We start from the raw sequence: 125,683 nt of genomic DNA on the forward strand, positions 1-125,683 counted from the left end.
GGAAAGTTTAGAGTCGACTCTAGCACTCTAGAGTTTCAAGAAACAGTGCTCGAGTCGACTCCGATACTCTACGAGTCGACTCCGACTGAGAACAAACAAAAGACAGAGAGTTGATTTTCAGCGCTACAGTGATCTCGAGTCGACTCCAACTTCAGTGCTACAGTGCGGAGTCGACTCCCAGCTACAGCGCCGGCAGACTACTATTCACAGGTCGACTCCTGTTTAGCCGAGTCGACTCCTACTTCAGCCGAGTCGACTCGAGCACGCTGGGAGGCATAACGGCTAGTTTTTTCTTGATTCCAACGACTCTATTTTTGTCTCTAATGGCTAGATTTTTGTTTCACTCCTCAAAGCTATAAAATCAAGAGGAGAGCTAGGAAAGAGTGTATGGAAGTGGGAGAGAACATTTAGGGAAGAGTTCTTTCAAAGAGATTACAAGGGAAAATCTCCCATAAGCACAAAAGGGCCATCCAAAGCGAAATAGAGAGAAGAAGAGCATCCAAGTGAATCCCAAAGCTTCCTCTCCATCCGTGTGCTGCCTCAATGATCCTCTACCTCGTGCCAAATCAGAAGAGGGTCAAGTAAAGAAGAAGCCGAGTTCCTTCATCTTCAAAATTCGTTTGAGAGCTTCTCTTTACTCCATTTGTTTATATTTGATATATTTGCTCAGTTAAGAAGCTTGTATTTGCTTTAAATTCTTTATCTAATATCTTGTAACTTGATTCAATCAAGGGATTGAATCAAGGGGTTAAGGTTTGTTGGTGAGCCAAAGGAAAAACCAACGGTGTTAAGGTTTGTTGGTGAGCCAAAGGAAAAACCAACGGTGTTAAGGTTTGTTGGTGAGCCAAAGGGAAAACCAACGTTGTAAGGTTGTGGTTGGTGAGCCTTTGGGGGAAAACCAACTGGGTTTATTGTGAACCCGGAAAACAATCGTTGTAAGGTTGTGGTTGGTGAGCCTTTGGGAAAACCAACTGGGTTGGATTGTGAGCCCGTGAAAACAATCGGTAGGTTCTAGTCGGTGAGCCTGTGAAAACCGACCGAGTTCGTTGTGATCTCGCAAAACCAACAAGTTGGGTTTGTGAGCTTTGTAAACAACCGGGCTGTAATCTGAGGGATTATAGTGAAATTCCCAAGAGGTCTTGGGGAGTGGATGTAGGTGCTGGGATGCACCGAACCACTATACTTTTGTTGTGTTTGTGATGCTCTTTGTTGTCTGACTTCCTCACTCACTTACTTACTTAGATACTATGCTTGCTTAACTCTTCTCCGTGCATCCTTTAGTTGCAAGCATATTCAATTTACTTAATCAAGTCTCATTCAATTGAATTGCATACTTGGGGCAAACTTAGACTAATCTTTTATTGAGTCTGCTGCTTAATAGTTGATTAGATTAGAATCATACTCTTGCTAAGTTTAAATTCCAACTAAGCATCCATACAACTTAGCTTAATTAACTCTAAAAGATTAGAAGTAGTTGAAAAGTTTTTAAAAGACCTAATTCACCCCCCCCCCCTCTTGGGTTGTCACCTTGGGCAACAACCGGGATGTGACTTTCTAAATTTTTTACTAGGTCAGTTTCAAGGACTACAAAATTCACAGGGTAGTAAAACTCATTGACTTTTACAATCACATCCTCTACAATTCCTTTGGGATACTTTACAGTCCTATCTGCCAACAAAAGAGTGATATTGGTGGGTTTTAATTTTCCCAAATCCAACTCTGTGTACGCAGAATAGGGTAACAAGTTTACACTAGCTCCTAAATCTAGGAAGGCTCTCCGAATGATGGTTTCTCCTATTTTAATTTCAACGGTGGGGCAACCAGAGTCCTTGTATTTTGGGGCAATCTGTTGTTGAATGAGAGATGAGGCTTATGCCGCCATCACTTTTTGCCTACGAATACTGATTTTCCTTTTCACCGTGGTGAGGTTGTTTAAAAATTTTGTATAGGAGGGGATCTGTTTGATGGCATCTAGAAAGGGTAAATTTATTTGGACATTTTTAAAAACCTCCATGATTTCATCATACTGAGATTTTTTCTTGGAGTCTTGCAGTCTACTAGGAAAAGGAGCTTTGGGTGTGTATATCTCTATTGGTTTCTTCTCTATTCCTTGTGTTCCCTGTTCTTGTCCTTTTTTTCGAGTGGGGTTCGGTTCATGCTTTTCTTCTTTTTCTTGTACAGAAAGTTGGACTTTGTTGTCCACTTGCTTGCCATACATAAAGTAGTAATTGCCTGGACTTCATGGGTTGGGTTTTCATTTGAGTCAATCTAAAACTGGCCTCTCGGCCCTTGATTCTGTTACCTACTAGGTTTAGGCAATGGCTGACTGGGTAATTCACCTCTCTTCCTATCCCATAGAGAGTTAGCTATTTGGCTTAGACTAACCTCAAGTTTTGCAATTGCTTGTGCATGGAATTGGTTAGTTTGGGTTTGAGCCATGTTGGTTTGTTGTTGCTGTTGGATGAAGTCTTGTTGTTGCTTCATCATGTTAGCCATTATGCTTCCAATGATGTATATTGCTGAGGGATAGGGGCACTATAAGGAGGAATAGGTGGAGCCAATGGTTGGTTCATCTGTGATGGACCTATCCTATAAAAGTTCTTCTGAAAACCTGGTGGACCACCCTGATGCTGAATAGGTTCAGTCCGCCTGTATGAGAAGTTCGGGTAAAACCTATTATCAGGGTGATAAACTGGGCTGAATGAGTTGGGAGTGGGTTTCTTAAAGACATTATATGAATTTAGAGCATTTGTCTACTCGGCCTTAGTATTGGGTAAACTAGAACAACACTCCACTAGATGCTCAAAACTGTTACATAAGATACATAAGCTCTGTGGCTCATGTTCCACTTTCATGATGCGATTTAACTCTTTTTGTAAGTTCGAATTAGTGGAAACAGTGAAAGCATCCAAATTTTTGCTCAAGTTGTTCACCCCATTCACCAGATTGGACATGACATTCTTGAGTTCTGGGTTTGTTTTTATTCCGTAGGTACTTGGTTCTCTAGACCCATAATCATCTCTATCTACCTCCTAACCATAGCTACTCCAATTTTGGGCATTTTCAGCTAAGTCCATAAGAAGCTCATAGGCTTGATTCGGGGTTTGGTTCATGAATCTACCCTTATGCATGGATTCAATCATGTTCCTGTGTGCTGGAGGTAATCCTTTATAAAAAAAAAGTACTAGATCAGCCTTGTCAAGCCCATGGTGCGGGCACTTGACCAAAAAATCATGGAATCTTTTTCAAAGTTGGAAAAATTTCTCCTCATATTTTTCTCTAAAAGTTCTGATGACATCCTTAATTTTTTCAGTCTTTACCATGGGATAGAACTTAGCCATGAACTTCCTAGATAGTTGTTCCCATGATGTGATGGAATTTGAAGCAAGAGAATACAACCATGCAGCAGCACGATCCTTTAAAGTCATGGGAAACAACTTTAATTTAATACCCTCTTCATGTAAGTTTTGATTTCTAAACGTTTGACAGATTGTCAAAGATTTGTTTAGATGAATATACGGTTGTTCACTCTCAAACCCATGAAATTTGGGCAACATGTTTATTGTTGCAGCCCGAATCTCGAATTGGGCTGCATTATTAATTGGTAAACACTATGCAAGTAGGGGGACTAGCGGATGCGGGTGCGAACAACTCATTCAAAGTTCTAATATGTTCACCCATTATAGAGATTGACGGTTCGCTTATAGTTCGCTGGTTGTGATGAAAAGTTCTGTCAATCTCAGGATCAAAATGGTGTTAACTTACCCCTTAATGACCTTCTACCATGCATACACTATCAACAATTCATTAGATTTGACTCCTAAAATGAACGAGATCCTAAGAGAAAAGAAGGGCTAGATATAGATGACCACAACCAACACCGCACAACAAATTGACTCTATTAGTCATAGAATTAAGTGACGTTTAGTAGCTTCTTAAATCTAGTTGCGTGGAGAATTACTAGGTAAAAATTTCTAAAATTCTCTCCTAAATTAGACAGCTCCTAATCTCCCTTTCAGATTAAACTTGAGCATACCAGTTAAGAAGATCTAGTAACTAGTGACCAGGTAAGGTCCCAGGGTGTGTGGTAGTGCATGAGGCTCACTTAAGTACCACAATTTTCGTAACAGTTTTCACTGTTATAAAACTTGCCTAGACATCACCAATTACTAAAGTTCTCACTGGAGTGGCCTTCAGTCGCTTCTTTTCAAGAGCCTATTGAGCTCGAAAACCCTATGACCAATATCTAATTATTTTTAATATGATTAGGCTTAGGATATTTATGCACTGTGATGATTTTTGGGCTAAGGACGAGTGATGAAATTCCGATCTTATCTTTTTAGTGGATGTCAGGATCAAGCGCTACCATTATACCAAAACCGACCGGTGTTAGTGAAGGCGCAACTCTATTTCCTTAAACCCCACCAAAGGCAGCGCCACGAGTCGACTCCGACCAAGGCCTCGCCCAACCCCGGACTCCGACCTGGCCTCGCCATGGGTTCAGGGACCCTCGGTATGACCCACCTACTAACCAGGCCATCGCCGTTGGCAGGCGGCAGGACATGCTGACAGTGACCCTCCCTGTGCTGCTCAGGGACCCCGCGGGTATGGCCCGCACAGCGGCCGAGTATGTCCAACATTCCCTCCCCCCCAACGCGATGCCTGGGTTTCGAACTCGAGACCTCTGGCTCTGATACCAATTGTCAGGATCAAGCGCTACCATTACACCAAAACCGGCCTGGTGTTAGTGAAGGCGCAACTCTATTTCCTTAAACCCACCAAAGGCAGCGCCACGAGTCGACTCCGACCAAGGCCTCGCCCAACCCCGGACTCCGACCTGGCCTCGCCATGGGTTCAGGGACCCTCGGTATGACCCACCTACTAACCAGGCCATCGCCGTTGGCAGGCGGCAGGACATGCTGATAGTGACCCTCCCTGTGCTGCTCAGGGACCCCGCGGGTATGGCCCGCACAGCGGCCGAGTATGTCCAACAGTGGATTCTGTCCTTAGAATATTTTTTGCAAATGCTTTACACTACATGCAACAATCATAAATTTTTTTTTTAAAGTTTTATGGCATGACATTAAATTTCTTTAATTAAATAATCAAGCAAATTATATATATATTATTTTTTAATTTTATATTTTTTTGGTTTATTTAAATTTTTATATAGGAATAACTTGAATGTAAACTAAAAACTAATCCTTATGCGTCAGTCAATCTCCGAATGCCCGTTGAATAAGCTCTAGAGATTACTCTATGAGGAGCCCCAATAGAGGTATGATAACCTCGGAGGATTGCACCCTATCAATTACTAGCAATTTTTTATTAATTTTTTAACTTTTTTAACTTTAATCTAGGAAGAATTAAATAAGGCAAGATTAAAATAATCTAAGAAAATAAATCAAGGCTAGAATTGAAAATTTCACACCTGATCTTAGTGGCGTTTGTTGGATCTTCCTTGTGACTCGCCTTGCCTCCCCGACAACGGCGCCAAAATTTGTTATCGGCTTTCTTTTGGTAGACCTGAGGATGACTTAAAAAGAATGTCATTGTCAAAATCATAACCAACAAACAATTTTTTTTTTATTACTCTTACCATCCTCTATTCGATGAATAGTGGTTGTAGGAGGTCGATCCACAAAAAGGCAATTGGAGCACACAAATAAAAAATATAAATTCCATTAAGACTCATGGCAATATATATATATATTATATATAGAACAATTTCTTGAGAATATTTGATTAATCTCTAACCAACCAGAGCTAGTTTTCTATTCAAAAATAAACATAAGGGAAGAAAGAAACTTTGCAATTAAAATAAGAATTTCAGAATGCATAAAATAAATTGTAGAATATTAAATTAAAACTTAGACACGGATTGCATAAAAGAAAAATTAATAGATTGCATAAAAAAATAGAAATTAAACAAAACTTATAACACGGATTGCATAAAAGAAAATACACAGATTGCATAAAAGAAAATGATTACAAAAGTAAAAAATGGAGATCGGAAGCCTAATGCTTCTTTTCTTCTACAAATAAAATAAAAAAAAGGGAAAGAAGAAAACAAAGCATTTTTTTCTCATGGTGGAACTCTCTCTCTCTCTTCATTTTCTTTTGTTTCCTTCTTTCAAAAAAAACAGAGCATGACTCTGTTTTCTTTCTTCGGATCTCAGCTCCCTCTTTTCCTTTCAGCCTATGGCCTCTCCTCCTTTTATATGGATCTCCCCTACCCCTTCAAGCCGGTGATGGATCCCCTGATGGACGTGTAACGGATGCGCATGGGGGAGGTGATTCACGGATGGCTGAATCATGGGTGATTGCAGACGAGATTGCTGGAGGAGACGATCCGGAGGAGCTGGGATCACGGGATGCTGATGGAATCTTGGGCTGCTGGGAGGCGAACTCGGGAACGGATGCGGGAGGTTGAAGAGTGCTGTGGGATCGCTGGGAATGTTAATCACGGAAGAGGGAGCGCTGGATGTGAAACAGGAGGCTTGATTGCATGGCTGGGATTACGCATGATTCCACAGGATGAGAGACGCGGAGGCTGAAACAGAAGGAGATGGTTGGATCACGGGATCGCTGGGACTCCGAGAGCTTCATGGAATTCCTTCTTTGGACCATGAAAGGGTGGGAGTGCTGGGTCAGAGGACATCTCAAATCCGGAAGAGGGGGATGCGATGCAGCTTGGAACGGACGTGTGAGGCTGGGAGGTGAATCACGGATGCGGGGAGATGGACGCATGATCGATGGATCGGATCTCCGAGAGCTGGCTGTGGGGCTGGGAGGAAGGCGTGGATCCGGATGAAGTCGAAACGAAAGGAGTGGTTGGATCACGGGCTCGTTGGGTGGATCGCGGAGGGGAAAGATGGACGGCTGCGATGTCAAGAAACAGACATCACGCGGCTTGATGGGGAGCGTTGGGATTGAAGGCTGAAGAAGAAGATGCTGATTTGGAAGATGATCCGATGGACGGCACGGATGCTGGGATGCTGTGTCAAGATGGGCTTCGTGGAAGATAGATGGCTCGGCTTGGGTTGGCATCCTTCTGAAGTCAATTTGTACTCAATGTGCATTTTATCTCTAATGATAATCTGTGCCAAACATAAATATAATATTAATCCAGTGAATTTATCATTACATGTTAGCAGTAATACTAATTTAAGCAGCATGTGGATTGCACTTTTGTGCTCTCATCATCTAACACTAGTAAAGTTCCTCCTTTTAGGAATATCATTCAATGATTGCTTCAAAATTCTCCTTGTATCATGCTTAGTAGGAGAGAGGCCAGTAATCTCTTCTTTTCTATTCATGATATCTATATCATATGGTAGTTATTCTTTTTGAAGAAGATAAAGTTCGGAGGATGTATTGAAGCCTTCTTAGATTTTTGACCCTCTATGCTTCCAAATCAGATTTGCCATGAATTCTTTGCCCATTGCGAATCACAATATCATCTAAATTAGGTTCGTGGTCCACAAAAGCTCGAATCTGAAGACTTTGCATCCCTAGACTTGAAACTGCCATGAACTTGGTTTGCTAATTTCCACATCAAAAGCCCTTTCGAGGTTAGGTTGCTTGTAACCTATTAGGACCTATGGATATAAGACATAGTCAATGAACTACTCAAGGAAAGATTGAGAAGTAGATTGCTCTTTATAAAAAAAGAAATTAACTAGTCGATTGCTCACTATGAAGGAAAAGATTGAGCAGGGGACTGCTCTTTTTGAAATAGATTGTCTTGCAAGCAACCTTTGTAGGCTGCATGATGAAGCGACAATGAAGGCCGGATGTTGATCCTTTGATTTATGAGACTAGGGCTATGCTATATATAAGATTTTCACACATATTTATGGAGACTTGATTAACAGATCTACCATGAATCTCAACCACGACGGCACCTCGACATCGAGCAAGAAAACACCTTGGCCCTAGATTGTCAGCATTGTAGCAATGAGATGGGGCTTTTCACTTTGCATAGTTGGTTTGGATCTTTATTTATAGGAGAGGGGAGAGAGAGAGCAATCAAGGCCGATGTTCCTATGAATCTATCAGGCTACATGTTTGTTTTTGGTGATTGAGGACAGGTGAGCTAGTCCATGCAAAGATAAAAAGAAGAAAAAATGTGGTTAAATAGAGTCGAGATTCTCTACGGTGCATGTTTTATACGGTAGAGATTGGCACATTTTGGATGGGTAACATGTTGCTCATCTTAAAAAAAGATGGTAGTCTGTTATCCCTCAAACCCATGATGTTTGTCAAGTCAACCTTGTTTGGTGCCCCAACATAATCGGCTGCCCTGTTTGGCATGCTAGTGCAATAGGCATATCCACTTTCTAGATGAGTGATGTGTTGTCCATCCAAAAATGCACTAGTTACTGCGGTGCAAAATATGTATTGTAGAGGATTTGAACACAGTCAAAGATTGCTCCCAAATAGAAGATATCTGAACGGTTCTCATGAGGTTAGGATTTGCAATGGCATCAAGGGTGGAGCTTGTGAAAGACTTATTCAATCCCATAAAGTTAGGTTTAAGTTATATCTAATATAACTTTTACATGTACGTATGTATATACATATATATATATATATATATATATATATATATATATATATATATATTTGAACTGAATGATGAGATTCCATATCAATAATTTGAGCTATTGAATATAGTTTAGGACCTCTAAACTATTTAAAAAAATTATATAATTTGAAGATTCATAGTTTATGTATTAAATGATGAACAATTTATAATGTGAGGGTGGATATAAAATCTAATTTGGTATTGGTTTGCTTGGTCGAGGACCTATTTTATTTCCATTTTCTTTTTATTTTAGGCTAAACGCCCTGATGACGAGACTCACATGGGCCTTTTGACTCTCCGCGAGACTTCTAATGCCCCTGCGAAATCGTATAATCTTCTTGTGCTCAACCTATGCTGCCATATCCAACGGATCATAGAACCCTCGTGACAAAAATAGGCCCCTCAATTGTGTATATATTTTATCTTCTGACGTTCCGGCGGAGCAAAGTAATAGTGGCGGCGGAGCAAGGTAATTGCGTCGCGACTCCAATGGAATTGGCTCTGTAGGGCGATTTAGTGTCGTATTCTGCCTCCCTTCCCTCTCCCGTCCTTCTCCAACTTCGTCGTATGGATCGCGAAGCAGGTGGAACTCTAAAACCCGATTACTTTCCTCTCTTTTTTTAATCTATCGAATCTTGAGAAGAATTTGATCTTTTCTGTGGATCTAGTGTTTGAGTTTCTTGGGCAAGTCCCATTGATGCAGCGGCTCCCCAGTTCTTCTCTCCGAAAGATAGCGGAGGTCGTTCAAGTGAAGCATTACGGTGAGATTCTTGGTTTCTTTAGAGCTTTTTTTTTGAAGGAATATGGAAGAAGTGAGTCACTTCCCCACTCAATTAAATCAAAAAATAGAAGCACATGATGTAAGAGAGAGACGGAAGAATAAAATGTACATAGGTGTTTGAAACTGTGGATATTCTGCGCTATTCTTCAATGCCATGGTTAAAAGGAATAAATTCTTTTGGAAAGAATTCATAAACTGGAGTAGACGGAGATTGGAAATAATGATAATGTGATGCGTTGTGTACTGCTGAAGTTGCATAATGGATTTTTTTCCCTTTTTTGATTGTGTGCAGTTTTTCCCTATTTTGATTGTTCTGGTTCAAAAGATGAGTCTTTTGTGTGCAGTTTTTTGGGATAAAGATTATTTCTCGAGGATTAGTAGAACTTTGCTTTGAGCTGGGGTCTGCTGTGCCGGTACCGGTTACCATACCAGTTGTCCGGCGGCATGAGTCGGTACGGGCCTGTGCCGTGCCTTGACGGCCCTGTATCGACACAAGAGACTGTAGGAGAGAAAAGGAGAGAGAGAGCAAGCGGGAGAGGGAGAGAGAGTTAGAGGGAGGCTGATGCTGGTACAGGTGGCGGAGGCCGCGGCTGGAACGAAACAGAGGTCCAGCTTCGAAACAGAGATCCGGCCGCGGCCTCCGCCACCTACACCAGCATCGGCCTCCGCCACCCTCTGCCGGCCTCCCTCTCTCCTCTGCTTGCACTTTCTTTTCTTCTCCTTCTCCTCCTTCGGCGGCGACGTCTCGTTTTTTTGCCGGAACCGTCTCGGTCCGCCGCCAGTACGGCTCGGGACGCCCCGAACCGGGCGGTTCGGGATGGTTCCGCCGACTTTGCTCTGAGCTTTGATATATATTGTTTATTCTATAACTTGTTGGTTTATCTGTGGTATCTTGGTCTCCATGAGAAGTGAAGCACTCGATGATACGTTAAAAATTTTAGTTTTCTTTTTTGTTGTGTAAATATGGAAAAACCATAGCCAGTTCATAAAAACCATAGATTAACATGGACATCTGATAATGGTGTCTAGCACAGTTATAAGAAGATCCATTTTGTTTGATGATTTATGGCTGAAGAAATTTATTTGATAATTCAAAAGTTGGCATCTTGTCTCCTCTGTTTTCTGGAAATGTTGCTTCTGATAAGTTGTGTGCTCAATTGATAGATTGTAGCTTGTTTTCAGCATAGTTCTTTAACCACCATAGGTTATTGTGGAGTTGCTCAAATGCTTATGAATGAAAGTTTTGAAATCATTCAGGAATATCTGTATTTTTTTTTCATTTGTAGAGTGTGGTGAGTACGTGGTTCATGAGGGAGAAACTGGAGAGGGCCTCTACTTTATCTGGGAAGGCCAGGTATGAATGTTCACTCTCTTCTTCTACCCCAAGTTTAATGTGAAAACTATTGTAACTTGGAGTCCACATTTTGAACATTTTCCTTTGTAGTCCATTCACCTCCAGTGACACTTTATAACAGCTTGTTTGTGCAGTCATATGATGCATGCAAACACCAATTAGGAAACTGCAATGTGCATAGGAGAATGAATAATGGATCAGAAGCTACATTTAGTGCTTTCTTTACCAATCAATTTTATTCTTATATTGTTTATAGTTAGAGGGCGGTCTTTGGCACAATGGTGAGGTTGCTCTATTATGACCAGAGTGTCACAAGTTTGAAACATGGAAACAACCTCTCCGCATGCAGGGTTAAGGCTTATATATTTGACTCTCCTCACAGCTGTAGAGGCAGAGCCTCGTGCCCTGGGTTGCCCTTTCTTGTCTCATTTTTAGTTAGAAATATGCCAAAATCACTTGTTTTAAGCATTTTTTTTCTTGTTGAAACAGGCATTTCATTCATCATGGGTACGAATACACCCAATAGAATCGGCAAACAAAAGGTCCCGTAATGCAACAGGCATCTCACCCTCCCTAACCCACGGGGTGCCTCCTGAGTGGCTCGCTACATATGCCGCGACTCAGTCCGCCACCCCATTAGCCTCACGATATACATGCATAGCCTGAAATGTAATGCCCTCCCTCACTATCAATCAAATATCACGGAGCAGGGGATGAACACCTCCATCCCTGCTCGTGCTCCGTTAGACCCAGCCGATCACCGTGGCCGAATCACCCTCCAAGAGGATGAAGGTCGCCTGAAGCACGTGCCGCGCATAACGCAATTCCATCTAAGCCGCCCGTAACTCTGTTTCTGAAACCGAGGTATCGAAGATCTGACACCAAGGCTTATATATTTGACTCTCCTCACAGCTGTAGTGGCAGAGCCTCGTGCCCTGGGTTGCCCTTTCTTGTCTCATTTTTAGTTAGAAATATGCCAAAATCACTTGTTTTAAGCATTTTTTTTCTTGTTGAAACAGGCATTTCATTCATCATGGGTACGAATACACCCAATAGAATCGGCAAACAAAAGGTCCCGTAATGCAACAGGCATCTCACCCTCCCTAACCCACGGGGTGCCTCCTGAGTGGCTCGCTACATATGCCGCGACTCAGTCCGCCACCCCGTTAGCCTCACGATATACATGCATAGCCTGAAATGTAATGCCCTCCCTCACTATCAATCAAATATCACGGAGCAGGGGATGAACACCTCCATCCCTGCTCGTGCTCCGTTAGACCCAGCCGATCACCGTGGCCGAATCACCCTCCAAGAGGATGAAGGTCGCCTTGAAGCATGTGCCGCGCATAACGCAATTCCATCTAAGCCGCCCGTAACTCTGTTCCTAAAACCGAGATATCGAAGATCTGACACCAAGGCTTATATATTTGACTCTCCTCACAGCTGTAGTGGCAGAGCCTCGTGCCCTGGGTTGCCCTTTCTTGTCTCATTTTTAGTTAGAAATATGCCAAAATCACTTGTTTTAAGCATTTTTTTTCTTGTTGAAACAGGCATTTTATTCATCATGGGTACGAATACACCCAATAGAATCGGCAAACAAAAGGTCCCGTAATGCAACAGGCATCTCACCCTCCCTAACCCATGGGGTGCCTCCTGAGTGGCTCGCTACATATGCCGCGACTCAGTCCGCCACCCCGTTAGCCTCACGATATACATGCATAGCCTGAAATGTAATGCCCTCCCTCACTATCAATCAAATATCACGGAGCAGGGGATGAACACCTCCATCCCTGCTCGTGCTCCGTTAGACCCAGCCGATCACCGTGGCCGAATCACCCTCCAAGAGGATGAAGGTCGCCTGAAGCACGTGCCGCGCATAACGCAATTCCATCTAAGCCGCCCGTAACTCTGTTCCTGAAACCGAGGTATCGAAGATCTGACACCCCCCCCCCCCCCCCCCCGCTGCCACCACACTCGAACTCGGGCCCTTGATGACAAAACCGGCCGCTCCCCTCTTGCCTCCATCCAGGACAGAGCCATCAAAATTGACCTTGAGGAAACTCGGGGGTGGAGGCTCCCAGGTGAAAAAAAACCGTATAAGTTAAGCATTGTTTGCATTATTTCAATTGTTGCATATATGGCACAATGAGCAACGTTCTCCCACTCACTTACCACTTCCTTTATTTTAGTTGCAGCAGCATGCTGGTTTGTTTTTAGGTCAACCAACAGATTTTCTAGATCTAGCTTAACCAAACCTGACTTGACCCACCAGTAGGTTGGCATTGACATTATAAGTATAGATCTGGCCAATGGGTTTGTTTGAAACTTTGAATGACCTAATCAGACCTGGATGTCTAACCCAAATTGTATTTACCGTGTTTGCCTCTTTGAAGAGAGAGAAAAAAAGTTAAATTAACCCTGTCTGTTTTTTAAGGAGTCCATGTGGGTGCTTTGTTGAATAGAGAAAGATGGGCCTGGTGGCTTTAATTAGGTCCTTAATATCTCCTATTTTGGTATTATATTAGTGTAAAACATGTATAGCATCATGTGAAATTTGGGAACAGAAGAAGTGGTCCCTGGGATATGAGGTAATATGTGAGAATTAAGAGGTGGCACCTGTACATGGCCATGGGCCAACACTTATCAGTTCATATGAGCCAAAAAATGATTACAAGAAAAAGGTGTACTGAGTTGTACATGTAGATGCTAGTTCGACATAGGTCAATAGTCTAATTTGGGTAGGCATTGGTGTTGACGGTTGCCCAGTGTTGGTTCTCGGTTAGTAAAACATGTATTGATTGGTATTTGCTGCTATACTTTTCTCCTTATATCAAAGTAATCCCTAAGATGTATTGCAATTAATGTAAAAGACACAATAAAGACACCACAAACAAAAAATTAATAGTGATTGAATGGAGAAGATTTTATGTTGTCAACCAAAACCAAGCTATGTTGGCAATTTGAAGATGCCAAGGAATTCATTTGAAAGTGAAAAAAAAATATGAGTGCCAAAACCTGTTACAATCTTCAATCTTTTTGAGTAAATCAGCCCACTCCTTTGGATGATCCTTTTCCTTGCCAGATATTACAATGAAAGCAACAAGAGATTTTTGCTAAAGTGATAAAAGAAATCCTAGGAAGAGCCCTATTTATTTTTATCTTGGCAGAAATCTTCTTAAAAAACCTTCTTTGAAGCTTTCTTTTTCTCTTCCTTTTTAGAAACCCTAATGTTAGACACCACTTTTACATTTGCCAATAAATCTAGAGGGATAATCATGAATGTTGGATACCTAAAGACATAGACATATGGTATTGTAAACTGATCCTAAAACATTTGAGGCCAAATCTTGTGAGTCAATTTTGAATATAGTAATACTAGAACAAAGTTTTGAACTACTAGATGTGATCTACTGTCTAAAATGCTCGAAGGTAACATAATCATTTATTTGAAAACCTCCAGATTATGGTTTGGTTCATCTAACATGGACAATATTAATACTAGGGTCTGCAATCTCGGTACCGGATCCCATATCTTGGTACAATGTCGGTATGCCCGATAAGGAGTCGGTTCGGCATACTAAGATTTCGTATACCTCGCATACCAAGTTTCAATTCAGTACCAATATAGTATGGTATGCACGAATATGACGAACCTTAATGAATAACATGATATGATTGGCTCTTCTCTAACCTTGGATACGCTAGTAGACTATTTTACGCCTATGTATTTAATTTAAAATCTTGTCTAGGTGCAAAGATGGGCCTAGACTTAAGCCAAAGCATGATAAGAGCATAAGAGATCACATAAATAGGTTATATATGAGATTCCATTCGGGGTAATAAATTTTAGCTAATGAGACCTATTACATCTTATTAATCCTTAAACCTTAGTTGTAAGTGACTTGTGAAAACAATATTACAACAAATAATCTAATATCTCAAGCAAGGTCGGTGGAACTGTCCCGAATCGGATGGTTTCGGTCGACTCGAGTAATACCAGTGGCTCATTGGTACGGTTTCGGCAACAAAAACGAGACCTGTTGTTGAAGCCGGAGAAGGAGAAGGAAAGAGAGAGCAGAGGAGGGAGGGGGAGGGAGAGGTGGCAGAGGCGGAGGCCATGGAGGGCTGGCGTAGGCCGCGATAGGCGAGACTGCGGCCGGTTCTCCTGTTTCGAATGAAACAGGGGTCCAGTCGTGGCTAAAACTTTTTGAAATTTTTAAGTGAAGTTGGCAAATCGCTTGCCGACTTCACTTAAAATTTTTGAAATTAAGCGATTTGCTGAATTCACTTAAAAATTTCAAAAATTTTTAGCTGCGGCCGGACCTCTGTTTCGTTCGAAATAGGAGAATCAGCTGTGGCTTCACCTGCTGCAGCCCTGCCGCCCCCTGCGGTCCTTCGCCAGCCTCTCTCCCTCTCTCTTCCTTCTTTTTCTCTCTTTTTCTCTTCCATGGTACCGATAATCTCTCTCTGTACAGACCCGACACGGCCCGTACCGAGTCGTCCCACCGAGGAACCGGTACGGTGTCCGATATCCGTTTCCCCAACCTTGATCTAAAGTATTGTGTATTGGTTTCCTCCCTATGATAGCTCATCCATTTGCACTTGCATCCCATATTATTTTCCATATTTCAACAACTCACTTAACTCCCGTAATATAATAACAACACTAGCAGACCATAATCACAAGATACATCTATGCACTCTAGACTTCGATTAGACAATGGATAAACTCTTTCTCTAGAAACATTTTTTCAAACTGAAAATATAATCATATTTATTTGTTGAAAAGTAAAGTTTTCAAGGCACGAAATTATTGTCTGATCAATCCTTATTACTGATGAGCTGTTCCTATGTCAGATGGTGGATCCCATGTCATATCACATATCCTTAGTATAAGCTATGAACACCTTACAATAATCTACTAGACGATATCAACCCCTATCTTGATGTATGTGGTTCTGATGTCAAAGTGATCTTGTACTAGTCCACATGTATCCCCTAGGTAAGGGGACATACAGAGATAATCATATAATAAGAATACAATCTATTTTGACTATGTCGTGTCAACTAGACATGCTCTTAGGTCAACCTGTCAATGTGTCATGTCCAATCTAAAGTGCTGATTTGGAGTCTTTGTTTAGGTGATGAAGAAAGGTTGCTGATGCAGCCTGAAAGCAGTCACTGTGGTCATTAGACACAACTCAACATTGCTGATCATTAAGGTTCGCCGTCTTGGTACCGACTGTACTGCACGGTTCGGGCCAGTATGGCGAACCTTGCTGATCATGGTATCACTCACATGACTAAGCCCTCCACTTGTTTGCAAGAGAAATCACTAACTTCGGGACCAAGAACATTCGCTGAGAATAGTTTGTAGGACTCCAAAGGATCCCTTCGTTCATTCATAGAAATGTATTTATAGCGATCACAAGGTTTACCAGTGAAGCATCATAGTAAATTAAAACAACTTCCTAGGCTGCAACTTCTTAAGCACACAAAGCATACCAAAAGATAGTCAAACCAAAATCATTAAATGACATTCAACTAGCAGCAATTAAAAGAGAATTCTGAACCAAGGTGCCCTTTTGCATTACTTAAATTTCTTCTATTTTCAGAAGTAGAAAAGTAGAAATTTTATTTCTCTTTCGTTTCTAGATTTTAAAAAATATAAACATGTTTCATATAGTCAATTATTTTAAAAAATAACATGATGATGGTAGTCAAGGCAGTGGTAGTGATGGTGAAGACAATGGAGGCGGTAGTGGTAATGATGGTGGCAGGTTGCAACAATTGTTGTTGGGACATTGACAATGTGGTAGTGGCAATGATGGTGTGGCAAAGATTGTGGTAGCAGTAATATTGTGGTGGAGGTGGTGAGGGCGGTGTAGTGGTTGTGGTGGTGGCGGCAACAGTGGAGATAGTGGCGGTGGTGAAATAATAGTTGTGATAGCGGCATAGATGATAGTAGCGATTAAACAGATACAAAAATTAATATTCATATCTATTCTAAATGAATGCAGATATGAATTGGATATTAAGCATATCCATATTTATTTTGAACGGATATGAATAAAAGTCGGATATTAGTTATATCCATATTTTTTTATCCAAACATGAGTATAGGTTCGATATTATTCAAAATTTCGAATATAAGTTGAATTTTAGCGAAATATATGATTAATTATATAATCATATGGATGGGTATAGAATTTAGTATGCAAATCGCATGTGACACATAAGTAACTAAGGATCTAAGGCATAGTTATTAAACTTAGATTGAGATTGATATGGTCATTTAGGTTACTGGTTCGATCGAGTTCGTATTAAAATATTGAAAATCATAATTATTTTTAATAATATGTGAAAATATTGATAATTTTTTTATGTCAAATTCCATCATTACTCTTTAATTTTAGCATAAATAAAATAATCATGAATTATATATTTTTTGACATCTTGTAAGAAAAATCATATATAAATGTAGGCAAACATAGAAGTTATTAGTATTTTAAATATTTTTAAAAATAAAGTTTTGACTAGTTGATATTTTATATAGAATCAAAATTTATTCTAATCTAATTTTCAGAATTAATTTTATATATTATTTTAAATATTTTATTATAGTTATCATATTATTATATAATACATTATATAATAACTAAATCCTTATTTAATATTATTCTATTATGATTTTTTATTTTTATTTACAATTTTATTATCTTTATTTATGATTGTTCTATTACTATAAATATATGTATATATATTTAGAATTAATTTAATTTAATAATAAATATTTTCATATTGAATAAGTACTTCAAATTACTTCATACTGAATAAATAATTTGAATCAATATTGAAATATTAACCAATTTGTTGATTAGTATGAATTCTCATATGCAACTCCCATGATAATGGTTGTTGAAAGAGAAATCAAAGTCTTATGGACTTTTCTCATGAATAGATTATATCGCACAAAATAAAACAAAGTATATTTAATTTTATTTTTTATCAAAGAGAAAAGGATTTATTTATAAAAATAATGATCAAAATGTAAAATATCACAATATACATCAGATTGTTATTTAATTACCTGAATTTATATGAATAAGTTTAATAAGCTACAAATATAAAGTAGAAAGCATATTGTACTTTAGTGGTTGAGGACTTTGACATATAAGTCACAGGTCACTAGTTCAAATCCGAATCTAATAAGCTAATATCCGAATTCAGATTCAGATATGGTCGGATACTAGAGTTGCTATCCGATTCTGAACTGAACCGGATTTAGAAATGGATGTGGTTGGATTATATCCAACCCGATTCTAGCTCTAGTGATGGTGGAAATGATGACGAGTATAGTGGTAGCGATGGCAGTGGTGGATATGATGGTGACAACTGTGGCAATGGTGATGGTGGCAGCCGAGGTGGTGGTGGTGGTAAAAAGCATGATTTTTTTAAAAAAATAGTGAAATTAAGAATTTCTTACTATCATTTTCTAGAAATAGTGTTTTTTTTTTGAAAAAAGAAAATAAAATCAATAGCACCAAACATATTTTTTTGCCTCGATTTTGTAATTTTATTTTCAAAAATAAAAAATAAAAAATAAAACCGATGCCAAACAGGCCCTAAAATCAGAAATTTAATTTGCAAGCTGTGCTCTTGCATAATTCTGCCAGCTTGAGAAGAACTTGACTTCAAGTTGAAAATCAGATCATCCCAAAGTAGCTCATCCATCATCTTCAAGTCTTCACTTGAAACACATGCATCTTTTGAAGTTGGTTTTCCTCTTGGCATGTAATGATAGATTGCATGTCGAAGATATCAATTGCCTCTTGTGGTTATGGCAGAAAAGTCTCCCAACTTCAGTGTACTCCTATCTGATCCTTCATAATAAGGATATATAAATCACTAACATTTAACAATGGACTGATTTATGATCTTTCTAGAAGCTCTACGCAACAAGCATTGGGTCCCAACTTTTTCAATATCTGCCATGGTCCAAATTTCATTTGCTTCAGCTTGTTACAAGTATCGGCACTTGATTTGTAAATTTGAGAAGCTTGCTTCAAGTGCTTTTGAACCTTCTTCTGATGTGGGCACCAAATTCTTCAGCTTTCATGCTCACTCGCTAGGATTTGGCATGGGTTAAAAGTCCCAAACCTGATGATGATTTTTTCAATAAACAACTTCAAATGGAGACTTAGTAGACCAATGAAAAGAAATCGAAGAACTATTGTAAGCAAATTTAGCTTGAGGAATATTAAACTTCCATTTCTTTGGATTTTCTGCCACCAAGCTTCTTAATAGATTTCTAAGAGATCTATTCATAAATTCTGTTTGGCCATCTATTTGGGGATGATAAACACCAGAACACTTCAACTTGGTGCCTAAAAGCTTGTAAATGTCCTTCAAAATGACCTATAAACTTCAAATCTCAATCTGATGTAAGGGACTTTGGAACCCCATGTAAGCGCACACTACTTCCTGAAACAATATAGTAACACAAGAAGCACCTATAGAGTTCTTGCAGAGTATAAACTGAGCTACTTCGGAAAATCTATCAGCAACAACAAAAATGCAGTCATACCCATGCTGTGTTTTTTGCAAACCAAGAACAATGTCCACAGAAATATCCTACCAAGGAGCATTTAGAATAGGAAGTGGCTGGTATCAAACTTGCGGACCTCCTTTGGCCCTTTGATGCATAAAACACATTTCACAAGGTGAGCACCATCATGTATCAAAGATGGCTAAAAGTAGCATTTCTTTACTAGTGCTTCAGTTTTGTCTTGCAAAATGTCCACCAACACCACCTCCATGCAGCTCTTTAACAACCAAAAGCTTTTGTCTGCTTTTACGTATGCATATATTATTTCGTTTAAAAAGAAAGCCATTCATGATCATGAAATCCCTGGTTCTTCCACCATTCTAGTCCTACGATACTTTAGAAAAGAAAGGATCTGTTGCGCAGTGTTCTAGTAAGGAGTTAAGGCCAACAATCTCATAAGAAATAGTAGTTAGCAAGCAGTATTTTCTATTCAAAGCATCAGCCACCTTGTTAGAAGAACCAGCCTTGTGATTTAAAATAAAAATGAATTTTCCAAGTGAGATACCCAATCAACATGACAAGAATCCAGTTTCTTCTGCGACTTTAAAAATATCGAGGCTTGATGGTCACAATAGAATATAATTTCTATTCCAACTCTCAATGCTGTAAAGCTTGGACCACTACATGTAGTTCCTTGTCACATGTAGAGTATTTTATCTTAGCATCACTAAGCTTCTCTAGGCAATCGGCCCATCTTTCTGCATGAGGACAGCACCCATACCCGCATTAGAAGCTAACATTCGACCTGAAACCCCATCATGAAATCAGGTCAAGCTAACATCAGTGCCTCAACAAGCTTCTTCTTCAATAAACTGACAACTCTACTCAGATTTGTCAGTCCATTCAAACACTTTGTTCTTCAAAACATTCAGTATAGTATCAACTATTATGCTGAAATTTCTGATAAATCACCAATGGAATGAAGCTCGGCCATGGAAACTTCTCAAGGATAGCCTGAACTTTCTTCTCATCCATGGTTATTCCTTCTACACTCACAGTATAGCCCAAAAACTCAATATTATTAGTCACAAAAGAGCACTTATAAAGATTATGTACAACTAGTTATCGTGAAGCATGTTGAACATGTTCGCCAAATGCTCTTAGTGCTTCTTTTTATCCTGGCTGTAGATCAAAATGTCAACAAAGCATACAACAACAAAATTACAAAATTCCCTATAAACTACCTCAAAATCTGATACATAAGACTCATGAAAGTACTTGGAGCACTGGAAAGACTAGATGGCATAACAAGCCACATAAAGGCCTTTTTTTAGTAAGGCTGCATCAACTGACCAGATTCAAATTTGATGATAGCGGTTGTGTAGGCCAATTTTAGACAGACATTTGAACTAGCAAGCTCATCAGACATATCATCCATGTTATTTTGTTCATAGCCTGCATTTCATTGTTATTTTGTTCATAGCCCTGCTATCAATGCTCATCCTCCATGTTCCATCTTTCTCTGGAGTTGAGGGCCGGAACTGCACAAAGACTATGAGATTTTAGTTAGACTTTTCTTGACCAAATCCTCTATTTGTCTTTGCAATCAGCATGTTCTTTAGGAGACATTCAATAATTAGGCTAGCTAAGAAGAGTAGCAGCTGGAATGAAGTCAATTTAAATATTTAATGTTGTATGCCTTCTAAGGAGTCAAACTAGTTGATAGTTCTTGAGGAGCCAGGCCATTAAATCTGTCCATCAGCTCTGAAACTTCTTTTGCGTTTGCACCTTCTTGACTTTATCCAAACAGCATATGCCATCTGTTCCTCCTTGCAAGGGTGCTTGAAAGCTTTACTAGACAGCAGTCTGAATTGGCTTTTAGGATGAGCATAAGTAGGAAGATCTCTTAAAGGACTCAAGACATATTTCATTCCATTTCTGACTAGTGTAAGTATTGTTTCCCCATCATGCTGCACTTTTTGAGCCAACTGCCATGGCCTTCCAAGAAGAGTTTGACAAGCATCCATAGACAAAAGATCAAAACAAAATTGATCCTCGTACCTGACAATGCGGAATTTAATCCACATGTTGTGGCACCATAATTTTTCTGCCCTTCTTAAATCATGATTCTTTGTATGGATTGGGATGGTTGTTTCTCCACACCTAAAATCATGGTATGCCGTACCGGCCCGAATCGGACAGTACGAGGCGTACCATACTGGTACTCGGTATGGGTGCCGTATCGACACTCGGTATAGCAAAAAAATCTCATACTGTACCGTATCGACATTGTGCTAGTGTGGCACCGGTATGGGGTTCGGTACCGAGATAGCGAACTTTGCCTGAAACATTTATCTTTTAATGAGGAATCAGATTTTCTATGCTCCTTATCTCCTCCCTCATCATGTGACACGTGACTGGATGTTCAGCAGTGGTTGCTGAATTTTTCTTTGCTTGTTGTGCTGCCATGTTCTTCATACTTTTCAAATTACTTTCACCCTTCTTGAAAGAGTTGCATTTAAGTTTCTCCTCTACCTTGAGTACCATCTAATAAGCCTCTTCAAGGGAATGAATAGAATGCATCATAAGCTCCCCTCGAAGGCTAGACTTCAAACCACTTGTATACTGAGTCATAAGCTGGTCATCATCATAATTTTAAATTTAAACAACTCAGAAATTTGTAAAATTGTTTTGTATACTACAGTTTGATCATTTCACTGGTACAGTTAGCAAAACTTCTAATAAATTGCTTGAGATCTGTCAAGAGGAAGAAATTTGTCATCAAGTTTCAATTTCATCTCAACCTGTTGGTTGACCCTTGCAATTCCTCTCCTATCTCTGTTTTGCTGATACTGCTACTGCCAAACCAGAGCACATCCCTTCAACTTTGTTGCAACACATTGTACGCTTTTTTCATCTGAAAGATCCTTTCACTCCAAGAATGCTTCCAAGGCTGCTACTTGGTCACAATACTCATCTGGATTGAGTTTTCCTTCAAAATCAGAAACACTAACTTGAATGCTTCTGTTTGCCCCTTCAAGAGCTCTAGCCAACCACTCCATAGACCACCTATCCTCTGACTTCTGAAATGCCTTAGGAACTTGAAAAATCAACTTCTTTAACCCAATTTCAGTTCCAGAGCCTTGAGAAATTGCTCCTTTGGTTTTGGGTTGAAGAAGTTGGAAATCTTCATAGCAATTCATTCATCATCTGATGAAGGGCCTCATTGGACTGACACAACTGAGCAATTTCATCCCTCAAATTAGCTTCCTCTGAGTTCCTTCGGTGCCATGGAGGCATCTGGAGACCAATAACAAAGAAACTGCTGATCTGGAATTTGCTGGAAGAGTGACACTCCTTTGATATTTCTCATATATCTCCCTGCAGAAAACTGCAATTGATGAACCATCTTTTTTGCTGGAAACTAAATTTGCACAGCTTTCCAATGATATATAGCATTCCACAAGAAGTTCTGAGAACAGGTACAGATCTGGTCAGAAACAGAGTATAAATTCTGCTTCTGCAGCAAATTCTAGTGGTAGTGAAATCTGCTTATACCAGTTCGATGCAGGATGAAAGTCTGCATGGATGGCTAGACTAAAATCTGAACCAGGGAGACAGAAGATAATCCTGGAATTCACTCATTCAGGGCAATGTCACCACTCAACTTTGCTAATCGCGGAATCACTCATACGACCAAGCCAACCAATTGTTTTGTAAGAGGAATCACTCACTCCAGAAGCAGGAACACTTGCTGAGAATAATTCACAGGAACTCAAAAAGATCATTCATCCCTACAGATGTACTTATAGTGATTACATGGCTTATTGGTCAAGCTTCATAATAAATGCAAAATAACATCCTAGTTTACAACTTCCTAAGCGCACAGAGCATACCAAAAGTCAGTGAAACCAGATTCATTAAATGACAGTCAACTACCAGCAGCTAAATTAAAATTATAGACTAAAATCAAAAATTTAATTTGCAAGCTTTGCTCCTGCATCAGTTGCCAACCTCTCATAGTCATCATGTATTTGGTAGTTGTTTTGATTAGGACTCTCGACCTTAGATATGACTATCAATAATCCATCAATTGCCTGGACTGACTGAGTTATCCATTATGTTCTAATGGATCTTAGGTACATAACACTCAAATATGTACAGAAAGAAGAATAAACTGACCTCATTAATGGGTTAAAGAGTATCATGCCATCACCTCGTTATGAAACCAACCTGAACAGGTCGTGAGTTCATGGATTCTAGAAGGGAGAAATTGTAAAGTCATAGCTCAGGTCCAAGACTTTACTCTTTGTTGCCCAGAAGTCATGTTCATAATTCTCTTGGAAGCCTAGAAAATGTCAAATGCACGTTATGACTCCATGAGACCACATCTGGCGAAAATTTGTTGGCAGTTAATCTGCGTATTGATCTTGTATGTTGTTGCACATGCATTGTCCTTTCTCTTTTGTCATATTTTAAGGTTATAGGCCAGATATTAACAATTATTCAGATTGAAGCACTTGTTTGAGGCTGTAAGAAACTAGTTTCTACAGGTTATTAACTTATCATAAATTTTTAAAGCTACCTGTATCATATTATATTTAGTGATATATGACTATCTTGTTGTTACATTAACCAACTTACATAGGCTTGCTTTTATCTTAAAACGAGGAGATTAATTCTGTTTATAAAAATTTAATTTTGTTCCAAGAATCCAATGATAATTACCCGCTATCTTATTCCAATTTACGTGATAAGGTGATGTTACATGTTTCTTTCAAGTTAGTCTTGAAGTTATTTTCAAGTTTGTACGAATGATGTACCTAGTTTTGGCATCTTATTTCATTCTTTGAGTTAGGAAAATATATATTGTCTAGGGCATGAAATGAAGTTTCTTATATTGATAATTGACATTTGTGAATTTTCTTCTGTTTGTACAGAAAGTGGCAAATGCATTTATGCAACATTATCAGTAAATATATAGCTGATATAAAGTTAGATTTTTTTTGTTCTTTTTGATAATTAACAAATTCATTTTTCTTGGTTCTCCTTCATTTTACAATTTTATCTATGCAACTACCAGTATTGTGTTGTCATTATATTTTACTCTTTGTTGAATTCTATATTCATGCTTAACAGGCTGAGGTTTCTGGATCTGTTAATGCAGAGGAAGGGCATCGGCCAGAGTTCCTACTGAAACAGTATGATTATTTTGGCTATGGTATAACTTTGACCTGTCAATGCATTTTTCGCCTATATTTAAGGCTTCTTTTCTGTCATTAAGTATTGCAGATCCTTCCATTTGAAGGAGCTGCTTTTTTTGACCCTCCTCTTGTTCCTTTTAATGAATGATTCTTCGTAAATGAGGAGAAATATTAGAGTAGGAACAAGGAGCCCTATAATACAGTCTCTTAGAAAAGGTGACTAACATGGACAATTACAGGGTAAAGGTAAACTCTGTGTTTTAGGAAAATGAAAGGGAAAGAGATGCAAACAATTGTAAGAGGGGGTGCTTGGAGATGATAAGTCTGACTTCAGATATTAAACATGGTGACTGAGAATCTAATATTACAGATAAAGGAAGTTAGTTGAATAAGTAATGAAGCTAAAAAGTGAAATAAAATTGTGAAAATCCTTTAAAATGTTTAATTGCCTCTATGTGGAGTTGACGAGGAATGAGGTAAAGTGCATGTGTTGACAAACAAAACCACTTGTTATATTTTTAATAAGCAACAATCTTGCACATACACGATACAATTGTCCAAGTGATATGGGGTATCAAGTAGGTAATGTGATGCAGAATGGATTAGGGATGGTCTACATTTTTGTACAGGTGGACCTCAAAATAGTATATGTGCAATATTTTCCACCACATGCCACTCTTGTGCTAAGAAGACTTCTACCTTGCCGGTCTCCTTTTGTGCAACAATTGATTAATTTTTTCTCACAACAATAAATCGGCCCTTGTTATAAACAATCTTAATCAAATTCTTTGGAGGTTCTGGAGATTGGAGTTTCCACCGTCAATGCTCTTGTTCTGGCTCTAGTGAAGCAATCCAATCCCAACATCTAAAGGATCTCATTCTTCATTGTTGCTCTCCTCAGAAGACACTATCACATCTAGGACATAAATCAACTTTTGCTCAAAATGACCCCTCTTAATGCACTTCTCTACATATATCCCTATTCTTCCCATCTCTCATCTCTAGATGTTTAAAGGCATTTCCTATGCAACATGAGGTTAATGCTTTCAAAAGTACCTCCTTGTCATTAACTGGCACCTTCTTTCCCAATTTTTAGTAAAACCACTCTCTCCTCCAACTCATCAATAAATGGTGACATATTATTTAATTTGTTTTTGGTGGTTAGAATGTTTGGAGGTAGCAGGATTTATGAAATAAGAGATATGTGAAATCCATTAATCTTACATATCAGAGTTTTGTGGTCAGCTTCTTTGAAGTTTTGTGAAGACTTGGTTTTTTCATAGAGTGACAGTAATATGTTGTATCCTGCTCTAAACTTGGGGTTAAGTGTTATGAAGGTTGTTAAGCTTCCTTGCTTGATTTCCAGTTTACTCTTGCTGCTCCAAGTACCTATATTCTGGTCTTGAAAGTACTGTCTAAAAGGTTTATTATGGTTCCCAACTTGCAATTGAAGAAGCAATGAGTGAATGCTTTGCACATAGTTCAGTGTTTCATGAAGTAGAGCAAGTTTTGCCATTTCGGTATTGGACCCCATACTGGTACCATTCTATTATAGTGTCGTTACGTGGTACGGTACGAGACGGCGAGGTATATCGAGTGTCGGTACAGTTCGAGAGTGCATACTGGTTTGGTACTAGTACGGTACGCTACCAACCGGTATGGTGAACCTTTGTAGAGTCTATTAAGAAGCTTCATTTTGCTTTATAGGGACTCATGGTACTTCATGTAAGTATTAGAGGTTCGCACATCTTATCGAGGACCATACAACTGTATTTACTATGTACATGGGCAAAATACCATTTATCTTATTTGGTTTTTTATATAGGATTATATCCTGTCCCTTATATAACACTATCTTCCTTGTTGGACTCATTGTATTATTGCAATATCAAATGCTTTTTAACATTATGCTAGCAATAGAACTATTGCTATTCAAAACAATGCTCCTTGAATTTTAAAGTGTTTTTCTTTAGATCATATATCTAGTGCCTAATCACATAAATTTTGGGTTGGATTTCTGAATCCTCCTTCACTTCTCATTCCTCACTTGAGATAACTACCTAATCAAACAATCCATTTTCCTATATTGTCTTGATAAAACCTATTAGATTTAGTTTTCTTGATCACATTATGTGTTGCACTTTTATTGCAGAACGATGCTAGCTTGCAACTATAGATTTCTCTTGCATGTAATAATCTATTTTTTAAACATGTTTTGGCAAATGCCCAGCAGATGTCTGTATTTTTTCTTGTCAATAGGTTATTGCATGCGACAACGTATCCACTCGGTCAATCTAATCTCCTTTATAACCATCTTTCTGTGATGCATAAACACAAATAGTCATAGATACATGCATGAGTTATATAAGTTTGAGCGTTCTGAAAATATTAAAGAGTTATTCTTGGGTGGGCTCGGTTGTCTTATCTTAGATGGCAACTAGTTTCTTGCCATGTTTTCATCCTTATGGTTGCAAGATGGGTGACCATCAAGTCATGTTATAGAGGACCACATGAAAACCAAGGTTGAAGTACATAATCTCTAGTTGGGGTGGCTTGAGTCTTGACTATCTATATATATATGGCCTGACATGCCAATCAGAAGATAGGTTGTTGCTTGCAGTGAGACAGCCAAGTCAAGCTCATTCCTTAGAAGCTCCCCTCCCTACATGCAATGAATGTTGCAACCAAGGCATGCTGAATCGGTACCGAAGCCGTACCGGTCGGCGATCGGACCAGTTCAGCGTGTTCGGTACCGGATCCGTACTGGGAGAGCCTAGCTGAAGCTGGAGAAGGAGAAGAGAAACAGCGAGCGAGCGGGGGAGGGAGGTTGAAGGAGAGGCCGCGGACTCCAGCGGAGGGCCGCCGGGGGGGGGGGGGATGGCCTAGGCCGTGGCCGCATCCCCTGTTTCTTTTGAAGTAGGGGCCGTACTTAAAAATCTCCAAATTTTTTTCCGCAGCTGCGTCCTCTGTTTTTTTCGAAACAGGGAACGCGGCTGTGGCCTCGGCCACCGCTGGCCCCTCGCGGCCCTCCGCAAGCGTCCGCGGCAGCTGCTTCTCCCTCCCTCCCCCGTAATGGTAAGCCACTGGACCGGTTCGGTACGAGCTGAATTAGCTGGTACGGGCCGGATCAGCATACCATGATTGCAACTATAAAACCACTAACGAAATATGTTGGCAAATTGCATCTAGAAATATCTAGACAAGCAAAAGATATTCTAGTTGATGTTAATTTGGCTATTTATATGGCAATGATCAACAAGGAACTTCCTTGAAATTTGGTTACTAGAGCTCTCTGATATAACTCTGATCATCTTATTTGCAAAAGCTACTTGATTTCATGTATAAATACCCTTCCAAGTATATCTTGGAAGCTTTTTTCTTATTTTCTGAGCAATATTGATATTTCTTGAACATTGTTTTATAGTTGGACCTACATAACTTTAGATGAGAGTGTTCCCTTTGGTAGCATGATATCTCTATGGCTGGCAATCTTTGCTAATGCTAGTGGTCATGACTTCATAGGTACCAGTGGTTCCATTCATCAAGTTAATGTGATTGCATCATCTAAGGTAATTTTTTTTAGTTCACCATTCAAAGATAAGTACATGCTAGTTGACACAAAATTGGTTGGGTTGTGGCATGCTGATAAATCCAATTTTACAGCTGACCTGCTTAGTTCTGCCAGATGGATATAGCAGTTTACTGCAGCCAAAGTCAATTTGGAATGCAGATGAAACACCTGAAAACTTCTCTCTTGTGGAGCATATATTGCACTTGGAACCATTAGAAGTAAGGCTTTTTTTTTCATCTTTACACTCTTTTGCTAGAACCTTAAACTCTGTTGTTATTTTTCTATCATTCTCCCTTTTTTCTGTTGTGCTCTCTGAGAGTAAAGTTGGGTTCCTCGTTGAGATGCATGAATATTTACTTACTTACAATGAGATTTATAATTTCGTAATGCCTGAAATATATGTGAATTTTATACAGACACACACTACATAATTAGCCTAGTTCTGTATATAAAATAAATGAGTCACGGGTTAAGGGGTCATTATGGTATCTCCACTTGCTGAACTGATATGCAATAATAATAGTACATAGTTAAATAATTGTTAATACTATTACAAGAGTCAAAGTAGTGCGTTGGAGGTTTACTAAGAGTCTGTCTAGTCCAGGTGTATTTCCACTATTTTGGTTTCCTAGTTTTGGTCGAGGTCTTTGTAGTGTCCTACTTTCATGCGAAAACAAGTTTGCAAGGCCAAGGGTTCAGCAGCATGTTAGTCTGCATTTGAGTCTTGGATTGAAGGAGCCAAGGTAGTTTGCACATGACAAGGTGAGGGAGTCTTAGTAGGAGTTAGTTTCGGCTGATATTTGTTATCTTGCAGTTGCTATTTCTTAGCTTTTTTTTACCCATTTTCTATTGAAGTTTTGTGTATAAATGGGGACAATTGCATGGAATAAAAGGTATGTGGATAAAAACCAAAAGACAAATTATTAGCTTGTCTAACTTGGATGTTGTGGTTTCCCTCGAAGTAAATCCATCCCTTAGTTTTTCTAATTCTTCTTTCTCTCCCTTTATTCATTCATAATAGTGAAAGCTAAGAAAAACCACTCCACCAAAACAGCCCACTACCAGGTCATAGACCCATTGCACGAGATGTTACTTTAGCTTTTATTATGGGTCTGTGGCCTGGTAGCGGGCTGTTTTATGAGCTAAAGTAACAGCTCGCATAATGGGTCTGTGACCTGGTAGTTGGCTGTTTTGGTGCGGTGCTTGCTTTTTAGCTTTCCCTATTTTGAATGAACAAAAACAGAGAAAGAAGAAGGAAAAAATTGAGGGATGGGTTGAAAAAACTGAGGGATGGGTTACTTAGAGGGAAATCACAACCTCAAAGTTAGACAAGCTGACAGTTTGTCTTTTAGTTTTTATCCACACTCTCTTTATTCCATGCAATTGCCCCCATTTATGCACATGACTTCAACAGAAAAAGGGTAAAAATAAGCTAAGAAATACCAACTACATGATACCAAAAATATGCTGAACCTAACTCATACTAAGACTTCTTGATCTTGTCACATGCTAACTACCTTGACTCCTTCAATCCATCACTCAAACATGGACTAACATGGACTCCTTCACCGAGGCAGGATATTTGAACTCTCCCCTTGCTCATGTACTGTGTTGTTAGCAAGTTGGTCAAACTAGTACTCATGACAGTGAGCATTTCTGTTCATACTCGTCACTGCCCAGCAGCCAAAGATCCCACTTCATTCACCAGGTGAGCCAAACATTGCTCCTCCATGTTAGGCTCTGATACCAAAGTGTTACGAGATAAGGTAATAGCCTGTCTAATAGGTCTGTGACCTGGTAGCGGGCTGGTTTGGTGGAGTGCTTTCTTCCTAGATTTTCCTATTTCAAATGAGTAAAATGAGAGAAAGAAGAATAGAAAAAAAAACTAAGGGATGGGTTTACTTCGAGGGAAACCACAACCTCCAAGTAAGACAAGCTAACAATTTGTCTTTTGGTTTTTATACACACATCCTTTGTTTCATGCAATTGTCTCCATTTATACACATTGCTTTAACAGAAAATAGCTAAAAACAAGTTAATAAATAGCAACCACATGATAACATCAGTAGAAATTAACTCCTACTAGGACTCCTTGGCTTGTCATGTGCTAACTACCTTAACTCCTTCAATCCATGACTCGAACTTGGACTAACATGCTGCTGAACCCTTGGCCTTGAAAACATGTTTTGCATGAAAGTAGGACAAGTAACAGTCTTGGGACAAATTTTGGGTCATTTTGGTCCTTTAGTCTTATCTATAAAGATAGTTATGTTTGGGACATGGTATGCTGAACCGGCCCATACCGGCCGGTTTAGCTTGGACCGGTCCGATTCGGCTGTGGAAAACGGTTCCAGCTCTATAGATAAATAGCTTGAACCGATTCGGTCATTAATAGCTTGAACCGGACCGATTCGCACCAGCTCGTGCGTGGGGCAGCACGCTGGAAACTGTGCTGCGAGCTGGGAACCCGCTTGCGCGTGGCCCCGCGTGAGAGATATTTAATGCCACAGAGTGGCATTATCTATGGCATTTAACGTGGGGTGCGTGCGGACTGTGGCATTTAACGTGGGGCGCGCACGCGCGTCCGCTCGCGCAGAAAAAATCCGCGCGTGCTTTTACCTTTCTTCCGATTTTGTACTGGTTTAAATCGGTCCAAACCAGAACCACACTGGTCCGGTAGGCGATCGGTACACTTACCAGTACTGGTACGGCGTACCCTAGTTTGGAGGTGGGGGGAGAGTGGGTTTGTGAAAGAGACATGAGGTGTTAGGTGGGGTTAGGCGAGAGGTTTGAATTTTGAGGCAAGAAGCTTGTTTAAAAGGCACCGAGCTTTAGAAGGGGATTTGAAGGGTCTTTCAAGAGACCTTTTCAATTATTCTATCTTCAAATCTATTACTGACGCAACAAGAATTTCGAGCATTGGAAGTGAGGCTTCAACCACATAACACTTTTTGATCCCTCTAGCATTCCATCATGCATGAGAGCTTGGTTGGCCGTACCGCCTCGAGTTGTCTAGTTTGGGGCATACTGAACTGAACTAACGAGTATGGGTAACTGGGATGGTTTGCTCTATTGACTTGGGAAATAGGTTGGTTCCATCAAAAACCCTCCACCGGTTCAATTAAAAACCCTCTAGTTCAATTAAGAAAATTATCTTGGCTCAGTAAATAGGATAGTTCAATTAAAAACCCCACCGGTTCAATTAACCCCCCCTCTCAGGTCACATGTAAGCATTCTCTCCTCTTCCTCTCTCTGTTGCTCTGCTAGGGTTAGGGTTTTCCTTGGTCCCCCCTCCCTCCCTCCCTCCCTCGCTCTCTCTCATTCCCCCTCCCCCCACAGGGTTAGGGTTAGGATTTAACGCTTGGCCCTCCCCCTCCCTCCCTCTTCCTCTTCCCTTTTTTCCCACTCTCCATTCCTTGTCTTCGGTATGCCCTGGAACGAGCACATACTGTAATGAACTAGTCTCCAGCTGATATGACCTTCAATAATGGTTTGGTGTATCTTGCATGAGAGGCTAACATTTTGCCACTATATCCTTTTCTATTCTAAGTTATGAAATACAATGTTTCCGATTTGCTTCAAAATTCACTCGATGTAAAAGGAAAACTTCTACTCATTAATCACATCGAAAATATTATGTAATAAATGCAGTGAGAGCCCATGTTTCGATGCTGCCAGCTAGCCTGCTTTTCTATCTGCTATTGAATAAGCTGTTGACCTACCATCTCTTCTAGGCTTCTAGCCTCACTCGATTTGCTGGAAAGGGGGATCTGATGAGGCAACTAGATGGTTCGTTGAGTCAGGGAATGCTGTAATCCGATTTTGGTTGGACTAAAAATCCATCCTCGCATGGCTGTGTTCATTTCTAATTCTGATCTCCCCCCAATCTGATATTATAGTACTGATATAGACAGAAATTCAGAACGATCAAATGATGGCAGCGTGCTACCTCGTGGTCGCCAGTAGTTCCTTTGGAGAGGCAAAAATGAAGCAGTTTGGAGAGCAGTTCCATGTAGTCTGCACTGGTGAATGGAAGACCCCACTGCAAAAAAAGAAGTAGCTCTTCCCATGGCTCCATCACCATTGACTCTGTTTATTATTATGGTAAATCAGTGTATCAAGATGTCAATCTTAGATCTTACCATGGTCCAAAGAGTTTAAGTATCTATTGAAAACAAAATTTTTAAACTGAACACAAAAACAAATCATCAATGAAAAGCTTGAGGATAGATCACTGAAATCTTTTTATAATGAAATCTAGAAATCAAATTATTTGATGAGCAATAAGACATTATCAAAATTCAAAGCCCATAGGTTTAGGGAAGAGTTCAATAGTGCATGTAAACCATAAATTGAATTGTCTAATTCAGAAGAATACATTGTAAAATGACCATGATACATTTTTTATATTTCATAAAAACTTTGATAATTTATATAGTTTCACCTTTTTTTTGAACATTTCGTTTATACTCTTGAAGAAACTCTTATCGTTATTGCAATGCAAGCAAGGCCATTTATATCCTTGCTGATAATTTGGATGGGGCCATTCACAGGTAATTTGGGATCACCTATTTGACCCCAACCTAATATCTTTTGTGGCTCAATTCCTAATGAACCTAGCCTATCAAATCCAACATATTCAGTTTTTACTAGTTCATTTTCTAAAATAATTTAAACAACTATTGTGAAAAAAGGACTAGCCACTTAAAAAAAAAAATTCTTGCTTAAGATCATGACTCAACTTGATCTATGTTGTTTCAACACAAATAAAAGTCCAGTGTCATGGCTCAAGTTGGGTCAAAGCTTTGACCAAAGGTTAGTAATCTTGGTATCAGCTATCATATACCTTACCGTTTCGATATGATACGTGTTGGTATGTGTGGTACGAACCCCATACCAAAAGACACATCAAACCATTTTTCTCATTTTTTATTTCGGTAAATCTCAGTACGGGTCGGTGCACCTTAGTACGTCTCGGTATTGGGCGGCACAGGGCAATATGGGATCTATATTGACTTGAACATGAGTTCATACCTGTTCCGACCTGGTATGGCACAATACACTTTATACCGAGAGATTCGAGGTGGTACAACAATTCATGTTTTGACCCATACTTTGACCCTAACTGAAAAACCCTTGACCCAGGCCCAGCTCAAACCAAGTTGAATCAGGTCAAGTTTTTGCCTTGGATCATTGTTTGCCACCCAAATAGCAAGGAATGTGCATGTTTCTTGCCCTGGATATTTTTGGAGGCATATAATTGATTATTTTCCTTTGAGATGGACTGTATATAGGTTGAGTCTAAATTTTAAGCAAGCGATTCTGATATAATGAAATGAGAATGGTCATGGCATCATGCCTAAACCATCATTTTCCCTTTAGACTAGCTTGTCGAATTTTTGCCATAGCAATATTTCCTATAAAAGGCTGAATACTCTGTTGAAGTGAATTGAGTTACTATTATTGCTGGTGAATGTTTGACCATTTAACCCAAGGTATGCTGAACCAGCCTGTACCGGCCGGTTCAGCCTGTATTGAACCGGTTCGGTTCGGTCTTAAAAAATAGTTCCGGCCCCATAGCGATACTGGGCCGGAACTGGCCTGAACTAGCTGATACTAGATGCGTACCGGACGGAATCAGACGGTTCTGTTCGGTACGGCTAGAACTGGTGCGAACCGGTCGATTCGCACCGGTTTGCCATAGCTCGCCGCGCGCGCGTTGTGGGCAGATCGGTTCGACACCAGTCCGATAGGCGACAGGTACGCCTACCGGTACTGGTTCAGCATACCTTGATTTAACCTCTATGTAATTACTTGTTTATTATGATTTATATATTCATGTTCAAGTCTTCTTAGGAAATGTGCTCTGTGCGCGCGTTGTGTTATGCAGACCAGTTCGGCACCGGTCCGAACTGGTGTTAAACTGGTCCGGTAGGCATACCAGTGCCGGTTCAGCATACCTTGATTTAACCTCTATGTAATTACTTGCTTATTATGATTTATATATTTTATGTTCTAAGTCTTCTCAGAAAATGTGCTCTGTTTATGATGAACTGTAAATATTGCAGAAAGCACTTGTATGGTCCTAATTTCAAATAAATATGCATCTTCATGTTTAAGAGTGCACTAGTGACCTCAGTAATGAACAAACAGCATGTCAGTGCTGCAGCTGCTGCTAAATTGAAACAACTATTATGTAGGACAAATCAGTATGATGGATATCATATAATTCTTATGTTTGGATAGCTAAAAGCTCAAATTTCTTGCTTTCCGAACTTTTAGTGGAGTTTGCATCCTTTTCTATCATTATATTTTCTAAAATTGAGGTTACGTCACAAGACTTCTGATCCATTATTATTTAGTTTAGCATGTTTAAGTCTTTCTAAAATTCTGCTCATTGTTTTCTGTTTTCTGGAAGGTGGATATATTTCGTGGGTTTACTTTGCCAGATGCTCCATCTTTTAAACAAGTTTTTGGTGGACAGTTAATTGGACAGGCATGGTTTAACTCTTCCATTATATGTTTTCCTATACATCAGCATTTTTTGTTTAAATTTTATGTTCACGTAATGTAGTATTACGTGGATGTCAAATTATGAAATTGATATCCAATAGAACATTCTTGTCCATAAGTATTACTTAGAGATTTAACATCTATGAATTCAAAAATCCGCTACACTAGCAACCATATCCATGAGTACAGTCAATAAATTTTGTCTTAGTACTGACCAGGCCATGATTTTTGTCCCTAGATATTATCTCTTAGTATTTGCTCTGGATAGAGTTAAGTACATACGTTATGGAGGTAGATTTGTATCTTATTTAGCTAACTAGGATACTCAGACATTATTTGACTGACAGCGGTGGTGATGCAGCACAAGGTATCATCTCCTATAAAGATGTATGTAAAAACATTGTAAGGGATAATCTTTGAGATATTAATAAAATTCTTTTCCAGAAAATTTCTTTCACCAAGTGAAGAATTCTTCAATCCAGTTTGCTTCTAGTTGCTTGTTGATCTTTGAAGCATAACCTCATTGATCAAATCGCCCCCCTCAGGTGGGGGGATTTAATTTCTATTCCTTTCCCCTCTTAATGCATACAACTAAAATCTGAATGATACATTAGTTGAAGACTTCACTTCAGTAGCACATAATTGCTAACTTGCTATGGTATATATATACTTATAGAATTACTGTTGTTGGTAATGTATTAAAAACAATATCTGAGTTGAGGATTATAAATCTGTTTTAAAATATGACTGCAATAACTGCTGATTGATCATCTGTCATCTCAGATAGTCATAGAGATAATGTTAGAAATGATGTATTGTTCATGTCAACATAATGTTTGGAAAACCAGTCTGTGCGGGACACGCCGTACCATCCCTAAAGCAGTATGCAGGGATTTCATTCTAGGAAATACTACACATACCATTCAAACTGACCCTAGTTTAAGCTGCTCCAGCTGGATCAAGTAGTTTGAGGCAGATCAAAGTCGGTTTACCCCATGCAAATGCCAAATTGATGCCCAAATTGAGTGTTAATGTTTCGTACTGCTTGGCAAGGTTTTTAGTGGGGGAAAAGACTATTTCTCCATCATTTATAGGTGGAATCAAGGAAAGGGAGATCCTAGGGGTATGCCAATCTTCACAGGATTCAACCTTGGCTTTTCAAATTAGGTAGAAATCGGCCTCTATTTAGATGTTGAACTCAATGCAACAGAAGAATCATTCTAATATAAGGATTCTCACCAATTGTTCATTCAAGAAGAAGAGAAAACTCGAATCTTTACAGCCTCTCATAAATTTATCTTATATGCAATATCTCCTCAGAAAACCTTAATGCTATTCCTAATTGCTCAAATAAATCCTCTAATGTAAAAGAATAGTTCTGTCTTGAGCCTTCCTGCTGATTAGAATGCATAATGGGAAAGGAAAAAAAAGAAAAGAAAACCCAATTGGCTTCTCATAACTTGAGATGATTGTTAGGATTAAGCAAGGAATATGGAACCATCCTGAATCGGACGGTTCCGTCCGTTCCGAACCGTATCGGTGGCTTACCAGTACGGTTTCGGCATAGAAAATGGTTCACCGCTAGAGATGGAGAAGAAGAAGAGAAAGAGAGCGAGCGGGGGAGGGAGGAAGGAGTAGCGGCGGACGCCGGCAGAGGGCCGCGGGGGTCCAACGGAGGCCGCGTGGGGGGGGGGGGGGGGCGGGGTAGAGGCACGGCCACCCCCCCGCAGCCTTCACAGCCCCCTGTGGTCCTCCGCCGACGTCTGCCGCCGCTCCTTCTCCCTCCCTCCCTCCCCTGCTTGCTCTCTCTTTCTCTTCTTCTTTTCCAGCTCCGACAGGTTTTCTCTCTCGGTACAGGCCTAACACGGTCCATACCGACTCGTACAATCGGGCAACCAGTATGGTACCCGATACCGGCACAGTAGGCCTTAGAATTAAGGTATGCCATACCGTCCCGAATTGGGCAGTACGGGACATGCCATACCATACCAGTTCGGTACCGGTACCGATACTCGATACGGATGGCGTACCGACACTCGGCACGTCAAAAAAATTTCATACCGTACTGACACTGTGCTATTGTGGCACTGATACGGGGTTTGGTACCGAGACGGTGAACCTTGGTTAGGATAAACTTTATTGTGAATGACTGCTTCGATGACATCCAAAATGGCCAACCTCTAAGCTCTCTTCCTCTATTATGATTACAAAATAAAAGACCATAGGGTTGTCCGATGACATGGTAAACTTTAATTTTGTCTTTCACTGAATAATTGTTATAGTAAGTGTATGTCTCCATCATTGTTATGCGCCTCTATGACTGAACATATAAAAGAAACTTTCCAAAGGCTTTGTTAGCAAGTTAGGACCCTTGGCTAATTCTCACAAAGAGGACCACATACGTGACTGACTACTTTTCTCCTCTTTTTAATGCTTATTTGAGTTTTATTTTTGAAATCTCGTGTTAGTCAACAAAGGAAGGAAACTAATTTAAAAGATACGTATGGTGGTCCTTTTCTATCTATTATTCCTGATATTAATTAAATTTGCATTATCTTGAATATGAAACATTGGTAATTATGAGATTATATGTCCTGCCAAAGAAATTAAAAATAAAATTCCTGGTTTCTTTCTAGTAAAATCATATCTAGGATTTTAACCAAGTTCAGAACTTCGAAACCTAAAATAAAGAGATTCAAATAACGGATTTCAGTTATATTAAGTCTATATGTGAATATGTCACTTGTAATATTTATATATATTGATTCATCAAAATCCAATTATTATCAGTAACCTGATTATATTTTGATTATTAATTTGACACATATGTTATAAATGTATTTTTGACTCCTAATTATGTGATTTTATGTGAATATCATAAAATCAATATCATAAAACACACAACCTTTTCAACCATTAGGAAGAAAAATATTCACTATTACTTTTAATGACTGATGAATTTTATAGGGTCATGCTGTTTGCTGATTTTGCATGTCTTCTTGTGATTGCTGAAATTTTATATATTTTTTTTGGAGAATTATCACTTTCTACTTCTAGTACTTTATTTTTAGCGTGACAAAATGGATGAAATTTGTAGTATGAAGCAAATATTCCTTTTTTCATGAGATTTATACAACCTTCTCAAACACTTGGTTCATGCAGGCATTAGCAGCAGCAGCAAAGACTGTGGATTGCCTTAAATTTGTGCATAGTTTGCATGTGTATTTTCTTGTGGCTGGAGATAATAACTGTATGGACTTTTTGTTATGTTATATCTACTGCCTATTATGATTTAACCATTCATATGTCTTGTCCTTTATATAGCTTGTGATACACTAGTCTCAAGTTCTATATTGTGATTATGCAAGTTGTCTGTTTTTCTGTATATGTTGCTGACATTTGTTTCTGTATATGTTGCTGGTATCTGTTTCTTCTTTCTGTGTATCGAGACTTATTCATTCAAATATATATTTGGTCTGGGATATTTAACTCATTGAAACTATGACTTTCAATTTTATAGATAGCTTTTGATTTTTCATAGATGGCCATCATAATGATGCAGCTTAGTTCTATCTTTTTGCTCCAGGAACCTCAGCTCTTTATGTATCTGCTGTAGTTATTAGACACAGGACTCTACAGAGGGTAAGATCTGCATATGAGTGATGGCAGGCAAAATAGGAGGAAGGATCTGAAACCTTTTCTGGATCAGAAGGAGAGTAGAAATGGTTGTCCAAGAGTCTCTGGGCCGATGTATGATAGTTGGGTTCTAGAGCTAGAGGACTGGGAAAAGGATATCTGGTACTACAGGAATTCAGATCAGGTTACTAGGCATAAATTCTAAAAGAAGTCTATATATTTATGTTAAATAAAAGAAAGATCAAGGAATTAGGGGGATATTATTGTGCATTAGGATGTTACATTCAGACTAGGAACTTCCAGAGTTCTTATTGATTTGTGTAGAAGATTGGGCTTAAGATCATATCCAACTCAGTTTTTGCTTTGCAGTGAATCCAACGGTCAATGAGAAAACTAGAGGTAGGTGACCAAAAATATAGAGATGACTGTACAGAGATATGGCACAGGAAGAAAATAGAAAGAAGTGGGAAATAACTGTAGCAGGCATTCAGCTTTATTACTGATTTTAAATTAAGCCAAAATCAGTTGTGATGGTCTGCTGCACTACTCACTTTCATTACCCAACTGGCTTCTTTTTAATTTTTATTTCCGATAAGGAGTAATGGAGCATATAATAAGAGAAACTAAACTTTATCTTTGATGCCCAAAACAGCTCTCTATAAAAATCCAAAATTTTTCCCAGCAAAGGAAAGAACATAGAAAGAAACGCCCCCAAAAACTTTCTCGATAACTTCGAGGAGTATATAAACTTCACTAATCCCCAACCCCCCACCCTGCACAAAAAAAACTGGGGAAAAGAGTAGTGGAGATTCCTAGTAGTTTTGGGCTATTTAAGAATCATTTTAAGAGAATAAATTTGAAAGTACTTGAAATATTAAAACTGAAACTTATTTTTCCTATCATAAGTAAAATGCAAGCTTGGTATCAAGTTTGTGATCTCCTAAGAGTACACCAGCATCAAGAAACTGCAATTATATTTAGAATAAATACAATGAAACAAAAGAAAGAGATTAGTTTATTCCAAGATTTAAACTCTTACTTACATGTATGAAGATCATAGGCTGGACAATAGAGTATCTTACCCTGCCATGCAGTCAAGTGCCAACAGTTGTAAGATAGAAAATGGGTCCGTGCAGTGCATGTGGAACAGGCATGCATTGATGTAGACTGGCATGGACTAATAGTCATCCAGTGGTATGGCATTTTATTCTGTCAATACCTGTCCAATAGAATACACTCCTAATTTTATGGACTAGCAGGGTACTTACATCATTGACTCCTGAAAACTTAAATTTATCCCCTTCTACATGATCTACTCAAAAGGCTGCAGCAGTGTCATGACAATTAACTATTCCGCTGGCTTCAGGAAATATTCAAAGAAATTTGGCTTTGAATTTAGCTTCCAAGGCTAAATGTTAGCAAAGATAAAAATAGTTGGATGCCTCATACCCTATGCAAGGATCAACAATTTTACTTTTTCTAAGACTTTCAAGACCAAACATTAGCACAAAATTCAAGTTGTAGATTACTCGTGCCTTCAAAAGAATATGATAGCGGTTATTTCGATCAACCGATCAAGATCTCCTTTCATGTTTTAGTAAAGTTTATGATTGTTTTTTTAAAAAAGAAAATCTTGATAGCCTGTATTTTTCATTAGACATGATGCAGTTGCTTAATCTCTATGGGACCCCGATAATTTAGGTTGGTAGCATGCTTGGTACTGCAGGCAGCAAAACCCTAGCATTGATCTCACGACTCACAATGACTCGAAATGAAGATGTTGCTCAAAGTCAGATCAGGCAGAAAATGATCTTGTATAGCGGCCTTGTAGGATGGCTGTATTGGCTGTCCATGATCCAGGAAACAGACCTACTTTCTGTAATGAAATAGCCTGAAATTATTGCCATACTCATGTAAATTGGCTGATCCAAGGAAGTTTCAACTGAAACATTCAGTCTTGATTAGATCGAGCTAAAACTGTTCCATGAAACTCTATTTTAGTGGAAAATTGATGAATTTTGATCTGTTCCATTGAGACTGACAAAACTTATAGCAACTCCATAAAACAAGAGGCTGCATGAAATTTCAACCTACTTTCAGCCATTATTTGTCACATGTTTACCTTGCTTATTTTTTCACATGCAGAAGCCATATTTATTTCTTACTCAACTCTTCCAAGACTTAAGGGGGTATGGGCAAAATCTCTTGTTGCATTGATCAAAAACTGAAATATGTCAGGAAAAACCTTTTTAGTTGATCAAAGGGTAGAAACTATATATTTTGGATTAACTAAAAACTTAAATGTAATTTTCTTTTGTACTTTTAATTGGATTTATGTGCATTTTCATAAATTTGCAAATAAGAAAAGTATTCTGGGCAGACCCATGATTTCTTGCCCACAGTTTTGATAAATTTAAAGAATAAGTGAAACAAATTTTTATCCCTTTTGATGTATTAGGAGATAATCTACATGCACCCCTAATGAATAATCTAAAACAACAAGTTTATTTTTTATGTTTAAGAGAAATGATAAAAGGAGCTTTTAGAAAAATATGATGATTTTACTATCTGTTGATTTTCTAATAATTCATGCATCAATATATGTGGAACTTCACAATAGTTATATGCATTTCTTAAAATGAGTGTGTGAGAGCACCTTTTTAAAATATTCTTCTCATTTAGCTGTTGATCATTATTCTAGTTGGTCATTTATCTGTGGATTTATAAGCATTATGGCAACTCACTGTGTCAGTCAACAACTTCTCTACATATTAAATATTAACCATCAGATCACAAGTTTTTAAGGGGAGGGTTTTAGATGTGCATATGTATTATTCATGTATAGTCTTTATATGAATTGTGTTCGTTTGTTCACTTGTTCTCTGTGTGGTTACATATGTACTTTGTATACATACAAGATTATTCTTTCTATCACCGAGCTGTACTACACATTGAATTATTGCTTCCCAGTTTATTACCTTTAGATCATTATCCTAAACTTCGACATGTATCACGTATCATGGTCTATTTCATGTTTAATCTTGGTTTAAGGTACAATGTTTTCCTTTTTATTGATGCTATGTGAGTACGATAACTGCATGAATTTTTTTCATATGTCTTGTTTTTTTTCCGTTCTTTCTTACATTTTTCAAGTCACTTTTTGTAGCTTTGGTACAAATCATCTCTCTAATTGTCTATGTTATTGTAGTGCCAATTATTTATCGGGTCCATCGTGCACGTGATGGAAATAGTTTTGCTACTAGATTGGTAGATGCAACACAACATGGTGTTGTCATATTTACTTTGTTCGCTTCATTCCAGGTGATGGCCCTTTGTAATCATCTCCTTAATCTCAATCTGATATGCTGATGGATCATGTTGTTGTTTCTTTTATATAACTTCCTAATTTAACGAGTTCGTATCCAGTCGGTTTAATGTGGTGAACTTGACTGCTCTTTTATTTAGCTTTGTGTAATTAGATTATATAAGTGTGAAACAGTGAAGTATTGTCAAAGTTAAGGACTTCTATTATGTGTTGCTGCTGTGTCATTTGCAGTGTTACTTGGAGACTCTAAATTTTGCATTTTTTGACATTTCGGACATTGGGACACTTGGGACATTCGGAACACTTAATGACACTTATGGATACTTTATACCATCAACATATGTGTATATTTTTAACCAAGGTAGGCTGGTATGGAGCTGGCTCGGTGGGGGACTGGGTCGGTTTGCCTATTAAATTCGGGACTGGTCCTGTATCTGCCAGAACTGGTTGGAAAGGGTCGGAACCGGACCCTACCAACTGGAACCGGTCGTGAACTAGATGGAACCTTTTAGAACTGGCCGTTTCCATTTGAAATCAGTGCAAACCGGACTCACGCTGGTTTGAAACTGGCCCCCTTTCCCCTTTTCTTCTTTTGTTATAAGAAGATGTTGGGAAACATTTATTCTATTCTAAACTTCTCCCCCTTCCCCCCATAGCGAAAATCACACCAATTCAACACGATAGAAGGAAGATCCACGCCTAAATAAGGTGTACTGACCCGTGTCGCCGGGCAACCGGTCCGAGCCCCAGTTTCGGCATTGCAGACCTTGGTCAAAAAGCATGTTATTGTTGGGTTCATTGCTAAACTGAATTCATGTCTGGATGACGTAGGTGGTTAGGAGATAACAAATAAGTTGAAACAAAAAAGGAGTATATTTAGGAAAAATAGGATCTTAGTTAACCACTGATGGCAAGTTTTTGTTATCTTGGGTTTCATATATAAAAAAATGGGGAAATGGATAAAAACAAGTATTTGATTGCTGATGCCGGTAGGCATGTTGGCACACTTGCCACAACAATGCTGAAATTAAAAGAAATCAAGGAAAGGACTCAATACCCTTTTTAAATTTTAAATATTTTAAAAAGAAAATTAACAAGTTCCTGGCTAGCTTGGATTGGTACATTTCAGCCAGTCTGGACTGATATGGGCTAGCATTTAAAACTTGGATGAGGATGCTTCTCCATAGAATTAAAGCATGCTGATGAAATGATTAGGCCAAGAAGAATTGAAGGATGGTAAATAGCAAATGATGTTGCAAGGACATGGATTGAGGTATTTGTCATTAAAACAAATGAATACATGAGGTTTGATAGTAACAAAGATAACTAAGGCTAATGCAAAGGAAAAGATTGGATGGACAGTTTAACTTTGATGAAAGAAAAATCAGCTTGAAAATTGTGCTAATACAGGATAAGATTCTAGATCACAAATTTTAGATGGTTTGATCGTGTACACAAAAGAGAGGAGAGGAGGCCTATATAATGTAGATTTTAGCAATTAGTAAGGGGACCAGGAGGCAGGCCCCATAGTTCATTGTGCACTTTATCTATAAGTTTTTCAAGTATGGTTAAAGGGCATATATCAAATCATGCATTCCTATCCTTTCTTCTTGTGTCGCACTTTATTACAGCTCTTTTCCCCTACATACATTAATGGAATAGTTTGTGTTCAGCCATATCATATACTTAATTTTTCTTGCTATCTTCTTTGATCCTACATTTCCACATTGCTAAAGAAAGACATGACTTTTAACTAGAGGTTTACCTAATTTATCCTACTACTTTCATGGTTTCTAGAGGTGTTTCACAAGTCAATTAGCAGCCATCCTCCCATTTCTAATCTGTATATCTATTTTTTTCTTCCTAATATTAATTGTCTTCTTGTTATGCAATCTCAAACATATGAGAAATCAACCATATGACCCTTTGATTAGACAAACTATAAATGTCTTGTGGTGTCATTGACTCTAAGCAAATCTACTATATTTGATACAGTCTTGAGGATTTGAATATCAAAAATATGATAATTTAGACAATTATAAGCTTTTATGGTTTACTGTTGCCCACGGGTTTAGGCCTATTTAAAAAGCCCATTTGCTTGCTGTTTTGTTCTTCCAACACAGCTATATATCCATGCATATCATTTTATGCCCTAGTTTTCATCATCTACATCTTTCTTTCAACTGTTACCTTCTTCTTGAACTCTTGCTTTTGACTTTTGTTATCCTCCCCTAACTCTACTGTTTTTCCCTTCATCTCATAAATTTACATAGTCTATATTATCACGCTATATAGATGGTCATGGCACCCAAGGTCTAGTTACTGTTTTGCTCTTATGCTTAAGGTTGCACCTCTCTGTATCTCTCAAATTGTCCCTATCTGATTTACGACCAGCATCTATTCAAGAGGCATTATTCTAACCAAATAGGCTTAGTGTTTTCTTAAGCTTTCATTTTGTTTATGCAACCGTTGTTCCCATCAAGAGTTATTACATTATAGGAGGATTCTAATATTCCTAAATGACAAAAGGCTATGGTTAAGGTGCATTTGTTTCTTCAACATACTAATTTATGAGAGCTTGCCTTCTCCATTTACTATTCATGGAAAGTATTTTTATTTGTTGATGGTTCAATTAACCAACACAAAGCTCAGATGGTGGTGAACTGTTTTACTTAAGGGTGTGGCATAGGTTATGAAAAAGATTATTAATGGTAGGCAAGAATTTTATTCAAATATTAGATGTTCTAGTTATGCATATTCAATAGTCCCTCTTCTAGATGAACTGAATAAAGCCTTTTTCATGTCGACCTATACGAGATCTATGTGCCCTAGCCTTTGTCATTGTCTCTAGATTTGGAAATTGATAATGATTAAGAACGTGTCCCTTTCAATGCCTTTTAATTGGGGCAAGGATTTTAAATTTTTATTATGAACTTAATCTTGTAGTAGAATATGCAAGTTGTCATGTTGTATACATAAAATACAAATTAGAGACAAACTAGATTGCTTTTTGATGGAAGGGAAGGGCCAAAGCCCACCCAATTTTGACAAACTAGATATGCTAATCATGTCTAGAATGACAATTTCTGGCTTATGGTTGCCATAAGTCAACTTAAGGTGTACTTCTGGTCAGTAGAGTAGTGGTAAACAATATAGGTCTTGCACTTGCTGTCAATGCCATGGAACCACACAAAATCAAAGGGGCTTGCAGTCTAGGAGGAAGAGATGGGGGTTACAGGGAAGGTGGAGGAAGATGTGGCAATGGCTGCATGGAGGTGGATGGTGTTAGTGTTGTGAGCAAAAAGACAGTGATGATGAATCCACGATGGAGGTAGAGGCACGGTGCTCAGCATCAAATGTAGAGAGCAGTAAGGAGGTACTTTTTCGTTAGGGGATAGCGGAAAGAGAAGGGGAAAGTATAGTGGGAAAAATAAAATAATGGAGCCTGACCAGCTGATGGAAGCAAGAGAGACTGGGATAGAATTGATTTTCTAATATATGTTTGGCCAAATAGAGAATGAAAAGAAGTTCAGAGAATATGAAGAAATGGAATCTATGGAATTCTGTTATTTGTTGGAAATTAAGACTTCTATATGTAGTAAGATGTGTTGTATTTACCATTTTGTGTAATATGCACTTACCTTCATGACGAGCAAGTCACTTTCATATGCTGTACACACATGCGTCTGTGCGCACACATACACATCCAAGCACATGCACATGCACTTGCATATGTGTGTGTATATCAGGAAGAATAATGAATTACGTTCCTTTTTTCTAAACAATTCAATTATTTAGGTAAAAGTTTGAAGGCCGCATGTATTAAATCTGCTCAAAAAATTGTACTTGAGTGTTCACATAACTTTGCAATATTTTATTTTGTTGTAGAAAGATGAAGTAGGGTTTGAACACCAGGAAGCTTTAATGCCTCATGTGCCAGATCCGGAGATGGTAAGTACCTTATGCATCACCTTACATATTCTTGGATACTAATTGAAAATGTGACTCAATTGTTATCAATTGCAGCTCCAATCAATGGAAGAGTTACGAGAGAGGCATCTTACAGATCCACGCTTTCCCATGTAAAATTCGTGACCATACCAAAGTAGTCTGTTTTAGTGATAATATGCTTCCTTGTTATCATAGCTTAATATATCACGAAGATATCTATGCTTTTTTTCTTTTCACAAAGTTATAGTAAGTGTGATGCCTAATGATCATCAGTTCGTCAAAATGTTGAAAAAGATTCTATAAAGTCATAAAATACATACATGTTGTCTACGGCTGTGGATGGAGGCATATATCTTGCTTGTAAGGTAATGCATACCGGAGACTTCACTTTTCCTACTTCTAGCTATTAAATGTCGATTGTTGTTTTGAGAGACAAATAAAATATTTAACTGTACCATTCACTATGTTGTGTATACATATGTAGGTACCTACCTACTTTTTCACCTTCTTACATGCATGCCTATGTATACTGTTAGAAGTATGCTCTAGAAGCCAATTTGGCTGACACATTATTTAGTCTGGGACATAAATTTGTACTTGACCTAATTATGAATTTATTAAGCTGGGCATTCTTTTCATTTATGTTCTTATATGTCCATGAATCGTTCAAGAAATTAATAAGATGATGACGCGTATTCTCAAGAGTTGAGAATTTGAGGCATGTGTCATTGGTGATTAATTTCTGAATTGCTTCTGATCGATTGATCATCACGAGGACGATGATCGATCCGCTGAGATTAGTGCACAGATTACTTAATTTTGATGGACGAGTCTTGAGTCCACAGTGTGGGGACACTGGAGTAATTGTGCAAGTGCTTGTTGGAGAACAAGGGTACTGAGCGTGACCATAGCAAGTAGTCACTTTGATGTCTATCCACTCGTCAGTAACTTGATGCTGCAATTGTATGACCAATCCTTCGACCTGCGATGCCTCGGCTATTCACAGTGAGGTTGCTGTAGTTTGACGAACACATAAACATGGGCCCTATCCATTTGGGTCCTTGTGGTGCAAATTGACTGCAGTATGTTCATTGTAGGAGTAAAGATGCATCTAGATGGAATCTATCGACCTTGATAGATTAGAAGAGATCCTATGTGATTTATGAGACTGAGTTCGTAATTAATCTCGAATTAGAGTCGAATAAATCTTGGCATATGACAGATGATGGGGTTTGACAAGTTATCCATGACCTCTATCCTATCGGAATCCACGATAGAGGGACTGTATCATACGCTAACTCCACCTAGAGATTTATCTATTCTATTATGCTGGGTAGCCACTACATGCTGCTAGGTGTCACTGGTGGATTGTGAGACTCAAAGGCATTCACTTGATGATCAGTGAATCCGAATGAGAAGAGTTGGAATTGTTCCAACCAATTGAAAAGAGTTTCAATGATATTGTGATAGGGATCACAATATATCTCACTACTAGTTAGAATAGAACCTATGGGGTCACACACAATAGAGGATCTGATCGATCTGATGGTTGGATTGCGATTTGGAATCACAATAGTTTGTAATTGTCAATTTAATTGATAATTGGTTTAACCTACTAAGAGTTAGTGAGTTGAAAAAGAAATTAATTGCAATTGGATTACAATTTGATTGAATCAATTGGACTTAATTAATTGGACTCGATATTATTTGATAAGGTTCAAGAGTCCTACTTGGAGTAGGACTCCTAGAGTTCTAATTGGATTAGGACTTCAAATTATTAGAGTCCTTGGAGTAGGATTTCTAAAGTCCTAATTGGATTAGTACTAAAATTATATGAGTCCTAATTGGATTAGGACTCTTAGAGTCCTAATTAATTATTGGTCTAATAGATGAAGATGACTTCTAATTGGATTAGGATTGAAGAGTTCAATTGAGTCATGATCCAATTGGGTCCTAATTAGATTAGTACTCTAAGAGTCATAATTGATTTAATCTTACGGATAAGGATCTTGAATCAAATAGGGAGACTAATTGGATCCTAATTAGATTAGAATTCAATGAACCAAGGGCCACCTAAATCCTAATTTGATTAGGATTAGAAGGGAGGGGCAAGAGCCCCTCCTTTCCTTGGATACTCCCAAGATCCGCATCCCAGTTGGCCGGGACGCGAAACCCATTTTGGGGCGTGGTTCCTCCTAATTTTAAGGAGGAGGCCACGCCTAGGGCTTCATGAAAAGAGGAAATAAAAGGGGGCCGACCCCCCTTGGGTTTTATGGTTCTTTTCTTGGTGTTGGCGGCCTCCATCCCTCTCTTCCTTCATCCATCCGCAAGGAAAAAAAAAGGGCAGCAAGTTATAGTCTTCTTCCTCTTCTTCATTAGCTGCATTGAAGAAAACATAGAGAGGAAGGTGTTCCTCTCTTCCCTCCTTCCTTCCTCCAAGAAAAGGAGAAAGCGTTTCTCCTTCTCCTTCTTACTTCTCTTGGAAGCAATCAAGAGTTGATTGCTTAGAAAAATTCTAACCATCAAAAGTGATCTCTACAAGGGAGCTAGAACCCCGATGAGATCACGACCTTGATCGATCTAGATCTTCATGTGAAAATCCGAAGAGGCCCTACACTTGTGCGGCTTCAAGCGAACCCGATTTTTACGATCATTAGATAGCGGTGAAGATCTACCCGCTTAAAGGTAAAGATTTGATCTTTACAATTTTAATTGTAGATCTGAAATTAATCAAGCAATTAATTTTAATATTTCCTTAGATTTAATAATTTTTTAAGTTAGAGAACTCAGAATTTTTTTTGAAGTCTACATTCCTTAGGACGTTCATGTAATGAACGACCCCGCGCGTGTATTTCCGCTGCGATCGTCGCAACGCGTGCGGAGGTAATCCGACAGTGATATCAGAGCTGCGGTTTTTGAAATTTAGATTAAGATTAATAGGCTTGATTAGGACTCTATTAGATCTGAATTTTAATATTTATGCTTGCTGAAATTTTCTGCGTGCTGAAATTTCAGATTTCAGAAATTTCAGCATGCTGATTTTTATTCTTGTGATCTTGCATGTTGATTTTAGTTGCAATAAGATTGAAATAATTAAAATCATGTCTTGCATGATCTAAGATTCAGTTGGTAGCATGATTAAAATTAAAATTTTCAGATCTGAAATTTTATTAAGCACAAGATGCATTTGGTGATGATCATGTTAATATTTGATATTTTCTGAGTTGCAATCTGTGATTGCATATCATTGGTTGATCGATGTCAATGCATGAGATGCGTGACACGATTTGAGCGTTTGATTGACGATTGATCAAGGGGTTGATCATGATCGAATCAAGAGTTGAAGACGATCTAGCCAATTGATGTGCTTGTGCATGTGACTTATGACCCAATCATGGATCCATGATCATCATAAGTTATATACTTGTTTTTGCTTATGCTTATGATTAGCATGTAAATTGATATATGCATGAGATGCATATTGATGTTTAGCAATAATTTTATTTACATGAGATGTGAATAAAAACCTAAATAGGTTAGGTCATTTATATAAGATGTAAATTGAAACAAATATGTCATTTACATAAGATGTAAACATATAACAAAAGTTTCATATTCACATAAGATGTGAACAAGGGCTAAACAAATATAACATTTACATAAGATGTAAACCATAATCGAGGCCTAAATTAAATCTCCTAAATCAGTCGAGAGTGAACGATACATTAAGCTAGCCATATTTGATTAAATGATCTAATGGTTGTCTAGGAAAGCATTAAAGATGGTTATTTAATTAGGATCTTACTCTCTAAGTGAGGGGGGCCTTCCACCTACTTATCTGGTCAATTGATCGATTACCTCTTATGAAAAGCTCAAAGTTAGAATTACTAAGACTAGATTACCTAATATTAAGTCTAGAGGCCTTCCACCGTAGTAGAGCTGCTAAAGTCTTTCTGACGTTGATTTGTCTTGGCTGGATACAGTGGCCAAATTGCATCGGGGGACTGGACCTCTCTATTGACATGAGATGTAGTAGGGATAAAGGTGGGGTTGGGCGCCAATAACTGTTAGGTGAGGACCCAATGACGACTTTACTTCTGCGGAAAATATGGTGGGTCTGACTTAATAAAGGAACAGGACCAATAACTGTTACGTGAGGTCTTTATGACTTGGAGACCAAGTTAGCTACAACTTGCTTAAGAAGCATTGTACAAGGAATTGTACACTCATCGTTTATGTGTCACCAATAACTGTTAGGTGGGGTGGCATGTAAATTGGTGGGACCGTAGTATCCCACTTGAAACCTAGAGTCGTAGGTTTCCGATTCTCTACCAGAGGAGTGTAAGAGATTCGAAGAAATAGTGGAAGGTGTTTGTTTTAAAAGGCCCTAAAACAAATAGAGTTCAAGTACAAAATTCTAATTAGAATTTTTACTCTCTGAGGATTATAAAGTCAGCTTCTAAACTCTTAAGTCATATCCTAGAGAGCAATCGTTTGACCAAACCTAATTATAAAGACTGGTTCTGCAATTTCAAAATAGTTTTGAATTGTGAAGAATTAGGGTATATGCTGGACCATAAAATTTTCGTATTACCAATCCGTCCGATCACTGATCAGTGTAAGACGCATGACAAGTGGACGGACGATGACAATAAAGTTAGGTGCTAGATAATGACATCCATGTCCAATAAACTACAATGTCAGTATGAGAACATGAAGACTGCCAGATGAAGTAATTGGTGAGACAAAATGGTTTCTTGATAGTTATTCATAGTTGTTTCCTAATAACTGACAATTACATACTGCTGTTGTGTTTTGCACAAAGAGGTATGCATGTAATTAATAACGAACAACACATCACTTGGTCAAAATATTCATCTTTTATTGACTTTTCCTGAGTATTTCGATCAGTCTATCAATGTAAGTTTCAGTTCCATTTGACCTTTTTAAACTGCGTTATGAAGATTTTATCAGATTTTATTTTGAGGCCACCTACTTGCCAAAACATTTTTGTAAAAAATAATAAAACAACAGCAGTAAAGCTTATGCTTTCCTTTAGGGGATCAATTGAATACTTGTACATATACATATATCAGTGTGTTAGTACTAGCTATTTGGGTTAAGGTTATGCATACTATATTTCTTGCATATTGCTTCATTCCAGGCAAGCATGGTGTACTGTGTAATACCATGCTGACTGTACGCGTTGATCAGTAGAAAAGATTAGTAAACTTACAGAAACTTTTTTTCTTAATCTAAACTGCAGTTTTAAGAGAATTTGAAGGTATAATGTATGAGGAGGCAACTTTCCAAGTAAACCTGATTATGTATTTCTACCACCACTTCTACTACTGTTGCCACCGCCTCAGTTGCCACCAAGTCCAACTACGACTTCTGCTAGCATTATGATTACCATCATGAACCCCAACCAGTATTGCCACCATCACTATAGGCTACCACTGTTTGCATCTTTTTGCTAGCATTACCATATAAGGCTGCAAGTGGTATAGGGCTGCAAGTGGGTTGGGTTTGATCGGGATTTGCCACATCCCGAATCCAATCATATTTGAACTCTCTAGGATCTGAATTACAAGTCAAATCCATTTGCATTTGGGTTTTGCTGGATTTCATTTTATTGATCCATCAGTTTTTCTCAGGTTAATTATGTAAAGAATAATCTAAACCCAAACCCATAAAAACCTTGTACAAATTAGCCAATTATATGCTGTACATATTATGAAATAGAGTAACAATTAAACAACCTGGAGACGTTATCAACCATCCATTTTAAATAAGATGATTGACAATCAGATAAATTTATCAGGTCATTTCTGGTTTAGAAGTCAATCCAATCTGCTTGCAGCCCTACCCCCATCATTGGAGCATTGTCTTGAGCCTTGGTAAGGAGAAATTTGGCAGAACCAGAATTTTTTTCTCTCTCTATTTTTTTGTTTGGGCCGGGGGGGGGGGGGGGGGGGGGGGGGAGGTTTTAGTCGAAGCCCTTTTTTAAAGGAAAAGTTGGACAACTGCTTCCATTTCTAGCCATTATGAATTGCAAGTCTCCCTTTAGGCTCATATCGGGCACTTCTTTCATATCTCTTCCCTTTTAATTTTTTGCTTTCTGGGCATCTCAATTTTGTGGCTAGTTTCGTTCCAATATAATGCAGTACAACTTAAAATAGTCCCTTTTTCCTTCCCCTCCAGTAAATCCACTTTTATCTTCTTTTTCTTACCCATCATTTTCCTTCTGCTGTTTTCCCTCTACCTCAAGTCACTTTTTCTCTGGATTTGGTTCGAATCTGATCAGTTTGTGCTCAAAGTCTCAAATTCAATTGATCTAAGGCTGACGAACATTTCAAATTTTCTTTTCCTAATTTTGACTTGATATTAAGGATAAGAATTTTGTCCTTAAGTTGCCATTGAGTAATAACTTCTAAATTGTATTCCTACTTCCATTATGTTAAGAATGAAGCTCTTGTTGCACCTTTTAAATACGCTTTGATTTATCATTCTTTTTGTTGTGCTTTGAGATATTTGTTCTTTATGTAAAATCTAATGGCACCAGATATTGACAGGCATTATCGCAACACAATTGCCAGAAAAAAATTTGTTCCATGGCCAATAGAAATAAGGTTTTGTGAAACAAGCAATTCTAGGCAACAATCTCAACCAAGGTATTCCACTTTCATTTTCTTGTGCTAATTCTTTTATATGCTATTGTTTTTGACATGTTGATTCATGATAGTATGGCTTTCCTTTTACTATAGATACTTTTTATGTTAGAAGCCTGATTTCTATTTCAGCTTGAAGTATTGGTTTAGAGCAAGAGGAAAACTTTCAGATGACCCAGCTTTGCATAGGTATGTAATTGTATCTTGGAAATGTCATCTTGTTGAACTCTTATAAATTGTTGCACATGCCTTCCTGCGATACATGGAAATGTTTCCATTCATATGGTGGATATGAGCACTTTACCATATGCGAATTATCAGACATCTCTGACTAAGATTCTTATCATTAACATATAGCTCGTAATCATCAACGGATCTCACCCTCATATGAATCATCTAAATGTCCTCTATTACTTTCATGATATTTGGATGCCTTCTGGAAGACTATGACACCTGATGTCACTTATGAATACTTTCTTAGACTTCTGTTCGACAATTCGGAGAAATAATGCAAGAAAAATATAATTTATTTGGTTACTTCCGAAGGAAACCCAAAAGAAGATAAATTACAAACAGTGGTGCCAAAGTTTTAACTTTTGATCTGTGTAGCGTATTAATTTTGCATCATTGATTCATAGATGACGCCTGTACATCTTCAATGAAGCTAATAAAATATTAACAGAAGAACCGGTTGGTCCAAAAGAGAAACTAGGCTTTTTAGGAAGGTCAAGCACAGATTTGAAAGAGGGAAACAGGCTGTAGCCTCTCTCATTTAGTATAAGTTTATTGTTTTTACATATGTAAGACCAAATCAAGTTATCTTTACTAAGTTCTAGCCACTAATTAATTGGTTTACAGAGGAATGGCCTTAAGTTAAGGATCATTTTCCTGGAAATGATTAAAACCAGTCCTTAAAGCTGTCAGAAGCAGAAACTTACAGGCAGTTATGTTAATAAACAAATCTCTATAAAGCCTAATTAGCTATCCTATTTATGACTGTACCAAATATATAGACCAAATGTGAAATTCTTGTGATGACAGAATATTTTTGTAACCAGGCACCTGTCTTATGTTAGTGATGATGACTTAGCACCTGCTTTGCTTCTTTGAAGCTTCAGAATATCTTTGCCCAAAAACTTTTTTGTAGTCTCCCTGCTCTACTCAACCACCTCTCTGCCTTTTTTCCTTTATCCTGTCATTCTCTTCTATTTATTTATTACCTTTCTTTCATTTACTAAATGAAAGCAGTTAGACCTAGCCTAACTTTTCCGTCAAGAAAAACGGGCATCTTTCTCTGTTTGGTGATAAAATAAGTTAATTTTTTTTCCTGAGCCTAAGAATCCTGTTATATTTTCGGTTTAGGCTGTCAGTTTCTGTTCATTTTATTACATGAGTGTGAACAACTACCTATTTGATTGTGTTGCAGATGTGTTGTAGCATATGCTTCAGATCTTATCTTTGCTGGTGTTAGCCTAAATCCTCACAAGAAGAAGGGCTTAAAAACAACATCACTCAGCCTGGATCACTCGTATGTCTCCTGAACTTCTTGACTTCTTGAATTGTATATGAGCCTTGTAGAGTTCTCTATAACAAATTTTACCTTGTCTGTACACATTAACAAATTGTCTGCTGATGTTCAAACTTCCAATTTTCTAATTTTGTTATTCACATTTCCACCTTGTTATGATTAATTTAAATTTCCAAGTGCCTACTGTTTTCCTAGCTTAAGAACTTTGCTATGGACCTTTCAAAAGCTTGCCATGCTTGTTATGACCTATACTTTCTTCTTGCTATAGTGCAGACTTGGATAAACTGGTGTTACTCCTTGAGCTCCTATATGACATGAGATATGGTCTAAGAATACAGTCTATTGAAATGCAATACCCCTGCAAATGACAAGTATATAGTTTGGTCTTCTAATTCATCAAAAATGCAATGCTCTGCAAAGAGTGAAGTTTCTTTAGACAAGTTATCCACTTTTAGAAGCTACTTTCCAGAGAAGTTGAAATGCATGTACATTAGATAATGAATTCCAATATTCATTGTGCTGATAGCTTTCCTTTGTCAATTAATGGATGATCAAAATATAACTGTAGCCTGAGTTATTTGATGAAAAATACTGAGAAAGATGCTCCAGTTACTTGTGATTTCCTGCATGATTAATGGTATAATGAAAAAAACTGGTGGCTTCTCAGTTTTCGAGTGGCACAATCAAATAAAGCCATCCCCTTGAATTTAGAAACTCTCTAAGGATAAACTTGAAAGTCTGGCGGATCTGGCTTGCTAATAGTTCTCAAATTCTAATTGGCGTGGGTAATTAGAAATTTGCAATCAGCATGATTAAGAATTTCAGGGCTACGAACAATTCAATGGAGAGTATTTTTTCGGCTGATTTCTTGCGGAAAGATGCTTCATCTAGTCCTCTTGCTTGGGATCTAATGCAGTTCCCTATTCATTCCCTTGTGTGTAATGAGTTTTATATCTTGGAGGAAGATAGAAACCGTAAGTGTATTACAGGGTTTATTGCATGGTCCACCATATTAACTTTTTGAATAATGCAAACCTTTTATCACATTCCATGAAAAAACAGAAGTTCCAGATTGCCAAAAAGGTTTAATCCTGAATTTCCTGTAGAATACTGTAGGCAAGTTTTGGATTTTGAAAGATTATATAAATTTGATAATAACCATTAAAGACAACTTCCTTTAAACTGAATTTTTTCTATTGATGACTGAGTCTTACTTTTGCGATTGAATGAAGCAATCAAGAAATTTGCTGACTTTTCAGCTATGCAGTGTTGTTGAATGTGTATTGCTTATCTACCTAAATAGATGAATGTAAATGACCTGATGGACATTAGTCCGTTGGGAGTGCTATCGTGTTCTACTTAAATGAGTGGTAGAGATGGAACAAAGCATTCGTTATGTATCTTGTATATGTAAAGCCTGAAGATAACTGTATTTTGTCAACCTGATAACCTTTCCTCAACTGTACTTAAGTGCAATGATGTTTCCTCAGTCTCTGAAATTTCTTTTATCAACAAGGTAGAATATGATTCTGGGGCTTAAATTTACACTGATTCTATAACCTGAGAGAAACTGACATCTTTCAATGGTATTCATGACAAGTAGAGTTTACTCCCAAGTCCCTTACATCTAATGATAAAATGTTTGATGCTTTAAGCTTGTTTGTATCATTAAGTAAAAGGCTTGCTTATAAAGCATAGTAGATTAAAATAGTAGATTAAGCTAATTTAAATGGAACTTGGTACAACTCATTAATATTGCTTTTCCTTCATTAGGATATGGTTCCATAGGCCTGTGAGAGCTGATGATTGGCTATTATATGTGGTAAGTATTGGTAAGATTGGATATTTTTATCCTGAAACTCTTGCAAATGTATTATCTAACATGCTATGGTTTTATTTCTGTAGATTGAGAGCCCAACTGCCTGTGGTGGCCGTGGGTTCTGTACTGGTCGCATGTTTAACAGGAAAGGAGAGGTATTTTAGTTTTCCTTCTTTTTCTTAATTATAGGATTTTATACTGTCTCCAACTGTCTCCATGGATACTAATCCTGTCTGTGTCCATATGCAGCTCATCATGTCATTGACCCAGGAAGCATTAATTAGGAGGGCAAAATCAGCAAATCAAATTGGCAAAGCGAAGCTCTAAGGACTTTTTTTAAAGCATTTATGTTTCTTCCTGAGCATCAACTTGTGTATCTTATATTACTACACCAATGCAGCCAACGTGACATGTTCAGCTGCTTAGCACCTTTCTCATCAGCACTTGGACTGGGAAGTGGTTCCAAATTCAACTTTGAACAGTGTTCCAAAATTCAGTACTCAATACGTAGTATATTTAATGTGCTATATTTTCTTTTGTTGCTTATATCATATGCCTGAGCTTACAGTCTCCATATGACAGCTTCTCAAATTGTGGTGGGCAGTCCATTTTTGCAATATACTAATTGCATTTGGTAAGTTAGAAAGCTATAATTGGTTCTGGAAGGAGGATTGGTGATTGTGGAGCAGAAAAGCTCCTATTCGGATGAATTTGCAAATTGTCAGTGGTTTAGAAGGAATTCTCAACACCCAATGATCATAGTTACTTTATGTAAGATCAGTATAGACTTTGATGAGGAAACTGCAAATAAACAATTTCAATTTTAAATATTTATGATGAGGAAAGCTGCAATGATTATTTAAATAAAACTGTCCAAATATGAGAGGTTTCAATAAAGAAATCATGGTATTCCATTTTGTTGCATGAATATAATATCTGGGAAAGATTTGAAAATGTTTTTTTTTCATTTTTTTCTTTGTCCTTTTATTTTTCATGTGTGTGTTGAACTGTAGATCTATGTCAAATATGCTTTCCTTTGGTTCTACCAAGAGCCTAACTAAATAAAATAAGGGTACCTATTCATCTTATAAAAAATCAAATGAGTTAATGTCTCTGTTCCTAAACTTTTTTTCACTCTGAAAACTTGGAATTTGATGGAGGTTCGCATCACAAATTGACAAGTTCAAGATCATAGAAATTTATATTAAGCATTATATTGAAGCTTGCTATTCCAGAAAATACAACTATTAGCTATGGTACTTAACCCCTATCAGCATTCACTTTTATCCTACAATCAAGAAGGAATGCCTACTCTTAAGCATGACCACTTCTAATTTCTAATTATCATAGTCCAAGGTAATTTTTTAGTCATGATATGTTGGGGGAAAATTATTTTTCGGATAAAATAGTTCATAGCTCTTCAAGCATGTTAGATCATATGGAGAGGATCTAGATTTCATTTTTTAAATTAATTTTTGATCATCCACGTAAACTTCAGGGTCTTGATATTTTCTTTATCAGTAATCATATTGCACTTTTACGCTTCATCATTTAGCTAAGAAAATGAAGCGGAGAAAATTAGTTAGGCAAATATGTTATTACCATTAATTGGCAATCAAAAACAAAATTCATGAAGCGAAAGACAAAAAAATAATGGAGCATTTATTTTTCATGTGAGGGTTAATTAGTCTTAGCAGGTAGCCAGTATGTTTGATAGAAAATTCTTTCATGTTTAACTTACTGTTCTGGTTAATACTGTTGGTTTATTTTTCTTCCTTTATTTTCTTGACTAATAATTAAAGCCTAAAAAATATAGCAAGAAAGGCACTATTTATATACATGTTTTACCCCACCAATAACTGAGGGTATTTCTTTTAGATAATTTACCTAATCAAGTTATTTGTAGAAAAGAGTATTATTTTTTTCAGAAAAAGAGTAGAATAGTTTCATCAAACTCCACCATTTGCTATATCATTAACTTTATAATATTGTTGTCTTTTGAGAACTAGGTAAAAGAAAGACTGGATGAATTTCAGTGCGAGGATGCAATTGAAACCAAGTTTATCATCCTCATGAAAAATACTATTTGACCGACGATATTGGAAAGATAAAAGAGGAAAAGATCTAATGAATACGTCATAATTCTTATCATAACCTCACCAGCACTTCAGAATTACTAAGCATTTTTTTTCTAGATAATAAAGTCATAAACTAAGTAAGATTTCAATCAACATTAGTAATTTCGGGTAAAATATAGTTCATGAATAAAATCACCTACACACCTTATGTTACCCAAAAAGGGGAAGAAAAAACAAAACCGAAATATATAAAGGTTTGTTGAAAGTGTAAGATAGTTATTGTAAAATGACATGCATCTTATAATAGATATTCAATTGCCTCCAATCTGGTAGAACTTGTTATGTCAATTTAATTTATAAGAATCACATGTCCCATAAAGTTTTGTAGATGTGCCATATCAAGACAGGAGTTGATTGTGTCATGTGGTGTATATTTGACAAAATTTTCACTATTCTTGAAATACAATATAGTAATATAATAAATTATAATAAATAGAAAGCTTTAACATCTAAATTTATATTATATATTAAGTAATGAACTTTAATAATTGTCGAGCATCATGGATCATATTTATTATAGGAATCATTTCAGAAATTAATTAAGTCATTAACCATATAAAATTTGAAAAATAAAATAATTACGCAAGCATGCAATCTCAACATCTCAAATATTCGTTTTTTAGCTAAGGTTTTAAATCTCATGAGACGAGGGTGTCCTAATTTCTCTATGGGACAGGACGCACTGCTGTCCTACCCCATCCCGGTGGATATGAGCTTTCTAACCGAGCAAGAATTCCCAACCACCATACCAATATAAATAAAATAAATTAATGATGCATCCTTAAGTTTATTTCTTTTTCATCTTTTTTTTTTTTTTCCTCCTTCTTTCTTCATGGATGAATTTTAGAGTCCCAACTCTATCCTGATCCAATTTTCTCACAAAAACAGGATGAAACTGCTCGGATGCCCCCGAGTCTGCTGGGACTTAAAAAACTTAGTTCTAGTATATATGGGTCGCAGCCTCCCTAGTATCAGATGGAACAATCTGTACGGTTGATCATTCATTTGGTTGCAGTGTTTTGGATGGATACGCCACTCCGGCTAGAGGCAAGCTCTACGGAAATTATTCTGTAAATTGGGGCAGCCCTTCATCCCGTTGGTGAGTACTGTTGCCTTCTTTTGACAATTCAATGAAGCTCCCACTAGTTTCATAGGGTCCTTGACTATTCAATCACTGCGTATATTTATTAGCTGCCAACAATCAGGTCAAAGAAGTAACTAAGATATTACAAAAAAAACAAAGTAAAAATTTGATCCCTCTCTTTATGTCATGAATTAATTCTTTGAAGCATATGTCTTTGTTCATTATTTATTTATCTTTTTGGGCAGTCATTTGATTGCCAAGTCACCTGCAGAAGACCAATCAAATCAAGTTGTTATGAGGCTAATGCTTCCTCTCCATCATTCTCAAGTTGTACATGTCTTCGAATTACTTATAGTTGATTAGGTAAGATAATACTTCTCATTTCTACATTTTCTTCATCCCAATTTCCAATGGCATTCTCATCGAATTCTACATCACGACTGATTTGCAGCTTCTTTGTCTTTATATTATATGCTTGATATACTTTTGATTGTCTCGTGTCTCGCACTCGTCATCTGGGTCAACCATGTACACGATCATATAAACCCTACAGCGATCCTTGAGAGGTCATGCAAGACCTGATGAACAATTTCCAATGGCTCCAAAAATTTAAATCAATAGTTAATGGCTAAATGATTTAACTAAATATATCCACCATGATCAAATAACCAATTTGTTTAATTATCAAATTTTTAAATATTTATTGGTATCAAAAAATAAACTATCCAACCATCCATGCCCAACTCATCCGAAACCATGAGCCCTCTGACTCTGAAAAAAATACATAGATAGATATGAGCTTTCTAACCTAGTAAGAAATCTCAACCACCACACCAATATAAATAAAATAAATTAATGATAAAGATAATCAAATAAACAATATCAGATGAAATAAATACTATGACATATTCGGAAAGCTTATTCAAAACAACATATACATATGTCATCAATATCCACCTTATCAAAAAATATATATATCTTAAATACTAGTAAATTTAACCATTTGTTTAGCAACAATGTCATATGTCATGTCATCCATTTCTTATTATTTTTTATAGCAATTTATTTTCCAGCTTTGGACAAACCAAGAGCATATATAAGTGCATGACAGATAAATAGATTCCCATAGGTAACCCCGTAGAGGCGCATAAGCTCATGGAGGCTATCCTACACATAAGTCCATTAAGGTCATCTCATATATAAGCTCGTAGAGGCTATCCCACGTATAAGCTTGTGAAAACTATCCCATAATAAGATCAGTCCAAACTACTTTTTATCTATTTGATTATTATATATTATTTTTATCAAATCAATTCAAATTGAACAGTGTATTCTTTACAATTTCAAGTTAATTAGAATCATAGTTCATATTGTCATATCTTTAATAGTTGATATCCATATTTAATAAACACATAAATATGTTCATTTCGAAAATTATATAAAACCATGTCATCTCATGCAAAACCAAATCTATCGATGCAAATCTTATAATACAAATCCAAAAACACAAATCAAAATATGTATATATACTAGTGATCATGTATAGAGATTCTTACTTCTATTGGTGATAGATTTAAATACAACAATACTGACTCGCTTCCCGATCTATCAATAGGGATGCAGGGTACCTGGCTCAACATCTTCTTGCCCAAACTATGGCTTACCTATAGGACCAAGTTCAATCATCGGACATATTATGATACCCCAACACCTAACTAGGGTCGAATCGAGGTTAATGAAGTAGCAACCTTAGACTGCTCACTGAGTCTCCCACAGGCTAACTAGAGAGAGGGAAAAGAAAAGAAGAGAGAGAGTGGAAAGAGTGAGAGAAGAGAGAAATAAGAGAGAGGAGACTTTCTTCTTCTTCCTCAAAACAGAGGAGATCTCATCTCTCCCTTTTTCTAAAGACATAGGAAAAGGCCTCGGACTAGAGGCGACGGCGGCCTAGAGCGGCGCTTGGCCATGGCAAGGAAAGCAGCAGCAACAGACGATGGCTGGCGGCGGTCAGAAAAAACAAAGAAAGAAAAGTAAAACAGAGGATACCCTGTTCCATGTTCATCCAGCAACTCGTTGGCTCCAAACAAAAGAAAACGACGGCCCAAGAATTGGAAGAAAGGCAGGGAAGAAGGTTTAGAACACTTGCCTTGCCGGCGGCAAGATCTCACGGGCCAAATGATGATAAAGTGCTCCATGGGAAGCTTAAAAATGCTCCATGTTAGAAAATGAAGGGTCGGAAAATTGTAATTGTAAGAAAACTAGACGGTATTTTAGTGGGGACAGAGTTTGGGAAATAGAAGAAAAGTAGAGAAGAATTTTTTTCTTGGAGCACTTCTCTCCGATTTCTTGTAAAATAGATTGGTTTTTCTCTTGGATGATAGACACCACCTATGTAGGATATTTATAGGTGGATTTTATATGAATCTAGAAAACCCACTCTTAAACAAATATTAATCTCCACATCTTTGTAGGGTGTCTCCACATCTTCCAAGAGTGTGTCCACATCTTTCTAGGTAGACTAATACAATATAGTCTAGGTACGTGATAAGATACAAACATTCATATATTTAGTACATTCTAGAATTCTTGGAAAAATTCATCAACTTTAACACTCCTCCTTGATGCATATTTCGGAGACTTCAATCATGCTTCTCAAATGTTGAAACCTTTGGGTCAATATTATTCATATCAACTTAATTTGAGTACGTAGATAATTGGTAAATCATGTGGTTTCAAGATGCAATTGGAAATGGGATTACCGTGTATACGTATAACGAAGTTATTAAATTGTCTAGTAACTTAAAATGAAGTATTATTACTGGTCAAAACCGTTTCTAACTGGTTACAACACTAACTTTTAGCAGCGGCCGAAAGTGCAGCAGAAAGCATTAAAAAGATTTGAATGGAGTTGACTGCTAAATTTTTTTTGCAGAGGTTATGACCACTGGATAAAGTTTCTATAGCGGTGGAAAAATATAGCTAAATTCTAATGAAAACCATTGGAGAACTTTCTCCAGGGGTTATATAATGTGTCGACTGTCGAGGTTGAAACAACAATGCCATATTTAGTGACGGCTAAGCCGAGCTCGGAAAATTGCTGATTTTGTTTTTCCAATTGGTAAAACATATTTTCCAGCACTTTTTTGTTGTTCTACTAGCGGTTTTGATTATTGCTAAATCTTCTTTTTCTAGTAGTGACTAACTACTCTCTTAGCAAACTATATATGAACCTCAGAAAGCCTAATTTTAATGTTTATTCATTTACACCCCTTAACCTCTTATGTTCCAGAGATTGCACCGGAAATGGGACAGCTAAAGATGTTTTTGGAGTCGTAATGTATATAATATCCTCTATGGTTAGTGGGGGAAAAAAAAGGAAAGGCAAAAAAAAACACTCAGTTTAGACCATATTAGGGTCTATTTTTTAGATACATATAACATCATTTCTGCTAACTTCTTGTCCAACTAAGAGAGAGTTCCAAATGCAAGCAAGTTATAACTCATTGGGCAGGTTCACTTTAGACCATATTAGGGTCTATTTTTTAGATACATATAACATCATTTCTGCTAACTTCTTGTCCAACTAAGAGAGAGTTCCAAATGCAAGCAAGTTATAACTCATTGGGCAGGTTCACTTATTCTGCAAAGGTATGGATCCCGTTCTATGATGCCGTTTGATTGAGATGTGAGATATTAATTTGAAATTAAAGAATTAAACTGATCAAGGCAAATGATGCCTAGACGTGGCTGGCGGGGCATCTTCATATATATTAATGCATAGGTTGAGGGATATTCTCCCGAGGTTGATTAGTCCGGAGGAGGAGGCTTTTGTGGGAGGGCGGAGTATTACAAACAACATGCTTATTGCTCAGGAGTTTATGTTTGATCTTCGTAGGGCCCCGAGGAGGAGGAGCTTGATGGGGATCAAGTTTGATATGGAGAGAACCTACGACAGGATGAGATGAGACTTTGTACAGCAGTCTTTGTAGGGGTTTGGTTTTTCCTGAGAGATGGATCAGCTGGGTCATGGGTTGTGTTCGGAGCCCCTCTTTTGCCATTTTGGTGAATAGAACGCCATCCCGTTTCTTTGAGTCTTCTAGAGGGTTGCGCCAGGGATTTCCCCTCTCCCCCCTACTCTTCATTATCTGCACAGACGCACTCTCGAGAGCTCTTAGACAGATTGTGTCCCTGCATGTGTTAGAGGTTTACAGGCCAGTGGAGGGGGCTACTCCAATTTCTCATATGCTCTTCGCCAATGATTGTTTATTGCTAGCTCGGTCATCTCGGCAGGCCACAGGAGCCATTAGTAGGATCCTCCGGGACTATTGTGCTGTATCGGGTCAATGTGTCAATTTGTCTAAATCAGCTATATGCTTCATCCCGAAGACTACATTGGCAGTGAAGAATTCTATTCTGGAGATTTTGGGAGTGAGTGAGTGGGAGGGCACATTGAGATACCTGAGGATTCTAGTCTCAGGTCAGCAGCTACGTAGCAGGGATTGTTCCTCTCTAGAGCTTAGTATCAGGCATAGATTGGAGGGATGGCAGATGTACACATTATCGATGATGGAGAGGATTACCTTGGTTCGGTCAGTTCTTTCTTTGATCCCTACTTACTTTCTCTCCAATTCTTTCATTCTAGTGGTGTTTATGAGGACTCTTGAGTAGCTCTTTAGGAATTTCATCTGGGGGAGGAGTAGTGGTAGAGACGGTATCCACTTGTTGGCATAGGAGGTTGTGTGTCAACTGACTAGATTGGGAGGTTTGGGGGTACAGTCACTGGTGGTGAGGCAGGAGGCTCTAGCAGCACGTCACGTAGCCAGATTTATGCTAGAGCCTGACAGTATGTGGTCCTTGTTGATGAGGGCCAAGTATGGTCCTTTGTTGCCTGGGACACGGGCTGGCTGTTACCACTCACCGGTCTAGAGGGAGATGTGTGCCAGAGCCATGTTGGTACTTCCGAAGATCAGATGGGCCATTGGGGACAAGCGATCTATTGATATTTTGGAGGACAGCTAGGTGACTAAGCAGCCGATCAGTCGCTTGCCGACCATGATGGATTCGGTTAGGTTGAGTGGACACAGAGTTTGTGACTTGTTGGACCCTGTTCGGGGACAATGGAGGGCTGGGTTGATTCGGGAGGTTCTTGGGGAGCAGTTGGCAGAGTTGGCTCTGGCTCTTCCAGTACCAGTCCGGGAGGAGCCTGATAGGTTAGTATGGATGCCATCAGGCCGGACCAGGTACGAGCTAGGGATTTGCATGCTTTGTGCAGTAGGGAGCCAGCCCAATAAATTGAGGGAAATGGATCTGGAGGATGCGGGTTCACCTGCAAGTAGCGCTCTTTATCTGGAAGGTGGCATGGGGGTGCCTACCGACCAGAAGCTTGCTAGCTCAGCGAGGAGTGCGGGTTACCCAGTTTTGTGAGGTGTGCACGAAGCTCGAGGAGACTATTGATCATGCTCCTTTGCAGTGCCTCAGGACGAGGGAGATATGGAGTAGATCACCGGCACTCTCTCCCCAAGTGGGGTCGACATAGGATTTGATCCACTTGCTGAGAGTTTCTATGCGGAGCCCCAGATACCGAGAGGGGCTATCATATACAAAGAGGTCCCTTGGAGCCGAGAGGATGTATCTCGAGGGAGATTTTAGGGTGGTGATTGACTAGATCCGAGGTGTGGATAGATATGGTGATGGCCATCTCTCATCAGAGAGACTCGTGGACTAGTTCAGGAGATGGGTGGCTTGCAGGCAGCATATGTATTTCAGAAGGCAAATAGGGCAATAGACTAGGTCGCCTCATTCGTCGCCCGGCACTCCGGAGATTTTCTATGGATATCTACAGGAGATATTCCTTCTCCTTTGTACTCTTTACTTTCTCGTAATTTGGCAGAATGTACTCAAATTAGAGCTTTATAAATTAACGATTTTACTCTATATATATATATAGGGGATTGATAACCTACTCTCTATTATGGTAGGTTATCAATCTACCCATTTTTCATTGGACAAAAATACCCTTACTTTTTAAAACTCTTAAGGGTATTTATGTCTTTTTACAATCCCACATTAATTCACCCTCTCAACCCCCTAATTAATACTCTCTCCCTCTCTCTCTCTCATACATATATATATATATAAACATACATACAAACATACATACATACATACAAATATATATATATATATACATATATATATATATGTATCTATGTATATATATACATGTATATATATAGATGTATTTATATATATAGATTGATATATGTATGTATATATACATACGTATATGCATATATATATATATATATATATACACACACACACATATATGCACATGTATACATATACATATATGTGTGTGTGTGTATGCATACATATACATATATGTATACATGTATATATATGTATACATATATATACATATATGTATACCGGAGAGAGAGAGAGGGAGAGAGTTAAGAGTATTAATTGGGGGTTGAGAGGGTGAGTTAATGTGGGAGTGTAAAAAGATATAAAATACCCTTAAGAGTTATAAAAACTAAGAATATTTTTGTCTACGGAAAAATGGGTAGATTGGTAACCTATCATAATAGAGAGTAGGTTATCAACGATATATATATATATATATATATATATATATATATATATATATATATATATATATATATATATATATATATATATATATATATATATATATATATATATTAATGCAGGAAATTTGACTTTGTTTCGCATCGAGTGCGGGGCCTTTTCGTGGTACAGGCCACGGGAATTTTGGAAGTCGCGAGCTTTCACAATATCGAGCGACAAGCACAAAAAAAGCACAAAGTTTTTCCTTGAAAAAACTTCTATAGAATCCGATGCAAACACAATTGCAATCAAGTTCCGCCTAGGTGCCCACTTATTTTTCTTGCTCCAGTCAACAGCTTGGCCACATAAACCAACACTTGCATCGCGGCCTTTCACAGACTAGGTTCCACTACTCATGGGTGATAGAAATGGGGCTCCTAACCACGTAGTGGCCGCCACCTACCCAACTCAGCTGCCCCTCAGCCACGCCCGATTCTTGGGGACCGGAGCTGATGGTCACCGTGAAGCTCAGTTCCTGGTTGAGACGATGGAAAGCAAGCATCTTGGGCTCCACGCACACCGAAACATGCTTGGGGACTTCAACCTTTGCCCGGTAGACCGAGTTCGCCGCCAGCCCGACGTTCCTCACCGTCCGCTTCACCGTCACGTTGCCGCCTTTCGTCCCTAACGAAACAGAGATCGAAGGGTAGTTCAGATCTTTCCCAGCGATGCTCCCAGCCTTGGAGCAGTCGGTCGGACGTCCAACGACGAGCCCCACCTGCTTGCTGGTGTAGTTCAAGCCACAGAGGTAGGAGATATAGTCATTGGCATGAAGATCATAGACTAGGCCGGGGTCGACTGCCCTGACCGGATTAACATGACCGGCACCCATCGCGAAGAAATCAGCTGGGAGGAGAGTCTCGTCGACAATTCGTTTCCTGCTTTGGGAGAATACGCTGGCCGTCGTCATGATCGCTGATTTGATCGCGGCCGGGGACCAATCGGGATGTTTTCTCTTTATCAGTGCAACAATCCCACTCAGGTGAGGGGTGGACATGGAGGTGCCGGATTTTACATTGAAGAACGGACCGGTGCTGCCGGCTGCCGAGGGCGGCCCGATCGCGGACGCCCATGCAGCAATAATACTGACACCGGGGCCGGTGATGTCCGGCTTCAGGATCCCCCGGCTCACAGTACTGGGGCCTCGAGAAGAGAATGATGCCATGGCCGGCGCGGGCGAGGTCCCGACTATTGTTCCCTGGAATAGAATGGTCGCGGTCGGTTTGGATGAGGAAGCGATGTAGGCCCGGATCTTAAGCCCGTCGGCGTAAGTGACGTGCGATGCTGGGAGGACGTGGGCTTCGACGAGGGTGCTGAACTCACTGGGCTTGTCATTCATCAGTATCATGGCTGCTCCTCCGGCTGCCTTCACGACTTCTCCCTTGGCAACCTGAATAATGCCTGCCCCGCGCTCGCATAGCACCACCTTGCCCTTGACGTCGAGGCCGTTCAATGAGCCATTGCCGCAGAAGGCGGCGCCGCTCTCTCCACCGGCCCCAGCGTCCACCAGAGGCAACGGAGTCGACGGGAAGTCTTTGGGCTGGTAGAGTGATTCTCCCACGATCGGTGCTGTGCCATTTCCGAGCTTAACCGTCGCCCTTATGTTCCGGTCGATGGTGCTCGCCCCCACCGTAAGCATCCACGGGGCGTCGTTCGAGAGAGTGCTGCTGCCTGGGCCATCATTCCCAGCGGCGCAGCTCACGAACACTCCCTTCTCCATCGCACGGAATGTACCGACGGCGACTTCATCCTGGAAGAAAGGAACGCCATGATGGCCGAGAGAGATCGAGATCACGTCGACTCCGTCCGCCACCGCGGTGTCGTATCCTGCTAAAACGTCGCTGACCGCGCAGCCCTTTCCCGTGCACACCTTGTATATTGCAAGGTGAGCTTTGGGTGCCATGCCGACAGCCGTCCCTCCTGCTTGCCCGAGCACGCTGGCGTTCTTCACGGCCGCTCCTGCTGCGGTGCCCGCTATGTGGGTGCCATGCCCGTTGTCATCCAGAGGAGACATCGGCACTGCCCCTGCTCCTTCCATGGCCATTGCACCGGACAGAAAAGCTCTCGCCCCGATGAGCTTGTTGTTGCATTCAGAAGCTTGGAACTCGCACCGCCCTTTCCATTTGGCAGGCGGGGGGGCCATCCCCTCGCCACTAAATGATGGATGGCTGGGGACGACACCAGTGTCGAGCACCCCGATGACGACCCCCTCGCCATGGTTTTTCCGAACCCAGGCCTTTGGTTGGGGTTGCAGCCCCAAGAAGCTCGGCGTTCGTGTGGTCAGGAGCTGAAGTAATCGATCTGGGTTTGCAGAAATGAACCCATCCTTTTTCTCCATGTCCTTCACTTCCTCCTTGGTTAGCCTTGCAGCGAAGCCACTAGCCAAATTCTCATAAGAGTATATCATCCGGGATCCATCATCCCCGCTTGCGCTGGTCGTTGGTAAGAATGATCTATACCAACTCTTCCGGTCACCATCGGAGGCGAACACGGTGCTTTCAGGAGGATGGACATGGACTATATAAGTTTGTAGTTGGGAATTCCCACCCTTGGCAACCGAACACAAGCAAAGCAAGAATGCAAGAAAGGAGATGGCAAGAGCCTTGTGGCTACCCATTTGAGGACGGGATAGTTTGAGTGATGGTTTGAGGAGGATTGAGCTCCATTTTATAGAGGATGGTGAGGAAACGGGTAGGAGAGAAATCTGCCTTTGGGCTGGTTCGCGGAGAGTCCAAATCAGCGTAACCCCATTAAAATCTGGCAAAAAAATAATAATGACTCCGTTACAAATATAATCAACAATTATCTAAGTTCATTGCATAATATATAGTAAAAATTTAATTATTAATATTCTTTATCTATTGTAGTATTACATTGCATTAATTTCAAAAAAAATAGAAAAGGAAGAAAATATCCATATCTTGCATATTGCCAATTTTATTGGTGCCGGCATTAATGGGGGGAAGTTTATGTAAAAAAAAAATATGTGAGCAAAATTTTTTTGATGTGTGTACCAGATAAGACCATCTTGGACCCTTATTTTTTGCCACATAACTAAATTGCATGGATCTTGTAGCGGTGGCTAAAGAGATGGAGAGGAAAGGGTTTTTTTTTTGCATTAAAGATCTGTCTAGATTCATTGGCATGCAAAGTATATGGAAAAAATTCTAATGATCCGATATACACCTCTAGCGGTATTAAGATACATACTTTCCAAATATTCACTACTACATAGTTTGTGGCCAGCTAATATACATATATACTTGGTAAATTAATAATCCGATGACCCAATATATGCCTCCAGTAGAATCGATATACAGTTTTTAGAACACGACGTTCATCAATACATAGTTCATAGCTAGTTGATTATCGAAGAGAATCCTTAAACTTGATGTGGATCACTTTTGCCACTATGAGTAGAGTTGAATAGGATCCAAGTGCAACATCCGGCGCATTGGTTTCCTCTTGAAGTAAGGTTTTCTTCTCTTCATAAATTTCTTGAATTTCCTTGCTAGAACTGCCATATCATCATCATCTTCAGCACTATTACTGTTGTCCTCATTCTCCTTTTGAGTGGCAGCCTTAAGGCAATGGTTTTCTTTCTTTTGAGATCTTCCTCAAAGTGTTGCTTTATTGTGAGCTCATGAGTCATCAAGGATCTAAGAAGTTCTTCAAGTGATAGTGCACTCAGTTCCTTAGCTTCCTGAATTGTTGTCACCTTGACTTCCTATGACCTTGGAAGTGATCTTAAAATTTTTCGAACAAGTTCAATGTCAGCATAAGATTTTTAAAGATATTTCAAACTATTCACTATATCAGTAAATCTGGTGAACATTTCAGTGAAGGATTCACTTGGTTCCATCTTGAAAAGCTCATATCTATGAACTAACATTTATTTTAGATTCTTTCACTTGACTGATACCCTTATGGGTAATCTCAAGTGTATCCCATATTTTCTTATCAGAAATATAGGTAGAAATTCTGTTAAATTCGTTGGCATCTAATGAGCAATATAGCACATTCATAGCCTTTGCATTTAATTGTGCCAATTTTTTATCATTTTCATCCCAATCTCTTTCGGATTTAAGAAGGACCATATTTTCTACTATGTGTGTGGAAATATGTGGTCCATTTACTATTATGTTCTATAAGTCATAATCTAAAGCTTGAATGAATATTCTTATCTTAGTTTTCCAATATATGTAGTTTGTTCCGTTGAACAAAGAGGATCTATTTGTTGATTGTCTTTCAGAAAATGAATAACTGGATTGAGTTGCCATCTGATCTTTTGCTCTTGATGGTTAGGTCAAATTTAAAAGATAAGAACTAGATGAGCACTTGCTCTGGTACCACTTGTTGCCCAGAGACAACCCAAAAGAGGAGGTGAATTAGGTATTTCAAAACTTTTCTTCTAAGTGCAACGAATAAAACAATTTTTAAGTAAATGACTGAAATATAAATGCAATAAACAAAGTAAGCAATGCACACACATAAATATAAAGATTTTATAGTGGTTCAGTGCCAATCCTACACCTACGTCCACTCTCCAAGACTCTTGAAAATTTTACTATAACCTTTTTGATTACAGTGTGGTTGTTTTCCGAGTTCATAATCCAACTCGTTGTTTTTTGAGGATCACAACGAATTTAGTTGGTTTCTTTCCAAAGGCTCACTAACTAAAATCTTTTACCCAATCCAATTCAAGTTTGGACTAAACCTCCCCCAAGTTTCAATACTTGAAACTTGTTACAAGAATAATATGAAAGGGTTAGAACACAGAAATTATTGCTTGAAAAATTAAATGCACAAACTTAGAGAAAAATGAGCAATAAATTGGTTGCTGGCGCTTTGAACAAAGTCGATGGAGATCCGCCAACTTTCAGAGCTAAAAACTTGATCTTGATTGCTGAAATGAATACTTTGTATGCTTCAAACTTGAATGCACACTTCTTACTCTGTTTTAGGTAGCTCTCTTAATGATTTAGATTTGTGGTTGTTGAGCTTTCGTCGATATTTCCAAAATCCTCTATTTCATTCCAAGTTAGTTCCATTGTATTTATGGCTTCTAAGAACAAGAGAACACTCTCCTAGCCGTTAGATTCCAAAAACTAGCCGTTAAAAAAGATTTGGCTTCGTTCTGACATTATGCAAAACTAGTCGTTGAGCTTTCAGTAGAATTTGAGTCGGCTCATACAGACCTTGAGTCGGCTCATGCATACCTAGAGTCGGCTCGGCGGAGTCGGAAGTCGACTCAAGCTTACTGAGGAGTCGACTCAAGCTCGGAATCTTCAAAACCAGGTTTCTGTCTTTTACTATGGGAGTCGATTCATAAACTGCTTGAGTCGACTCGTCTACTGTTCTTTTGAAAATGTTCTTTTGTCTTTTTCTGTGGAAGTCGACTCATGAACTGTTCTTCTAAAAATATATTTCTGTCTTTCTCTATGGGAGTCGACTCATGAACTGCGGGAGTCAACTCATGAACTGTTCTTCTGAAATTGTGTTTCTGTCTTTCACTGAGGGAGTCGACTCATGAACTATGGGAGTCGATTGAGCGTGCCAAGCGTGTTATTTGAATATTTTTTGTGCCGGAGTCGACTCCAACCTTCCATGGGTCGACTCAAAGACTGCTCCAAGTTACTTTGAAAATCAGAACTCTTTTAATTCAACTCTAAGCTTCTTGAGATTGGCCATGATGAATTTTTATGATATTTTTTCTAAAATACTTAATCAAACTTATTAGTACAACAAGATATATACTCAAGTGTTTTGTATTCATCAAAATCAAATATGGAGTCAACATTATCTTCCGACATAATTCAAGAAATAGACATCTATGAGCTGAGTATTGTTTACTAACCGGAGTACATCCTAATGGCTTCTCTAAGCAAATAATCACAATTCAATGCAATGCTAAAACAACTTCTTAACTTATCAAAAGGAAATTAAGACTTCTTTTATGAACAAGAGGAAAAAGGTCCATGTCATTGTAAGGACTCGTGAACATGTGTTGTTAGTCCTATATTGGTTATATACTGGGATAAAGTTAGATACTTATAGGGCCAAGGAACCCAAACAATACTTTCTGGCTAGTTTTTTTAATAAAGTTCTGAATTATTACAAATAGTATTAGAGTGAACCTAGCCTATATTCCATGTGGACTAGAGGATGCTGCAACACGAGGCTCATTTGAGTCTACCACGAGCGAATCATGGTATTTGTAATTGGATTTGTAGTACTTATGATTGAATTTGAATAGATTTAGGCCTTCGCCTGGTCAGGATGCTAGAGTTTAAATGAAGAGAGTATGTAAAGACCTGTGAGAGTATATGTTTAATCCCATATACATTATATACAAGATAGATCTTAAGTACTTATACAAAGCTAAGGAACTAAACAATATCTTCCAGCTAACTTTTTAGGATAAGTTCTTGGATTGTTGAAATCATCTAGTCAAAAATAAATTTCAATAATCTATTTATACTAAATGGTGATTATTATCTTTATCTTTCTCCCAGTATAACACAAACTTCATGGACAATTCATTTCTTCACTCCTCTTGTTTAATTTATAATATAGAATAACTTAGATTGGATAATCATTTCATAGGCAAAGATTAATCAAATTACTTATCAATTAGAAGATTGGGATTGGTTTGTACAATTATAAGATAATAAGATATTAACTGTCAATGTATAAGGAACAAGTTGTCTTCAGAATTTGCTGGAAAAGAGCTGATACATCGAACTGATATTAACTGTGTTTACCAATCGAAGCACAGACCTTAGTTCATGTCGCAACCTTTTAAAATATCAACTGACCCATACTCAAGTAGAATTTTTAGTCATGAATATAAGGAGTTACAGATTCTATCTCAGCTTGTTTCTAAATAACTCATGGCTCTATTGTTGTTTAATGAGCCTCTTCATTTACTTAGTGGGCTAATGTGCTAAGCAATTCTACTAATCTTGTCAATAGACTACGAGAGATCATGAAACATTAAAGAGCTTCCACTACAAGAAATATGAGTTTTGCCGACTATGTTTTTCCGACGCTAGGGGAAAGCATCGGGAAAGGTTGGTTCAGCGCCAACCTTTGTCGACGCTTCGCCCTTGCGTCGGTAAATCTGCATAAACGACGATGCTCTAAAGCGTTTAAAACATTTAGAACCGACGACGCTTAACAGTGTCGTTAGAAAACATAAAACCCTCCCGACTGCTCGCCCGGCTCCCTCTCCTCATACAAACTCAGTCGATGCCCTAGCTGCGCGCCGACTTCATCCCGAGCCCCGATCGGCGATCGAAGATTCCACTTCCCCGCCGCCGTCGGTCTCGCCCTCGTTTGAGGTAAGCCTCCTCCTCCTCCTCCTCCTCCCCCTCTTTGTTTTCTTCTTGTTTTTAACGCTCGCCCGGCCCCCTCTTCTCATCCTCTTTCGGTCGAAGCCCTAGCTACGCGCCGACATCAAACTGATCTCACCTCCATCCCGAGCCCTGATCAGCAATCAAAGATTCCACTTCTCCGCCGCCGTCGACCTCGCCATCGTCTGAGGTAAGCCTCCTCCTCCTCCTCCTTCTCCTCCTCCTCTTTGTTTTCTTCATGTCTTACTAGAGGCATCCCATAGTTTAAAAATGTATATCATGTTCTTTTCTTGGGTTATCAGTTCCTTTTTTTCAAAGGAAAGAACAGGGTTTATATTTAAAATTTGCCAATCTGTTTAATAGTTATGTTGTACAGAGAAGCATAACAGTGGAGTTCGATGTATCTGTTTGTGAATCTGTTTGATGCATAACTCTGGAATTCAAGTAATTTTTCTGTCATTTGTGTGATTGCGATTGCGTATCTGTTTATGCAGAAAATATATGTACTCACTGAGAATTTATCTTTCTGATGGTCATGTGAAATAATTGATTTGTTTTGACCATTCAATCATACAAAGTCACATCATAAATCTCTTAATTGTTTGTCTAAATAAACAAATATAATCCTTACCGCCAACACTTAATCACTTGCAAAAAGAGTAATCATTTATTCAATAACTGCTCCGCAGCAAGAATGCAATCTATTTTGTGTCTGCAATAATGCTGCAAGAAACAACCATCTTGGGATTTTATAAATTTAAGATGGAGATAACACACTTTTGGGGCCACTGTATTGGCATTTGTTAATTACATCTTTAAATTATTTCTTGGATTACAGGTTGGAAGCCCAGAGGCAATATCACATTCTGGATTAACAATAACAAACAGAATATAAACAAGTGGAGATGATAAATAATATTGAACAGGGGTATTGGGTCCTTAAATCCAGAGTTTAGTGCTGTCACTTTTAATGTCTATATGTTGACTTTGCCTTCCTGCCATAAGACTCTTACAAGCTTGATTCTTTAAGAAGAGGGTTGAAACATAACTTCTGACTATATAAGCTTTGGAATGCCGGCCCCTTTACAGGCATTCCGTAGACCTAAGCTCTTGTGGTTATGAATCAGACTTCAAGACACTTGGTAATGCACAACAAATCTGAAAAGCGGCCCTTCTCCAACTTCTTGGGGTTGGAAATAGACTTAACCAATAATTTCCATCAATATAAGGACTCTGGATGGTATGTTTGGTAAATTGTTCCTTGAAAAAAGTTCGTATAGGTCTTCTGTCTGATAAGAATCTCATACTCAAACTATGGTTGTCAGTATAGGACTGCATCAATCCGTACAAGGTGAATGGACTCACACCAGTAGGGGAGTGATACTTTTGTGAAAGTTCGTGAGGACTAACACCAGTAGGGCATGACTTAAGCTTGAACAACTCTATCTGGCTTATCTTCTGAGCTTGAAAATCCTGCTCTTTTACGACTGGTCTGAGGTCGAACAACGTAAAGCTAATTTCCCTTAATAATTACCTAAACTTAATTTTATTGTTGTTGTTGGCCAAGTCCATTGACAGCCCTTGGTATCTTTATTATATTATTTGATTCGTATGGCCTTCTCTAGCCTTAAGAATCTCATCAGAAAGATCTATGGAAGAGAGCAACCAGTTTTATGCCATTATTTTCCATTCTTTTATTGTTATTCTAGTATTCTTATAATTCTACCAACCTAATTTCCAGATACTCACATAGCTATAATTATCTTTATTCATACCCTAATTTTGTTTATTATTTTTTTATATTAGTTGCAGTTCAATCAGTATTTTAATAGAATGGACAAATATTGGATAAATAAGTCGAGATCCAGTGCCGAATATTTGAATAGAGTTCAGAATTTTGTTAAACTTGCTTTTGAGAAATCTGAAATAAATGGAAATATTTTTTGTTCATGTCAAAAATGTGTAAATTGTTTTGCTATCGCTCCACAAACTGTTGAAGAACATTTGGTATGGAATAATTTTCTGAAGGATTATACAGAATGGATATTTCATGGAGAGTCTAAATTGTCGTCTTCATCTAACCAACTCTTAATTATGGAACACACTGCTAGTATTGGATCTAGTAACACAGACAGAAATCCTATTGTAGAAGATGATATGAGGGGCTTACTCAGAGGTGCTCTTGATAATAATATTAGAAATTTAACAGATTTTAGTGGAGAGAAGAAAGAGCTCTAACAGGTGATGAGCATACCGTTACTGAATCTATATATATTGAGGAGCCTATAGACTCTGAAGATAATACAACTCGGTATCATAACTTGCTGAAAGATTGTGATAAAGAACTATATCCGGGTTGTAAGAATTTTATGAAAATTTCTTTTATGGTGCATTTATTCCATTTGAAATATTTGAATGGATGGTCTGGAAAGTCTTTTACTATGCTTCTTCAATTATTAAAAGATGCATTTCCAGAAGGTGTTATTTTGCCGTCAACTTCTTATGAAGCCAAAAAACTAGTAAAAGACTTGAATCTTGGATATGAGAAGATACACAACGGTCCAAATGACTATATTTTATACCGTGGTGAAAATATTAATGAAGATTCGTGCCGAACATGTGGATCTTCACGATGGAAAAAACAAAATGAAGACGAGCATGATTTGTCGAATGAAGTGGATGCTGCACAGTCTAAAAAAATTCTGGCTAAAGTTTTGAGGTATTTTTCTCTCATACCTAGATTGAAAAGGATGTATGCATCATCAAAGACGACTTCCTTAATGAAATGGCATGATGAAGGACGTACAAGGGATGGAATGTTAAGACATCCAGTGGATAGTTTAGCATTGAAAGCATTTGATGATAGGCATCACGAATTTGCTTCTAATGTTCGCAGTGTTAGGCTAAGTTTGGCTACTGATGGATTTAATCCATTTCGAACGATGAGTTCTACATACAGCACTTGGCCAATTGTTTTGGTTCCATATAATTTGCCATCATGGATGTGTATGAAACAGTCTTCACTCATTCTGTCAATGGTTATTCCCGGTGATAAGAGCCTAGGTTATGATATAGATATTTTTCTGCAGCCTTTAATAGGTGAATTGAAAAAGTTATGGCAGGGTATTGATGCATTTGATGCTTTTACTGGCCGAATATTCAAATTGCGTGCAGCTCTTATCTGGACAATCAATGATTTTCCTGCATATGCTAATTTATCCGATTGGAGCACTAAGGAGCGTATTGCATGAAAGAGTAGATGCCCTACAAGCCAATTGTTTGATAGGTTTCTCTTTGTAATCCTCCAAATCATGTACTTTGACACTTGATATATATCAATAAAGGTATTGTGTTTCATCATTTGCTGCTTATCTGTTTTATTATTGGATGATGAACCCCATAAATTAGGACATTGGTTTTAGGATTATGATGAGATCATACCAGTGAGACCTAAAATCCTAAAATCCTAATTTAGAATATTCCCAGTCAAATTGGTATATTGAGTCGGAGATCAATATAACTGGAAAGACTGGCACATCTTATGTATGCTCGATGTAGAGGGTGATTGATCTCACAATCATTTGTGTGAGACACTAATACAAAGATGTGGGTGCTCATTAGAGGAATGAGTTCACTAAAATGACCAGCCATGAGAACATCTTATGGATTCTTACTTAATTGTCAAAAGATGATTCTCATAGTGGGAGTTGTGCAAGTGATCCTTACACCTGAGATCACCATGGTACCTTGTGCACTTGAACCTATATTTTGGTTTACCCTCATTCACGACATTGCGTTGTATACGGGGTATTCTGAATATGGTGGATTTTGTACGAAGGTTATGAGTAGGTCAACAAAGAATCAGTCACTTCTAGTAAGAGAAGTTAACATCCTACTTACTCTAATCTTATGATGATTCAAGAAGCCTTTGATCAAAGCAAAATGAATATTAGAAAGAGTTTCTAATGTTTCATTGTTTGAATTATCATATAAAAGATTGAGAGAGACATGAATAAGTAATTGAGTTTGATATTGATCCATACTTATGCACTTATTCAGGATGTAGTATGACTGAGGGATTGAATTGCATGGTAACTTGCCACTGAAGGGTATGTTTGGATTTGTCCAATACATTTCTCATCTTCCGGGTAGACATGATACGTTGCTAGATGTCAATCTTGTCTTGTGGGTTGATCGGATCAAAGAGTTTGATTAGATCAAAGCATCAGAAAGGTTCTGATTGCCAACTCAGGTTTAGCACTAAATTGAACCTAAATTGGATTAGAGGTATTCTAATCAGGTTAGGTCAACTTGCACCTGCACCTACTGCTGGCTAAGATAAGGAACCCAATGGGTCACATACAAGGGAATTGATCAAGGGTCTAATTGGATTAGATCATGTTTGCAAGATGAACATGCTAGCACGTGTTGCAACCCCTAGCTCCTAATTCAAATTAAATTCGAATCTGATTCTTAGATTAGGTTGATCTAATATGATTAGATCATGACCTAATATGGGTTAGCCAAGAGTTGGAACCCATTTGGCTTTAATTAGACCTGATTTGATTAGGTTTTAATGTTTTCTTTAAGTTGGTTAAACCCAATTGGATTGGGTTTGATAGGGCCTTCACTTCTGGACCATTGGATCACTTTCTGGATGAAGGATCTGGTCCACTGGTTGGTGCCATCATCTGGACCATTGGATGGCTTCCTGGATGAAGGATCTGGTCCACTGGTTGGCGTTTTATTCTAGACCACTGGATGGCTCTCCGGATGAACGATCTGGACCGTTGCTCAGCGCCTGAATCTGGACCATTGGATGGCTCTCTACATGAAAAATCTGGACCATTGCTCAGTGCCTGAATCTGGACCACCAGTGATGGCATCTTGCTTCTAAACCATTGGATGGCATCCTGGATGATGATGCCTTGATCTGGACCATTAGATGGCACCTAGATCTAGACCATTGGCTTTGGTTCACTGCATTTGGGCCCTTGGTCATCAGAATTTAAGAGGGAGACGTGAGAAAGAAGTTGATACACCCTTCTCCTTAGCACCCCATCATGATGGGATGCCTCTCTTGGTACATGCCTCTGTTGGAATTTGTATCCTAAATGTCAATCGTCAGCATATTGATGATTGAATTTTGTAAATGAATTGACAAATTAATAAAGTGTTATTTGGCATTATTCATCATTTCATCTTCAAATGAACTCTTATATGATGAAGTCCTTAGGACTTATGTTATGATAAAGGAGGATTTATCTTTGAGTCCTTAAACTTGTTTGCGACGAAATGATATGTTGTTACTAGGACGACAACATTATCGAGATTAGGTCGTTGTGTGACATATACGTTGGTTGTCCTCTTAACCAAGGAGTGTGGAGACACTGGTATGCCACACAAGTGAAGTGTAGAAGTACATTTTACTAAACGTGACCAATTCCGGAACGCTCTACTGTCGAGAGATGTTCCGAGTGAATATGGGTATAAGTTTGGCCCTCTGACCTGAGACCGCAACCTGTGACTAGCAAGCAACTCACTGTACTTTGGTACCGGACTACCTGAATTTCTAATTCAGTGACGGAAGGTCACTGGGTGCAGTCAAGTACTTGCGTAGTCAGTTGTGAGTCAAGATGGAATTGACCCCTTCTGAAAACAGGAGATAATGTCTTGTGATTAATTTAGCAAAATCTTGGCCAGGGTAATCCCAGTGAGGAGTCACGGGATATCTAAAGTTAATCACATAATGGATGTACTAATTATAGGGTTGACAGTGAGCTCTAAGTCATCCTGGCATTAGGAGTCAAAGGGATTGAATTATACAGTAACCATAGTTCAGGGTTCCAGAATATTTGCTTCGCATATATTCGACCTATCCGGACGTCGGGTACCATTGCTAGATGGTCACATCGATTAGTGTAGAAAATTGTTCCTATACTACCGGCTTAGGTTCGAACCTATGAGGTCACACGCATAGAAGATTCCTGATTGATCAAGAAAGCTGGTGAATGATTAAGAATCATTCAGGGGTAATTTGGTCAATTTGATTGGCAAATTATCTTATAAAATAATTAAAGTAATTATTGAAGGATTAATTAGTAATTAAATTACTAATAAACTCAATTTGATTGAGTAATTGTGCTAAGGATGAGCCAAATTGAATTGGATTCAAGTTTGGGCTCAATCAGGGTTTTGACCTGATTGGATTAGGTCAGAACCAAAAAGGACTTAAGCTGATCAAATTAATTTTAAATTAATTTGTTCTTAATTGGGGATTGACCTAATTGAATTAGGTCCAACACAAAGTAATAATTCAATTTGATTGAGTTTGCATGAGCCAAAATTGAATTGGATTCAATTTGAGCTCAATCAGGGTCTGACCTGATTAGATTGGGTTCAACCAAATTGCTTTGTTCTAATTCGGGTTTGACCAAATTTGATTAGGTGCAACCCAAGGGGATTAGGCTCAGATGATGTGGCAATTATTGGTGACATGGAATTGGATTTCATGAATTTTAAATAAACCAAAATTATTGCATGGCACATGGACCCATTGCTTGACACATGGCGACATTGTTTGTTATTTGAATTTAAATTCAAACATTAAGCAATGTGTTAAATGATTTTAATCACTCAAACCATCAGCCAAGGTGGCGTCTGAGTTTTTGAATGGATTAAATTCGAATTTCAAGAGGTGATTTCGAAATTATGAAGTGTTTTACCTTGCCGCATGGATTTCAAATTCCTTCCCTCTTGCACATGTGTTTAAAATTTGAATTTAAATCAGATTTGGTTGAGATCTGATTTGGGTTGTTCCTATTCCTTTGCATGTGCCAACTAAAAGAAGTTTTCTGAAAATAAATTTCGAATTTTGAATGAAAATTCGGAGGCCATTAAAAGGGGTCAAACATGGGCACCAAAAAAACATCCATTGCAGCCTTCTTCCTCACCCGCCTCCTCCTCCTCTTCTTCTCCATTTTAGATAGGGTTTTCAGGGTGAATATCTAGAGATTCAAGATCAGATCTGAATCCTCTACTTCCCTTACAAACCTCATCTCTATCTGCTTCAAGACGATTGATCAAGAGTTGATTGAATCCCGGCGGGCAGATTTCAGCTTTCAAGTGTTCTGCAGCTGCTAGCACTGTTGCGGAAGAAGATCCTTCAGGACTTCGCGTGTACTTCTCGTAGAGGCCATTCGTGTGCGTGGCTGCGAAGTCAAGAATCAGATTCACAACTTTCATCCATCATAAAAGGTATGAATCTAGCATTAATCATTTATTATGGTGTCAAGGTTTAGGTCCAATTTTCCGAGGTTTTACCCTCTTTTGGGGCTCCTCACGGAGATATCTCCAGAATCCATTCGATGGATATTCGGAGATTAATTGGAATAGAGTTCTTAAGTTTCAGATCTGATAGTTAATCATGCATAATAGTTTTAGCATAATTGTTTAAACGATTCCGGCATAATCCTATATGTTCTTAAGGTGCTGATTTCTAGATTTGATCTTGTAAGCATGCATGAATTAAATTGTTTGATTCGGTTTTTCCGCTGCGTTTTAAAACTTAAAAAGAACTACGTATGGCTTGATCCCCCTTATGAAGGGGTACGTAGGCAACCCGATCAGGTTCAGCCATGGTTTTCAAAAAAAAAAAAAAAATTCAGCATGCTAAACACCGAAGAACCTAGGATTCACTTTCAGTGGTATCAGAGCCAGGTTTATGTTTAAACTTTTATGTTTTAATTCTTGCAATTAAATCTGAAATCATTAACATGTTTAGATTAGATCTAAAGTGCTTTTTATGATTGATTTAATTGCTGATTATGCATGATTAAGTAGATCTGAAATTTTGGATGCATATGATGCATGTTTGTGTTAGGATTAGTAACATGAATAAATCTGAAATCATAATATTGTTTAGATTAGATCTAAATAAAGTTTATGATTCATATGATCTTTGATTTTAATGAACAAATCAGATCTGAAAATAAAAGTGAAAAAAACAAATACATAAGATGTATGTTGTTTGTATTAATTCATGTTGTTATGTATATGTGATGCATGAACATAAAACATAATGACTTAAACATGAATTAAATCTGATTACATGTGATTAATTACAAAAACTCAGATCTGAAAATGTGTTTTAAGAACTGAAAGATTGTAATTAATATGTAATTAAAAAAAAATATGCAATGATCAAAACTTTCATAAGTCTAAACTTAATTGAGAATTAAGTGTTATGAAATAGAATTGTAACTCAATTAATTGACATTGCATAATTCTTTGGGCATATGGGTTAGCTTGAATCAAGTTCTTAGGATTGGGTTAGACCTAAGGTTAGAATCAAACATGGTCTAATTAGAGTTAATTGATCAAATCTAATTAAGTAGTAACTAGATTAGGTCAAGGAAACTCTAGGTTAAATACAATAGTTGTAGATTGATCAATTCCATGTCTTTGATTAGACCAAGATGGAACTTGATTTAGGCTCAGAGGTGTAGCCCGAGTCATTTGAGTAATCAAATCGAAATTGATTAACCAGTCGGTGTCTAAGGTAAGTTTGGCAGTTTTGACCGGTGGTTTTTAATTGGGAGCTACTCGCACTGATTCGTCTTTGTCGAGTTAATGGCATATCCCTTCCACCGATCTCACTTACCTGGCCGACATGGTCAATCACATTTTGATTGGATCACTTAATGATTCGAGTTAGCCCATGCCTTAAGGAAAATCAGTATGACTGATTTAGGTGTCTCCTTAACCGGTTTGAGTCTAATCTGATTTGGTGAAGTCAGTGGGAGAAATTAGACTAACCGGATCTTCTCATCTATCCTAATTATGAAATCCTCTAAAATTATTAGGTCCTTAAAATGAAATGGTTATGGAGATAACTAGGTCATAGCCTCCCATTAAGTTGGGTGATAATGGGTGTTGTCGGCGCCCCGCACCGGAACCCACTCACACCAGCGCCGCCACCGACGTCGGACAAGCAAGAGAGATACAAACGGATAAGCACTCTCTCGCTCCCTCGACTCCGGACTCAAGAATCACCTCTTCGCTCCCCTACGAAGGGCAAAAGATTACCCCGTGGTATCAGTAGGATAAAACACTTGAGCACCGCAACGGATTATCAAAGATCAAAGGAAGAAGAAGGAAGAAAATAGCAAAGCAAACACAAAAATGTAACGAGGTTCGGCTACAAATAGCCTACGTCCTCCACCGCTCCAAATCTCAATAAGGATGAACTGATTACAGAGATAGCACACACCCGAACGATCACAAGCGATCGATCTACAAGAGATTCACACAGAATTCCCTTTGCACAAAGAAGTAGGATCCCAATCCTCTTCTTCTCTAGAACCCTAGCCTCACAAACAAGAGTCTCTCTCAAATATACGGCCAATAATCTTACCCTAGGGCTCTCATGAGTCCTATATATAGTCTCAAGACCTTCAGATGATCATAGCCGTCGAAACGCCACCAAAAACACCAAAAGAAAATCGTCCGTACGATTTTTCGCGAGCCCGAGTCGACTCGGCTGAAGTCCGAGTCGACTCTGGCACGTCTGAACAACTTCCAGTTTAACTGGCACGATCTCGAGTCGACTCCACTGTATCTCGAGTCGACTCGACGATGCTCCGAGTCGACTCGACTGTAGTTCGAGTCGACTCTGACAGTCCAGACAGAAACATGGTTTTTGCGGCTTTCGCCTCTCGGGTCGATTCGACAGACCTCGAGTCGACTCGACTGTTCTCGAGTCGACTCGACTGAAGCTCGAGTCGACTCCGACAGTCCGCCAGACAGAAAACTATGCAGAATTGATTTTCCTTCAATTCTCTTCATCACCAAAGGTCTCCACATACCCCAACAATCTCCCACTTGGAGACCTTGGGTATATCCTCTTGTTACTTGGCTCTCCTCTGTGCTCCCACTGAAACTAAATCATCCTAGTGAAATAGGTACGATGCCTCCTCAACGTCTTCAAGCATGAAGACCAGCAGAAGCTGAACAACTCCTCAGCTTCTCCACCGTGACGACCTTCGTCAACATATCTGCAGGATTCTGACTTGTATGAATCTTCTCCAACTTGACGAGTCCCTGCTCGAGCAATGACCTCACGAAGTGGTACCGTATGTCAATATGCTTCGTCCTTGAATGGAAAGCTGAATTCTTTGCCAGATGAATTGCACTTTGACTATCTGAATATAACATGCAATCCTTCTGTTCCTTCCCAAGCTCCTTCATCAAGACTTGAAGCCATATTAGTTCCTTGCACGCCTCTGTGGCTGCCACATACTCCGCCTCCGTAGTCGACAATGCAACAACTGGTTGCAACCTGGAAATCCAACTGACGGCTCCACTGCCCAAGGTGAACAAGTACCCTGTCGTGCTTCTCCTGCCGTCCAAGTCCCCTGCCATGTCTGAGTCCACATAGCCCTGTAACCGGATCTCAGAACCTCCATAGCACAATGACATGTGCTCAGTGCCTTTCAGATACCTCAGTATCCATTTGACTGCGCGCCAATGCTCCAAGCCTGGGCAGCTCATGAAGCGACTCACAACTCCCACTGCTTGAGCAATGTCTGGTCTCGTACACACCATAGCGTACATCAAGCTCCCCACTGCCGATGCATACGGAATTTTTGACATATTGAGCTCCTCCACCCGCGTCTTCGGACTTTGCCCTTTTGAGAGCTTAAAATGGGCACCCAGCGGTGTGCCAACAGGTTTGGCACCCTCCATGCAGAATCTCCTGAGTACTCGGCTGATGTACTCCGCCTGAGATAGTCTGAGGATATGTTTAGACCTATCTCTACTGATCCGCATCCCAAGGATCTGTTTTGCTGCTCCTAGATCCTTCATTGCAAATTTTCTTGACAGCTTCAGCTTCAATTTTGCAATCTCATGCATGCTAGCTCCTGCAACTAACATGTCATCAACATACAATAGCAAGATAATGTAAGATGTACCGAAGTCCCGGAAGTAGCAACAGTGATCCTCCTGACATCTCCTGTATCCTATCTCAAGCATGTAACTATCGAACTTGAGATACCATTGTCTGGGTGCCTGTTTCAAACCATAGAGGCTTTTCTTTAGTTTGCAGACTAAGTCACCCGTGCCAGCTGCAATGTATCCCTCCGGCTGCTGCATATATATCTCCTCATCGAGATCTCCGTGGAGAAAGGCCGTCTTCACATCAAGCTGCTCTAAGTGAAGATCCTCTACTGCCACCATGCTCGGCACCGCTCGAATAGTACTCATCTTGACTACAGGAGAAAAGATCTCTGTGAAGTCGATACCTGCTCTCTGCTGAAATCCTTTTACAACCAGCCTGGCCTTGTATCGCTTCTTCCCGCCTTGCTCTTCCTTCAGCCTGTAAACCCATTTGTTTGACAGTGCTTTCTTCCCCTTGGGCAGATCCACCAAATCTCACGTTTGATTCTGCTCCAATGACTTCATCTCATCATCCATGGCCAACTCCCACTCCTTCCTGGTATCAACCTCCAATGCCTCCGTGAAGCATTCAGGTTCGCCATTATCTGTGAGCAGCAAATAACTAAGAGTCCCATCATACCTTTGAGGAGGCTTCCCATGAGTACTACGAGTGGACCTTCTTAGTTGTGGAGGGGGTGCCAATGCTTCAGGTTCTTGCTCTGACTGAGTCTTCTGACCAGAATTTGTAAACTCCTCTTCAGGATCCACAAAACACGGCTCAACAGGTTTTGTTTCTGATTCAGTGCTCTGCTGCATTTTCTCATTGAATACCACATCATTACTACGAATGATCTTCTTGTGTTCGGGATCCCAAAGCCGGTACCCAAACTGTTGACCTCCGTATCCAACGAAAATACACTTCTTTGATTTGGCATCTAGTTTGCTTCTTTGACTGGAATCAACATGGACATAACTGGTACAACCGAATACTCGTAAGTGCGCCAAATCAATCTTCTTCGCTGTCCATGCTTCCTCAGGAATCCCAAATTCAAGTTTCTTTGATGGCCCTCTGTTGATCAAGTAGGCAGCAGTGTTAACTGCTTCCGCCCAAAACTGCTGTGGCAATCCAGCATGTATCCTCATACTCCTGGCACGCTCATTAATTGTTCTGTTCATCCTTTCAGCAACTCCATTTTGTTGTGGTGTTCCTGGAACTGTCCTTTGCCTGACGATCCCAGCATCTGCACAGTAGTCCTCAAACTCCCTGCTACAATACTCACCACCATTGTCCGATCTCAGGCATTTCAACCTCTTTCCTGTCTCGAGTTCTACCATCACCTGCCATCTCCTGAAGACCCCAAATACCTCTGACTTGTGCTTCAAGAAGAACACCCAAAGCTTCCTGGTAGCATCATCAATAAAAGTAACATAGTACTGAGATCCACCAATGGAAGAAACTGGTGCAGGCCCCCACACGTCCGTGTGCACGAGATCTAGCTTTTCTTGCTTCCGAGGTTTACCTTCTTTGTTGAATGAAACACGCTTCTGCTTTCCGAGAACACAATCCTCACAGAAGTCCATCTCAACACTCCTAAGACCCTGCAGCTTTCCCAACTGGTGCATCACCTCCAGTCCCTGATAACTCATGTGCCCAAGTCTACAATGCCATAACTTGGTGTCCACATCTGCTGCAACAACTCCAATAGAGTTCTCCGTGCCGTTGGTGACATAAAGTGTCCCAACCTTCTTGCCACTAGCCACCGTCAACGAACCTCTGGATATCTTCCACTGATCAGCTGTGAAAGTAGCCTTGTACCCCTGGCTCGCCAACTGTCCAACAGAAATCAGATTCCTCTGCAGTTAAGGTACGTGCCGTACGTCCTCAAGCTCAAGTGAAGATCCAGAAACCAACTTCACTTCCGCGCTTCCCCTTCCTTGTATGGTGCAAGGCTCTCCATCCCCTAGGTAGACTTTGCCAAAGTCTCCCTTCTCATATCCTTCAAGAATCTTCCGTTGGGATGTAGCATGGAAAGACGCGCCCGAGTCTATCACCCAAGACTCGTCACAGGTAGACAAAGATAGAACGAGGGCATCCATATACCGTCTTCAGCAAGATTTGCCAGATCCTTGCTGACTCCTTCGGTGTGGTCGCCTTGCTTCCCTTTAGGAGATTTGCAATCCCTCCTAAAGTGCCCCATCTTCCCGCAGTTCCAGCACTTCGCTCCCTTGTTCTGAGGTGCTCGAGACCTGCTGGATCTCGACTTCGAGTCACTTCGAAATCGACCGTCCTTCTTTTGTCTTCCCCGGTCAGAGGTGTTTAGTGCACTTCCAGACGACTCCGTAGCTCCAGAAGATTTCCTTCTTGCTTCTTCACTCAGAAGCACTCCCACAACGTCATCAAAAATCAACTTCTCCGTTGCCGAAGAGTTGCTCACCGCCATCACTAGGCCCTCCCAGCTATCAGGCAATCCGGAGAGGATTAGCAATGCCCGAATCTCATCGTCAAAACTAATCTCCACTGACTCCAACTGGGCCGTGAGTCCATTGAACTCGTTGAGGTATTCTGCTATGCTGCCGCCATTTTTCATACGAAGATTAAACAACCTCTTCATGAGAAATACCTTCTTTGATGCTGAGGGTTTCTCGTACATCCGCGACAATGTTGCCATCAACTCCATCGTCGTCTTCTCGTTTTTGATGTTGAATGCCACTTGGGATGCAAGTGACAATCTGATGGTGCCGAGCGTCTTCCGATCGAGGACCTCCCAGTCTTCATCGGACATCTTCTCTGGTTTCTTTGCTCTACCTCCAAGAGGTAAATAGAGATCCTTCTGGTAAAGGTAATCTTCTATTTGCATCTTCCAAAACCCGAAGTTCGTGCCATTGAACTTCTCAATTCGCAACTTTTCTTCATCCGCCATTGCAGAATAACCAATAGCTCTGATACCAATAGTTGTCGGCGCCCCGCACCGGAACCCACTCACACCAGCGCCGCCACCGACGTCGGACAAGCAAGAGAGATACAAACGGATAAGCACTCTCTCGCTCCCTCGACTCCGGACTCAAGGATCACCTCTTCGCTCCGCCTACGAAGGGCAAAAGATTACCCCGTGGTATCAGTAGGATAAAACACTTGAGCACCGCAACGGATTATCAAAGATCAAAGGAAGAAGAAGGAAGAAAATAGCAAAGCAAACACAAAAATGTAACGAGGTTCGGCTACAAATAGCCTACGTCCTCCACCGCTCCAAATCTCAATAAGGATGAACTGATTACAGAGATAGCACACACCCGAACGATCACAAGCGATCGATCTACAAGAGATTCACACAGAATTCCCTTTGCACAAGAAGTAGGATCCCAATCCTCTTCTTCTCTAGAACCCTAGCCTCACAAACAAGAGTCTCTCTCAAATATACGGCCAATAATCTTACCCTAGGGCTCTCATGAGTCCTATATATAGTCTCAAGACCTTCAGATGATCATAGCCGTCGAAACACCACCAAAAACACCAAAAGAAAATCGTCCGTACGATTTTTCGCGAGCCCGAGTCGACTCGGCTGAAGTCCGAGTCGACTCTGGCACGTCTGAACAACTTCCAGTTTAACTGGCACGATCTCGAGTCGACTCCACTGTATCTCGAGTCGACTCGACGATGCTCCGAGTCGACTCGACTGTAGTTCGAGTCGACTCTGACAGTCCAGACAGAAATATGGTTTTTGCGGCTTTCTCCTCTCGGGTCGACTCGACAGACCTCGAGTCGACTCGACTGTTCCCGAGTCGACTCGACTGAAGCTCGAGTCGACTCCGACAGTCCGCCAGACAGAAAACTATGCAGAATTGATTTTCCTTCAATTCTCTTCATCACCAAAGGTCTCCACATACCCCAACATAAGGTAAGTTTGGCAGTTTTGACCGGTGGTTTTTAATTGGGAGCTACTCGCACTGATTCGTCTTTGTCGAGTTAATGGCATATCCCTTCCACCGATCTCACTTACCTGGCCGACATGGTCAATCACATTTTGATTGGATCACTTAATGATTCGAGTTAGCCCATGCCTTAAGGAAAATCAGTATGACTGATTTAGGTGTCTCCTTAACCGATTTGAGTCTAATCTGATTTGGTTAAGTCAGTGGGAGAAATTATACTAACCGGATCTTCTCATCTATCCTAATTATGAAATCCTCTAAAATTATTAGGTCCTTAAAATGAAATGGTTATGGAGATAACTAGGTCATAGCCTCCCATTAAGTTGGGTGATAATGGGTCCAATGTTTTGATAATTATTGGAGGCGCCACACGCCTGGTACTTATCAAGCATTGGAATTATCATTCAATATATGATGAGTTAAGTGTACCTTCAATAGGCGGTCAGGTGAGCCGAGCCACACTCGGGCTTGGTCGTCTATTAGTTGATTAGACTTAATCCTATCATTTAATGGTTGGACCTGACTAGGGTATTCGGTGGAGGCGCCACACGCCTGCCGGAAAACCTAGGGCAAAATCATCACTAGAAGTTGCTTGGTGAAGCAATTGGTTAAGAACCTACCAATAGGTGCATATGGGTTGGCCGAGCCACACTCGGGCCTATATGGGATCTATTGGGTTCTAGTGCCCACTAAAGAATTAGGAGTAATTTTTCGAATTAGAGGTAGAGGCTACCAATTTGTATAAAATAGTGGAAATATCTTTAGACTAAAGTCCAAGTCTACTGTGTTTAGTCAATTCATATACTAATAGCCAAATTTTCTTTTTATGCAGAAATGGCCACTAATTTATCACTTCGCTCATTGTTGGACAATGACAAGTTGACTGGTCCAAATTTCAATAATTGGCATAGGAAACTGAAAATAGTGCTAGAGCATAAGAGGATCCTTTATGTGATAACGGATCAAGCACCTGAGCAGCCCGCTGCTAATGCATCAAGATCGGCCAGAGACACTTATCAGAAGTGGCTCAGTGACCGGATCACTGTTCGATGCATCATGTTGGCAGCAATGAGTGATGAGTTTAGTAGGCGTTTTGAGAATACGCAGCCGGAAGATATCATTCAAATGTTGAATGAATCATTCGGCGTTCCTGACGACGTTGAGAGGCACAAAACTAGTTGTGCCATCTTCAGCGCCTGAATGAAAGATGGGACCTCGGTAACTGATCATGTACTGTACATGATTGAGTTGATCGAGCGTCTAAGCTCTCTTGGCTTTCCCCTTCATGATCAATTGGGGAAGGATGCCATACTAAACTCATTGCCTGGATCATACCGTCCTTTTCTCACTCATTTTCGTATGATGAAACCTGTAGTGAATTATCACCAATTGTTGGGGTTACTACAGACGTTTGAGAATGATCGCCAACTTCTTAAGAAGACGGTGAATTTAGTGGGAGGTTCATCCAAGGGTCGCTCCTTTAAGAAAGGGAAAAAGAAAAATAAAATCCAAAAGAAACAGGTGCACCATGCTCAGCCTAGTCAGAAAAAGAATAAAAAGGCTGATCAGAGCAAGGCGGAGTGCTTCTTCTGCAAGAAGCAAGGACATTGGAAGAGGAATTGTCCTCTTTACATTGCATCCCTCGATCCGAACCGGCCTAAGAAAAGTGGGCAATCAGTTGCCAATCAAGGTACTTATATGATAACACCTTGCAATTTTTCTATTTATGATAATTCGACCTGGGTATTGGATACCGGTAGTCCTTATAATATTTGCAATTCGTTGCAGGGGCTACAAGTCAGTAAGAGGTTTGAAGAAGGAGAAAGGTTCCTGAATGTTGGAGATGGAAGGCCAGTTCTAGTTCTAGCTTTAGGAATTCTTAAACTTGAATTCAGCTCTCATGTAAATGTCCTTAGTGATTGTCACTATTGTCCAAGTTTTCTATTGAATATCATTTCTGTAGGCCTTTTGGCCAAAAATGGTTATGAAATATCAATAAAAAAGGATTATTGCAATGTCATTTGGAATGGTGTTGTTGTAATGAATGGAATTCTGAGTAATGGCATTTACATTTTGTCACAGCCTGTTCATGTAATGTATAAATCCAATAAGCGCCCTAGAATAGATAATGTCACGGATGTCTACCTTTGGCATCATAGGCTAGGTCATATTAACAAGAATAGGATGAACAGGTTAAGTAAAGAGGGAATCCTTGATGTTAATGATTGTGAATCATTGACAATCTGTGAATCATGTCTTTTTGGTAAAATGACCAAATCACCTTTTACAGGAAAAGGTGAACAAGCCAGTGATTTATTGACCCTTGTACATTCTGATGTATGTGGGCCAATGAGCATAGATGCTAGAGGTGGGTATTCATATTTCATTACATTTACAGACGACCTTTCTAGGTATGGTTATGTCTATTTAATGAGACATAAATCTGAATCATTTGAAATGTTCAAATTATATCGTAATGAAGTAGAAAAACAAACTGGAAAGAGTATTAAAACTCTTCGATCAGATCGAGGAGGTGAATACCTCTCCAGTGAATTTTTGACATATCTAGGAGAAAATGGAATTCTCTCCCAATGGACTCCTCCTGGTACACCACAATATAATGGTGTGTCAGAAAGGAGAAATCGAACTCTGTTAGACATGGTTCGATCCATGATGGGGTTTGCTAATCTGCCCATATCTTTTTGGGGATATGCTCTTGAGTCAGCCTGCTATATTCTAAATAAGGTTCCAAGTAAGTCTGTAAATAAAACACCACATGAGATGTGGACTGGACGTAAGCCGATGCTCTCTCACCTTAGGATTTGGGGGTGTCCGGCGTACGTCAAACGTTTGAAGACAGACAAACTTGAACCCAAGTCTGACAAATGTTTCTTTGTTGGTTACCCTAAAGAAACTAAAGGATATTACTTCTACTTTGCTGAAGAACAAAAGTTGTTCGTAAGCAATAGAGCAATTTTCTTAGAAAAGGAATTTCTTGGTGAAGGAACAAATAGCTCTAATGTTGAGCTTAGAGAAGTTCAACATGTAGAAGATCCGACACCATCTACTGAACCAGTTGAGTCGGATTTGATTAGATCAGATCCAGAACCCATATTAGATGCACCATTAAGGCGATCGGGTAGAGTACCACGTCAGCCGGACAGATACTACGGTTTCTTGGTCCGGGATGGGGATCCTATCGAACTTGATGAAAACGATGAGGATCCGATCACATATATGGATGCAATGCAGAGGTATGACTCTGATAAATGGCTTGGAGCCATGCAATCCGAAATGGAATCCATGAAGGTCAATGATGTTTGGACATTAGTTGACCCACCCGAAGGAATTAAATCCATAGGGTGTAAGTGGATATTCAAAAAGAAACGGGGCGCAGACGGAAAGGTAGAGACCTATAAAGCCCGTCTGGTTGCCAAGGGTTATTGTCAATGTTATGGTATTGACTATGACAAGACGTTTTCTCCTGTGGCAATGCTCAAGTCCATTCGGATTGTGCTTGCGATAGCAGCACATTTAGACTATGAAATCTGGCAAATGGATGTAAAGACCGCATTTCTAAATGGAGATTTAGAAGAGGAAGTGTATATGATACAACCTGAAGGTTTTACATCTGCAGATGAGTCTAAAGTGTGCAAGCTTCAAAAATCCATTTATGGATTAAAGCAAGCTTCACGGAGTTGGAATATACGTTTTGATAAGGTAATCAAAACATATGGCTTCATTAAGAATGAAGAGGAACCTTGCATTTATAAATGGGCAAATGGTTCAGTTATTATATTCCTTATTTTGTATGCGGATGACATTCTTTTAATCGGGAATGACATTCCTGCATTACAAGGAATAAAGGTTTGGCTATCATCTCAATTTGCCATGAAGGATTTGGGAGAAGCATCTTACATCCTAGGTGTCACGCCCCGAATTCGGATCATGACACGGCCGTGCTATTGCAAACCTTTGCCCGCAATAACACGCAGCCACTTAAAAACTTCAAATGTTTCATCAATAAAAGATTGATTACAAGCATCTAAAAATAGAAACATTTAATGTGTCATTTCTTTTTCCCCATAATCCTGAAGCATGTCACGCTCCTTGTTCCTAGCATCTCCTATTCATCTGTAGGAACATAAATAAATGGGTATGAGTTATAAAGCTCAGTAAGTAACCATGCATAATCTTATCTAATCAAGCATAATATTTTTCATACTAGTGCATTAATTTAAGAAACTAACAGTTGTAACAAAGTAAGATTTCATATAACAAACCAGTCATAAAACTATGCATGTCCATTTATGCAACTTCATAAACATGGCTATGCATCATAAAACTTTTGCCATATATGCATCATAAAAACTTTTGCCATTATTCCATACTTTAAAATTCATACTCTCAGATAGTAGTGCAGCTATGGTCACTATTATTACCCGTGACAGGGCCATAATCTTTACCAACTATTATTCCCCGTTGGCAGGGTCTAAGCCAAGCTATTATAACCCGCTGGCGAGGGCCGTATGCCGAGCTACTGTAACCCGCTGACGAGGGCCATAATCTTTGCCAACTATTGTTCCCCGTTGGCAGGGTCTAAACCAAGCTACTATAACCCGCTGGCGAGGGCCGTATGCCGAGCTACTGTAACCCGCTGGCGAGGGCCATAATCTTTGCCAACTATTGTTCTCCGTTGGCAGGGTCTAAACCAAGCTACTATAACCCGCTGGCGAGGGCCGTATGCCGAGCTACTGTAACCCGCTGGCGAGGGCCATAATCTTTGCCAACTATTGTTCCCTGTTGGCAGGGTCTAAACCAAGCTACTATAACCCGCTGGCGAGGGCCGTACATAGCGATCTGAGAGTTCTTAAAAACATATCATGCTTTTCATAAATCTTTCCTCATCGGTACATTGGAAAGTGAGTAATGGCATCATGCTGAATAAAATTCATGATCATGCTGAAAACTTTATTTTTCTTTCCATGCATCTTTCTACCTCATCATAATAATGTGTAAATAATATAATAATCATTATGGATGCTATTTATCCAAAATCATGCAATCATTTGCTAACACATGTTGGATCCTAATTTTGTGAAAATATAAATAATCATATACAGTTTCATAATCAAATAGTCACAAGTATTTGATAAAACATAAGATTATATCCGGGTTACTTATATTTTCCACAATTTATATACACAATTCCAATTCTATAAATAACACTTTTTCACCATGTAAAACGTGATACATGATCCATAATAAGATTAAGACATGTTACTTACCTTAATTTGCCCATCAAATGCCAATTCTTCAAGACCTAGCAAGATCATTAAATTACATGTCACTTACATATTTAATTTCTATTTATTTATAATCTTAAAGTCATTTACAACCCATCCATAGGACTCAATTTCATTTTTCGGGTCCATAGCCCAATTTAATTTCTGGTTCAGGCCCATGGCCCAATTCAATTTCTGGTTCTGGTCTAATCTACTTCCTGGTTCAGATTTGGTTAAATTCCTGGTTCAGGTCTGGTTCACCTTCTGGTTCGGGTTTGACCCAATTGCTCTCTGGTTCAGGTCAGGGCCCATTTGCATTCAGGCCCAAAGTTTAATTGGTTTCTGGATCAGGCCCGTGGCCTGATTCAATTACTGGGCCCATTTGTATTCAGGCCCAGAAACACAATTAGTTAATTTATAATTAATCCTTATCAGTTCTAATTAATTTAAAAGGGAGCCTAGCCTCAAACTATATTCAATTTAATCTCTATATTAAAATTTGAGCTCTTCAGGCCCAGTTAGTTTTGTTATTAAGAACACTGAGCTCGGATCAGAGACCAACCCGACCTCAGGCCTTTAAAGCCCGGTTCATATGAAGCCCACCGCCAGAATCAGGCCCAATTCGGCCCACAGCCATTTTTATTTATTTTCTTTTTTTTTCTTTTCTTTTTCTTTCTTCTTTTTCTTTTCTTTCTTCTTCTCCCTTCCCGAACCTTCCTTTCCTCCTCTTTCTTCTTCCCTTCCCGAGCTCCTCTTCCTCTTCTCTTCTTCTCCCATGACACTGGGAGACGAGCTCGCGAGGCGCTCGGGAGGAGGCCGGCCCGAAGCCGGAGGTGCTGCGACCAACCGGCGGCACCTGCGGCGGCCGTGGTTCCACCTGCAGCCTCCACGGCCCGACTAGGAGCTCTCCTCCTCCACCTCCGGTGGAGGAGATGGGGCACGGCCACCCGTCGAGGAGCGGCAGAACCGGCCGAAGCCGGTGGTGCACGCGTAGCGCACGGCCGACACCCGCGGTCGGCCCGATGGCCTCCACGGTGGCCCGAGCCGGCGGCGTCCACGGCCAGCAGGGAGATCCCCTTTGGCTCTTCTTCTCCGATCCTCTCCGGCCAAGATCAGACCGGTTCCACCCATGGGAACCCGATCTGTCCGAGCCCAAAGACCCTTCCATGCATCAACGGTAAGTATACATTTAGGGTTTTAATGGGAGGGGAAACTACAATCGGGTGAAAGAGGAAGATCCTCGGTCAATGTCGGATCACAGCCGATCCTTGGTTAGATCTTTCTCCTCCCTCCTCTTCATCTTCTCCCTACCCTTTTTCCTCTGTTAACCATCCCCTAGCTAAGCTAATAGCATGTAAACCATGAATGGAGGAATGGGTTAAGGGTTTACCTAGCTCCGAAGAGCTGTGAGGCGTTCCGGCGAGCTACTGTGCATGCTCCGGCGGCTCAGTTGCAGTGACGAGCTGAGGGTATCTACTCCTCCGTCGCTCCCAATCCAGCTCCTTGTAGCAGGAGAAAGAGGGAGTGAGAGGCAGTGAGAGGTGAGGGATGAAGCATCCCTGAGAAAAATCCCTGGATTCTTATAGCCCTCGGTGGGAAGAGAGGAAGCGTGGTGGTGGTGATCGTGGCTGTCAGGCGGTTGTAACCGCCTCAGCTGATGATCACCGCCTCTGGAACTCCAGATGGGCCGGCCACGTTGAGCTTGGCCCATTAGCCCACTGTTTGTAGGTTGGTTCTCACATTCTTCCCTCCTTAAAATAATTTCGTCCTCGAAATTCACATACCTTAATTCTTAAACAAATGAAGTTACTTAGTCTTTTATCTAACATTCTACCACGTTTCCGCTGCGCACTCTGATTCAAAACACTAAAATCTTTGGAGTCACTAATAACTTTTGATCAAAATACTACTTGTATTATGAACTAAAGAGATCCATATTTTCAATTTTCCAAGTAAAGCCTAAAAAATTATTTGATTCTTGTCCCCTAATTTACCTCGAATACATCTAATATAGATTAACTCTCAAGTCAATTGTTTCATTCAAAATCATCATATGGGCTCGTTACTATAATTCCAAAATGTATTGAATCTTAATTCTTTTATCAATTCAACTGGACGATTCCAAGTCAAATTCTTATAACCAGATTTTTTTTTTTTTTTTTTTAATGCTCCACCAAATTACAAGACTTTAATTCAACACAAATGAGTCAAACCTCAAAGGTCTTCCATCTTAACCATCTAAGTCTCTAAAATTTAAATCCTTCATGCAAATTTAGGTTTCCACTGAGAGGACTCCCAACATAGCTGATCCACACTTTGGCTACGAGCCCAGTTAGCAAGCATTTCAATTTCAATAAATATCTCCAAAATCAAAGTCTCCACTCAATAACAAAAATCCCTTGTCAAATCACAAACTTAAACTTGAGGTTAGACTAACACATCAAATAGTATCCAATAATTATGAGAAAGATCTAATAGCCCAATCCAACATGGAAATTCAAATAACTAGAATTCTCCAATCAATATGCACTTAAGAATTTAATCCATCCATAAAATACAACTATTTGCAATATCCAAGTATGCCAATACCAATTATAATCCACATACGGATTTAACCTTGAAAAACAATCCTTTATAATACTATATAAAATAAAATCCTTCCTAACTCATTCCAATTCTATGACCAATCCATGTACAAATCACACTCTAATAATCACATCCAAATTTATATCAATTTTAAACTTTCGAGTCATTTATACACTATCCGAACATAGTATAACCGCTATGTCATAGTTAACCTTCCTACACTTATCTTAGGTCAAACATCTCTCATCATGATCAAAGACATCTTTTCCCAATCCTTCCATACTTATTGAATACCAAAATCTAGTACTTAGTGATCTTTCACTTAAGCACTGAATGTAATTTACTACTTTTGTCATGTCCTAAGTGATCATAACCTTAAGCTATGATACATTTTTGTTGCAAACCCTAGTGATCTTAAACTTATTCTTTGATTCTAATTTTGTCACAATCCTATGTGATCTTAATCTAAACCCTCACAGTTTTCCAATCACAATTCACAATGATCTAAAACTAAGCTTTAATAGTTTTTCTGTCACAATGACGTCCCTAGTATGGCTTGTATTAGCTCTATATTCCTTCTTTTTGTTGCTCATTGTCACCTAAGACAATATAAACCAAAATTATTATTTTATTATTTTATTTTATATTATTATTATTGTTATTCCAATTATGTGAAAGCTAACTTAGCTACCCATTCCCATGATTAGTCTTAAAGTTTTTAATCATGGTTAAACTTATTGCTCTGATACCACTTAATGTCACGCCCCGAATTCGAATCATGACACGGCCGTGCTATTGCAAACCTTTGCCCGCAATAACACGCAGCCACTTAAAAACTTCAAATGTTTCATCAATAAAAGATTGATTACAAGCATCTAAAAATAGCAACATTTAATGTGTCATTTCTTTTTCCCCATAATCCTGAAGCATATCACGCTCCTTGTTCCTAGCATCTCCTATTCATCTGTAGGAACATAAATAAATGGGTATGAGTTATAAAGCTCAGTAAGTAACCATGCATAATCTTATCTGATCAAGCATAATATTTTTCATACTAGTGCATTAATTTAAGAAACTAACAGTTGTAACAAAGTAAGATTTCATATAACAAACCAGTCATAAAACTATACATGTCCATTTATGCAACTTCATAAACATGGCTATGCATCATAAAACTTTTGCCATATATGCATCATAAAAACTTTTGCCATTATTCCATACTTTAAAATTCATACTCTCAGATAGTAGTGCAGCTATGGTCACTATTATTACCCGTGACAGGGCCATAATCTTTACCAACTATTATTCCCCATTGGCAGGGTCTAAGCCAAGCTATTATAACCCGCTGGCGAGGGCCGTATGCCGAGCTACTGTAACCCGCTGGCGAGGGCCATAATCTTTGCCAACTATTGTTCCCCGTTGGCAGGGTCTAAACCAAGCTACTATAACCCGCTGGCGAGGGCCGTATGCCGAGCTACTGTAACCCGCTGGCGAGGGCCATAATCTTTGCCAACTATTGTTCTCCGTTGGCAGGGTCTAAACCAAGCTACTATAACCCGCTGGCGAGGGCCGTATGCCGAGCTATTGTAACCCGCTGGCGAGGGCCATAATCTTTGCCAACTATTGTTCCCTGTTGGCAGGGTCTAAACCAAACTACTATAACCCGCTGGCGAGGGCCGTACATAGCGATCTGAGAGTTCTTAAAAACATATCATGCTTTTCATAAATTTTTCCTCATCGGTACATTGGAAAGTGAGTAATGGCATCATGCTGAATAAAATTCATGATCATGCTGAAAACTTTATTTTTCTTTCCATGCATCTTTCTACCTCATCATAATAATGTGTAAATAATATAATAATCATTATGGATGCTATTTATCCAAAATCATGCAATCATTTGCTAACACATGTTGGATCCTAATTTTGTGAAAATATAAATAATCATATACAATTTCATAATCAAATAGTCACAAGTATTTGATAAAACATAAGATTATATCCGGGTTACTTATATTTTCCACAATTTATATACACAATTCCAATTCTATAAATAACACTTTTTCACCATGTAAAACGTGATACATGATCCATAATAAGATTAAGACATGTTACTTACCTTAATTTGCCCATCAAATGCCAATTCTTCAAGACCTAGCAAGATCATTAAATTACATGTCACTTACATATTTAATTTCTATTTATTTATAATCTTAAAGTCATTTACAACCCATCCATAGGACTCAATTTCATTTTTCGGGTCCATAGCCCAATTTAATTTCTGGTTCAGGCCCATGGCCCAATTCAATTTCTGGTTCTGGTCTAATCTACTTCCTGGTTCAGATTTGGTTAAATTCCTGGTTCAGGTCTGGTTCACCTTCTGGTTCGGGTTTGACCCAATTGCTCTCTGGTTCAGGTCAGGGCCCATTTGCATTCAGGCCCAAAGTTTAATTGGTTTCTGGATCAGGCCCGTGGCCTGATTCAATTACTGGGCCCATTTGTATTCAGGCCCAGAAACACAATTAGTTAATTTATAATTAATCCTTATCAGTTCTAATTAATTTAAAAGGGAGCCTAGCCTCAAACTATATTCAATTTAATCTCTATATTAAAATTTGAGCTCTTCAGGCCCAGTTAGTTTTGTTATTAAGAACACTGAGCTCGGATCAGAGACCAACCCGACCTCAGGCCTTTAAAGCCCGGTTCATATGAAGCCCACCGCCAGAATCAGGCCCAATTCGGCCCACAGCCATTTTTATTTATTTTCTTTTTTTTTCTTTTCTTTTTCTTTCTTCTTTTTCTTTTCTTTCTTCTTCTCCCTTCCCGAACCTTCCTTTCCTCCTCTTTCTTCTTCCCTTCCCGAGCTCCTCTTCCTCTTCTCTTCTTCTCCCATGACACTGGGAGACGAGCTCGGGAGGCGCTCGGGAGGAGGCCGGCCCGAAGCCGGAGGTGCTGCGACCAACCGACGGCACCTGCGGCGGCCGTGGTTCCACCTGCAGCCTCCACGACCCGACTAGGAGCTCTCCTCCTCCACCTCCGGTGGAGGAGATGGGGCACGGCCACCCGTCGAGGAGCGGCAGAACCGGCCGAAGCCGGTGGTGCACGCGTAGCGCACGGCCGACACCCGCGGTCGGCCCGATGGCCTCCACGGTGGCCCGAGCCGGCGGCGTCCACGGCCAGCAGGGAGATCCCCTTTGGCTCTTCTTCTCCGATCCTCTCCGGCCAAGATCAGACCGGTTCCACCCATGGGAACCCGATCTGTCCGAGCCCAAAGACCCTTCAGTGCATCAACGGTAAGTATACATTTAGGATTTTAATGGGAGGGGAAACTACAATCGGGTGAAAGAGGAAGATCCTCGGTCAATGTCGGATCACAGCCGATCCTTGGTTAGATCTTTCTCCTCCCTCCTCTTCATCTTCTCCCTACCCTTTTTCCTCTGTTAACCATCCCCTAGCTAAGCTAATAGCATGTAAACCATGAATGGAGGAATGGGTTAAGGGTTTACCTAGCTCCGAAGAGCTGTGAGGCGTTTCAGCGAGCTACTGTGCATGCTCCGGCGGCTCAGTTGCAGTCACGAGCTGAGGGTAGCTACTCCTCCGTCGCTCCCAATCCAGCTCCTTGTAGCAGGAGAAAGAGGGAGTGAGAGGCAGTGAGAGGTGAGGGATGAAGCATCCCTGAGAAAAATCCCTGGATTCTTATAGCCCTCGGTGGGAAGAGAGGAAGCGTGGTGGTGGTGATCGTGGCTGTCAGGCGGTTGTAACCGCCTCAGCTGATGATCACCGCCTCTGGAACTCCAGATGGGCCGGCCACGTTGAGCTTGGCCCATTAGCCTACTGTTTGTAGGTTGGTTCTCACACTAGGGATGAAGATCTATAGAGATAGATCTAGAAGATTGCTTGGATTATCCCAATCCACATACATTGATACTATACTGAAGAGGTTCAGTATGATTAATTCCAAGAAAGGCTATCTTCCGATGGGCCATGGAATTAACCTCTCTAAAAGGGATTGTCCGACAACCCCTCAAGAAAGAGAGAGTATGGATAGAATTCCATATGCTTCGGCAGTGGGATCTATAATGTATGCCATGACATGTACTAGACCAGACGTGGCATACTCACTAGGAGTAGTGAGTAGATACCAGTCTGATCCAGGTAGCAACCACTGGAAGGTTGTAAAAACCATCCTTAAGTATTTGGAAAATACTAAAGATCAGTGACTTGTCTATGGTGATTCTGACTTAAAACTTGAGGGATATACTGATTCAAGTTTCCAGTCAGATCAAGATGATAGCAAGAGCGTGTCGGGATATATCTTCACTCTTAAGGGTGGGGCCATCTGCTGGAAGAGTTCCAAGCAGCATACAGTGGCAGATTCTACATGCGAAGCAGAATATATCGCAGCATCTGATGCCGCCAAGGAAGCTGTATGGTTGCGGAAGTTCATCACCGAGCTTGGAGTGACACCCTCCATTGATGGTCCAGTGCCTGTATTTTGTGACAATACTGGGGCCATAGCTCAAGCAAGAGAACCCAAAGCACATCAGCGGACCAAGCATATTCTACGTCGCTACCACCTGGTTCGAGAGATCATCGATCGAGGTGATATTGATCTTCAGAAGATTGACACAAAAGAAAATCTGGCTGACCCATTTACCAAAGTCCTCGGCATCAAAGAGTTCGACGAACACAAGTCGAAGATGGGTATTAGATACTGTGCCGATTGGCATTAGGCTAAGTGGGAGTTGTTGGAATTTGTATCCTAAATGTCAATCGTCAGCATATTGATGATTGAATTTTGTAAATGAATTGACAAATTAATAAAGTGTTATTTGGCATTATTCATCATTTCATCTTCAAATGAACTCTTATATGATGAAGTCCTTAGGACTTATGTTATGATAAAGGAGGATTTATCTTTGAGTCCTTAAACTTGTTTGCGACGAAATGATATGTTGTTACTAGGACGACAACATTATCGAGATTAGGTCGGTGTGTGACATATACGTTGGTTGTCCTCTTAACCAAGGTGTGTGGAGACACTGGTATGCCACACAAGTGAAGTGTAGAAGTACATTTCACTAAACGTGACCAATTCCGGAACGCTCTACTGTCGAAAGATGTTCCGAGTGGATATGGGTATAAGTTTGGCCCTCTGACCTGAGACCGCAACCTGTGACTAGCAAGCAACTCACTGTACTTTGGTACCGGACTACCTGAATTTCTAATTCAGTGACGGAAGGTCACTGGGTGCAGTCAAGTACTTGCGTAGTCAGTTGTGAGTCAAGATGGAATTGACCCCTCCTGAAAACAGGAGATAATGTCTTGTGATTAATTTAGCAAAACCTTGGCCAGGGTAATCTCAGTGAGGAGTCACGGGATATCTAAAGTTAATCACATAATGGATGTACTAATTATAGGGTTGACAGTGAGCTCTAAGTCATCCTGGCATTAGGAGTCAAAGGGATTGAATTATACAGTAACCATAGTTCAGAGTTTCAGAATATTTGCTTCGCATATATTCGACCTATCCGAACGTCGGATACCATTGCTAGATGGTCACATCGATTAGTGTAGAAAATTGTTCCTATACTATCGGCTTAGGTTCGAACCTATGAGGTCACACGCATAGAAGATTCTTGATTGATCAAGAAAGCTGGTGAATGATTAAGAATCATTCAGAGATAATTTGGTCAATTTGATTGGCAAATTATCTTATAAAATAATTAAAGTAATTATTGAAGGATTAATTAGTAATTAAATTACTAATAAACTCAATTTGATTGAGTAATTGTGCTAAGGATGAGCCAAATTGAATTGGATTCAAGTTTGGGCTCAATCAGGGTTTTGACCTGATTGGATTAGGTCAGAACCAAAAAGGACTTAAGCTGATCAAATTAATTTTAAATTAATTTGTTCTTAATTGGGGATTGACCTAATTGAATTAGGTCCAACACAAAGTAATAATTCAATTTGATTGAGTTTGCATGAGCCAAAATTGAATTGGATTCAATTTGAGCTCAATTAGGGTCTGACCTGATTAGATTGGGTTCAACCAAATTGCTTTGTTCTAATTCGGGTTTGACCAAATTTGATTAGGTGCAACCCAAGGGGATTAGGCTCAGATGATGTGGCAATTATTGGTGACATGGAATTGGATTTCATGAATTTTAAATAAACCAAAATTATTGCATGGCACATGGACCCATTGCTTGACACATGGCGACATTGTTTGTTATTTGAATTTAAATTCAAACATTAAGCAATGTGTTAAATGATTTTAATCACTCAAACCATCAGCCAAGGTGGCGTCTGAGTTTTTGAATGGATTAAATTCGAATTTCAAGAGGTGATTTCGAAATTATGAAGTGTTTTACCTTGCCGCATGGATTTCAAATTCCTTCCCTCTTGCACATGTGTTTAAAATTTGAATTTAAATCAGATTTGGTTGAGATCTGATTTGGGTTGTTCCTATTCCTTTGCATGTGCCAACTAAAAGAGGTTTTCTGAAAATAAATTTCGAATTTTGAATGAAAATTCGGAGGCCATTAAAAGGGGTCAAACATGGGCACCAAAAAAACATCCATTACAGCCTTCTTCCTCACCCGCCTCCTCCTCCTCTTCTTCTCCATTTTAGATAGGGTTTTCAGGGTGAATATCTAGAAGATTCAAGATCAGATCTGAGTCCTCTACTTCCCTTACAAACCTCATCTCTATCTGCTTCAAGATGATTGATCAAGAGTTGATTGAATCCCGGCGGGCAGATTTCACCTTTCAAGTGTTCTGCAGCTGCTAGCACTGTTGCGGAAGAAGATCCTTCAGGACTTCGCGTGTACTTCTCGTAGAGGCCATTCGTGTGCGTGGCTGCGAAGTCAAGAATCAGATTCACAACTTTCATCCATCATAAAAGGTATTAATCTAGCATTAATCATTTATTATGGTGTCAAGGTCTAGGTCCAATTCTCCGAGGTTTTACCCTCTTTTGGGGCTCCTCACGGAGATATCTCCAGAATCCATTCGATGGATATTCGGAGATTAATTGGAATAGAGTTCTTAAGTTTCAGATCTGATAGTTAATCATGCATAAAAGTTTTAGCATAATTGTTTAAACGATTCCGGCATAATCCTATATGTTCTTAAGGTGCTGATTTCTAGATTTGATCTTGTAAGCATGCATGAATTAAATTGTTTGATTCGGTTTTTCCGCTGCATTTTAAAACTTAAAAAGAACTACGTATGGCTTGATCCCCCTTATGAAGGGGTACGTAGGCAACCCGATCAGGTTCAGCCATGGTTTTCAAAAAAAAAAAAAAATTCAGCATGCTAAACACCGAAGAACCTAGGATTCACTTTCAGCCTCAGCATGATGAGGTGTGTGGATGGGATGCATCCCTTTATGATGCATCCCTCCATCTCTTATAAATAAGGAGGCGCCCTGGAGTTCTAAAGATCATCCAAGAAAAAGTCTCTTTTTCTCTCTCCCTTATCCCTTCTTTTTTACAAGCCTCTTTCTTTTGTCCTAACCCAAGACAAGAGGGTCTTTTTTAGGACAAAAAGGCTAGTGAATGTTTTAGAGGTAGAAAGGAAAAAGAAAGTGAAGGAAAATCAGCCAATTAAATTCTTTGGAAGGCTTGAACAACTATAATCAAGTTTTGGTGGAGCTAGAGTCTTGAACCCATTCCTGTGTGGATCAACATTGGAGAGTGAACATTTGGGCACCTTAGGACATCTTCAGACATATTGGATATAGCGTGATAGGTATTCTTCTATACCAAGAATATATTTTCTACATTATTTGGTTATACTATTAAGATGATCTTGGCTTATTAGGATTTCATATAATGGATTTTATAAGAAAATTTTATAATCACGTATCTTCCGCTGCGCCCTAAGGCACTGGGAAACCTAACATTGCATGCCCTTCTTGTGGAGATTCAACTCATTCATATTAGTTAAAACATGGAGAAAAATTCTGTTATATAAGTCATCGTCGATGGTTAGAAGCAAACCATTCATTTCGACATCAGAATAATCAGTTTGATGGTACCATAGAGTTGCGATATGCCCATATTCCGCTAACTGGAACTGAAGTTCTTAAAACAAACTCATAGCACTAACTATATACCCGATAAGGCATCCAACAGTTCAAAGAAGCGGGGAAGGGGGGATGTTGGTAGCTCAATGACACAGGTTTTTAAGAACGCTGACAACTTCAAGAATGATGACAGCGTTTATAGACAAGAAAATAACGATGGCACAAACTCGGTATCTACACATAAGCAGTTATGGAAAAAAAGGAGCATCTTTTTTGAAATACCTTATTGGGAGTATAATTTTCTTCGACATAATCTTGATGTCATGCATATAGAAAAGAATGTTTGTGATAACTTGATTGGAACAATGTTAAATCTTGAATGAAAGACCAAAGACAACTTGAAAGCGCGTCTTGATTTGAAAAACATGGGCATAAGACAAGAGCTTCATTCAAAAGAACAACCCAATGATAAATATTTTATACCTCCTGCATGTTACACAATGTCTACTCCAAAGAAAGTTCTTTTTCTAACGGTTTTGAAAAATATAAAGGTTCCAAATGGGTATGCATCGAATCTTTCAAGATGCGTAAATCTTAAAGAGCGAAAACTTTCAAATCTTAAAAGTCATGATGGCCATATTTTGATGCAAGATATCTTGTCATTGGCTTTAAGATCGTCAACACAGAAACAAGTTCTTGCAATTGTGTCTCAGTTATCATCCTTCTTAAAGGCATTAAGTTCCAAAGTTCTTGATCCCAAGGAGCTTGATCAATTGGAGTCTAATGTTGCACTTACACTATGCCATATGGAGAAGATCTTTCCTCTTGGGTTTCTTACTATTATGGTTCATCTACTCATTCACTAGGTCGGAGAAGCTAAACTTGGTTGAACGGTTCACTATCGTTGGATGTATCCTATTGAGAGGTAATTTTTCTAAACTCGAATGTCCATATTTATTATTAATATGGATATGTATCCTATTATCTTCCTTGATGTTGATATTGAGCATTAAAATTTATTGTTGAAGGTATCTTGTGCGCTTAAAGGAATATGTACGCAATCGAGCCTATCCTGAGGGATCGATTGCCGAGGAATATAGCTGATGAGTGTTTGAAATTTTACTCGAGATATCTTGAAGGTGTTGAAACTGCTTTTAATTGAGCACAAAGAAATTACGATATTGTACAGAATGCAGAGGAGTATAAGTTCTCATCTGGTGGAAGATTTCTGGGAAAAGCTGAAAGTACTGTAGTTCATCACAAATTATTGGCACAGGCATATCGTTATGTCTTGCTTCATAGTGACTTAATATCCGAATATCACAGGTTAGTATGGTTATAAGAAATCACAATTTACTGTCATATCAAATATAATATTCAAATCAAAGGTAATTTTTGCTCGTGCAGAGAATTTTTAGTGGCTCAACGAAGCGCCAACAATAACATTCATCCTACCCTAAGGATTGAGCGAAGATGGTTGGTTGAGTTATTTTCTGAATGGTTATTAAAATAGGTTAGACGTTGAATCCTATTAGGTCTTTTATTATATTCTACGATTGGAACTTTGAAAAATTAATCATTATCTCTATAATTTTTTTTAGGTACCGACCATGATGGAGAGACATTGTTCCAATGAATTAATAGTCTTTGCTCGAGGTCCGAACAATATTGTTAACAGATATGATGGGTTCGTTATAAATGGTTTTAAATTTCATACTAAGAAACGTGAAAAATTTAGAAAAATCCTAAATAGTGGAGTTATGGTTGAGGCGGACAGAAAAATTTATTATGGTGCCCTAACAGATATTTATGAGTTGGATTATTACGGAAACTTTAAGGTAGTATTATTTCGATGTGATTGGATGGATATAAACACATCTAGAGGTTTGAGACAAGATATAAATGGCTTCACACTAGTAAATTTTACAAGGTTGATACATACTGGTGTGCTATTGAAAGATGACCCATTTATTTTTTCATCTCAAGCTCAACAGGTGTTCTTCGTGTAAGACTCGAAAGATAAAGATTGGTCTGTTGTTATTAAGACTAAACCTAGGGACTTGTATGATATGAGAAAAGGATTAGAAGAGGAGTATGACGAGACTTATACTCAGTATATGCCTTTTAATGTTGCACCAATTGATGAACTGAATTCTACTAGTTTGGTTAGGATGGATGTTGAATGAGAGCAGGCTAGTTTCTTAATGGTAAGAAAAATATTACTTTTATGCATTAAATTGTTTTGTAATTTTTAAATTATTTCTATACTTTTAATATTTAACTAATATTGTTTCTTTTTATGCATACTAGATTACAACATGCCGCGAGAAAAACGTTTCAGAGATATTGAGTTTCAGCACACATCCGTGGGATCTACTTCTGATCGTTCCCAGCAGCCCGACGAGCCCCAGCAGCCCGATGAGCCTCATACTCAGCCCGAGTCCTAGTCTGAGCACGCGCCACCTGCAGATTGTCCAAACACAGATGATGTCGACGTCCTGGGTTGGTTGATTTACAGTTTTTATATTAATTTTTCTTACAATCTACTTATTTTAGATCATTTGCCTTTAATGGACTTCTTATTTTATAGATGGATTGGGGAGAGCGAGGAGAACACGAGGGCCCACTCGAGCACGGGATGTGTGGACCCTACGTGAGGATGAGAAGATCGTCGTCCATTGCAACGAACTGGGGTAGCCCATCAAGAAGGCTGCAAGCATTTTATCCACTTTTTAGGATCAGTTGCACGGAAGGGATAGTTGTGTCCGCTCAACTATACGAAATGGAATGAAATGCTTCCTTCGTATAAGGTTGAGCTTCTTAGAGTTATTGAGGTAAAAAAATTGAAGTTGCTTACTATCTTCAATTATTTTTTGATTTAACATTGATATAATATTTTTGACTTTGACGTAGAAAAAGTTTGTCATTCGTGTAAATAGTCATGACTGGGTGCTGAAGTCCGTCAACTGCAAATGGAAAGATTATAAAGAGAAGCTAAAGACGGATTGGAAGCACGAGGGCATGACTGAAGAGGAGGTGACCTGTGTTTGTCCTCCAAATGTAATCTCTCATCAGTGGAGGGAGCTTGTCCACTACTGATTTTCCGAGAGAGCTTAAGTTGTGTATATTTTTTCAATACCTTAGATTATATTTACTATTATTATAGATTAGAAATTTATATATTGTATAAATTACATTATTTATTATTTTTTGGGGAAGACATATTTCAACATTGGTAGAGCTGCTCGAGCATCGCAGATTGTTCCTCACACTTCAGGCTCCATGAGTTATGCGAGGCGTAGAGCTGAATTCGTAAGTTTTTTTGAAACCCTTTAAATTTATCTTAAATTGTTCTATCATACAGCATGTATACTTTTGAAATATACTTTTTGTTGTAGATGGATGATAATGGGAGGGAGCCTGGTAGGGCGGAGTTTTATAAGATGACTCACACCCACCGAGATGGCAGCTTTGTTCGGAAGGAGTCTAGAGATATAGTTGTATGTATTCATCTTTGATTTGTGCTGTATTTTTTTTCTATTATTGGCATACATTAATTTGACTTTTTCTTTTGAGAGATATAGGATAGGGCAACAAATCTTATTTCAGAGCGCGTCGGAAAGTCATCATTATCCGACGCGACCAGTCATATTGAAGCTTAAGTGCTCGCTGAATTGATGGGCTCAGAGCGTTATGGTCGAGTGAAGGGTTATGGCGTTGGTGTTACCTCCATTTTGTTGTCTTCAGTGGGCATGTATACAAGAAATGCCAGAGAATGTAGTAACACTGTAGAAGTTCGTCATCTTCAAGCAACTATTGAAGAGCTGAAGCAGAACCAAGCAAACAAATTTGCAGTCTCAGCTTGCGAATATTTCATCCATGTTACAACGATTTCTTCCTTCTCAGGTAAATAACTATATATATTTGAATACTTTACATGTTATCAATTATGATATATGAGTTAATGTATCACATTATTCCTAACTTCTAAGGTTTCTCTTTTTTTTTTATAGATTCCTGATACTTCAAACGCTCGTAGAGATGATAATGATGGAGCTAAATCTCGTCCCTGATGCCTTCTAGACTATTTTTTATAAAGATTGATATGTATATGTTTCTTATTTTTCAGAGTACATTGTAACTCTAAACTTATTAAGCAAATTTTTAATCAGATATGACAATATTCATATTTCGAATGATCTGAGTGTTTGTGTCAATGTGTCAATGTAATACATGTTCATATTGTTATAATGTATGTTTTATAATGTCTATTTTATAAAACGAATTGGTATTTTTATTTTTTTAAAAAAAATACAATTTCCAACGCTTTTAAGTATCGGTAAAAAACATCGTGGCACAGTCCCAGCATGCCGATGCTGACGCTTCTAAGGCTTACATTAGCGTTGGCAAATGCGGGCTTTCCCGACACATTGAAGCGTCAGAAATTTTCAACGCTTTAAAGCGTCGGGGAAAACCATGAGGAAAGCCGTGAGGAATTTGTCTGTCTGGTTATTATCAACGCTTTTTAAGCGTCGGCAAATCCGAGTTTTTGCCGACGCTTTCGTTTAGCGTCGGCAAAAAGTTTTGCCACTCCGGTATCGCCGATGCTTTGACGATGCTTCATGTTGCGTCGGGGGAACTTTAGCCAACGCTTATAAGCGTCGCTAAAGGTCGAAAAAAGCATCGGAATAGGTTGGTTTTCCTGTAGTGTTCCTACTCCTAACGTTTCTCTCTTATCCCAAATAATTAATATAACCTGAACCCCCTATATTCAGAACTATGACAACCCGAACAAGAAGGGATTGGGTGGTTAATTCTCTTTCAGAGCTCTTCTTGATTATTAAAAGCTTTATGGCTACCATATTTGCAAGTAGTCTATAGACAGGAGGAATATTTTGCCCTGAACATGAGTGAATTCAGTGTTCCAGAAGTGTGTGACCCACAAATAAAGAATTCAATGACTTTTCTTGCTGATATTGTGGGATTGGTCGACAAGCATTTCAGACAGGAGATATGGTCTGAGTCAAAACCTAGACTTCAATGAATTCTGATGAGAATGAGACTGCATTTCAGAACTGCTTACTTTAAAGACTAGAAGGAAAAAAAAAAAGAACAGCTTGGACTTTTTAACTCTTTGCAGTTGTAAATCTTTGAAGGTTCGTCCACACAGGCCCAAGGGCTGGAGAATAAGAGTGCATCGAAGACTAAGATGGAAACAAAATTTGGTCTCAAATAGAAGGAAATGAAGTGTTCTGATGATAAGGCTGGCAGAAGCCACCCATGTTTTACTAATGAGCAGAAAGAAAATACAGGAAGACTATGTACAAGATACAGTTCAGCAGCTCTTGAAGAGAGCTGCTTAGAGACAAAGGAGATAATTAAGTAAAATATGTTCATAAAGCACACCCAGAACAATGAAAAAGACCAGCCCACCTTACTATCTAGATTTGAAGCTTATAATTCAATCTCAAGCAAAACAATTATGCCATTACTTCCAGCTAAATTAGAGATCCTGCTTATGGTCTAGTTCAAATGCATGACATACAGGCCCATGATGCTAGTAGGCAGTTCTTTGGAATGTCCTCAATTTACTATTGTCAAGTATAAATGACGTGCCACAATTGGAACCACCGAAGGCACAAATTGCCATTTTGTTGGAGGTTGTGAAAATATGTAGGATGCCTAGCACCAAACTCACTGCCATTTTATATTCTACCATTCTTTCTTAAGTTATTTGTCAATCACGTAACTATTTTTCTGCGAACATCTCTGCGATTGCTTGCAATCTCCTGGTTGATTCACTTAATCTAATAGTTAAGGTCCAACTAAACCCTCCACAAGGTAACCAACAATAAAATTAGCATTTAAAATCCCTCCCTCATAAAATATAGTTTTTCACTACCAATTCTCGCTTTTCCTTCTTGTAATTATTTTGAAATCAGCTAAACAATTATTCATGAAGAAGGAACTTAGCATCCATTCGATTGCTTATAAGATACATTCTTCCCACGTAGGAGTAGCAATTTATGACCTAGCCTATTAACTAAGGTTCACCGTACCGGTACCGGATCCTGTACCAGTGCTACACTATAATAGCATCGGTACTGTACGGTATGCGATATGCCTAGCATACCGAGTGTCGGTACGATATATCCGGTACCATCTAGTATGGTACGGTATAGCATACCATGTTGTTAACTAACTCACAAACAATATACTTTAAACAAACTCAAGTTTGACATAAATAGATTGAGGTCATAAATAGGTCAACTTGTCTAGACCGATTTATTAAATAGATCGAATTCAGGTTTAGAGCTTTGACCCATTTAACCTATATTGCCATTTTATAATTGGGTCGGGTCATAACACAACTCATTTAAGCTATTTAAGACCTATATAACCTATTTAAAACCTGGTTTCCTATTTAACCTTAGTTGCTCAACATGTTTAACCATTTAAATCTATTTAATTCAGTAAAAATCCACTTAACACACTTAACCTGTTTAACCCAATTTGACCTATTTAATAAACGAATAATGCGGGTCAGATCGAGTTACCTATTTAACAAACAAGTCGAGCTTAGATCTAAATTTTTGACCTATTTAATAAATAGATCGAGTTCAAGTTGACGAATTTTTAACTTGATCCATATCCAATCCGATCCATCCCAATTGCTAGCTCTATTCCCATGCCAAGATTATTATAAGCTCTAAAGTCACAATAGTCGACCAAAATATGAAGTGGGTCCTTTGGTAGACTTACATGGTGATACGACCATGTCCGCACCCCGATCCATAGCTCAATTTCTTACAAAACCCCCCCATTCCTGTTAGGTGGGTTCCTTACAGATTTCGCATATAACTTCTGAGCCAGCAAGCCTTCACCTTCAAAGCGAGATAGTTCGATGATCGGGACTAGGATTCAACGGAAAGCAAGAGAACCGTATCTTTTGGAGGAAAGGTTGCAGAGAAGAAAATAATGGGAGGGAAGGGATTCAAACTGATGGCAACGCCTGTAAGTTTAGAATTCAAATAATTACAAAAAGGTAAGGAGGGACCATTGCCTTTCTCTGCAACGATGTTTTTTTCTTTGGTTTGTTTTTGAATCTCATGCCTGGTGCTTTGTCGCTAGAAAAGGAATAGCAGATAAGGTATTATGTGAATCAGTATGTTATGAACTGAGCAACTAAACTCTATTAAAATTTTCTTAGAGAACATCGAGAAAGTAAAAGCAATAAAACTTAAGAAGGCTTTTGAGTTTAAATCTTCACCTTTTCTTTTTCTTCCTGTCCTATATTCGGTACCATTCTGTTTGGTGGTTTCCTGTTTGTTATCAGAAGGGAGGCCTTAGAAATAAACTGCTCTATTCTTTCTGACCGTCTGAAGTAAGTTCTTTCCACCATCGCTCTTCATCAGATTTTCAGGAAGATTATATAAGATCACCAACTTTTAACTATTTTCTTCTTCTTGAGAAAAAACTATCTTTTAATTATTTTCACCATTAAGCAATTAGGAAAATTTCATTAGACAAAACAATCAAGCATTAAGCTTCTTAAAAGACATTTTGATCCATAAGTTTATGCTTTAGAAATTTTGGAATGATTAAATTCCTTATTGATATCAAATTTTCAATGTCATATAATATAGATTACCTGAAAGACATGCATTGCTCTGTAAAACAGGGAGTCACCTACTGCTTACAAGTATTCCTCCATGACAACCAGTTTCCATTCCATTGAAGCTAGGGGTCAATGGCTGCAGCTTTGAGTGGACCACACTTGAGTTTTTATACTTGAGATGGACAGCTCCTCGGTGTGTGACGGGAATTCGGAGATGGATTACCCTCCCTCCTCAGAAGACCAGATCGAGAGATCAAATACAGACACTGGATGCTCCACCCCTGGCGGCCGTTCGCTCGACTATAGCCGTACGACCTCTGAAGTCTCAAGCTACTCAGAGCCCAGCATTTTGGATGAGCCCCTTGCCCTTCCTTTGGGATTGCCAATTTCTAAGCTAGTGGGGCGAGCTTCACCAGTTATAACCAAACTCAGGATGAAACAGCATGCTGATGTGCTCGATGAGCACCTAGGCAATGATGATGTAGCAAATTCAGGTCAGTTCACATTCTACAATGGATTGAAAACATAACGTGTTTAAATTTTCTTATTGCTTGCTCTGATTTTTGAGAGAATACCAGAGCTGGAAATGATGAAGGAGAAATTCTCGAAGCTTTTGCTGGGCGAAGACATGTCAGGAAGTGGGAAGGGTGTTTGCTCAGCTGTTGCAATCTCAAATGCCATTACAAACCTCTATGGTTTGTCCATTCAAATGCCTTGTACCCAAGTCCCTAAATCTCTTTATCTATTCATATTTCGAGTCTTCATATCAAAATCAAAATAATACAATTTCTAAATACAAGGGCTTGTGCTACAGTTATGATTCCTAGAGATGTTGAATCAGCTTTATGTTCATCTGCATCTTATCTCCTTTTCTCCTTCCACAGCTACTGTTTTTGGCCACTGTTACAAATTGGAGCCTCTACCACCTGAGAAGAAGTCCATGTGGAGGAGAGAGATGGCATGCCTTCTATCTGTCTGTGATTGCATAGTTGAATTCTTCCCTTCTTTCCAGAACTTGCCAGATGGGAGTACTCTAGAGGCGAGGATCGATCTCGATAACCAAAAATTATCCTAGCTTCCTTTGCTTCACTTTATCTTGTCTTTAATGCAGCTTTATTTTTCAGGTGATGGCAAGAAGGCCAAGATCAGATATTTACATCAATCTTCCTGCGCTCAGAAAGCTGGATACTATACTGCTTGTAAGATTTTATTGATCAGTCACTTTGATATGATATATATTACTGGCGAGGCCTTTTTGTATCAAAAAGCTTTGATACAGTCAAATATTTCTCAAGAAAAACTAAGAAGCTTGTATAAAGTAATCTCATCAAATACCTGAACTTACTGCAGGAAATATTGGACAGCTTTCAGAATACAGATTTCTGGTATGTTGATGATGGGATGCAATCATCAATTGCCTGTACCTCAAGGTCATTCCGGCAGGTGATTCAACGGAATGATGAAAAATGGTGGCTACCTATCCCATATGTTCCTGTTTCTGGCCTCCCTGAGAGATCACGGAAGGAGCTGCAGCAAAAACGTGAATGTGCAAATCAGATTCACAAAGCAGCCAGGAGAGACGAGCAATGATTGCTTGACGATCTTCACTGCATGAGACTAGACTTGACTCAAGCTTCATACGAAAGCATTTACGGAACTAAAGCTGGCAATCAACAGTGCGATTCTTGCTGAAATGGAGGTCCCAGAATCATACCTTGCAGCACTTCCAAAGGTAATATAATCCCAAAATAACATGAAATATATGTTCAGTGGATCAGCAACCCTTCATCCCCCATAAAACAATGCCCACACGGCCCTTCTAACAATGCCATACCTTCAATGGTACGGGTCTCGGTACCGGTTCGGCAGTCCTTGCCTTGCATAATTCATACCATTGTAGCAAGAAGATCCACAGCCTGCATTACTCTCTCAAAAGACAATAGGAAGAAGTAAATCTACTCTAGAGATTTTCTTATCTGACGATAAAAAGTGAAAGGGTTGGGAATCGAAGCAAGGGCAATTTGTTGTAATCAAACAAGCTAATTTTATTCTTCCTGCTGAAAATTGCTTTTGATGATTCAGAGCGGGCGTGCAAGCACAGGAGATTCTATCTATCGCCACATGTCCACTCCAAAGAAGTTCTCCCCTGACTATCTTCTAGATGGTCTTGATATAGCTTCGGAGCATGAAGCACTTGAGTTCGCCGACCGTGTGGAAGCTGCAATCTATGTGTGGCAGCGCAAAGCAAGCATGAGCAATTCAAAATCTTCATGGGATATGGTGAAGGACCTAATAGCTGATGGAGACAAAAATTACATGCTTGCGAATAGAGCTGAGAGTCTCTTGCTTTGTCTGAAGCATAGATACCCAGAGTTGTCACAAACAACTCTTGATACAAGCAAAATCCAGTACAACAAGGTAAGGATACAACATGGTGCATGGTGCTTAAATATACTGGTAATAGAGGCAGAATTTACACAGCTATTGCTAAGAAGCTACAAGGATGGTGCATTCCACATCTTAATTTCCATGTTGTCATTGGCATGATCTCAATTTCATCAGGCAACTTGATGCAAACTATTCACATGTAGATGATGTTTACATTTTTCTGCCACAGGATGTTGGACAAGCAATCCTAGAGAGCTACTCAAGAGTGCTGGAAAGTTTGGCATTTAACATCGTCGCATTGATTGATGATGTTCTTTTTGTGGATGGATTTGTGAAAAGGAGATGATCAGTTCCCTCCAACCTACAAGTCAAAATGAGAGTTGCAGACAGAATTCTCATCATGTCATTCTAACAAATGTTGCCTTAAAACAGACTAACAATAGAAAATAAATCATTCCTGAATGCTCCATGGACTGGGACTGTCTTCTGCATCGAGCAAGATGAGAAAGAAAATTGCTCTACATTGTCCTGATAGATGTGAACCAGGTGCCAAGATGGTGAAGACAAGAAGAAAATGTAATACTAAATCCAGGTTCTTGACTTGAAGTACTTTTGAAGGATTTCTTCAAATGGTAGCTAAATATACTCCCTAATTGTCTCCTTTATAGCATGCATTCAGCTAACCAAAACACTAAAATCTTTAAAAAGAAAATTATAAATTTTGCTCAGATGTGACTCCAAAATCAAGTTTCAGTTAAAACCTCTATTAAGCCATGACAAGTGAAGTCGCTTTCTTTTCTTTTTTTTAATTCGTATTTCATTTCGGCAACATTATTCTGGGAGCATATAGTATAGGACACCAAAATCAGAAGTCCCATTCGAGAGCTTACACTACACAGAATGCCGAGTTCTTAAGGAACATCCTTCTCTTTTCGTTTCCTTTGCCGAGCGCCCAAAGCGTTTTTTTGTTTTTTCCCTCCCCCCGTTCTCTGCCTTGTTTCTTTATCCAAGAAGATACCCATCCCTGCCGCCGGTCACCTCCAGAACCCAGCCCTTAACACCCGATCGCCGCCGCCGCCGCCGTCCTGGACTTCCCAACTGCCGCCTCTCTTGATGAGGATAGTACAAGGAACCCAGTCAAACAGCAGTTTCCACTCCATCTAATGCCTCGATTAGAGGCAACGATCTCGATCCAGGAGAAGCAGCCACCGGAATTACGGAGGTTCGGGTTCGCCCAACCAGGCCGGACCTTATTGTAAGGGGGCAGACACTCGACTGCGATGACCAACAGTGCCGTATCCTCTACGGGGTGGAGTCAGGAACAGGATCAGGGGAATCTCTCTCTTTCTGAAGTATCGAACCCCAGATCGCCGCCATGAGAGATGCCATACCGTGCTCTGTCGTGTACGCGAGCTCGCCGTTGCGGCGGCAGTGTAGTCAGTGAGGTACTTTCCTCGATCTGCCCTTCTCTTTCGAACATTCAAGTAGGTGATGATGCTGTGTTCTGATCGGCCCCTCTCTCTGCTCCTCTTTTCTCTCCCTGTGCTGCACGCCTCCCTGTGTCCTCCCTGGTGCTTCCGTTCCCTTCTCCAACTCTTTTCTCCCGCCGCAAGCATGTCCCTCTTCGCACCGGGTCACGTCAGCTCGATCAGGTTGGGCTGGGTCGGAGCAAAAATTTGTAAAACCGAAGTCTCAATTACACCTGTTTATCAAATAGATCAAAAATTCAAATTTAAATCTCATCTATTTGTTTATCAAATAAATCAAAAATTCAAATTTAAATCTCATCTATTTTGTTAAATACGTAATCCAACTGACCTACAATTAAGCATAACAAATTAGATTAAATATATTAAATATATTAATTAGATTTTTAATAATTAAATATATTGTTTAAAAAAATGTAGAGACATCTCTTCAAGTTGAGCTAGTTATACTTAAGATCCCACAAATTAAAAAAAGTATCAATTAACAATCAAAACTTCATTTTCATTCCAATGTAGCCCAACCGTATAAAGGAAAGTTCGCGACGAAGGTTTTGAAAGGCCCCTCTATGAAGGGGAAGGAGCACCTTGTGACTGTCGATCGGTATGATTCAAAGAGGGGTTCCTCGCCTAGGACCACGACGACCCCGGAACTAAAACAAAAAGGGGTGAATGGTTCTACCCCACGAACCACAACGAGCAAAAATGGAGCTAACGCATCTAAGTCCTCTAGATCGTGGGCTTAGGTTGTCCAAGGGCTTCGCCAGTTTAGATGAGAGACCTCTAAGGCCACGACTGAGGAGGTAGCTATACTGGAGGAAAAATTCACACAGGTGGTGGCGTTTTCCGACAAGAATATCAACAGGGCGTGTGCTCGATGCAAACTGGCACTAGTGGGTAAGTTTCTCGACAAAGGCTTCCCGTTAGATTTTGTCCAAAGAGAGATGAAGATACGGTGAAACATGGAAGGAAACTTCAAGGTCTCATCACTCTCTGATAGGGTTCTCCTCTTTGATCCTCCGTCGGAGGAGACTCGAAGCCGTATTCTAGCCAAAGGACCATGGTCTTCGGAAGGATAGTTGTTGTCACTAGAAAGCTAGCGCCCTAATTTCAACCCAGGCTGGGATGATATCCCGCAAGCTAGGGTTCAGATTCAACTGCAGACATTACCATGGAGCTGTGGGATAAAGAAAAAATATTCAAAATAGTCTCTATGGTTGGAACGCCCCTATTCCTGGATGAGCGGATTGAATCTTCAACCCGAAAAGATTTTGCCTGTGTCTGTGTGTGTTCATCAATGTAACAAAGAGTGTCTTCCTAGGGGCTCAGATATGGGTAAAGGACAACTTTATATGGAAACAATTTATCTATGAGGAGCTACCGGATATTTATTGCTTGTTAGAATAAGTGGCTCATATTAAGTGGTATTCTTATTTGAGTGGTATTCTAATGGAACGGAGTGAAGCGACGGGATATATTTATCTTTGGGATAATTATGTAATATTTTATTTTACCAGGGATGCTGATAGGGATTGGGATTCTAGGGTTAGGGTTTAGCTATAAATATCTTGTAATCCTTGTTATTTGGTGAAAGTGAAAGTTACGGTCGTTTCGCTTCCGTGGACGTAGGCACATTGCCGAACCACATAAATCTCTATGTTCAATTTCTTCTTTCTTTTTTTCTCTCAATTCTGTGCATTGTTCTGTTCGCTGTTTGGATTCTGTATTTTGCTCAACAATTGGTATCAGAGCCTCGAGGTTACAAATTGATTTTCCGTATGGTGGGTTTTTGATGGCTCTCTTCCCAAGGCGAGAAACACCTTTTCTTCTGTGGGTTCTGTCTTGAAGGCAGCGAGGAAGAGGTCCTTTCGTAGGAGGCTTCACGTGGGGGAAGGGGCTCTGGTGTTTTCTCTTCCTAAGTGCTTCACGTGGAGGGAATTTTTGTTTTGGGGTTTGTGTGTTCTCTTCCCAAAACGAGAAGAAGAACAGAGGAAGGAGCGTGAGGGAAGGAACGACGGCCGTGGATGTTGTTTCTCTTCTCACAGAGTTTTTTGGGCCTTGTCTTCGTCCAAACCAAAATCCCCATCACCGGCGGCTTCCAAGGCAAGAAGAGGAGAGGAGATCCCCCCGGCCGGCCGGACGCGAGAGAGGAGGAGAGGCCGCGCATTCCGCCGCGACGCCTCCCGTGCTCCCCTGATTTTTTCACCGGCTTCCGCGTGGAAGAAAGAAAAAAAAACTCCCTGTTGCAGTCCACGAGCGAGGAAGAAAAGCCCCCGTGCGCCCGTGTCTGCCAGCATCCTCCCGTTGCACCACTGCCCGCGTCGCCGTGCACCCGCACCCGTGCCCGTGACTGCGCCACCTCTGCCATGCGCGTTTAGATCCGGAAGAGGAGTCTTTCCCGTGGGCACGTTCTGACCTAGGAGAAGAGGGGTGTTTCTGGTATTTTTTATTTTCATCAGATCCTATTTTTCTCTAATTTATTTTGCAAAAAGATAAAATTGTAGGGATGTCTTCTGCGAAGTTCGATGTGATAAAGTTCGATGTAACTGGGAATTTCGGGCTATGGCAGAGGAGGGTGAAGAATCTATTAGTATCGCAGGGTATGGTAAAGGCCCTGTACGGAAAGAAACCAGATGACATGGGTAATGCAAAGTGGAAAGAATTGGAGGCGAAGGCTGTTTCAAATATACGACTTTGACTGGCTGATGACGTGATGTATCATGTCATGGACGAGGAATCGCCGGCGGCAATTTGGTCAAAATTGAAGAGTCGGTATATGTCCAAATCGTTGACGAACAAGCTCTATCTTAAGCAGAAACTGTATGGCCTTGAAATGGAGGGTGCTGATTTAAGCCAACATATCAACGTGTTCAATCAGATTATCAGTGATCTGCAGCGAGTTGATGTGAAGTTCGAAGACGAAGATAAAGCGTTGATGTTATTGCATTCTTTACCCGCTTCTCCTACATACGAAAATTTGGTTACAACTCTGACGTGGGAAAAGGAGACCCTAGAGTTAGAGGACGTCATTGGAGCCTTGTTAGGTTTTCATTAGAGGAAGAAAGCCAATGCTGAAAGTTCTCAGGGAGAAGGCTTAGTGGTGAAGGGTAACCAGGAGCGTGGAAGAAGCAACACAAGGAATGGATCAAATCGCAGTAAATCTCGGTCTAAATCCAGGAAAAAGAAGAGCATAACGTGCTACAAGTGTGGAAAACAGGGTCACATAGAGCACAATTGTCCTGAGAAAAAAAAGGGTAAAGATGATGACAGATCTGAAGGGTTCAAGTCTGCAAATATAGTGAAAGAAGATACAGAGAGCAGTGACGGTGACATACTTTCAGTTTCGTCCAGTTCAGATCATCTCGCTGATTCTTGGATTTTGGATTCAGCATGTTCCTATCACATAACGCCCAATAAAGATTGGTTTGACACCTACAGGTTAGTTAATTCTGGTTCTGTTTTGATGAGTAATGATGCATCTTGCAAAGTCATTGGAATAGAGAATATCAGAATTACTATGTTTGACGGTGTGGTTAGAATGTTGTGTAATGTTAGACATGTTCCAGATTTGAAAAAGAATCTAATTTCATTGGGTACCTTAGACTCCAACGGGTTTTGTTACAAGTCTCAAGGTGGAGTAATGAAGGTTAGTAGAGGTGCTATGACAGTGATGAAGGGGCAAAGAGTAGCAGGAAACATCTACAGGTTGATAGGGACTACTGTTATAGGTGGAGTTACTGCTGCAGAGTCTGAGTCTGATAATACAGTCTTGTGGCATATGTGTTTGGATCATATGAGTGAACGTGGTATGCTGGAACTGCATAAAAGAAATTTTCTGAAGGATATTAAAACTTACAAACTAGATTTCTGCAAGTATTGTGTTCTTGAAAAATAGAACAAGGTTCAATTCAGGACTGCCACGCACAAGACAGAGGGTATTCTTGACTATGTTCATACAGATGTTTGGGGACCAGTCAGAGTAGCATCACAGGGTGGAAATACATATTTCGTAACTTTTACTGATGATTTCTCGAGAAAGGTCTAGGTATATTTCATTCGGCACAAGTCAGAAACGTTTGCCAAGTTTAAGTTGTGGAAAGCTGAAGTAGAGAATCAGACAGGGAGAAAGATCAAATGCCTCAGGTCAGACAATAGGACTGAGTACACAGATTTAAAGTTCATTGAGTTTTGTGAGTAGCATGGGATTAAGAGACACTCTACAGTACGCAAGATACCTCAACAGAACGGTGTGGCGGAAAGGACGAACAGGACTATAGCTGAAAGAGCACGGTGTCTCAGGTTAAATGCAGGGCTTGCAAAGAACTTCTGGGCAGAGGCAGTAAATATGGCATGCTTCTTGATTAACAGGTCACCGAGGGCAGCACTAGATGGTAAGGTTGCAGAGGAGGTATAGACAGGTAATGAGGTAGACTATTCAGGTTTGAGAGTATTTGGATGTCCTGCCTATGTGCATATTCCTAGTGAGGAGAGGTCAAAGCTAGACCCGAGGTCTAGACAGTGTATCTTTCTGGAGTATCAGAAAGGGGTGAAAGGGTACAAGCTTTGGGATTCAAGAAGGCAAACAAGGTAGTGATCAGCAGAGATGTGGTTTTTGATGAGAAAGCCATGTTGAAAAGTACTCAAGAAGAAGAGAAGCAGATGCCAGAAGTTGCAGCAGCAATAAGCAGGTAGTGCAGGTGGAGTTAGAGTTCTATCAAAGAGAATAATATTCAGGATACAGAGACTCCTACCTCAGCCGATCAAGAGCAACATAATATAACCACAAATAGACCCAAGGCGTACTATCAAGCCACCAACTAGGTATGGTTTCGAAGATTTGGTTTTCTATGCATTAATTACTAGCAGTGGAGATCCTACTACTTTTCAGGAGGCGGTTCACAGCTAGGAGAAGAGTAGATGGATGGGTGCTATGATGGAGAAGATGAAATCTTTGAATAAAAATCAGACATGGGAGTTGGTGGAGCTTCCGGAGGGGAAGAGAGCGATAGGAAGCAAGTGGGTGTTCAAGAAAAAAGAAGCAGTATCAGAAAAAAAAAAAGGGAAAAAGTTTAAGGCACGTCTGGTAGCAAAAGGATACTCACAGAGAGCTGGGATTGACTATGATGAAATTTTCTCTCCAATGGTCAGACACACTTCCATCAGGGTAGTGTTGGCATTGGTAACACATTATGATATGGAGTTAGAGCAGATGGATGTAAAGACAGCTTTTCTTCATGGTGAGTTGGAGGAGCAGATTTATATGCAGCAGCCAGAAGAATTTTCAGAACCTAGACAGGAGCACTTAGTCTGTAAATTGAGGAAGTCACTTTATGGGCTAAAGCCATCTCCGAGGCAGTGGTACAAGCGTTTTGATTCTTACATGATTCGGATTGGCTACAGGAGATGTGAGTATGACTGTTGTGTTTATGTGAGGAGCCTTGATGATGGTTCTTTTATTTTTCTGTTACTGTATGTGGATGATATGCTGATTGCTGCGAAGAGTATAAATAAAGTCAACAAGTTGAAGACTTTGTTGAGTAGAGAGTTTGACATGAAGAATTTGGATGCGGCCAAGAAGATTCTTGGGATGGAGATTCACAGGGACAGAGATTCCAAAAAATTGTGGTTATCTCAGGGTAGTTATATACAAAAGGTGTTGGAGAGGTTCAGCATGGGTAATGCAAAGCTAGTGAGCACACCTTTAGCGAATCATTTCAGATTGTCTACCTCACAGTGCCCAAAGACAGAAAAAGAAATTGAAGACATGTCAAAGGTTCCATATGCTAGTGCAGTGGGGTGTCTGATGTATGCTATGGTTTGTACTAGGCCGGATTTGGCGCATGCAGTTAGCGCAGTGAGCAAGTTTATGGCGAATCCAGGAAGACAGCACTGGGATGCAATCAAGTGGATTTTCAGGTACTTGAGGAGTACTACAGACCATGGTATCATGTTTGTCAGACAGCAAGATGATCCTTCAATCATGGGGTATGTTGATGCAAATTATGCAGGAGACTTGGATGACAGGAAGTCGACTACAGGCTATGTATTCACTCTTGCAGGAGGGCCTATCAGTTGGAGGTCCATGGTTCAATCTCTAGTTACACTATCTACGACTGAGTCCGAGTATATGGCAGTAGCTGAGGCTGCCAAGGAAGCATTGTGGTTGACGAGATTAGTCAAAGAGCTGGGTGTTCAGCAAGGTGGAGTTCAGTTGCATTGTGACAGTCAGAGGGCGATCTATTTGGCGAAGAACCAGGTGTATCATGCGAGAACCAAGCACATAGATGTGAGGTATCACAAGATCAGGGAGTTGGTTTCTTCCGGTGACATATTGCTTGAGAAAGTTCACACTTCTGAAAATGCAGCAGACATGTTGACAAAACCCGTTACTGCAGACAAGTTCAAGCATTGCTTGGACTTGGTTAACATCTCTAGGTGCTAGAGAGGATGTGTTCCAACCTATCAGCGTCAGGTGGTGTCCTAGGTTATTTTTTCTCCTAAGGGGTGAATATTCGCAAAGGTGGAGATTGTTAGAATAAGTAGCTCATATTAAGTGGTATTCTTATTTGAGTGGTATTCTAATGGAGCGGAGCGAAGCGACGGGATATATTTATCTTTGGGATAATTATGTAATATTTTATTTTACTAGGGATGCTGATAGGGATTGGGACTCTAGGGTTAGGGTTTAGCTATGAATATCTTATAACCCTTGTTATTTGGTGAAAGTGAAAGTTACGGCCGTTTCGCTCCCGTGGACGTAGGCACATTGTCGAACCACGTAAATCCCTGTGTTCAATTTCTTCTTCCTCTTCCTCTCTCAATTCTGTGCATTGTTCTGTTCGCCGTTTGGATCCTGTATTTTGCTCAACATTGCTCTTGTAGTCATATTGGAAAAACATACTAGGCATGGCTAGAGTCTAGAAAAAAATTGACTCTGCATTTGTTTTAGACCAATGGTTAAACTTTTTTTCAGAATCTAAAGTGTCTCATCTCACCAGATTCGTCTCTAATCATTGTCCCATTCTATTATCAAGGTCAGATAGCAACTTTTGAAAGGAAGTGCCCTTCCAATTTGAGAAACAATGGTTGCATTATGATGGCATTCATGAAGTCATATGACAAGCATGGTGTTGTGATGGCAAAGATTCTTCCAAAAATATATTAATCTTCGAAGAAGGCGTTGTAGAATTTCAATGTTACAAAATGATCAAGGTGATAAGGTGGAGAATCAAAATGAAATCAGCACCATCTTGATCCATCATTTTCAACAAAGATGGACTAGACATATGGATGTGGAGGATATGGACGTTCCTATAATTTCTTCTATAGTCTCAGAGGATCAAAATAACAACCTCACAAAATTTGATAGTGGATGAAATGGAAGAAGTTGTCAAAAGATAAGGCAACAGGACCAGATGGTTATCCAGCTTTCTTCTATCAACACTTGTAGCAGCCTATCAAAAAGGAGGTAATACAAGCTATTCAATATTTCTTTGATCATTTACGATGCCTGAGTCATGGAAGAGAAGCTATATAACTCTCATCCCCAAGAAGAGCAATCCTATTGAGGCCAATGATTATCGACAAATAAGCCTTTGCAATATTGTCTACAAAATTGTAGCAAAGATTCTGGTTAATAGATTGAAACCCTTAATGCCTATCGTGATTTCCGCCAAGCAAGAAGCCTTCATTCAAGGGCATAAAATAGCTGACAATATCTTATTGACCTAGGAAGTCATGCATACTCTTGAAGGAACATCCCCCACCAGAGGCTTAGTGGCAGTGAAGCTCGAAATGGAGAAAGCATATGATCGGGTACATTGGCCCTTTCTATTTCAAGTATTAACCTAATTTAGAACCTATTATAAATTCATCTCGTGGATACGAGCATTCATATTGGAGCCCCATTTTGGATTACATGTGAACAGGTCTCCAACCCAATGGTTTCACCCATCTTAGGGGCTCCTACAAGGGTGCCCATTGTCAACATATTTATTCATCATTAGCTCTGAGGTTCTCTCCAAGTTCCAAAATTATGCAGTCCAGAGTAATATCATGAGAGCATATCGATTGCCTAGAAAGGGCCCAATAGTATCGCACATCGTTTTTGCTGATGACTGCTTAGTAGTGGCTAAGGCCACTGTGAAAGATGTGGGCTACCTTAAAATAATCATTGATGCATATTGCTCCATTTCAAGCCGAGCAATCGATCTTTCAAAATCTCATATTATGATAAGCCAAGCCACCCCAAAATCTACTAACGATCCAATCTGAAGACTTCTTTTAATAAATGAGAACACTGGAGTTTGGAAATATCTTGGAGTTCCTTTATCGAGACAACCCTTAAAAGTCAGGGGCCTTCACCTTCCTCGAGGAAAAGATGACCACCAAGATCGCAAATTGGCAATGGAAGGCTCTATCATTCGCAGGTAGAGCAACCTTTCTCTAATCGGTGCTCTCATCCATTCCTCCGTATTGCTTATCATGTATCCATGTGTCGACAGGGCTCCTGAATAAAATAGAAAAAGTGTATCAAGCCTTTCTTTGGAGGCATGGTGTAAATCTAAAGAAGCTACATCTTATAGCATAGGAAACCGTATGTCTGCCTAGGAATCAAGGAGGATTGGGAATCTCTTCATTATATACTAGGAGGAAAGCTTTCTTATGTAGGATAGCCGCTGAAATCATAATCAATTACAACTCCCTCTGGGCCGAAGTTGTTTCAGCCAAGTATCAGTTCAGTGGATCTTGGTCATCTTACACTAAACCCCAACATAGTTCACTTATGTGGGAAGACATTTGTGACCATGGGCAAATCATTCAGAACCAAGTCGTTTGGCTGATTGGAAATGGGCACTCAATTAATGTTCTTAATGACCCTCGGATACCTACCATTCCGCTCACACAGGCATACTTTCATCAATATGAACTCCTAAGTGCTGATTTGTGAGTTAGTGACTTGATATCATCATCTAGGGGCTGGAATCTGGACATGCTTTCTGACTTATTCCCACCTGAGATGATGAACCAGATATGTAGTGTGCCTCCTGCGCGTGAAGACTGGTCTGATCAGTTTAACTTGGGGCAGCACCCAGACCAGCCATATCACCCTCCAAGACGTATACCCTCTACTCGAGAAACCAAAGTCGGACCTAATTCCTTACCAAATGGCTGTGGTTCTTGATTGTGCCTATGAGGGTCAAATACGTTTGGTGGAAATTGCTCTGGAAAAGACCGTCTTTGGTGGAAATTCTCTTCTTGTCTTTGGAAGTTCAAGCACAAAATCCATGCAAAGATCTTCCCATGATCTTTCAGGAAAAGAACGAAGAAGATATTTGCTTGCGGTCTTTGGCAAATTGGCATTCTCTGCACATCTTAATGAATCTCCTAACATCCTTTGTCATAGCGTAGAAGGCCAGTAGAATCTATCCTCAAGCAAAAACTAATGCTTTATCTCTACCATAGCATCCCTCTAATCACATAACATGTAACTCGTGAATAAGGAAATCTTGAACAAAAAAATTAGGGATGCATAATTTCATTGATACGTCCAGTTTGTGCCAGATGCAATGTAGAGGAATAAACGGCTGACCACCTATTCTTCCAGTGCCTGTGATCAAGGTTAGCTTTAGCTAAACTTGCTGACCTCCGTGGGCTTCCTTTTGTCTAAAAGCATCTTCTAGGTATAGGACTCTCTCTCAAAATCTATTAAACTACATCTTGTGGCTACTATGGAAGGGCAGGAGCAAAATGATGTTCTGGCACCAGATGCCTGATCCTACATAGCTACTTTGTAAAGCCTTCTGCCTTGCCTCTTGAGTATCTTAAGTCGATTAAGTTGCCGAGGCTCAATGATTCTGGCATCTAGGGATAGCACATTTCCTAATCCTTTGCGGGACCCTTCCACCGATACCTTGTCTCTTGGCAGCCCCCACAACCAGGATACAATAACGTATTTTTTAATGGCTCGGTCCATCAAAATTTGGCAAGTGTAGGATTTGTAATTCATGATTATCAAGGTAAAGTCCTTTATGCAGCAGCAATCCCCCTATCCATTGACCATTTCTTTTGCTGAGCTCACAGTCGCATAGCATGGGCTAAGGACCACCTTGACACTCCAAGCTCAAGGGATCATTTTGGAAGGTGATTCCAAGACTATGATGTCATGGATTACTGGCCATCACTCTTTTTAAGGAGTATCAGATATCTCCTTGCCAGAGTCTCTGATTTTTCTTCTGATCATGTTCTACGAGAAGGCAATCAGGTTGCAAACATGGAAACTACAGTCCAGACTCTAAACCTCGCCTTACACAACTTCTCCATATTGATGTGAAGAAAGTTTCTCTCCCTCAACTCTAATGAATGAGCCACCTTTGTCAGAAAATAAAAAATAAAAAAAACCACTCAAACCAAACAAGACGAGGACCTCGATTTTGTGATTTTAATCGGGTACTAATTTCTCAGCTATATCTTAAGTATCAGGCAAATATAATAATGCTGTCAGCTGAGAACGGAAGCGTACATCATATCGCATGCAAAGAAACAGAAACCCATATCCCACACGTATATCAATATGCTGGTATCCTACAAACCATCATACGCTTGTATGTTAACAGATATTTATGTAAGCCATATGGAAAACATAGCTCGTAGCCTTCGGTTACATTTATTCAGAACCTGCTGCACAGCCTGGAAGCCAGGTGTAAATAGCATGATCTACGC

General features: G+C 39.4%; 3 protein-coding genes across 3 annotated transcripts; 2 read left to right on the forward strand and 1 right to left on the reverse strand.

Moving 5' to 3' along the window:
- The first annotated feature begins 9,014 nt into the window (after positions 1 to 9,014).
- Positions 9,015 to 56,062, forward strand: LOC103722362 (acyl-CoA thioesterase 2). The gene is made up of 17 exons (XM_008812894.4): positions 9,015 to 9,173; positions 9,259 to 9,351; positions 10,658 to 10,725; positions 24,413 to 24,494; positions 28,000 to 28,046; positions 28,141 to 28,266; positions 34,467 to 34,544; positions 37,724 to 37,811; positions 41,406 to 41,518; positions 45,411 to 45,473; positions 45,549 to 45,604; positions 52,049 to 52,147; positions 52,277 to 52,333; positions 53,571 to 53,672; positions 55,446 to 55,494; positions 55,578 to 55,646; positions 55,741 to 56,062. Exons 1-17 carry the CDS (start codon positions 9,158 to 9,160, stop codon positions 55,816 to 55,818), a joined length of 1,284 nt encoding a protein of 427 aa, XP_008811116.1. The 5' UTR covers positions 9,015 to 9,157; the 3' UTR covers positions 55,819 to 56,062.
- A 9,495-nt stretch (positions 56,063 to 65,557) lies between these two features.
- LOC103722364 (subtilisin-like protease 4) lies at positions 65,558 to 67,964 on the reverse strand. Its single transcript, XM_008812896.2, has one exon. It carries the CDS (start codon positions 67,958 to 67,960, stop codon positions 65,693 to 65,695), a length of 2,268 nt encoding a protein of 755 aa, XP_008811118.2. The 5' UTR covers positions 67,961 to 67,964; the 3' UTR covers positions 65,558 to 65,692.
- A 42,755-nt stretch (positions 67,965 to 110,719) lies between these two features.
- On the forward strand, positions 110,720 to 114,202 carry LOC103722363 (rop guanine nucleotide exchange factor 2). The gene is made up of 9 exons (XM_026810502.2): positions 110,720 to 110,855; positions 111,153 to 111,583; positions 111,668 to 111,784; positions 111,974 to 112,128; positions 112,214 to 112,288; positions 112,440 to 112,662; positions 112,754 to 112,821; positions 113,172 to 113,507; positions 113,707 to 114,202. Exons 2-9 carry the CDS (start codon positions 111,268 to 111,270, stop codon positions 113,821 to 113,823), a joined length of 1,407 nt encoding a protein of 468 aa, XP_026666303.2. The 5' UTR covers positions 110,720 to 110,855; positions 111,153 to 111,267; the 3' UTR covers positions 113,824 to 114,202.
- The last annotated feature ends 11,481 nt before the right edge of the window (positions 114,203 to 125,683 follow it).

This window comes from Phoenix dactylifera, chromosome 5 (genome assembly GCF_009389715.1).
Source record: "Phoenix dactylifera cultivar Barhee BC4 chromosome 5, palm_55x_up_171113_PBpolish2nd_filt_p, whole genome shotgun sequence".
Taxonomy (NCBI): Eukaryota; Viridiplantae; Streptophyta; class Magnoliopsida; order Arecales; family Arecaceae; genus Phoenix; species Phoenix dactylifera.

Coding starts and splice junctions, on each gene's coding strand:
- LOC103722363 (XM_026810502.2), top strand. CDS start 111,268: ATGGACAGCTCCTCGGTGTGTGACGGGAATTCGGAGATGGATTACCCT. Junction 111,584..111,667: donor TGATGATGTAGCAAATTCAG/GTCAGTTCACAT, acceptor AGAGAATACCAG/AGCTGGAAATGATGAAGGAG. Junction 111,785..111,973: donor TGCCATTACAAACCTCTATG/GTTTGTCCATTC, acceptor CTCCTTCCACAG/CTACTGTTTTTGGCCACTGT.
- LOC103722364 (XM_008812896.2), bottom strand. CDS start 67,960: ATGGGTAGCCACAAGGCTCTTGCCATCTCCTTTCTTGCATTCTTGCTT.
- LOC103722362 (XM_008812894.4), top strand. Junction 45,474..45,548: donor ATGTGCCAGATCCGGAGATG/GTAAGTACCTTA, acceptor TATCAATTGCAG/CTCCAATCAATGGAAGAGTT. Junction 52,334..53,570: donor GATGACCCAGCTTTGCATAG/GTATGTAATTGT, acceptor ATTGTGTTGCAG/ATGTGTTGTAGCATATGCTT.